We start from the raw sequence: 144179 nt of genomic DNA on the forward strand, positions 1-144179 counted from the left end.
CCACTTTCATCAGAATATATCCTCATATAGTATCATTGTTGAAGTGTATAATGATCTCCTAGTTCTGCTCGTTTCACTCAGCATCAGTTGATGTAAGTCTCTCCAAGCTTCTCTGTATTCCTCCTGTTGGTCATTTCTTACAGAATAATATTCCATAACCTTCATATACCATAATTTACCCAACCATTCTCCAATTGATGGACATTCATTCATTTTCCAGTTTCTAGCCACTACAAAAAGGGCTGCCACAAACATTCTGGCACATACAGGTCCCTTTCCCTTCTTTAGTATTTCTTTGGGATATAAGCCCAGTAGTAGCACTGCTGGGTCAAAGGGTATGCACATTTTGATAACTTTTTGGGCATAATTCCAGATTGCTCTCCAGAATGGTTGGATTCTTTCACAACTTCACCAATAATGCATCAGTGTCCTAGTTTTCCCACAGCCCCTTCAACATTCATCATTATTTGTTCCTGTCATCTTAGCCAATCTGACAGGAATGTAGTGGTATCTCAGAGTTGTCTTAATTTGCATTTCTCTGATCAATAGTGATTTGGAACACTCTTTCATATGAGTGGAAATAGTTTTAATTTCATCATTTGAAAATTGTCTGTTCATATTCTTTGACCATTTTACAATTGGAGAATGGCTTGATTTCTTATAAATTAAAGTCAATTCTCTGTATATTTTGGAGATGAGACCTTTATCAGAACCTTTAACTGTAAAAATGTTTTCCCAATTTGTTACTTCCCTTCTAATCTTGTTTGCATTAGTTTTGTTTGTGCAAAACATGTTAGATTTTTAAAGGGCAAGTGCAGAAAATGGAATCAAGGGCAGATAACAGAGACTGACCAAAAATAGTATAGTCAAATTAGGTAAGAATAATGGAAGTGGGGCAACTAGGTTACATATTTGATAGAGTCAGGAAGACCCGAGTTCAATTTGGCTTCAGACATTTAACATTAGCTCTATGATCTTGGGCAATTGTCTTTTCTCCCCCCTTCTCTCCCCACCCCCAACTCACATACACACACACAAAGGAAAAAAAGAAAAGAATAATAATGCAAACACCACATAATCTCAGAATGAAATAATGTTTACTAGGAATTCAGACAACAAAAACATATTTTGTAAACTATATTGTGGAAAAGAAGGCATTTTGGAAGAATAGATCTACTATTCAGGGTGGGTAAGAGAAATGATAAACAATGACAGAAAAAGCAAGATTACTCAAAATTTTATTTTTCTTCTTTTTCCTAAGTAGAGAAAAATGATCTTTGAACTAGGAAGGACAAAAGAAAAATGACAAATAGGGAGTTGGAACACAAGATAACTATGGATATAATGAGAGAAATAGATGCCTTATATAAGTGACTAGGCTCAGATAAACTGTTGCCCATGGCATTGATAATCATGTGATTGCTGAACTATTATTGATGGTCTAAGAAAGATATGAAGAGTAGAAGAACCTTATGAATACAAGAGCTTGAGAGCTCCTACTCCCTCCATTAGAGACAGCTGCACTATAGGAAGTGACTTTGTACAGCTACTATAGTGCTTCTTAGGGAAGTAGGTGAACTCTGAGCTTACCAGAAGACATGGACTTTAAGAACATTATTTGGACCATGCAAAAGTAGAGATGAAAGTAAAATGTTTACCCAGCAGTTGCACTAAATGCTACATGTTTTAATGTTTAATGCACTTGTGAGTCTTTTATATTTTAAGCAATGTGTATGTGTGAAAATACATTTCATTTGCTTGATCTACACTGTACTTAATACTTTTTTACCCTGCTTTTTGCATTACAGAAACAAGCCAAAAATAAACTTTAAAGAATTCTTTTCAGGGTCCCAAAGAATTTGAGAAAAAAAGATCAACATTTCAGCTTAGAAGCCAGACTCAGTCAAGTCTAGAGGTAGAGACCCTATTAAAAATAAGGGTCCCACTCCTCTGGACCTAGCAGTAGTCCTTGACTGTTTCATAGGCATGATCTGTACCCATAAAGGGTGCATATTTGATGAATATGTGAGCATAGAAAAGGCAGATGTTCACAAATGATTTTCCACATGACTCCATAGCTTCAAAGTCACTCAATTTATTAAAGGTGCAAAAAAATATAAGGTCCCACTATATTTATTTTTTGTTGATTAAAAAAAAGCATTTGACTTAGGAGAGCAAAATACAATATTAGAAGTTTTTGTTCAAGAAAGTATCTCCAATATGTACTTAAAACTCATATCATATTATGGAAGTATGTATAGAAGAGCTACACATAATCCGATGATTACTTGCCATCTGAGGGAGGAGGTGGGGGGAAGGGAGGGAAAAATTTTGGAATGCAAGGTTTTGCAAGGGTGAATGTTAAAAATTTTCTATGCATATGTTTTGAAAATAAAAGTTTTAATAATAAAAAAGAAAAAACACTTATAATACAGAGTTGTAACTATTAAAAAAATGTTCAGTGATAGACTATTATTATCAGTAACAAGAAGACATGTACCAAAGGTGTTCACCATTGTCATGGAAAGATGTCCTGTGCCAAGTTCTAACAAAAGACTCACATTAGGCTTAAATACAGTAGAATATGTTAGCACTGATGATTTGTGACATATATATATATATATATGTCACAAATCATCAGTGCTAACATATATATATATATATATATATATATATAATTGGAAAAGGTGAACCAATGAAGAATGAGAGAGAACAGTTAATTTGACTTCTTCATTTATATTCATAGCATATGTTTTACTTTTCATTTTTTATAATTTATTTTTATAATGAATTTAACAAACTCTAAACAAAATAGACATTTTAAAAGACTTGGTAGAAAAAGATATTCTATCTGAAACTGCAGATTTATATTAGGTCCAGCTTTATTGTCTTAAATATGACATAACAATGTTGGCTACACTGTAGGAAGTATTGAAATATAAAGAAATGTATGTTCTAGTATATCACATAGACATGTATCAACAGATAGGCATATATAATAGTAACAGAGTATCTTCAATAGGGACAACAATGTCACTACAAAGGCAGTCAAACTAGGGTAAAAGGATCATAAAATAAGTTGTTTTTATCAAATTATATTCAGCTTCTGAATATAGATCGCAATTCTAAAATGCTATTCTATATATGTATATGTATGTAAACACATACAAATGATTTGTTTTAAAATAACAGATTATAAGCCATATCTCAATTTTCTTTTTTTAAAATAATAGCATTTTATTTTCAAAATACATGCAAAGATAGTTTTCAACATTCATCCTTGCAAAATCTTGAGTTCCTAATTTTACATCCTTACCCTCCTCCCCTAGACAGCAAGTAATCCAATATGTTAGACATGTGCAATTCTTCTACACATATTTTCCACATTTATCATGCTGCACAAGAAAAATCAGATCAAAGAGGGGGAAAAAATGAGAAAAAAAAAGCAAACAAACAACAAAAAAGGTGAAAATACTAAGTTGTGATCTACATTCATTCCCCATAGTCCTCTTTCTTGATGCAGGTGGCTCTCTCCCTCACAAGTCTATTGGAATTAGCCTGAAGATCCAAGTCCATCACAGTTGATCATCACATAACCTCCTGTGTACAATGTTCTGTTGGGTCTACTAACTTCACTCAGTATCAATTCATGTAAATCAATCCAGGACTTTCTGAAATCATCTTGCTGATTGTTTTTTTTATAGAATAATAATATCCCATAATGTAATGCTGGAGAAACTGAGCAAGACAGAGATTAGAAAGTATTCAATACAGAATTTATTAAATGGAGAGATTTACTGGGACCAGTGGATCCATGGTTAGTCCCAGGGCTGAACAAGACTATTGTCTCAAAGAATCCAGCACTGAAATCTATTACAGGATTTTTTTATAGAGTAACAAAAACAATGACATAATGGGGGAGGTTCCTGGATGGGGAAGACCTAATGCAGGGAGGAACCTAGGATGAGGATGACATAATGGAGGGAGGTACTGGAGAAACTCCTGATATTCTAATGATGTTTAAAATTAATAAAGACTTTTATCCCATCAAACATTGAGAGGGAATAAGTATAGCCTAAGGTCTAAGATATAAGACTTTTATTCTAACATTAAAAGGGAATGATTATAACCTGATGCAGAGTAACTGAATAGGACAATTAGGGAAACTAGGTCAGGACATTAAAAGAGAACTGTGGCACAATAATAATATACATATGCCATAATTTATTCAGCAATTCCCTGATAGGCATCCACTCAGTTTCCAGTTCCTTGCCATTACCAAAAGGTTATTACAGACATTTTTGCACATGTAGTTTCTTTTTCTATTTTTTATGATCTCCTTGGGATAGAGACTTAGTAGAGACAATGCTGGATCAAAGGGTATATGCACAGTTTTGATAGTCCTTTGTGAATGAGATGAAGTGAGACAGTTGTGAAAATCGAGTAAGGCTTCATCTACTTCAGAGTTTGAGTAGGCCTGAAGGACTTTGAGCATTGATTCAAGGGGATAATTGAGTCCCCTTCCTGCTATCCTCCCATAACACAATTTCTTCCCTATTTCAGTCAAACATGGGCAACTATGTACTTATTGGTCAAGTTCAATTTCGTGGGTAGATCTCCTGTTTAGAATGTAAAACTCTCAGCCAATGAGGATGAGGGTCAGTGGTGGAAGGGGGTGTTTGCCTTAGGGATTAAAGGTGCTCATCCTGCTCACAGGAGGTGCTGCCTCTCTTGGATTGTGTGCTGGAGGGGTGGGACGCCCTTCTCTTGAGAATGTACAATAAACTTTGCTTTATTCTAGAGATCTCTCCAGCTTTTTTTTAATTAAATGATGTTCCCTCACCATTTCCGTACCACACATTTGGATATAGTTTCAAATTGATCTCCAGAATGATTGGATGAGTTCATAATTCCACCAACAAATGTATTAGTGTCCCAGTTTTCCCACATCCCCTACATTTATCATTATCTTTTCCTGTCATCTTAGCCAATCTGAGAGCACAATTTTTCTATTTTCTTCAATTCAGAAAATTCTTCAATTTTCTAAAGGCAACCGATTTTGAGGGAAAGTTCAACCTATATTTTTTTTTTACCAATACAGTAATCCAAATATGTATATCTTTGATTTTACAAAATTATCTCAGAATTCCTTTTTTAAAATTATTATTACATTTAGATTATCACTCATTTAAAAAGTGCTTTGCATGTAACTTCTCAACAAATTATTTATGATCTATAGCAAGAAACAACTTGTATATGTGGAATTAGGTTTGTTGCATGCTAGTCAGCTGAAGCATAGTGGTTTTGCTGTCCTACAAGGAATTGCTCTCTATGTGAAATTGCCCATTAGGGGGGAAAAAAAAATCACATGGAGAAACTGTTGGTGGTTTGTCATGTGGATAGGATTAAAAGAAGGAAGTAGTTGTACAATCTTATAAATCACATGACCTGCAAATAATTAACTTTTTTAGTGGTTTATGGTAAAATTAATTTAGAAACCTATAGAACAACAGCTACAATGGTGTTACAATATTAGTGTTTCAGATACTTTGCAAATAAAAAAATCAAAATAATTCTCAAAACTGAATAAATGTGTAAGACTGGAGATTTTATAAAGGCGAATATTTACTTCACTAATACACATACCTCCTTCTCTCTCCCCAACTCGTAGTTTATATAATCCTCCTCCCCTTCCCTTCCCCCCTCCGTCTCTGAGTAGGGTAAGATTTATAGTTTAGATTGGTTCTTTTACGGCGAAATCTCAGGTCAGATTCCAAATTCTTTCCTTGGGCTCTAGACTTAGGTACTGACGTCTCAGGGCTTCCCCCTGCTGGAGAGGTGGGGTCTGGTTGTATCATCCTGCCTGGAATCTTGGCTCTAAAGTTGTCATGGCTTGAAGTTTGGGTCCTAATGGGAACACTTCTAGCACGTGAAACTGGAGAGAAACCACTCGGTTTCCTGGGGAAGGGAAGCGAAGGCAAATAAACGAGAAAGACAAGAGAGACAGAGACAGACACAGATACAGTGAGACAGGGAGAGACAAAGACGATAGAGGGACAGAGACAGAGATAGACACAGAGACAGAAACAAAGATAGAGACACAGAGACAGATGGAGAGAGATAGACAGATAGAGACACAGACAGAGCTCCGGGTTAAGGCACAGCTAATCAGAGGAGGCTGTCCAACTCATGTGGTTGGACAAGAATGTTCTTGCCCACAAGGAGCTTATAATCTAATGGGAAAGAGAACATTCAAACAAATATATACAAAGCAAACTGTATATAGGATAAATAGGAAATAATTAAAAGGAGGAAAGCACTGGAATAAAGATGGATTATGGAAATCTACTTGTAGAACTTGAAATTTTAGTTATCACTTAAAGACAAAGAAATCAGTCAGAGCAGAGGAGGAAGAGCATTCCAATTTTAAAAAGGGAAAGCACAGGAATTAAGGGGGGGTAGGGAAGGGTTTCTGCAGAAGATGGGATTTTAATTGGGACCCAAAGAAAGCCAAAGGAGGTCAATAGTCAGAATAAAGGAGGAGGAGCTTTGTATGAAGCTCAACTTTTATTAAGCGCCTACTGTGTGCCTGGCACTATGTTAAGCTAAGGGTGGAGAAAGGTACGTGGGCACTACTGCAAACGAAATCTGTGCCCCGGAAAGCAGTTAGTCATTGCTCCGTGTGGGTTACCGGTGGTTTCCTCTGTCCTCAGGGGGGCGGAAGGATGAGAGCCAGAGTAGTGAACACAAGGACTGCTCTATCACAAACCACATCCCCTTCCTCCTTCCTCCACTTTTAGACTCTCTGCTTTAACTCAGTCCCACGGTTGTCTTGGTAACCCTAAGGGTGGAGGAAATTGAGAGGGGAGAGTCACCTGACCTGGATGTCGGAGAGTGGTCTGCGCAGGCGGGGGGCGGGGCTTAGTGTGGGTGACGTAACTCTACCGCTGACTGATTGCTTCGTTCCCGGACTTCTCTCTTCCCTGAGGATCGGAAAACCGTTGTTGGGGAAAGCCGTCAGGGATAGTTGGAGGAGACTACGGACCAGACTCAGGTGAGCGGCAACTTTTAGTGGGGGAGGATAGTAGGACGTCCCTCAAACGCGGGCTCGATGGATTTAGTAAAGGACGCGTTCCTTTGGGGCTCAGTCGGTGAACCCCCGGGGTGGGGGCAGGGGCTTCTTCCCGAGGGGAAGATCCGGATCGGTCCGGGCTCGTGAGGCCCTGGAGGGGAGAGAAAGGGAGGGAGGAGGAAGGAGAAAGTGGCGGGATTTGGGGAGAGCTGGGTGGTGCGGGGAGCCCGGCGACCCCAGCCGGACCAAGGACGAGAGGGGAAGGGCGTGGGTTGCGCCCGTGACAGTAAGGCTGGACCGGCCGCGCTCCTTGAGCAGGGAGGAGCGCCTTCTCCCAAATCCCAGTTATCTGTCGGAGAGTCTAGGGAAAATCCACAAACTAGGAGAAAAAAACATTCCAAAGGAAAAGGTTTGTTTCCATTTTGCCCCTCCTGCTCTTTGGGCGTCTCGGGTCTGGAGGGGGCGGGGTGTTTGTTTAATGGGCGAAGCTCGAACCTCCCTCCCCAGACTTTCCGATTCCACCAACATTCCTTCTCTGCAAAAACCTTAATTTCTGGAAAAGGTGGATCTGAGGGGAAGAACTGCTGGGTGTGGGTGCACCCAGAATCCCCGGAGAGCTGGTGACTCAGAGCTTGAGGCGCTAATAATAAGTGAAAGTGACCACATTTTACTTAGATAAATAAAAATTATTTACACTGTTTAGTGGGTAGTACTGCGCCAGGCCCATAGTAGGCGCTTAATACATGCTTACTGAAATGTTTATTGAATTGAATTATTATATAAGGGACTCATAACTTGGACTTTTCATTTAAACTTAAATGGCAAAAGTTTTAACAGGAATTTCTAAGGTTATTTCAAAGGTTTATGTTTCCGAACATATTTTGTGCCAAATTCAAATGCGTATTAATTTCTACTGCTAGCATATACTTGAAGGAAAAGAATACTAGTGACTTAGAAAAAATTCAATGACTCCCACGACAATTATTAGTATGGTTTCTGGCCCATAGTAGGCACTTGATACAATGTTTCTTGATTTGACTTTGTTTTTATAAGTTTCGATTCTACTTCAAGTCTGTTTTATAAAGATTATGTTGCAATAGCTGCCAATGAGCCTTACTCATTAGTTTGAGGGTTTCCTTTTGCAGTGTGTTCAGCAGATGTAAAGATCTTAGTTTTGAGTAGTCATTTCATTTTTTTTTCTCGTTCTAGTTTGGAATATAAATGTACAAATGTAAAAATTGTTGCTTCATAGTCCATTGGTTATCAGTGTTAGAGCTTGGTAGTTCTGCAAGACATTTGAGTTGAATATTACAGAGAAAGCAGTGCAAAAAAGAAGAAAATTTATCAGACTTTTCAAAAACTTATTCGGTAGCCATAAATTTTTAATATAAACTAAAATAAATGTTGACAAGGTTAATATCTGGTATTTCATTGGATTTTGCTAGGAAGGGTAGGATACAGTACTTCTGACCAAAATGGGAAGAATCTAATAATAGTAGACAGTTATTTCTACTGTGGTTAATAAACTTATCTCTTAAGAATTGACTTATCCATTAGATTGTTGGCAAAAGAAGTAAGTGAAATCTATTTTCTGATCTTTTTTTGGCATAGAAAATCACTTAAGTTCTCTAGGCCTCAGTTTTTTTATCTGTATTAACTGCCATTTCTCTTGTACTCTAAGGCTTGCAAAGCTCTTTATGTTCTCATTTGAGTTTTACAATAATCATTTGAGGTAGATACAAGTATTGGCATGTTACGAATGAACAAGCTCCCTCTCCAGATGTGCTGAGTGTTTTGCCCATGTTAAATGTTAAAATACCAATATTGTGTGGTAGTTTGAAACAAAAGAAATATTAAAAGGGAAACTGGTAGAGATCTAAAGGTGTGAATTTACTACCTCTAGAAACAAGAGTCTTAAATGAGTAGGATCAGAAATATTGAACTTGAATTTTAGAGATCATCCTATTACAAGCTCTTCATTTTACAGAGGAGACAAATACAGACAGATTAAGTCTCTTCAGTTAGCCAAGATCACTAGGGAATTAGAAGGGAATACAGATGAGGAAATGGAGGCTCCAAAAGATGATCACACAGCTAGCTACCAAGTGCTAGAGATGAGATTTGAGCCTACTAAGTCTTCCTAACTTAAGTCTAGCATTGGTTTTATTATACAGTGCTGTCTTTCTATAGGTTAGTGATACATGGAACATGAAACTTGTGATTTTTAAGGAAAATTACATTGTGGACCGTTATATTCAATTATATATGTATATGTGCAGTTTTCTATTGTCTATATTGTCAGACTATATTTTTCAAATGATGAACTAGATGAATAGGAAAACATTTTGGGGGTATGGTAGGAGACCCTGGCTTTGGGTTCTTGTCTCCAGTTACTTCTTAATTTTAATACCATTTGACTATTTTCTTCTTATGTAAAAGGAAAGGATTGAATTAGATGATTTCTAGTAGTATGATCCTATTTTTTTGTCACTTGTTCCAAGAAGGAAGGTGATTATTCCCTCTCATCCTCCCCATTAGTATCTTCCTTTAGTATTTTTTTTTTTTTTATTCCAAGCTCATGCAAAGTTACCTTAATGATGTTTTTTTATGTGAACATGCGATAACATTTAAGATTTAATGATTAGGGGCAGTTAGATGGCACAGTAGATAGAGCACCAGCCCTGAATTCAGGAGGACCCAAGTTCAAATGTGGGCTCAGACACTTAACACTTCCTGGGCAAGTCACTTAACCCCCAGCCTGGGGGGGGGGGGAAGATTTAATGATTATTTCTGGAAATAGTTTTTATGATGGTCACCTTTAGTTAAATGGACCATTTGCTAGTTGTCAGAAGTAAACCAGTTTAATTCTAGGTAAGTCTAGAAGACCTCAGGAAAGCAGTGGGTCCCCTCTACTATGCTTTGAACTTTTGGAAAGATAAAACCTGGCTTATGTAAACGTCAAAGGAATCAAAACCTGGAAAGTAAATACTAAAAATAGCAATAGATCAGATAAATGCTAAAATGTTATAAAAGGGAAACTATCTGAGGAAGGTCCCTGGAATTGGTAGGAAGGTTCACTTAATTACTTTTAAAATATTTTGATTTTTAGAAATTTTTTTTTTTTGGCCAATTTTACTATAGCTGCTCCTCATAAATCCCTCCTTATATCTCCTTTCCTGATCATAACAAAAAAACAACCAAGTAAACAAACCTATGTACTAATACTCATCATAGTCTACTACTTCTTTACCAGAATGAGAGTATACTTCATCATCAGATTTTTGGAATTAAATTTGGACATTGTTTTTTGTTTTTTTTTTTTTTCATATCTCAGCATTTATTAAGTGCCTAGTATATGAAAGACATCCTCAGGTGATTATAATAAACAAGTAAACATGAGAAAAATCCTTCATAATATAATTGCTGGATAGGAAAGAGAAAAGGACACATAAAAAGACATACAAGGAAGAAAACGCGGAGGACAAATTCAAGCAAAGAACAATAAAAAATTTATATAAGTAGGGAGAATGGGGAAGAGGGGTGGGCATCAGAGAGGTCTTTATAGAGAAGACATTATTTAGTTGGACTTTGAAGGAAGGAGAACTTTAATAGACAAATGAAGGGGAGAGTTAAAAATCTGAAGGAGTATCATAATCAAAAACAAATAAAGATAGAGGATGTAGCGTTGTACTTTTTGCAGAACCACTCAGAACAAGACCAGACTTGAAACATGAAGTTAGGCTGGAAAGGCCTTGGAACAAGAATAATTTGGAGGGCTTTGAATGCCAAAATCAATAGTTGGTACTTTTATAATCAATAGGGAGCCATTGAAGAATTTATTTAGTATAGGAGTCATGTGATCAGAGTTGTGCTTAGGGAAGATTACTTTGACAGTGTGAAGGAAGAAATGTAAAGAAACTAGAATGGAAACAGGAATACAGCTTAACAATGATGCAGGCCTGAACGAAGGTCATTGTAGTGATATTGGAAAGAGGGCCTATGTGAATTATTGTATAGGTAAATATATAAGAATTGTTGAAAAGTGGAATTTCAGTGAAAGCAGAAGGGAAAGATTAGGAAATTCATATGGAAATAAATAACAGAAGGGGGAACACAGTTTGTTTACCAGCTTTGATTTTTGTTGATGATGTGATCTTTCTAGCTCCAGGAACAATGATCGGAAACTCAAAATAAGACTAGGGAAGTGCCCAGCGTCATAGAGAGAAAAAAAGTCAGCTAGAGTTTCCCATTATAATTTTTAGTCAGAAAGAAGCAAGAGTCTCAGCCAGATCAGAAATTTTCTTGTTATAATTGCATATAATAATTTTTATTTGTATCATGATTGTTTGGGCTACCTGTTTTACTCTTAAAGGAAGGTTCAATTCAATAAACATTTAAGTGCCTATTGTGTGCCAGGATTGTATAGGGTGTTCAGGGAGAACTAGCACCTCTGGTGTGAGGACTTTTCAGGGCTGCTCCATCTATCTTTGATGTTTCCCTTCACCCAGCTCTTACCTATGGTTCCAAAAAGCTGTCAGGTGTGTGTGCATTGGCTACATTCTGGTAAAAGGATCTCAGTAGACTGATAGGCCGCAGACTTAGGTTCAGGGAGTTATGTATAAACCTATCCCAAGCAGTGAAGACTTCTCCTGTGGAATGGCCTGATGAGAACAGTTAGTTCCAGGGCCATGAAGGCAGCTGAGACAGGTGAAATGGAGCCCTTAGACATTGGTCACACATTGAAAATACCAAAGTCATCCATTGTATCTCTGACTATTGCCAATTGTCCTGAATTTTATCCTGTTACTGGTGCTCAATGACTGGAACAAATGGTGAGCAAGGTGACTTGCAACCTTATATCACTTAAATCCAATTCATGGGCAAGTCTAGATACCACCCCAGGATGTCATTAGCCCCTTTGAAGAATGAACAACAAGAACCCCAGAAACTTCTTGCCAGGCACTATGTTAAGCCTTGGAGATACAGATAAGAAAAAGACAGTGTCTCCTCTCAAGGAATTTAAAATTTTAACAACCTAACAGAGGAAAGACTAAAGGAAGCTGAAAAAGGAGGGAGGAAATCCCTGAGTGGGGGCTTGTTCTATTCAGTCAAATTGCAGATCCATTGATGGAAAATGGAGAGTTACCTGGAAAGTTCAGAGATTGAGTTGTATCTTATTTTTAAATTTTCATCTGCCGTGCTTATTTTAAACCTTACTCAGAGTTGCTTAAATGACTGTACCCATAGGCAGCTTTCTAAGATTAGTTGAAGTCCTGGTGCTCATCTCCATTGGTAGTGGAAGAGTCTCATCGAGGCCCTTTTTATCAATGAAAATAAAGACTTGGACAAAAAAAATCCTACATAGTAAATATGTAATAATTGTTATTTGGTTGAACGAGTGAGCAAATGGAAGGATTAGAGATAACAGACAACCATAAGTTACAATACAACTTTTCATTTATCATGTACTTGATGGTTTACAAATGCTTTCCTTGCTAGAGCCAAGTAGGTAGTGTAAGGTGTGGTTAATTTGGAATTAGCACTCCTTTGAATTAGTTTGCATGCTGTTTCTCATCTGAGTTTCTTTATAAACCAATTAGTCATTAAACATTAAGAGCCTACTGTATGCCAGGCATTGTGCTAAATTCTGGAATACAGAGACAAAGAGCAATCCTTGTTCTCAAGAAGTTCACAGTTTAATAGGGGAAAGACAAATAAACTATATACAAGGAAAAACAAAAAATAATAAGAAAAGGAAGGCATTAGAATTGAAGAAGGGTTGGAAAAGACATTCCTGTAGGGATTTTAATTGGGGCTTAAAGAATACCAAGAAGCCAGTGGGTGGAGTTAAGGAGGGAAAGCTTTTTTGGCTTGAGAGACTGCCAGAGAAAATGCCCAGAGCTAAGAGTTTTAGTGCTTTGTTCTTAGAACTGCCAACAGTACCATGTTACTAGATTAGAGTATGTGTTCAGGAGTAAGTTATAAGAAGGTTAGGAAGGTTAAAAGGCTATGTGATGAAGGGCTTTGAAAACTGAACAGAATTTTGTATTTAATCCTAAGAAACCAAAGGGAACCACTGGAATTCCTTCTTCCTTCTTCTTCCTTCCTTCTTCCTTCCTTCCTTCCTTCTTCTTTCTTCTTTCTTTTTCTTCTTCTGCAATTGGGGTTAAGTGACTTGCCCAGGATCACACAGCTAGGAAGTATTAAGTGTCTGAGGTCCTCCTGACTTCATGGCTGGTGTTCTATCTGCTGCCCTATCACTGGAATTTATTAAGGAGGGGGATGACTTGGTCAGACTTGTGATTTAGGCAGTTCACTTTAGTGGCTGGATGGAGAGTGAATTAGAGTGGGGAGAAATTTTGAGGACTCACTAGTTGGCTATTGCAATAGTTTAGGCATGAGATGATGAGGGCATGCACCAAAGAAAGAGCAGTGTCTATATGGCAGAGATGTTGTGAAGGTAAAGTATAAAGGCCAGTGGTCCTCAAACTTTTTAAATAGGGGGCCAAGTTCACTGTCCCTCAGACTGTTGGAGGGCCGGACTATAGTAAAAACAAAAACTCACACTCTTGTCTCTGTCCCTCAGCCCATTTGCCATAACCCAGCAGGCTTCATAAACGTTCTCAGTGGGCTGCATCTGGCCCGTGGGCTGCAGTTTGAGAACCCCTGGTAAAGGCCTCGGCAATAGTTTGACTAGAAGGGAGAGAAAAAAAGAGGAGAGGGAGAAGGAAAGAGAGAGGAAAAGAGGAGAGAGAGAGAGGAGAGGAGGAGAAAAAGGGAGAGAGAGAAAAAATCCAGGATGACTCCTAGGTTGTGAGCTTGAGGGATAGAAAGATGTCGTGTTTTTCCTTTATAGTAATTTTTGTTGTTCAATCATGTTCAACTTTTTGACCATCCCTATTTGGGGTTTTCTTGGCAGAGATACTGGAGTGTTTGTTATTTCCTTTTCCAGCTCATTTTACAGGAAACACAGAGCAAAAGGGTTTAAGTGATTTGCCTAGAGTTACACAGTTAGTATGTGTCTGAGCCTGTATTTGAATTCAGACATGACTTCCAGACAGCAAACCTGGCTGTATGCCATAGGGAAGTTAGTAGGGAAGATTTGGTGGGAAAGATAATGAGTTTTATTTTGAACATGTTCAGTTTAAGCTTTTTTACTGGACATACAGAGATGTTTGAAAGGCATTTGGAGATGTGAGATTGGAAAACAGCAGAGATATTGATTGAGACAGGATATTTAGACTTGACAGCTAAATAGTTCAGTAGGCAGAGTATTTATTGGGCCCTGGAATCAGGAGGACCTGGAGTTCTCCCTCAGAACTCAGATACTTATACAAAATAAATACAATGTAGTTAAGGGACAGGGCACTATGAGTTGGGAAGCAAGAAAGGTTTCTTGTGGAAGATGGTGTTTAAGCAGATAAATATTGGTAAAATATTGTCTTTGGTTTATCTGCTTGTAGACACTGTTTTTTTTTTTTTTTATAAGTTTTCATCAAAATTTTCATCTTGGAGTATTTTTCTAATATTCCCTGTCATTCAATACTTTACCACCTTACCTTTACCACCCACTGCTGCCCAGATGGTGGTCCAGGACAAACTGTTGGGTGGCTTTTGTCCCCTGGTGTTGGGGAATATGACATGGCTAGCTGGGGTTTAGATCTCTGCCCTGAGTACCCTATTTTAGAACTACACTAGTCTGGGTTTCCCCTCCCTTTGCCTTTGTCTTAATGTTTTATTCTACTCTTGTCCCTGCCTTCTTCACCTGTGAGCAATGGGTGGAGCATACCTTCCATCTTTCACTCCTTTCCTTTTTCCTTGAAGGAAACAATGCTTATTGCTTCTTGCTCTTTTGGAGTGAGTAGTAGGATAGGGTGTTAAGAGCTTTCCCAGAAATACAGCCAAATAAAACCTCGAATTAATATATAAAGTTATTACCATGTGTAGTGGTGGTAGTGTTAAATAAGCATGGGGATATTTCTTTTTGTGGATTCAGAGTTTTAGAATATAAATTTATCTTCTAATCTATCTTCTAATAAATCTATCTTATTTTATGTATCAGTATGCCCAGATTATTATGGTTAATGGTAATGCTTCCATTCCAACACATTTTATATGTTGCATTCTCAATGGTATTTTGAGACCTATTTTTGTGTTATGGAAATATACTAAAAGTCTCTATGTTATGTCTTGCTAAGTCCTATGAAAGATAGTGATCGGTTATTTTTTGTCCTTCTTTATATAGTCTGCGATGATCAGTAAATTGAGGGACCTTAGAATAATTTATAATTTGTGGTGATGATGACTTGATCCTGGATTGCTATCATAAATTCTTCTCTGTCCATAAATAAATCAGCATGGTTATACTTGGTTCTCTACTTCCTTTGTTGACATGCTTTTTAAAAAAATTCATATGGATATTGCCCATAGAGGCCATTTTGATTCTTTTCTTCTATCTTATTCACTCTAGGCTCTTTCTAGAGCAGGGGCTCTTTGCCTGAAGTTCATGGCTTTAACAACAATATTTCAATATAAATTGGTTTCTTTTCTAATTCAATATATTTTATGCATTTTAATACATCCTAAGGAAAGGTCCATAGGTTTTCCCAGATTGAAAAAGGATTCATAGTGGAATATCATTAAGAATATTTTACCTAATGATAAACCATTTTTGGATCACGTTCAGCAAATCCATTTGGCTTAGCATATTGTCATATAATAACACTACTATTGTTATTGTTGTTAGTCATCTTTTTTATGGAGTTCAAATAAGAAACGGCCTTGGGAAAAGATGCTATTCTGGTCTACATAGAATCGGATAAGTTGGCAAAATAACTTTTCAGTTAAGTAGAAGTATTTGGATATGACTTAATTTTCTTATTTTCCCATTTCATGCTGCATAACCTCCATTTATCAGAGTTTTATATTTTTTGAGATGCAGGTTAACAGCTCCAATGCAGTTTATAGTATTAGAGAATTCTGTAGGAGCATTAAGAAACTAAGTTACTCTTCCAGAATCGTATAGCCAGCATGGGCTAGAAGTGATATTTCAACTCATGTCTTTCGATGTCAATGCTATCTACTTATTACACTACATTGCCTCTCACATATAAATAGGAGGCTTAAAATAATATTACAGTATTCAGATATTTTATGTATTTAGTTTTATGTAGCGACAGCTTGGGTTGTGAATTGTATTATTCTTCCATCATTTATGATAATTTTATGAACATGTGGTTTTGTTGTATCTTTTTGTAAAATAGGACTTTAAAATAACCACAATTATATTGTTTTTAAAGGCTTTTTACAAGTTACTTAGAGGATTTAACATTTTTTTTTCTTCTCTTTTTAGTAAAACTCTGCAAAAATGTCTTTATATCCATCACTTGAAGACCTGAAAGTAGATAAAGTAATTCAGGTATGTTTAAGTATATTTTTCTTTTGCTTTCTTTCTTCTTTTGAAGTATAGGAAGTGGAGGAGGGAGGAGGTTACTATAAATACTCTTGATATAAAATGAAGAATTAAGAGTGAATGTTAGAAGAAAAACACTAAAAGTGTATTTTTATCTCCTTTTACCTAACCTTACTGTGGAAAGTTTCTGTGAACTGATTCTTCTCACAAAGCTTTTGAAAGTTTGATACCTTTATTTATAACATTAACTATGGTATTACCTGCATGTATTTGTTCTCTTTTATATTTATATATTTACTCTAGTGCAATGCAGCTGTTTTCTACTTTACTCTGGGTAAGTAAGCTGAGGTACCTCAGTGGTCATCTGGTGCAACTTTTTCATCACAAAATAATTTTTCAGGATAACACATCTAACACATGATAGTGATCTAGCTAGTCTTTGCTTGTAAATTCACATTGAGATCACACTTTTCACTTTGGAATAGTTCTAGTTAGGAAGTTTTTCATGATATTAAGTTCACTTTTTTTTTTTTTTTTTAATTTAATAGTTTTTATTTATTTATTTGTGCATGGGTAATTTTACAACATTGACAATTGTCAAACCTTTTGTTCTAATTTTCCCCCTCCTTCCCCTCTCCCCCAGATGGTAGGTTGACCAATACATGTTCAATATGTTAAAGTATAAATTAAATACAATATATGTATACATGTCCAAACAGTTGTTTTGCTGTACAAAAAGAATCAGACTTTGAAATAGTGTACAATTAGCCTATGAAGGAAATCCAAAATGCAGGCAGACAAAAATAGAGGGATTGGGAATTCTATGTAGTGGTTCATAGTCATTTCCCAGAGTTCTTTTGCTGGGTGTAGCTGGTTCACTTCATTACTACTCCATTGGAACTGATTTGGTTCATCTCATTGTTGAAAATGGCCACATCCATTAGAATTGATCATCATACAGTATTGTTGTTGAAGTATACAACGATCTCCTGGTCCTCCTCATTTGACTCAGCATCAGTTCATGTAAGTCTCTCCAGGCCTTTCTGAAATCATCCTGTTGGTCATTTCTTAACAGAACAATAATATTCCATAATATTCATATGCCATAATTTATTTAGCCAATCTCCAATTGATGGGCATCCACGTAGTTTCCAGTTTCTGGCCACTACAAAGAGGGCTGCCACAAACATTCTTGCACATACAGGTCCCTTTCCCTTCTTTAAGATCTCTTTGGGATATAAGCCCAATAGTAACACTGCTGGGTCAAAGGGTATGCGCAGTTTGATAACTTTTTGAGCATAGTTCCAAATTGCTCTTCAGAATGGCTGGATGTATTCACAATTCCACCAACAATGTATCAGTGTCCCTGTTTTCCCACATCCCCTCCAACATTCTGCATTACCTTTCCCTGTTATTCTAGCCAATCTGACAGGTGTGTAGTGGTATCTCAGAGTTGTCTTAAATTGCATTTCTCTGATTAATAATGACTTGGAGCATCTTTTCATATGACTAGAAATAGTTTCAATTTCTTCATCTGAGAATTGTCTGTTCATTCTTTGATCATTTATCAATTGGAGATCTGCTTGATTTCTTATGAATTAGAGTTAATTCTCTATATATTTTGGGAATGAGGCCTTTATAAGAACCTTTAACTGTAAAAATGTTTTCCCAGTTTATTGTTTCCCTTCTAATCTTATCTGCATTAAGTTTTGTTTGTACAAAAACTTTTCGATTTGATATAATCAGTTTTCTACTTTATGATCAATAATGATCTCTAATTCTATTAAGTTCACTTTTGATGGCTTTATATGAATGGAATAATGACCATCTGATAAGCTATTAAAAGAGTCCAAATATGAAGTTTTCAGAGCTTGTAAGGAAGGGAGCATTTGTTAGGATTGTGATGAAGTAAAATCATCAGGCCTTGGTGACAAATTGAATATAGGAGCTGAGAGAGAGGTTAAGGATGCCACTAATCTAGATTGGAAGCCTGGAGAACTGGATGGATGTGCTACCTGACATGGAAATATGGAAGTTAGGAAGAGGGGAGAGTTTTGTGGGAAAATAATATCAGCTTAGACATATTGGTTTAAAGAGACATTGAGTTATGAAATAGGTCAGTGGACAGAGTTCTAGCTCTAGTGTCAGGAAGAGCTCAATTCAAATATGGCCTCAGTAGCAATGTGACCTTAAGCAAGTCACTTAACCTCTGTTTGTTTTAATGTACTAGGGAAGGAAATAGCAGACTCTGGTATCTTTGCCAGGAACACCCTTTGGATAACACTGGCATGCTATCGTCCATGGGGCCATGAGGAGTTAAGATATTCTTGAACAGCGAGATATTACAAAGTCAGCAGAGGGGTGTTCTTAATAGCTGATGAGATCTCATCACCAAGTGAATACTAGAGAGAGAGAAGAGAATAAGACTCAGGACACAGAGCCCCATGGGACACTTATACCATTAGTAAGGATGAGCTGGATGAAGATTCAGCACAGGAAATTGAGAAGAGAGATCAGATAGATATTCATTTAGCTTGTACAAAGTACTGACCATGAACTCTTGTTCACCTCAATCTGGAAATTTTCTGACATGCTCTACCATCTTCCCAGAATCCTGCCCTCTCTTATTTTTTGCAAAGCTAAAGGCACTTTGTTGTAAAATGAGGTTTAGGTCTCAATAAGTGATTTAGGAGGCACAGATACCTTAATATAACTTTGACAAAAATCTTATCATTTTGCTAATCTGCCCCTGTATTGTTTCTTTCTTTTAGTAATATCAGTGAGGAGAATAAGAGTGCTGACTCTTCCTTATCAGTTGTAGGAAAGGAGTACCATATCTCGGTGCACATACAGAAGGAGGGATAAATTTTTTTGTTGTTGTTGGACATAGGCTCACTAATAAGTAGTCACAAAATCTCAGGCCTGATGCGGTCTCTGGAATCTGATTTCTGATTGTGTACTCAATTTTTTATATATATATTTATATTTTAATCTTTTGTTTAGGATGCCAGAATTTGTTTTACTTTCATTAAAAGTTAATAATGAAATTGTAAGTTAAGTGTATTTACTGTTTTCATCTACTTAGGCTGAAGATTCTTTGAAAGATATGATATTATTTGTTCGGGGGCCAAAATTGTAAAGTCCGGACTAGCTCCCTGAAGGGCTCAGAATCAGCCACAGTCAGGATAAGCAAAAGTCCTTGCCCCACATTGGGTGCCAAAATATAATGTTCTGTTGTCTTTAAAATTGTAATTGTTCTCTTGGGGGCAGGTTTTCTTGGGGAGCTTCTGGAGAGGCAGCCTTCCTTTCAGTTCAGTTCAATAATCCCAAAATGCAGCTAGGAGTTAAAATCTAGATCCTATATTGTGTCCTTTAAAGTCTTGAATCTTCCTGTCAGAATGTCTCCAGCCACCTTCAGGCTCTAGCTCTCTCTGAATCCAAAGCCTCCCGCCAGCACAAAGGTAGATGTGGGAATGAATCAGACTCTGCCTCCTGGAAGTAAATCCTAGATGTGAATATCCCGGAAGTCCATGAGCAGGCTTTTCCTTTAGACTTGTGAATCTGCTCTTGTCCAAGTGTCCCCAGCCAGCACCACAGTAGAATCTTGAATGACCCCTCCTTCCAGAATCCTGGCTCCTTATATCCTCCCAGAGAATGGGCTTGTGGGAACTCCTTACACAACCATTGAGCAAACTCCTTTAACTGTGGAAACTCCTTTAAAGGTTTGAACCAAGAAGATTACCTTTGTCTCACGTTCTAACCCATAACATTTTAAAAAATGTCTATTTCTGCTTTTCATTTAGGCTCAGACAGCCTTTTCTTCAAACCCTGCCAGTACAGCAATTTTGTCAGATGCCTCTGCCCCCATTTCTCAAGATGGAAGTAAGTAGCTATAGTTTTAAATTTTTCTAGAAGATATGGTAGATTAAAAATTTAAGTTGGAATCTGAAAATTTGGGTTCAAGTTTCTGTTAAGATTTACTAGCTTTGTGACCATAAGTTTGTGACCATGTTTCCTCATCTTTAAAAGGGTGATTTTATTTGAACTTTCTATTTTTCAGTGATTCTGTGTGTGAATGCTTTGCTTATGTTAGTTTACAGAACTATTGAAATTTAAAAATCTGATTTTCATGTTTCTATTTTTTTAAGTTTCAGAAAGTTTATTGGACACAATGTCAGCCCATGAAGTATTGGTGATATTAACAAGAAATATTGAAATTTCAAATGATACTTTTTGCTGAGTCATGAATATGAATTATGACTAACAATAATAATAATAACCTTATCATCTTGGTGGCATCCAAGCTCCTGAAAGCAAGAATCACCAGTATGCCATTTCTGATAAAAAATGGTCTCAAAACTCGTCACCATTCTGATTGCAGGTCTCTGGATACTCTCCATTAGTTTCCTTTTTTAAAACGTAGTGCCTATAACTGAACATGTACTGCATTTCTGATCTGATCGTGGCAGAGTCATATAGTGGGACAAACATCTTGGATCACATTGACTTTTTTTTTCCCTGCTCGATATACAGCTGATTCATTGAACTTAAGTTCATTAAAATCCCCCAAAATCTTTTTCATACTGGTGCCTAATCATGCCTTCTCCATCCTGTTCTTGTGATATTGATTTTTTTTAAAACCCATGCATTCCTTTTAAATATCATCTTAATTAGATTTAGGCCACTATTCTGACCTGATCCCTTGTTATACCGTGCTAGTTGTCCCTTCTAGCTTTGTGTCATCTGCAAATTTGATGAGAATTCTCTAAGCTTTTATTTAAGCCCTTAGTAAAATTGTGAAATAACATATGACCAAAGCTTAAAGTTTTTTGGAGTACACAACCAGAAACTTCCTGCAAAATTGACATCAAATTATTGCTAATTTTAAAGTTCAGCCATTTAACGAATTCTGAATACATGTGAGTGTGTAGCTTATTATGACCTCTAGTTCAGAGGGGTATCAAACTCACATCTACAGATTTCCCAGGTACCTCCAGAACCAGATTAAAATGTTATCAGGAAATGTTTAACAAAAGTAAAAATACAGCACAACCTGGATAATGTTAATTTGGGGTTTTCTAAGTCAGTATGTAACCTAAAGGGGGATGTTTCTATTTGAGTTTGATACTACTCAAATCTAGCCCAACCCTTTTCCCCTTTTATATATATATATATGTATATATATATATATATATATATATATATATATATATATATATATATATATATATATATATATATATATATATATATATATATTCTCCCTCTTCCCCCCCCCCCAGGCAATTGGGGTTAAGTGACTTGCTCAGGGTCACACAGCTCAGAGTATCTGAGGTCAAATTTGAACTCTGGTCCTCCTGACTTCAGGGCTAGAGCTCTATTCACTGGTCCATCTAGCTGCCCTTCTATCTATCTATCTATTTATCTATCTATATAGATATATATATATATAAAATTTTGTGCGAAGTTTCCCTCTCCCTCTTTCCCACCTCTCTCTCTCTCCCTCCTTGAAAAGGTATGCAGTGATACCTATTATACATGTGAAGTCTTGCAAAACATATTTCCATATTTGTGATGCTGCAAAATAAAACAAAGACAAAAAGTGTTTAAAAATTGAAAGAAAAAAATAAAAGGAAAAGTGGCTTATATACAAAAATAAGTTATCCAGCAAAACTGAATATAACTGTATAATAAATGTATTACATCCTCTTTTTTATTGTTTTCTCCTTCCCCTTTCCTGTTCCCCCCCAACTAGAAGTATTGAATATTCCTATTGAAATTTCACATCTAACACTCTATAGGTAGGAAGCTTAGAGAAGCTGCCTTAATTGTTTTATCTTGTTTAAACCTGAACATTATTCTTCTTGAAAGTTACTTAGTTTCCTTTTTTTTTTTTTTAAGGTCTGTATCCTAAACTGTATCCTGAACTCTCTCAGTATATGGGCCTGAGTTTAAATGAAGAAGAAATTCATACCAACATGGCCCTAGTACCTGGAGCAACATCTCAGGGAGTACGTAAAGTGCATTTATTCACAATCTAGCTGGTATACTAATATACATACTACATTCTAATTCTAATTTATTACAGTTTAGTATTTGCACATAATCAGTATTTAGTTAGTTGTTTCCAGTCATATCTGACTCTCAGTGACCTCTTTGGGGATTTTCTTGGCAAAGTACAGGAGTGGTTTGCCACTTCCTTCTTCAGTTATCTTATTTATTTAAATTGAAGCTTTTTATTTTCAAAATATATGCAAGGATAATTTTTCAACATTGACCCTTACAAACCTTTGTGTTTGATTTTTCCCCTCTTATCCCTCACCCTCTCCCCTAGATGGCAAGTAATCCAATAATATATGTTTAACCTGGTAAAAATATTTGGAGGAAAATCCATTTGAACTATCTCAGGAAATTAATTTTATTTCTATAAAATACTATATCTTAACTCATTTGTACTATTTCTTCATTTTGTATGTCTAGCTATATTTCCTCCTAACCCTTTATAGATAGAAATTTCAGTGTTTAGGATACGAATAACCATGTGATCTTGCTTAAGTTGAATTTATAATTCCCTCCTTTTTAGACAGATCACTACCAGAAAAGCCCTGCCTAGTCAAAATGTCAGTTAACATAGGTAATATTTAAATAGATTAGAATTATTCAATCATCTACTAAGAGGCTGGTGTTTCAAGATATTTGCTCTCTTAATATCCAATGCAGATTTCTAAAAGCTTAAAAAAAAAAAAAAAAAGCATGTTCCTTTGTGTAAGCAGGCAGCAAATTTGCCTTCATTTTACATCTTTATTCTAGATCTTGTCATCACTGACAAATATATCACCTCCCAGTTTAAGAATCTGAAATTCTCTTATTTGACCATGTTCTATTCTCCCCTTTTTCTCTCCAAATCAGACCCTACTCTTTATCCACACAATTTTCTCCAAGGCCAACTTAGTCTTCCAACATGAAACCTTCACTGCTTATTTGCTAATATGATCTGATCTTTCCTTCTTCTGACTTCATATAGTATTTTTAATCATCTCTATTTTGCATTTACTATATGTCTCCCCATAGAATGTTATTAATCAGAATGGAGATTATGTTTTGTTCAAATTTTGCATAATTCTTAATGTCTACCATGGTATCCTGCTCAGAGGTACTTAATCGTTTGTTGACTTGAAGAAAATGAGTAGCTGAGTTGAGCTTCTGCTTTCATTATAGAATGAATCATTTCTACAATCAGTTTTTTACACAGAGTGATTTTATTACACTTCTGTGACAAAAATAGCAAGGAGCATGGTGTGCTTTAGGTAGCTGGTTGTTATTGTGGAGTAGGCTGAGTCCACTTTCTTCTCTTTTATATATAATTATGAGCCAATAGAGTCTAATAAAAGATGGAAATATGCCCTAAGCCTTGTAATTTTTTTTAACCTGTGCATCTGGTTTGTATAATATATCAATTCTACTAAGAGATATTCAAGATAGTTTAGACACATTTATAAAATACAAAAAGTACAAAGAAAATAACTGAGAGATAAAGATATTAAAATGCTAGAGATGGAAACAATGTTATGGAAACAAGGTCCCACTTAAGAATAATATATTTAGTTTCATTAAGAAACACCATATTTCAGCAGAAAAACTTGTCTAAAATGCTTTCTTTTAAGACCATATGTAAATGTCTATAAAATATTTTAATATTAATTATATATATGAAAAGCTTTCCTAAATTTATTAACATTATCTATGTTTTTGACAGCAATTGGTGACCAGGCCTTCTGCTGTGAATTATATGGTAGCTCCTATAACTGGTAATGATGTTGGAATCCGAAGAGCAGAAATTAAACAAGGAATTCGAGAAGTCATTTTGTGTAAAGATCAACATGGAAAAATTGGCCTTCGACTTAAGTCAATAGACAATGTGAGTATTTAGTTTTGTTTTTGTTTTTTTTCTGTTTTAGAGTTATGTCACATTGTGACATGGAGATTACCATGCTTGTCTTGAAATTTGGGCCAGTAAATTTAGGCTCTGATTATAGTCCCACTGATACACTGTTTAATTTCTGGGGATTTGCCTAGGTAAGTATCAGACTGGTAATTAGGGGATGAAGTCTTTGGCTATAGTAACCTATCAACTCTAGTGGGTTGGCTGTGTTGTTTGAATGCCAAATGTATATTTTCCTAAAAGGCTATTTTATGGAGAACTCGCACAAGGCCAAACCCTCATACAGAGGTCAGAAAAAGTGATACAAGGAAATTTTCAAGGTCTTTCTGAAGAACTTTGAGATTGATTTTGTGGCAGTGTTTGTTATGTCTCAATCAATCATGAACTGCCTTTATCAAAGGAGGTTCATGAGCAAAGCAGAATTGCAGTAGCTGAAGAGAAATGTGAGACATCTCCATTCCAGATGTTCATATACACTATTTGTGTCTGACTTGTGGTAGAGTCTTTTGAGCCCATATTAGTTTGACCACAGTTGGACCCATTGTAACTTGACCCCAACATAATTGTTGTCAGTTCGGTCCTCTTTGAGATTGAAGGACAACCAACCAGGCTTTTGTTTATTTAGTTGTTTCCAGTCATATCTGACTCTCAGTGACCTCTTTGGGGGTTTTCTAGGCAAAGTACAGGAGTGGTTTGCCACTTCCTTCTTAAGTTTATTTTATCTTTATTTATTTAAATTGAAGCTTTTGATTTTCAAAATATATGCAAGGATAATTTTTCAACAGTGACCCTTGCAAACCCTTGTGTTTGAATTTTCCCCTCTTATCCCTCACCCTCTCCCCTAGATGGCAAGTAATCCAATAATATATGTTTAACATGGTAAAACTACGTAAATTGAATATAGACATACATATTCATATAATATCTTGTTGCACAAGAAAAATTTCAGCTCGTTTTATAGATGAGGAAACTGAGGCAAACAGAGTTAAGTGATTTGCCCAGAGTCATATAGTAATTAAGTGTCTAAGGTTAGATTTGACTCCAGGTCTTTCTGATTTCATACCTGCACTCTAACCATTGACCCCTCTAGCTGCCCAAGCATTTATTAAACACTTAACTATTTATTAGGCAGTGTGCTGGATGCTAGGAATACAAAGCCAGAAATGAAAAACTCTCAAAAATCCCAAAAGAAGAATTATATGTCAGAGTTAATTATGACTTTTCACAAGATAAGAAAGCCTGAAAAATTATGACTGTTTCCACAAGATAAGAAAGCAATGAACCCAACAAAATGATACCAAGGATGACACTCTGGTTGTAAACATGGGGAACTGGGAAGATTGTGGTCTCCTTACTTTAATAGTAAAATTTGGAATAGGGGAGGTTTTTGGGGAAAAATAATGAGTTCAGTTTTAAACATGTTGAATTTAAGATGTCTGATAAGCAATTGCACATACAAGAGAAGAGAATCAGCAGAGAGATATTAGGATTGGATAAGTAGATCTGAGAATCATTGGCATAGAAATAATTGAATATATGGGAACTGATGAGATATTTAAATGAAATTGTATATAGAGAATAAGGCCCAGGACAGAACCCTCTAGGGACACTCATGGTTAGGGGGGCATGACTTGGATGAAGATCTAACAAAAGATAATGAAGAAAAGTGGTCATATAAGTAAGAGGAGAAGAAGTGAGTGTTCTGAAAACCTAGAGAAGAGAGTATCAACAAGAAGGTGAAATTGACAGAGGCTGCAGAGATAACTTTAGAGAGATATCTTTTGATTAAATATTAAGGATAAAAGCCAGACTGAAGTTAAGAAGAATAAAAAAAAAAGGAAATGGATATACCTATTGTAGATGGCCTTCTTTAGCCAGAAAAGACTAGGAGGAATAGAAGATGATAGTTATCTGGGATGGATAGATCCAGTGAGAGGTTTTTGAGGCTGTAGCACACATGGATATTTTTATATTCAGAAAGAAAATAGACAATGAGAAATTGAAGATATGTAGGGATGATAAAGGAGTCAATCTATTGGAGAAAATGGGATGGAAAAGAACCACTTATACATGTAGAAGGGGTTGTCTTTGCAAGAAAAGGGGCTACCTTAGGTGAGACAGGTGAAGGAGATAGTGGCAGAAACATCTGGGTGCCATGAGATAAGGCAAAAGGGAGAAGAGGGATCTCTAGGCAAGTGGATTCAGTTTTCTATAAAATTTGAAATAAGATTTTTAACTGAGACGGTGATGGGAGGAGGAGCCATGGAAGGTTTTAGGAGGGATGAAAAGGTTTGAAGGAGTCATTGGTGAATGTGGTAGTTATTTTGGAAGGTGTAAAAGGATTGTCTAGCTAAAATGAGGGCCTTATATAGATCAGTAGAAGACCCCATCAAAATTGTTGCATAATTATCTCTCATCTTTGTTCAGTAGAAGAAACAGTGAATGCTGGTAAGTGATTCAAGACTGAGGCTTGTCAGGACATAATCAGTGATATAGAGAACAAGACGGTGTAGAGCTGAACTAGTTCAGCAGGGAATCCATTTGGGGAGAGGAGAATATACTTAGTTCAAGGAAAAGTGTTCAGAGATAATGAGGGATTGAGGGATTGGAAGTTGTCCTTGATAGACAGAATTTGCTATTAGAAGGCAGAGTGAGAGGTTCAATGCCAAAAGATTGTGATCACATGAGGCAATTTCAGAATTCGTGCACATGGAAGGGTGGTTGGTTTATGGGTGATGGTGTGTCCATATTTGTGGCTGTGTGAAATAGGCTATAGAAAATGAGTAAGTTAAGGAATTGGGAGATTAGAGTGAAGGTGCCCTTAGTTTGACAGCAGAAAGAAGAGAAAGATTGTGAGTACTATATTGAACTTGAAGAAAGAAGGGGAGTGTCCTGGAGGTCCATAGACAACTGCTACCTGAATTTTTATTGATTGATAGTTGTAGATTGAGTTAGTACTGTACCAATATTACTTGAATAGTGTAGATTTTAAAGGTCTACATAATAAATGTCAACTACTATTCAGTTTTGAGGATCTGGGATTTCATTGGTATTTGTTATTTCTTCACTATCAATCTACTTCTATACCTTTAGTAGGCTTTCTTGATTGAAAAAAAAAATGTCTTCACATGGGAACTCATTGCAGGTTCACTAAACTTGCTCCATAACTCCACTAATACTTGGAGAACTCACTTTGTCTCTTGTTCTTTCTCTCGTGCATTTTTATTGTTGCTATAATTAAGGCACTCATAATTATTTGATATTATTAAGAAAGAAATAAGTGCTTATTACACAATGTATTATATCCTTTACACACTGGGCAAGAAATGGGGATAGGACTTTAGTTCATTTTTGAATTCTTTATAACTTTAATCTTATTTGATTAGGTATATTTTTAGAGTTGAAAAGATGAATGAATGCATAGCTACATATCTCAAATTTAATACCAAGGATGATACTCTGGTTGTAAACATGGGGAACTGGGAAGATTGTGGTCTCCTTACTTTAATAGTAATATTTGGAATAGGGGGGGTTTTCGGGGGAAAATAATGAGTCTTAAATTACAGAGAAAATTGCCAAATTTGAGTTGAATTACCCTTTTTATCCTCTTATCATTAAAAAAAAAAATGAGCACAGACACAGAGTATTAAAACCTGTTTGGTCTATAAACAAAATATAACCTTTCAGCCTCATAAAACCTTGAATTTATATTACTTCTTTCTTCTTTCCCCAAGTATTGTTAGAATATATAGTTACTGATAAATAGCAATAGAAATTCAGAGCATGATCAAATCATGCTTTAAGGAAGAGTCTTATGATCCAGTTCTCAGAATTCTACTTTCTGGTTTTATATCCTTCAATTACTTGTAAGTTATTTTTTCACTTTAATGAGAATAATTTGCCATGTTGCTTGCTATTTGTTTATAAAATATTTCTAGCATTTCTATCTTTTTCATTATTTAGGGTGTATTTGTTCAGCTAGTCCAGGCCAATTCTCCAGCATCTTTGGTTGGTCTGAGATTTGGTGACCAAGTTCTTCAAATTAATGGTGAAAATTGTGCAGGGTGGAGCTCTGATAAAGCTCATAAAGTTCTCAAACAGGCTTTTGGAGAGAAGATTACAATGACTATTCGGGACAGGTAAGACATTAGAAATCAGTAAGTTAGAAATGCTTATTTAAAACACTAAATAGCATTCTTCCCCCAACTTCTCAAGGATTTTGTGAGTATAGTTTCTTTTCAACAATTCATGTCATTATTTGGTTTTAGATAGTTTTCCTACAAGTTTTCCATGTTGTTTTATTTTTTTCTTAATAATATTGTTCTACTAAATTTCTATTGCTACTAAATTTTAAAAATGCTAGCTAGAACAAAATCCATTTTGAGTTTGCAACGTAGAGCAATTTCTATAGTATGATAATGTGGGGAAGGAAGGGGAGAAATAAGAAATAAGCATTTAAGTTCCTTCTATGTTTTAGGGACTATGCTAGGTGCTATACACATGTCATATTTGGTTTTCACAACTATCTTGTGAGATAGGTGGTGCTGTTATTCTCATTTATCAGTTGAGAATACTAAAGCAGAAAGAATTGAATGATTTGCCCATGGTTACTCAGCTTTGAAATGTCTCAGGTACCATTTGAACGTGCACATTATGATTTTAGGCCTAGCACTATATCCAAGTACTGCTATATTTTGATCTAGATATAATTTTAAAATGTAACTATAATGATACAGATAATAGGAACTAGTTGGAAGTTATAGTCATTCTATTTTTTTTTTTTTTATTAAATCAAATTAAAGCATCAGGGGCAGCGAGGTGGTGCAGTGGATAGAGTATCAGTCCTGAAGTCAGAAGTCAAATCTGGTTTCAGACATTTCCTAACTGTTTCACCTTGGGCAAGTTACTTAACTCCAATTATCATAGCCAAAAAAAAAAAATTAAAAAAAAAATCAAAGCATTATTACTTTGAAATATACATGACTCACAATTGAGTTTTTGTTTACTTACAGGGGTCATTATGGGATCTATTTTCAGATCAGACAGTAAGCATTTATTAAACACTTACTATGTACCAGGTGCTGTGCTATGTTTAGGGATACAAAAAGGCAAAAGACAGCCCCAGCCTTCAAGGAACTTAACAGTCCAGTGCAAGAGAAAACAGGCAAGCAAATACATACAATAGGCGAGGTATAAAGAAGATAATTATAAAAAAGGGAAGGCACTGGAATTAGGAGGAACTTAGGAAGTCTTCATGTAGATAATGGGGGTTTAACTAGAAATTGAAGGGAACCAGGATATAAAAGTAGAGGAGGGAATGCATTCAAAGTCTAGGGGATAGCCAATGAAAATGAGGCTGAAAAATATGTGGACTTTGGGATGTGGAAAGAGAGTGTAAAGTATAAGAGAGTTGGAAAAAGTGAGTGTGGGAGGTGATGTTAGCTTGTGGAGGGCTTTGAATGCCAAAAGAGGGTTTTATATTTGATTCTTGATGTGATAGAGAGCCACTGGAAGTTTATTAAATTGGGAGTGGCAGAGGGGTGACAGTTGAAAAACCACTTTGATTGATGGCTTGGAAAATGGATTGCAGTGGAGAAAAGCTTATTGCAGATAAACCATCCAGCAGGATATTGTAATGAAGTGTAGAGGATGAGGGCTCATAATAGGGTAGTGGTAATATCAGAGAGAAGGGGGTTATTTGAGAGATAATACAAAGATAAAATCAACAGCCTTGAGATAGGGATTGAATCCTTGAGAACTAATGAGATCAATAGGACAAATAGTAAAGAAAAGAGAAGAGGGCACAGAATCCCAAGGAATGTGACTCTGAGAAAGCAAAATTTTGAAGAAGAAGAACCTGACAAAGGAGTTGGAAAGAACAGTCCGAATGAGAAGTCAAAGAGGGTGATGCTCCAAAAACCTAGAGAGGAGAGACTTTCAAGAAGGTGAAAGTGAGTAATAGAGTCATAGGTTTCAGTGAAGTCAAGAATGAAGACTGAGAAAAGGTCAATGAATTTGGCAGCTAAGAAATTAGTAATTTTGGAGTTTGGTGGACTGGTGAGGCAAGAAACTAGATCATAAGACAATAAGAAGAGAGTAAGAGGAGGCACCTCTCATAGATGACCTTTTTGAGGAGTTTAGCTTCATAGGACAGAAGAGAAGTAGGAAGATAGTTAACAGGAATGAAAGGATCAAATTTTTTTTTTTTTTTTAAGGATAGGAGAGACATGGACATGTTAGATGGTAGGAAATAAGATGAGACAGAGAGACAAAGAGAGATTGATTAAAAATAAGTAAAAGAGTGGACATGAGTCAGGGACAGTTTTTGGGAGGAATTGAAATAGAATGGAGTCTCTGGAACAAGGGATTAGCTTTGGTGAGAAGTAAGAGCATTTTTTCATGTGAAACAGGTGAAGGAAGTGAGAGTGGCAGAAGACAGCTGAGTGATGAGATAAGGAAGAGAGGGAATTCATGGTGAATGGCTTAATTTTTTCTGTAAGATATGAAGCAAGGAGGGAAGAGAAAACTATGGGAAGCTCAAGGAGGGACTAAAAGGTTTGAAAAAAGCCTCTATGGAGAGAGGGATAGTGAGTTAATAAGAAAGGTATAGTAGCATTGCTTAGAAGCAGTGAAAACCCAGTTGAGGTTGTGTAACATAGAGAGTCCAGTCAGAATGTGTGATTTTTCTCTACTTTGTTCAGCAGCACATGTATAGGAGTGAAGGTATTAGATGGTGGGAGTGATCCAAGTCTGAGCCCCCTGCCTGAATATATTCAGTAATATGTTAAGGAGGCAAGGGATTAGTACAGATGAGAACTAATGAGGGCCACATATAGTGGGACTGTGACTTCCCTATTCTTAGAAGCTATACCTCTTTTATAAATTTTAGTTGCCATGTCCCACTTAATTCTTACAGATCTTGTGATCTAATAAAGCCCCAAATCTTTTTTTCAGAACTACTTTTTAGCCACTGCTCCCCATTTTGTACTCTCTCTAAGATGTAATGTACCTTCATCATTCCTGTGTTACTTCTATGCTTCTGATTTGCTCTATGAAAAGGTTCACCTTTTATAATCACTCCCAGCATAAAATCCTGTTCTTTCCTAATCATTTACAGTGTGGGGCAGAAGAGAACTATGGGTTTGGAGTCACATGACTTTAATTTGACTAGTGGCTTTACAGTCTTAATCAGTAAATATTAATTAAGGATCTACTATATGTCAGCAGTTGTGCTACTGAGGAGTCTACCCTCTAACTTGAGAGACAGTGGTGACAAAATGAATATAAAAAGGATAAATACCAAATAGTTTGAGGAAGGCACTCACTAGTAGTTGAGATCATAAAGCCTTCTTGGAGAAGAAGCTTGAGTATCATCTTGAAGGATTATCTCAGTCAGAGGTGAGGAGGGAGTGTTTTCCATTCATCCAGTGCAAAAAGATCAGAGGTATATAAGAAACAGAGGCTAGTTTGACTGGATTGCAGCATGTAGGACAAGAAATAATGTATACTGAGGCTGCAAAGATAGGTTGAGGCAAGATAGTGAAGAGTTTTAAGCCAAAAAACAAAAGGTTATATTGTATTCTAAAGGCAATAGGAAGCCACTGGAGTTATTGAATAGGAGAGTGTTGTGATCAAATATACACTAAAGAAAAATTAGTGGCATCAAGTGTGTAGGATGGACTGCATTGTAGAAGGAATTTTGAGGCAAGGAGGTCAAGTGAAACACTGATGCAGTCTAGCTAATAGGTGTTAAAGGGCCTGAACAAAGATGGTGACTGTGTAATTAGAGGGAAGGGATAGATGACAGATTGTGAAGATTGAAATAGCAAGTTTAGGCAGTAATTGGAAATGTGGGAGTAAAGTATATTGCCAAGGTTTCAAACCTGGAATCTGGAAAAATGGTTGTGTCTTTGATGTATTGAAGTTTAGAAAGAGGGATGGATTCAGTTTGGGCTGTATTAAAGTTTGAGTATTTTAACCTTTCTGAACTTCCATTTCCTAGTGTGCAGAATGAAGAGATTTATCCACTTTTTCTACTGAAGCTCATTCCACCCTCAAATTCTACAGCCAGCATTTTGTTTTTATTTTAACTAAGTTGCATTTATGTTTTCCCAAATTTTAAATTAGTAATGTCTGAATTAATCTGATCTTACTGTCATAAACTTTCAGTCATTTAATTTTTTTTTAATAATCTATCCTATTTATATTTAACATTGCATGAGTTTTAGCTATTGTTGCATTTGTTTATTGTCTGAACATAAAGTTCATACTTGAGAAAGGATAAATATTATACTGTTATTTTGTTAATATATTTAAAAGTTTATTTTAAAATAATTGGAATATTAGGTGTGTAAATCTAAATAAATGACATAATAGTTTATAAAAGTCTGATGGAATTCTAGGGTATCATTTATGAAAACAAAATTTTTGGAATTAGGAGATTTGCTTTTATATATATATATTTTTTTTTTTTTAAGACTATTTTCTACCTTGGAAGAGTTCATGCTTCTAGTAGTAAGTTAGGTTACTAGATCCATTTGGTAAACACTTAACATTAGAATGCAGAACATCACAGCTGGCAAGGACCTTAGATATAATCTAGTTCAATCTCCTCATTTTATAGATGAAGACTGTGTCTTAGAGAAGTGTCAAAGAAGCATTAAATATTAGAGCCAGGGTTCAAGTCCAGGTCTTCTGGCATTGAGTATAGTGATCTTAAGAAGGCCTATGATACAGGCAACTGTAAAAGATGCTTTGGGAGCTGTCTCTTCTTAGAAAGTCACTTAGATCACCATTTTACACAACTATTGCCATATATCCCAAGATGTTTTTATCCTCTAGCTTTAATACATGGAAGCTGCAATCTTTCTAAGTAAGAAGCTTCAAACAGGTTTTTGCCTTATGGCCTTCATTACAAGTATATGCTCTCACTTTTAAAAGGCTGGTTTGCTCATGTTTTAAAGTGCTGAGTAATTTTGTTGCTACAAAAACTTTTCTGAGAAGGTTGGAAGAGAAAAAGGCTCTAGGACATTAAAGTAATATTACTTGAAAACACTTTTGAGGAATATTCTCATCCCTGTCTAATAATTGGTTAAAAAGAATAACATTAGTGACCTGGAGTCAGGAATACTTAAATTAAAATCCAGTCTTTGACAATCAGTGCCTATGATCCTGAACAAGTCATTTGACTGCTGTCTATCTGCCTTTCTTCAACTGTAAAATGGGAATAATTGTATTTGCCTCCCAGGGTGGTGGTGAGGAGCAAGTAAGATAATATTTGTAAAGTGTTTAGGACAATGCTTGATTGTAGACAATGTTTCCTCTTTTAAGTGTTGTTATCAGGTACTAGTTTTTTCAAGAACTACTAAATTTCTAAAAAAGGATCACTTTATTAAAAGTACAGTTCATAATTTTTGTTCAAAGCATAAACTTCATGGATTCTGAGGGAAAAAAGATTTGAGCAAATTACATGCTCCTCTTGAATTTTCCATATTTTTTTGTGTCTGTTAGAGCCAGCATTCTTAATGAAACAAAAAGTCAAAAGTAACAATTAAGTTGAATACATTTAAAAATTAAAAGTTGATGGTTCATTTTGGTATTGCAGTTTTAGATGAAATTTTTTAGGTAGTGCTATAGCCCAAAAATTTATCTCAAATTTGAATATATACTACTAAAGACTTTTTTCCTGAAAATGTTTTCACAGACCATTTGAACGAACTATTACTATGCATAAGGATAGTACAGGACATGTTGGATTCATTTTTAAAAATGGAAAGATAACTTCTATAGTGAAAGACAGTTCTGCAGCAAGAAATGGTCTTCTCACCGAGCATAACATTTGTGAAATCAATGGTCAGAATGTAATTGGTCTGAAGGTAATGTGATATGTTTTTTCTTTACTGTTTTTATTTTATATATTTCCAAAAGTTTTCATGTACTTCTTTCTGAATGAATTGTTTTTATTGGTTCTAGAGAACAGGCCAATGCTGGTAAAATTTTGTAATGTCTATATATGTATATATTGGAAGGGAACAGGCCAATGCTGGTAAAATTTTGTAATATACATATATATATATATATATATATATATATATATATATGAAGGGGGATGTCACACTACACACACAACTCACTTTAATTTGGTCAGAAGTCCTGTGTCAACCAATTGGTTTTACAATTTTTAATGTTCATGTTAGATAGCAAATTGATGTATGTAATAGTTGTTGAATGATTAACAGGTATAGTTAACTTTAAAAACCTAAGTTTGAATTTAGAAATTCTAAAGTTCCTTTGGTGTATGTTAAAATGGCTAATGTATCTAAATGTCTTAGAAGAAAGGCTTTGGTAATAATATCTTAAGTTTTGTCAAAGGAAAACAAATTGTGATCTTATTTTTTAAGAAATTATCTTATGTGGTTCTGTATAATTCAGAATCACATACAAAGGATCAAGTACTGTATTGTGAAGTTAATTCAGATTAACAAACATTATTAAGCACACACATGTAATCTTTTGCTAGATGCAAGTAGTAGTGATAAAAATTGACATTGGAATTTCAGATTTTAGAAGGACCTATCATTCCCATAAAGGGAAGGAAGAGAACTTTGTAGCCAACTGTGATTTCAATTCAGTTGAGCCTCAATCTGATTTATTTCCTTTTTTGTTGTTTTAATAGGACTCTCAAGTTGCAGATATACTTTCAACATCTGGCACTGTAGTTACCATTACAATTATGCCTGCTTTCATCTTTGAACACATAATCAAAAGGTAAATGGAACAATCTCCAAATGAAAATCTTTTTTATAGTTCATAAATTATTTCAAGCTATATATTACAATTTCATGTATTTTAAGGACAGAATTAATCCTAGCTTCAATAGCTGTTAATCAAACTTCCCATTGTTCTCTTAAAGAAATCAGTAAAGATTACTACTATATAAGAATTCTTTTTTTTGCTTTCTTATCCCTCTTAATTGATCCTTCTCTTTATCCCAATCCTCCCTCTCCCCATCATCACATAAATAGCCTATAGTGGTGTCATATATGCTGTTGAAGAGCTAAGCAATTTAAAAGCTAGTTTTGATTTGTGGTTTGGCTTGGAGGGAATGGAAATGCTGACCACATGGGAAAATAGCTGTCTTTTTGCACTTGCAGACAACCATGTAGAGAAAAAGGGGAACAAAGAAAGGGTGTTACAAAGGAAATTTTACTTATTTTTGTTACTCCTAGACACTATGAAATTTGCTTATGCATCCTTGACTTAGTTGTTGATAAGGACCACTGGCCCTGATGTAAGGCATAGTAGACGTTTAACTCCTTGTAACATTGAGGATAAATGAAATGCTAGAAAAGCTGCACTAACTCTCCTCTGAAAATTGTGTATAAGGCCTTGGGAAAAGGGGGATGGTCAGTAGTAGGGAGAAACAAAGAGGAGATTATGTGGGATCAGAGCCCATTCATTCAGCATCTCAAAGAATAGCTTCAAAGTATTGGTAGCTCTGTTTTGCCCCTGACAGTTATGTCTTTGTAATTTATAACTCTTAATTTTGAGATCACTTTTTATTCAAAACTGCTTTTGAAGATTAAGTGTTATTTTTTTAAAAGTACTTTAAAAAGTTTTACTAATTGCTGTACTGGCAGTAATTTCACTAACTGTTGGCTGTTAATGGCCAAGATTGGATCTATTTTTTCCTCCTTTTATGTCAGTTATGTTCAAAGAACTTGGGGGAAAAACTTATTGTTTTTAAGATTGTATAGAGTAGGGTTCCTTCTCTTTATTCTGTTTCTTAAAATTGCAAATAAAATTACTTAGTAGTAAACAAGACTGGTAATGAGTCATCCCAGGCAGCCAGATTATGGCTCAGTGGATAGAATGCTAGACCTGGAATTAGGAAAAGCTGGGTTCATATCAGGTCTCAGACATCTCCTCACTGGACAAATCATCTCCTCAGACATCACCTCTGGGCAAATCATGTAACACGGATTGCCTTAATCCATTGGAGAAGGAAATGGCAAACAGGATATTTGCCAAGTTATTGGTATGATGTGGTCCACAGGGCCAAGAAGACTTGAATGGGACTGAAGAGCAACAAAAGAGTAATTCAGGCAAACACTGAATCCTGTGTATGTGTCCAGTGTTATAGTTAAAAGAGACATAAGGAAGTTAAAAGTCCAAGACTTCAGTCATTAACTAGAAAATCCCAAGGCTATGAGACAAATACAGATTTTTTAGTTTTTGCTTTTGGTTTGCCAGTTCTTTTCTACCATGGGGAAGGTGGTACTCAGTAGAGCTTGTCTAACGCTTGAGATTTTAATTTCTTAGCTTCTATAGTAAAAAGTTAATCCCTACCTTGTGACTCAGTTAGGTGTTAGGAATAAAATTAGAAGTCTTTAACCGTTTTGAAATCTATGTATAATATATAAATGTCACTCTTACAGGATGGCGTCAAGTGTTATGAAAAATCTAATGGATCATGCTATCCCAGAAGTTTAAAATTCAAGCTGTTGTATCTTTCATATATTGGAAACTCTGCTGAACTTGAGCAATTTATTCAGCATCTTCTGTATTAGACACATAAACCTTACTGGGAGCCAAGAAGCACATGCTGCATGAGAGCCTTTGTATTGTATTATGGCTGGGAATATTACTGTTTGACACAGTTTTGTGTTCAAGCTGTAAATTGTATTTGTAGCCTTATATTGGTTTTATAGATGTGAACCTTTCAAGAGTTTTGACTTTCACAGCATCAGGTTTCCAGTAGTTAAACTACTCTTTCTGTAAGCCATTATGGTTAAGATAACTAATACAGATTTTTAAAAAATGTTATAATCAGGTACCTGTATTTTAGATATTCTAGAAAGTAATATTGCTCCTCTTACTTTTCTTCTAGTGTATTTTTAATGCTTTGCTATTGTACCTCTAGAAAAACTTTTCTGCTAGTTCCAATTTTGTTTACAAAAATGCAATTAAGCAACCTTGGTTTCATTCCATATGAGCATTACAAATAGCAAAATGTAGAATTGCACAAAATTGTGATGATTTTATCTTTAATAATGTATAACTAATGCTTCAATTGTCGCCTTAACCATGTTAAAGGAAAGTTCTGAAATAAAAATCAAATAAATTGATTAACTCTTAACATGTTCACTTACTGTTTTAAAATCCATTACACATTTATAGTAATACTTATATCATTTCAGTTTAATTGTGAAGCAGTACTTGGGAAAAAGGGGATAGTCTGTAGTGGGGAGAAACGAAGGGGAGATTATGCCCATTCAGCATCTTAAAAAAAAAATGAATTCCTCTCTTTTATATACTTTCGCATTTGATATGCCTAATTATTTAAACATATTATAATTGAGTTTATCCTGGGTGAACAATTTCAGCTAAATATAAGTTGCAAACATTTTCAAAATTAGTTTTTTTTAATTAAGAAGTGAATTGATTTTTATACATTCTGAAACAAGCATTTCCTTTGTAGCAATGTTATTAAAAATCCAAAGTATTAATTTTTAATAACTAGGCTTCTGGAAGCCATTTACTTTCACTTTAACCTTTAAGTAGTCAGTTCAGAATATTGGAAAGTAGGGAAAAGAAACATCTTGCTTCATTTATGCCTTCATATTATGTCCAACGAATTACACACTTCTGAAGCTAAAGCTTCCTGAAAATTAATTACCAAGGAAACTTTACTGGGTAAATTATGAGTTGTTGTCAGAACTCTTAATAAATGAATGCATTTCTGTGAATTAAAGGCAAGAATTTAGTTTCAAAGATAACTGAAAATATTCTTTTCTAGCATTTCCATGCTCCCCACATTAAAAAATATTCCTTCAAAATACATATATATATATATATATATATATATATATATATATATATATACATTCCTTCAATTTCTTTGTTCTCATTGCTAAAACTGGCATTTAGAATAGTGGTGATAATGGGCATGCTTGCTTCATGAACTCTGATCTTGAACTGGGAAATTCTTAGAGATAAAGTTGCTAGTCATTTTAGGGAATGCTTTCTTTATTCCTATGCTCTGTAGTTTTTAACAAGAAAATATATAGGTACTATATTTTCTCAAAAGCCTTTTCAACATCAATTGAGGTAATCATATATAATTTTTGTTGGTTTTCATATTGACATGGCAAATTATGTGGATGGTTTTACTAATATTGAACCCACTTTGCATTCTTGGCACACTTGATTATAGTGTATATAATCCTTGCAATATATTGCTGTAAATGCACTGTTAATATTTTGTTCAAAATTTTTGCAGCAATAGTCATTAGGGAAATTGGTCTATAATTTTCTTTGTTTTAGCTCTTCCTTGTTTAAGTATATGCATCATATTTGTGTCATAAAAAAGTTTCTAAATAATTTATGTAGTATTAGAATTAATTATTCTTTAAACATTTGGTAGAATTCACTTGTGAACCCATCTTGCCCTGAAGATTTTTTTCTAGGGAATTTGTTAATGCTTGTTCAATTTCTTTTTCTGAGATGGCTTTCTATTTCCTGATCTAAATAATTTATATTTTCATAAATTCACTGAATTCAGACTGTCAAATTTGTCGGCATATTATTGGGTAAATATTTCCTAATAATTGCTTTGATTTCTTTGGATGCTATACCACTTGGTCCATATGCTTAGTATTGATGATGTACTTTCCTTCCTTGTTTAATTAGGTCTATTTTTGTTTTTGCTTTGTCTGAAATCAGGATTACTGCTCCTAAATTTTTTTTTTTTTTTACTTCAGCTAAACCATGAACAGTTGTGCTGTGTGTTTCAAGTGTGTTTCTTATAAATGACATATTGTAGGATTCTGGTTTTTGATCCACTTTGCTATTTGCCTCCATTTTATGGGAGAGTTCATCCCATTCACATTAATGATTATGATTACTACTACCTGTATATTTCCTTCTATCCTGTTTTTCCCTGTTTGTCCTTTACCCTTTCACTCTTTCCTTTCTCACCAATGTTTTGCTTCTGTCCATTTCTCCTAATCTTCCCTCTTCTATCAGTCTACCACACTCTCTTTGAGCTAATATAGATGTGATTCAAGTGATACTCATCATCCATCCTCCAATCTTCCCTTCCAATGTAATAGATTTTTCACATCTCCAGGTGTAAAATAATTTACAACATTCTACTTCTTTCTGTACCCAGTATATCCTTCTTTCTCATCACTTAATTTTTGTCGTTCCTTCAAAATTATCCATACTAGTCTTTAATCTATGTGTATTCCTTCTGGTTGTATACATAGTGATACAATTATTAAACATTATAATATTTTCCCATGTAGGGATGCAAATACTTCAGCTCTTTTGAATTCTTTATATTTTCTTTACCTTTTTATCTGTTTATATTTCTTAGGTCAGATTTTTTATTTAGTTCCCATCTTATGAAAATAAACTTGGAAGTCCTATTTTATTGAATGACCATTTTTTTCCTTTAAGCATGCTTAATTTCATCAGGTAGATGACCTTTGGTTGTAGTCCTAGTTCCTTTATCTTCTGGAATGCCATGTTCCATGCCCTCTGGTCCTTTAGTGTTGTGGCTGTCAGATCCTGTGTAATCCTAATTGCAACTCCTCCCTATTGTGGCTCCTTGTTTCTCTCTATCCACTTATGGTATTTTTTTCTTTTAATTTGGTTTCCTGAAATTTGGCTATAATGTTCCTTGGAGTCTTTTTGCAATCTCTTGTCTGAGATGATTGGTAGATTTTTCAATGTCTGTTTTGTCTTCTGGTTCCAGGATATCAGAGAAATTTTTCTTGATAAATTTTCTTGGAAGACATTGTCCTGCTTCTCCTTTTGATATAATTAAGGCTTTTAAATAGTCCAATTATTCTGATATTGACTTTCCTGGATGTATTTTCCAGGTTGGTATTCCCATGATGTGTTTTATGTTTTTGTCCATCTTTCAATTTTTTGAATTTGACTAATTCTTGATGTCTCATAGAGTCACTATCTTCCACTTGCCCAATTCTTTTTATGGTGGTGTTCTGTCCAGATTAGCTGTCTGGAGGATCTCAGTACCAGCCTGAGTCCTTGGTCTTAAAAGAGGAGTGATGAGGTGGGACTCACATGGATGGTCAAACATGGAGTCTGTTTATTCCAAATTCTCTCACCTTTATATGCCCTAAGGCCTTATATAACCAAAACACACTGTACACATGGGGGGGCCATATAAACAATTTGCTATTGTATATAGATGACTCTTTGCCACTTGGTTATCACTTTTAATTACAACACAGGTTGTCACTGCCACCTGACTTCTCTGGAAGACCAAGAGCCTAAGATGGGGAGCTGAACCAGACATTGTCAGCAGGTTGCCTCTGACCTAACCTCACCCAGCGTTTCCCCCACTATCTGTGGCTCTCTAAAGTGTTTTCCTCAATTAGTTTTTATACTTTCTTTTCATTTGGCTAATTGTAATCTTTAAGTAATAATTTCCATAACAATTCTCTTCCATTATTCCAATTTCCAGTTTCCCAGTTTTGTTTTGTTTTTTTTTAAACTCTTTTGTGAGTTCTGGACTGGACCAGAAAATTATATACCTCTTGAAAAAATGCCTTATTACCACTGAGAATATTTTTAGTAGGCAGGAAGTAAGTATGGAACCCAAAGACATTTCCTAACCTATTTTATGTAGTGGTAGTGTTTGAGTAAAAATAAAGTCTTTTGTGTTTTACAAGTCAATCAAGCTTAATATAAAAATCTTTGCTTCGAGTTTAAATTCGTCTGCTAAATGATTGCAAATAGAAAGTTCTTTCTTTACAGAAAAATAACTTTAATGATATCATAGAAAAGATAAAGACAAGCATTTAAGTTGAGATATAACAGGCATGATGAAAATACAAACCATTCCTGTAAATAATAAACTTACTGTATTTTAATTAAGATTATCCAAGTTCTTAAGAGTCTGGGTATAGCAGATTACTTACAAGTAATAGCCACTCCTTTAAAACAAAAGTAGCAATGCTGGTAGGATAATGGGACTCCTGTAGTAGAGAAGAGAACACACCTTTCATAGAAAAACTAAAACCTTGTAATGTTTATTGGGCACAGTGCCCTAAACCACGTTGTCTCACAGCTACCATTCTTGCCAGCTTTAAAGGCTCACTGGACCTTCTGACCATCAAGAAGATTATTCTTCCCTATAAATAAAGATTGTAACTTTTTCTCCTAACAACACCATGTGTAAGTTAAACTGTGGCCTTTAGGCCATCTTAAAAGATGGTAATTAATAGCTTTTAATGAAGTCACCATGATTTAGAAAGTTATTTTAAAACTACATAAACTTTCTATTTGGTCAAACTTCCAACTGGTATAATTGCACATTCACCAATCCATTTAAAAAGTTTGTTTTAAAAATACATTAACTTTGAAGAGAGTTCAGTTTCAAATTCAAATGAGGAAAAGGCACTTTTAATATTGCAGCTTCCAAAACATGATTTGTCTGTCTTCCCCTCCTGTAATAATGCTGCTACACTGTTCATTCATCCATATGCTTGTTACAGCACCTGGGAGGAGAAAGAAAACATTTTCTTTGCATCATATGGATATAATAGTTAATTCCTAAAATACTAGGATAATTGTGATAAACTTAGGTAATAGTCCTTAACATTCATTTAATGTGGTTCACACTGGACCTCATCCAATTAAATTCTTCATAAGATTTTAAATTGAATATCTTTGATTCTAAAACAGCTGTTGATTTTTCAGTTGAAAGATACAGAAAATGAGAAATTTTCTTCCACCTCTTTTCCATAGTTTAAAAAAAGGGCAGCATTCTCCCTCTCTTTCCCTCCCTCTCCCACTCTCTCAGCAAGTCCCAGGAAACTAAAACTGAAGGTGTTGAAGTGGAAAGAGTTTCACTATCCCACAAGTCTACCCACTTTATCCCCAATCAGCCTAAATTCTGATTGAGTACCTATATCTTCTGAGGTAAACCTCAAAATTCTTTACAATGAATATTAAAGACATGCAGCTAGCAATTTAAGTGAACTGCCTAGGGTGACACTATTAGCAGTATCTGAAGTCAGGTCTTCCTGATTCCAGGCCCAACACTATCCAATTGTTTTAACAGCTCCACCTCACCTCCCCTAGAATATAAACACAAAGGATTTAATTTTATGTAAAAATAGTATCCCTTGATAAGATAATATTTTTCCCTAACAAGAATTAGAAGGAGTACAACATTTATTAGCTGGGCAACAAACTAGTTAGGACCCTAGGGGCTTTAAATAATTATCCTTTGGAGAGTTTCAAGAATCAAAAGATTGTAAGATTCATTCATTGTTCATTGGAAACACCAATAGGGGCTTGTGAGCTGTAATAAAAAAGAATGCATATCCACAGGATTAGCACTAGAGCCCAAGAATAACAGCTGTCCTCCAGAGAGGAAGCCCACTCAGATGGTCCAGTCAGATTTACCCACTTTCAAAATGGTAGTGAGAACATTTATACCATGAAATTACATATGATCATGAAAAACAAAATAGACTTTTCACTCCTGCCTCAAGAAAACATTCATATTTTTGAGTTAGAGTGAGATCTAAGTATCTCCTGAGGACAAATACATAGAAGACTACAGAGAGAATTTACCTGTGTGGCCCTGAATTCTTTCACTAATTCTTGCTTCAATAAGGTCCCAAACTAACAATTCGCCAGATTGACTTCCAGCTAAAACACAATTCCCATCCCAAAGAAAGCACCTGCAAAAGTAATTTGAAAAGTTTTTAGAAGTAAATAAAATGCAAAAATTATAAATTAAAAGTCTTCATAAAATATAAAATATATTTAATATATAAATTTAAATACATATAATATAAATATATAAGTAATATATAAATATAAAACATAAAAATATATAAAAATAAAGCATCACAAGCATCTCAAAGACACATACCTCTGTGGATACTCTGAAGTCATAGATGAGATGAGCATTCCTGTCTGTACATCAATTACCTTAAGACAACCATCTTCTCCAGTACTAAGAACATGGCGACTATCTAAAGTAACATTTTAAGGAGGCAACATTGTTAAAGGATGAGTAAAAAAAAAAAAAAATTCCATTTTAAATTATTCTGAAGAATTTCCTGCCAAATCCAACTGCTTTTTCTATCAACTTCTTAGATCTCTGTTACACTTGATAACATGAACTCATGTCTTTTTATCCCCTTTGAAATTTATTCTTCTCTTGGAGGATTTCTTTTCTTCTTCCTGAATTGTAATTATAGGCAGGAAAGCTTAGGCTTTTTTCTTCTGTTCTCAATCTACCTCAGAGAACTACTCTAATCTCATGGCTATAGGTACTTTTTATACATTAATGACTTAATTAATGACCATTAATAACTTCTGGTTTTGTCTTTTTGCTCTAGTTCATTTCATTACTCTAATTGCTTATAGCATTTCCCCTTTGAGGTAATAGTGAAATAATGTCTTTAAATCTGAACTCATCTCCCTGAAGCGGTTTTCTCTTTCTGATTTCTTAGTTTCTGTCAACAGTATCATCATTTGATTCCTTCCCATCCAGTCAAACACTTAAGTCCTTTGAGTTTATTAAAATGTTTCCTATGTCTGTTCTTTTTATGTTCCCATTACTAATCCCTTTCCATATATTAATCTATTATTTACCGCAGTAATTCTAGTTTCTGCAATAATCTAGTTTTCTCCATATTCCAATGCAGCCTGCAAAATGCTTTCAGATTACAATTTTAAAAACATATCACATTTGCTCTGCACAAAACCCTTCCATAATTTCCCTTTCCCACATAACATAAATCCTTTTGCTCAATTTTTGAAAGCTCGTCAAAACGTGGTCTTGTCCTATTCCTCCACTGTTTATCAATACTGCAATTTCTTCTTTTGTTCAAATGGATTCTTGGCTGACCTATAAACAGTGGCACATTGAAAACCTTCTCCTTGCCTGTTCATCAACCAACCAACCAAATTAATAAGCATTTGTTAAGTGCCTCGGATGGGTCAAGTGTAATCTTATATTCTGGGAATGGAAAGTCTAATATGATATAGTCCCTGATCTCATAGGTTATATATTCATTCTATTGGACAAAATGACACGTGAATATCTAAAGCATATACAAAATAAATACAAGCTAATTTCCTAAAGAAGCCGGGCAGGATTAGGGGAAGTGGTGGGTAAAAGTGTGTTTGTGTGGAAAATGCTGATAGTTGGAGGTGGGGAATTAGGAAAGGACCCATATAGGAGCTGGTGTTTGAGCTAAGCTCTGAAGAAACTAAGTATTCTAAGGGATACAGGTGAGAGAAAATACATTCTGGGTAAGGAATATAGCTTATGAAAAGGCAGGGATGTGGGAAATGAAATGTTTTAGGTGAGAAACATTTATCTAGGCTAAAGAATATGTGATGCAAAGTATCTAGTGAACCTGGAATATGACATTGTAGATAGAAGCTTGTTGGGAAGAGATTTAAATGCCAAGTAGAGAAGTTTGTATTTGATTCTTGAGGTAACAGGAACCTAATGAAGTTTAATGAGCAGGGGAATAATACAATCAGATTTATGGTTTAGGAATATCACTTTGGCAGCTACTTGGAAATGGCCTAGAGAAGAGAAATTTGAGGCAGGGAGTCTAACTGGGAGATATACATTAGTTGAAGAGACACAGTGAAGGAAAACCTGAACTATGGTAATGATCATGCAAGTGGATGGAAGGATAAAGATGTGAGAGATAATGTGGTATGGAATTAACAAGATGTGATAATGTGGGATAAATGAAAGTATAGAGCTGAGAATGACTTCTGGATTATAAAACTAGCTGACTAGAAAAAAAGGCTGTGCTCTTGGCAGAAGAAGAAAATCAGAAAGTGATTGGGTTTTGGATAAAAGATGAATTTTGACTTAGATATGGGACACATATAAGACTGAGTCTGAATATCTAATGGGCAATGAATGATGTGAATCTGGTGCTCTGAAAAAAGATTATGGCTGGCTAACTCAATTAGGGAATTATCTAAATAGAGATAATATTTGGACTTGAGGTCACTGAGACAGAGGGAAGCCCTGCATCTTTGGTGAGATGGATTATTTTTATCTCCAGGTATCCAGTTTCCTTCCCTGACCATTCATTTATATTCCTTCCTGTGCACTCTCATGACCTCTGTATGGCAGTATACATTAGAAGCTGTCTTATATTTACGAAGTATTAGTCCTCTTTTCCTAACCAGATTCAAAATTCCTCAGCAGTTAGGAATCCTGTTTCAGACACATGCTAGTTATGTGACTCTGGACAAGTCAGTTAACCTTTCTGAGTCTCACTTTTCTCAAGTGTAAAATGGGTCTATGAGAATATAGTCAAGGCTGTTGTGAGGATCAACTAAGATAATGTATTTAAGTACTTTGCAAGCTTTAAGTACTATAGAAATATCAGCTAGTATTATTAACTTTGTCTAAATTTGCCCTAGCACTTAGGATTCTGTTTAAACAATGTTTAATAAATATCTATTGGGAGAATTTTCTCCTAAACTTGATAAGAATAGGAATCTAAACACATACTTATGTCTTAAAGACCCAAAAAACTGTATTTACAAAGCTTCCTACTACTATTCTGTAAGGAAAGACCTTGGGAAGCCAGTGAAGAACTGCAAAAGGAAAAAATGCTGAGGTGACTATTGAGTATGGACTCATTCTTCAGAGTATTCTTCTGGCAGTGTGAAAAGGGAGGATAAAGTAGAAGCAACCAACATAGCCTCCCATATGGACTCAGGGATCAGTGGAATGAGAGACAGGGGAAATAGGGAATTCAATCTGTATGCTGGCATCTAAAGAAATTAGAAAAATACGTACCAGGACTAAAAGCAGCATTATATACAGTTCCTGAGTGACAGGATATTTGATGTAACATAGTGGCGGTAGTAAGGTCCCAAATATTAACAATGCCTTCTTTGGTACCTGACACCAGGAGTGTACTTGCAGAATTTAAACTGATTGTATCTACCTAGGAAAGGAAGTACACTGATGAGCATCCCAAATAGAAATAAATAGATATAACTACATGTCACTATGTAGTTTCAAAAATTTAGTTCTAATGCAATCACTCAACTTTGCTATACTGTCCACAAATTTTTTTCCTTTTGGTGTCATAGTACAGATGTTTCCTAAGACCAACTTCTCAGAGGAAATAATTATTCCTATTTCTTAAAAATTAGAAATTAAGTTCTTTGTATGCTGCCAAAGATGAAGTGTTGCTGGAATAAATATGCTATTTTTTCTTTCTTTTTTTTTTTTTTTTTAAAACAAACTTGAACTGATGTTATTCTCAGAAAAATAGATCAGGAGTAAGAAAAAAAAAAAACGATAGAAGTTGCCAAACTGTTTGAAATACAGCTAACTCCTGATAGAAATGGGTTTTGCTAAAGACCTCCCAAATGATAGAACAGGCAAATTGTCAAGAATCAGTTTATTACCTTTTAAAATTTTAACCAGTTAAAAGCTGTAGTATACATTTGTTGGAAAAAAACTACATAGATGTAAGTATATATATCAACATCATATTTTACACACACACACACACACACACACACACACCCTAGTAACATGTCAACAGATAAATAAAATTATAAGTCTCAGTTTCCTCAGAAGCAGCTAGATGGTTGAGTGGAATGGAGTCTGAAAGACCTGAGTTCAAATCCAGCCTCACTTTACTAGCTATGTAACTGGACAACTCATTTAACCTAGGCTTGCCTCATGTGTAAAATGAGTTGGTGAAGGAAATGAATGGCAAATCCCTGCAGTATCTTTATCAAGAAAACCTCAACTAGGGTCACAAAAAAGTCAGACACAACTGAAACAAATGAACAACAACTTGGGTTTCCTCATCTGTAAAATGAGAGAGGTAGATGAAACAATTCCTATACTTCTTAATATTCTATAGGCAACTATCAAAGACAGATATGCTTTTGGTGGTTCGTTAAAGTATTCTAAAGCTTTATTCTGATTCAAGAATCTTCATCTTAAATTTCTCCTTTATCCTTTGTTGGATAGATGACAGAAAGATGTGAAATATACAAGAACTATGCAAAGCAATAGAGAGAGACAAAAAAGTCATGGATCAGAAACATTTTTAAAAGGCAGATTAACTGTCACCTGAAATAGCACAAAACCAGAATTTTAAAAATGTGTGTATGTATATGTGTGTGTGTGTGTGTGTGTGTGTGTGTGTGTGTGTGTGTGTGTGTGTGTGAGAGAGAGAGAGAGACAGAGTGTGGGCATAAGGGAAAGAAAGAAATTACTGCCTATATTTCATTCTTGTCCATACTCACACTGACATCATGTTCCAACTCAGCCAGCAATTCAAAGTGATGTTTCTTGGTCCCTGTCATCTCCAAAGGAACACAGGACCACACCTGAGATGCAAGCATATTTTTAAGTATTCACTCCAGGCACAGTTATTGTTTATATTTCTAGTTGGACTAGATGATTTCTTTAGTCTTTCCAGCTCTAAAAGCATATGCATTGCACACCTTACGGCTGGTGCTAGTTATCTTAATTAAATATCATGATACTTTTCTATGGTTGAATACTATATAAGATCCAAGTAAGCAATACTGTTAGATGTCCTAAAATATCACTGAATTTTAAAAAAAGCTACCAGCAAGTAAACATTTAAGAAATATTAAGATAATAATCAGTAATATAATAGTTGCCGTTATTCATATTACTCCAAGAATTTTCACTTTCATGTATATTTACCAACCTTCACTGTAGAGTCCCAAGATGCAGAATAGAGTCTGTTGTTATGCCAAGAGATTTTACTAACAGCATCATCATGTCCCATTAGTGTGTCTTGCCGTCTTCCAAATGCTATGGAATAAAAATAGCTTAAGAGAAAAGATAATGAATGTTATTAAAATATCATTTAAGACTGATATTGTGGCTCTTTTAAATATATACTCAAGAAACAATAGATTGTTAAAATTTCAAATCTACTAAGTGATTTACACAGCTAATTCTAGTTGTAGATTGCTTACTTCAGATCTGATAGACCCTTCACCTTTAAAATGTGAATTAAAAACAAAGATTAGGTGGGGTTATTTTCATTTGGGTTTTGAATATGTCCTATTTGTACATTCTTTAAAAGGACACAAATGTTGTTTTTTCTAAAATGAGGTAGGAAAGAATCCCCTCAATTTCAATCTGCATCCTTCTAAGCCCCCATAATATTTTCAGTGCAGTTGATAATATCATATATTAAAGCAAACAATAATACTCACACATTATTATCCCATGAAGAACTTATGACAGTGTTATCTCCTGGTAAAACTAAACAAGATGATAAAGCCTGAAATTTTGTGTTAAAAAAAAGATTTAATTTTAGTGATTTACAGATTATACATAATTCTTTAAAACATGGAGGTAAAAATCTCATAATGAGGCTTTGTTTCTTTTTTTGGAAAAAAAATAGGCTATTCAAATTCTAAGTTCTACCTTATTTACAATAGTTACTTAAGTATTAATTATCCTCCAAATTACCTTATTATTACTTATTAAATTATTAACTAATCTCACTTCTCTTTATTGACTTTTTCTGCCCTCTCCCCCTTCTCACTAGGCTATGTAAGAAAATGTGAACATAATAGATAGCTAAGCATAATATCAACTTCTGAAGACATCAGCACATAAGAACCTATTTTACTTTAGTCTAAACATTTTAAGAAAGAGACATACAAATTAAGATCTAAAAAATTGTATTTACTAAGCTTCCTACTACTATACCATAAGGCAAGACTCTGGGAAGCCAATCAAGAATTGCAAAAGGGAAAAAATACTGAGGTGACCATTGAATATGGATTCACACTTAACTTCAGAATATTCTTCTGGCTGTGAAAAGGGAGGACAAAATAGAGGTGACATAGCCTCCTACATGGACTCAAAGTTCTAGTGGAGAAGCTATTTCAATAAGAACCAACATAACAGGAGTAGCTAAATGGCACAGTAAATAGAGCACTAGTCTGAGAGTCAAGAGGAACTAAGTTCAAATCTGGCCTCAAATGCTTAGTGCGTACCAGCAGTTAGACCCTGGAGAAGTCACAACCTCAATTGTCTTAACAAAATAAATAAATAAAGGGAGAATATATAATTTTTAAAAAGGGGAGGGGGCAGGATGGATAGAGCACCAGCCCTGAAATCAGGAGAACAGAAGTTCAAATACAGCCTTAGATACTTACTAAGTGGACAAGTCACTTAAACCTGATTTCCTCCCAACCAGAAAACAAAAGACAAAACAAAACAACAAACAAAAATAGGAAAGAACCAACTTAGTGCAGTTGGGCAGCTAGAAGAGCCACACAATTGAGGCTGTCCTGAACCTACCACTCTCTCTCAGAAACCTGACTGTTCAAAAATATGGATTATATGGGAATCAACTCCCCAGCCTTATTTGCACTGTCACTCCCTCCTAATATTCTTTTACTATCTGTCCTATCTTTATGTTCCACAATCCCTACCCTATGCATGTAATATATGCACCTTTGGATCTTCCCATTTACCCTGTGATGACTTTATTCTAAGTCTTGCTATCTGGTTTATAGATGAAATTGCTTGTGTTTTATTTCCCCCAATTAGGGTAGAATTTCCTTAAGAACATTCCTTAAGAACTTTCTAATCTTCTCAACTTAAACCTTCAAAATATAGATCATACCTAGAACAAAGTAAGTGCTTAACTGTTGCTTTTTCATTCATTCATTCACTAACTTCTAGGTCAAACACAATAGCATTAGAAAGAAAAACTGAAAGATTTCAAAAATGGATTAATTTAATAACCTAGAACAACACACAAAACATTTTCTATGGGGACAGATTAAAGAGAAATTCAATTAAGTATCAAATCACTACAATCAAATTACTAACTATAGTGATGTCCATCAAACCTCAATAAAAAAATAAGATTTAAAAGTAACTCACCATATTTGAAAATGATATACTTCTTTGGAGAGTTTTGGATTCTTTAGAAAACATCTTCAATGTAGAATCTAATGCGATTAATTATTAAGAAAAAATATGAGAAAGAACTTTTGAAAAATTAACAATTTTTAAAAATTACATGTAAATATAACTTTGATCTTTTACTTTTTAATTTCAAATTCTCTTCCTCTTTTTCCTCAATAAGCAAGCATGCAATTTGATAAATGTTATACATGTGCAGTCATACAAAACATTTCCATGTTAGTCACATTGTGAAAAAGAGATAAAAAACCTATGGAAAAAAAATGAAGAAGGGAAAAAAGTAAGCTAAAATTTGTACTCAGACACCATCAGTTAATAAAGAACTTTCTATTAATTAAAGCTATATAAAAATGGAACAGATTGCATCTTGAAGGAGTAGATCTGTCCACTGAAATGTTTGTTCAGAGACAGGGTGACTTTCCATCGCACATGCCATAGAGGAATTCTATAATAGTAAGGTAGGAGAGTGGTCCAAATGACAACTGAGATTCTCAACAACTCTTCAATTGCATGAAATATTCTCTGCCAAGGAAAGCATTTATAGAACCAAAATGAAATACTGTATTATTTTTCTCACATTTCAACATGATCAAATTTAAAATCTGAAAATATAATAATAGAATTGAGCTTATAGGCAGAAAGTAAAATTTTAAAATGGTTAACTTGTACTATTTAAATATTTCACCTAATATATATGCCTTGACAAATAGTTCAATAATATTTATGGGCCTTCCTTGCTTTGGTAATCATGGGAAAGGAACCCCCAATTAAAGCTATCATTAATTTCCTGAAGCAGAATATCTGAGCACATTATTCTCATTTGCTTAGTACAAACTTTTAAATGTTCCTAAAGTCAGTTAAAATCTTTTTTTTTTAAGACTATCACCTCACTTTTGGCACATCCAAGATTTGGCACTAACATATAAACTTACTTTAATGTCCAAACATGAGAGTTAATTTAAAAACTGTGAGAAAATAGTAGTCTTAACTTTTTATTTTGTATATTATACCTTAAATGGAACTATAAAGAAAATAACCATGCTGAAATTCCATGACAGTATTTACATATTTTGCATATGTTCTCTGATGGTAACTGAAGAAAACAAAACAAAACAAAAAGGCACTTGCAAACACAGGTGAATTCTTTCCATGAAGGTACTGATCACCCTTCTATTGAAGTCCTACCTTGGATGTCTACTAGCTCTGAGGGGACACTGGGTTCTCTGAAATTATTTCAATGAAATACAAGGATCTACCACACTTCAAATATGGGCCTGGCAGTGGACCACATAGCTACTCTCTACAGACAAGTGTAGTGACCTTCAGAGATGCTCAGTATCAATACTGAAAATAGGCTGAAAATTTTTTCATTCCCGGGAACTTTCAAAGGTTGTATACAAAGTTTAAAAGCAATTACAAACTGTATTGCTGGAATGAGTATCCATCCATATCAATGAAATTATAAAGCATAAAGATACTGAAGAAAACAGAAATCTAGAAGCAAAAGGGATCTCAGAGGCTGTCTGCCCAACCCCCTCATTTTACAGTGAAGGATACTAAGGCACAGAGAAAAATGACTTGCTTTACAATCACTTTGGGGCGGTTGAAAGTTAGGGAAATTGGACTGTAAATCCTCCACTACCAGGTATAGATCCTATCTGAGAGGCACTTGTATCAAGCTTTTAATATGATTAGCTTTTAGAATTCAAACTTTTCCATATTGTGTTATATTCCTTAATTAATGAAATATAATAAAATGAACAGAGAGAGTAGGTGAATGAAACGACATTTTTCTTTCTATAATTATTTAGAAGACTTTTTTTTTTCCCCTGAGGCTGGGGTTTAAGTGACTTGCCCAGGGTCACACAGCTAGGAAGTGTTAAGTGTCTGAGACCACATTTGAACTCAGGTCCTCCTGAATTCAAGGCTGGTGCTCTATCCACTGCGCCACCTAGCTGCTCCCTAGAAGACATTTTCTTAAGATCAAAATTTTCTACTATGTAATAGAGCTCTCTGATAATGCTAAAGATGAATATAAGAGCAAGTTAATATGTAATTTTTCATGGGCTTTCTCCTGTGGCAAGAAGATTATCTATCAGGGCTCCCCACAAGTTGGGTCTGGACAACTTTTCTTCAAATCCTATTCCACACAGGCTAAATTAGTTTTAAGGACACTGAAAATGTCCCTGAGTCTTGTTCTCCCCTAAGGCAAAATTCCAGCAATATGCCAACACTAGTACAGGATGGCTATGTCCTCAATAAATATCCTGTCCCTGTCATGACTAAATAATCTTTTTCTCATTGTTGGATGGACAAGTATTACATATTTGTTTCAATCTTGAAACTGAGCTATTAGATAAGCACACCTTGATTACTACCTCTCCATACTTAAAACACATTCAACAATGAAAATAATAATAGAATATGCAGGAAATGTGCATATCAGTAACAGATTCTTTAAAAAAAATTAAGATGAGCAAATAGTAAAAATTAAAGTTTTTAAATTTTTGTATATCTTACTGACAAATCAAAAATAACAGTTAAACTTTAATATTCAAGAGCTTGGAGAAAGGAATGTCAAGATTTACAAGATCATACAATGATTAAAGAAGGACTTTAAACCAACTGTGTCAGAAAAGCCCAGCTAAGAATACAAAGCCCTATTTAACAGTATAAAGACTGGGGATATAGCAAAACACAAATGAATGAACATCCTGGCAAAAGATCATTGCTTCCTTCTTTCATAAGAACAGCCTTTGTATAACTTGGGAGACTAAAGGAGCCTAGTGAAGAATCAGAATATTAACTTCCTTTGACTGGCTTTATAATCACATCTGTCCTCTGTGGGAATTTGCTTTTGAATATCTACTGAAGTAGATATTTGTGCATGTAAAAGGGATGAAAAATCACAAATGATAAAATATTGTGCTAAACAAGGATCAAATAGCACACTTGGGCTTATTTGATAGTGTTTGATAGAAAAGTATAAGCTTCTGGATTAATACAACAGAAATAAAGCTTAATAGGATAGAGAGCAAAAGAATAGATTGCTTAGTTAAAAGTATCCTCCTTAAAATTAACTTTTCAAAATCTAAAAAGGAAACAGATAAAAATGTTAAAAATCAAGATACCAGGGAAAGCAGACATATTCATAGTTATATATTTTCTTGTTTCAGTCCACTTCAGAGATGTTGTATTAATATAATCTTTTAAAAAAAATACTTATTAACTAAAAACTTCAGATTATTTTAGCAAACTTGTTAAGGTATAACATAAATGATAATAATGATAGAAGAACAGCAATCTCTTTTAAACAAATTCTTTTTGTCAGGCTTGTTTCTTTGTATCTTTATAATTTCATCCCGGATAGTCTTTCATTCCTTATAGGTTGATTCAGATTTCTGTAGAGAGGGAATTCTCTGGAAGATACCCCAATGAATTAAGTGGGATTGATGAAAAGGAATTAGTTTTGGGGTTGGTTGGAGAATCTGGATTCAGACTTCATCCTGTTTATTCCGTGGATGATCCTGGGCAAGTCATTTTTCTCTGTGCCTCAGTATCCTTCATCGTAAAATGAGGGGGTTGGACCTGATGGGAGTTGAGGTCCCTTTAAGATTCCTTTCTGATTTCCCAACCCCCATGGCTGATCTTGATTCACAAATCCTGGTCAAAAAGCACCCTTTTGAATATCCGAACCCAGCCCCCACTATCTGCTCAGCTTCCCCCAGCCCCCACTGGATCTGAGCTGGCTTGGGTTTTTTCAGCCCCCCACAAACCATTTCTTCCTTATCTGAAAAGCCCGCCAAGAACTTGGAACTGCCCACAATCTCCTTCTAGGTATAAAAGAGCCAAGCCTGAGCTCTCTCTTTGCAGGAGCCCCCCCTCCAACACATGGTATCCTTCTGGCCATGTGAGGGTTCCTGCTCGCCCAGCAGCCACCTTAGGCCCTGTAGTCTTTCTAACTGAATTTTACTTCCAAATTTCTATAATAAACCTTTTATTTATCAAACTAGGTTTTCGGGCCTGCAAATTCATTTACAGGGGACACTGCGCATCATGGGATCTTTGCACTGACAAACGGGGTTCCCCCTTTACTTTCTCTCATCAGACAGACAGCCTCTGAGATCCCTTTTGCTTCTAGACCCACGAGCCTATAACTAAATTTCAAGCTAACTCCTTCTACGTTGTAAAATGCCCAAAGAAATTTAATTAAAACAAACCAAAAAGGAGGCATACAGAATAGAACTCTTGTGATTTAAGTTCTCTGTTACTTGGTTTCTTCCTTATATAAAGGAGTCTGAATTGGAAAGTATCAGATTTAGTCATGCTGCTGAGATTCACTTCTCAATTTTTATAACATCAGACGAACCTTGAGATGTTGTGAAGACTGAAGACCCATTATAAGAGACTGCTATTCCAGTAATTGTCCTGTTTAAAAACAATTTTATAGATCAGTTATTATCCATATTTGTAGGGGATTTACTCTATCCTTCAATTCCCACTACCCTATATTCTTTTGTCTTCCTACCTTTTCCCTCCTTTCTAGATCCCCAAGTCTTCTGTCCTATGCAAATTTACTAAATTGTTACTCAATTATCTCATGTCCACTCATATCCTTTTGCTCTACAGGTATTCTAAGGCAAGGGTAGGCTAAGATAGGCTAGGCAACTTCTCTTCCAACTCACCAAGCCAATTCTACTTTCTCCACAATATCTTTCTTAAATGGGAAGTGGTAGATTTCTTCTACCCCCCTGAGCTGAAATGAATAAGCACATGAATTTGCCAGTAGACTTGTTCCCCCATAGAATAACATTCTAAGTGTCTGAACAGGTTGCCTATATTTCTCCACATTCTTAGAAGGGTTTGATTACATTTGCATTGCCATCAGTTTGAAACTCCAGAAAAGCAAAAGGTCAGTTTGGAATAAAATAATAACACAGAGTTGCAGTTTTAAGATGACACTGTTTAATTGTGGCTATCAGACCTCCTCCTCTGAACCATTTCTCTAGTAATGGTAATGTTCATAGTCTATGAGGATGAGACATCTAGCCCATGCATGCCTACATCTCCAGCCTTAGTAAAAAATCATTGGCTACAAGTATATCCTATAAAAGAGTTCTGATAAAACATATCCAGCAGCCTATAAGTTCTCATTCCATAAAATGCCTCCCCCACTGATCACACCAACTTAAAGCACAATAAAGGCTCAAGAGTATAAAATCTGACATCCACAACCACTATTCAGCAAATGTCATCATTGAACTTCCTTCTATGAATCATAATTTCAAAATCTGTCCAAAGGGCCTGAGGTTTCTGAAAATTTTAAAATATGGAGAGAAGAAACTGCCAGTAAAAGTACATATGGAAGAAGCATAGAGAAGTGGAAAAGGATTTTAATCCAGATCTTCTGGATTAAAATCCTACACATGCCATTTACTGTAACCTATATGTATGACCTTGGGAAAGTCATTGAACTGGATTTCAGTTTCCTCATCTGTAAATTACTTTTAAGGTTCTTTCCCACTCTAGATCAACAGTCCTAGCTAGTAATAATAGATAACTACTATATAAGGGTCAAAAGTGGAAGCCCTAACATCTAGGAATGGGGCTTTACACACAATACCATATGTGAATTCTCTTTTCCATATTTCCTCTTACTGAGAACAGGAAAGTCCGTTAAAGCTTAAAGAATCCTGAAAGATAATCTAGTTTAAGCCCTTAGAAAGGGAAGTAAACTGAGGTCATGGGGTTTCAGTGACCTGCCCAGAATGATACAATGAAGAAGTAACAAATGGAAAGCCCAGTCTCCTGGGAGTTTAATACCTTTCCTCTTAAGAATCCTAGGTTCTAATACTTAGCTTTCACTTATTTACCTGAGCATGTCATAACCTCTCTGGGTCTCAGTTTTTTCAACTGTAAAATGAGAAGGTAAACAAAATTCTAACATCTTGTCATCATTCAGCAAAATGATCCAAAAAAAGGACTCAGGGCCACATTTCAAAGACTTTTATCCAAGGTCACCACACATACCTTTGGAGTTGGAATAATAGCTTTTCTTAATTCAGATGAACACATGAATACAGTTTTAAAATCTTAATTTTTGTAAAGTTTGCCAGCTTGCTAATATTCAAGTTAAGACTCTTACTCTTTGTGGATTTTATAGCTCTCATGTAATTTCAGTTTGGTGATATTATTCCAGGCAAGTGTTCTGCTTTCTTCAGTCAGGTCTTCAAATGATTCTTCACCTGGAGAGACTAAGTCATTGCCAAATTAGTTATAACTAAAAAAACCCCAACTCTACAGTTATATCTTATACTACTTTACTGTTGCAATACACAAGGAAAAATATTAGCAATAATGTGACTAGGTTCTGAATTTCAGAATCACATTCTGTGAAGATTAAAATTTTTCAATCTTTATCAGTGGATTTGGAATGTTGTCCCTTACACACCCCCTAATCTTCAAATTCATTCACTCTCTTTAACCTGTCTGGAACATTTGATACTGCTGGCCATCTCACTCCTATTCCTTTAAGTTTTGTTTCTTCCCTTTTAACTTCTGCTTGTTTTTCTTCTAACCTTTTAAGTCGGTGTTCATTAAGTTTTTATCTTCAGCCACCTTCTATCTCTCTCTTGACAATCTCATTTATTTTTAAAGATAGATTCAACTATCACTTTTATATGAGTGATTTAAAAGTCTTCATCTGCAGTGATGTCTCTAACAAATTTGTATTTGAAGCTACTCAATAGGATATCTCTGAGGTAACAATATGACTCCTGAAAACTCAACATGTACTAAAACAAGTTATTGTATTTTCTCTAAAACTTATCCTTATTTTTCTGACTTAATCGATCTCTATTTAAGATGCTGGCTTCTTATATTAGAAAAATGGATGTTATCTTTGACTCTTCCCTTTCCTCACACATCCAGTTAGTTATAAACTCTTTTCAATTATATACTCACAGTACCTCTTACAACCACCTCTTTCCTTCTGTTCCAACAATTACCATCCTAGGATAAAACCTCATCATCATGCCCCCAGACTACTGCCTCCAAAAAGACCTATACTAGTTCCTTTCATACTCTTCCTCTTCCAATCCATCCTGTGTTCAGAGAAGACTAACACCCCTAGTGTGAGAGTGGCCAGGAAGAATACAAAGGTGCCTCAAACGCTGCAGTGAGCCAGGGGAGTCCACCCCAAGCAAGTACAGACTTCCCCCCTTGTGGAACAGGAGAATGAACCAATGGCCATCCAGGCAGGGGAAGCAGGTGTAGAGGAGCACTCGGAGCTTGGTTAGATATTGAAGACACCAAGGTCCTCCCCTGCACCTTCAGTCATTGCCAGTTGTTTTGACTCTGTGCTGAAGCGGGAAAGTGATGACTGAAAGAGAGTAAGGCTGATAACTGTGTGCAATTCTGCCTTTCTTAAATCCAATTTACATACGAATCAAAAGATGTGACCATGCCATTTTACCATTTCTACCTATCTCAAAGCCCTGAAGCACTGGGCAAGTGACTAAGCAGCAGGTATAGATGCACTAGGAGCTGTAAGTCACAACCCTGCACATAGGTGGCTCAGGGTTATCTCCTCACTGGAAGCAGCTGTGGGATCCGGCAGCCTTCTAGGTATCTCAGCAGCCTTTTAAAGATCACATTGCTCACCAGGTGTGAGAAAAGGTGTTCTAAAAATTGTCTGCTTACCTAACCCCTCTTCTGATTACTGCAGCAAATGAAGCTCTCACCCTGTGGTCAAAACATTAAAAAAATGTGCAAAGACTTCTGAAAAGTTGAAAGTGATTGTATGACATAGGAGACACTGGCACAGGATTGCCCAGAATGGCATGCCTTCATTAGAGAACAAATGAACAAAGCAGAATTGAATCAGCTCAGAAGAAATAAGAGATGTGCAGTTAGCTCACCAGGACTAACAGTGTCTAACCTGTGGCCGAGCCTTTCGAGCTCATACTGATCTGATCAGCCAAAGTCAGGATCATGGTAACTTGACTACAACATAGTGATGTCATTTTGGTTCTCTTTGTGAACTTAGGATAACCACCACACACTGCCAGACCAATCAACTTTATTTATTTATTTAGTCATGATTTACTCAAAGCCCTTCAGTGGTTTCTGATTGCATACTTAGTAAAGTTTTACTTCTTTATCTTGGTAGTCAAAGCTAACTACAATCTAACCACCTTATCTCATGCAACTTTCCTGTAGTCTAGCAAAACTTGATTAGTCATCATTCCATAAGTCTCCTGTTCCCTGTAAAAAAAGCCACCTTTGCCCTTTAAAATCTTACCCAGTGTCTGAAGTATAACTCATTTGTCACCTCTTCTTTGAAAGTTTTTCAGATCCTTCCATTTTATAATGACCTTCCCTACTCAGAATTTACATAGCACTTTTCACAGCCTTCTACTACACTAACACATATAATTATAATACAAAAAAATAATCTGTCATGTCCCTCCACTAAACTTAAGTTTCATGAGGATAGGGACTGTTATCTTTAAATGTTGTATCTTCTCCAATACTTATTATAAAGCAGGAACATAGCAAAAATCATTGATTTGAATTGAAATGAAAAATATAAGGAAAATTTCTCAAGAATCCATTTCCTAGCCAACAGGAATTCCTTGCACACAGTCCATGCCCATTGAAATTTAAGGCATCATGTTTTATAGCATGTTCTGCATTTGAAGTCAGGGAGATCTGGATTCCAGTTTTTTCATCATCCATATGTAAAGAAGTTGGATTCAATGACTTTAGTCCCTTTCAACTCTAATTTGATAATCTTATGAATTACTAAAAGAATAAATTTTTTGATTACTAGATGCCTTTGTTTATGCACTTCTCTTTGAGATTCTGTTATTGTTGACATTCCCTTTATTTCTGCTTTCCTGATGGATTGGAGGCATTCACCTTTTAAAAATAATTAATATTTTTAGACAACATAGTCATATGACTGTAGTTACTGAAAATATGACTAAACATCAATATATAAATATGACCATGAAATAATCTTATGTATAGCTAGGTAACGACATTTTTTAAAGCCTTTTAGCCTGATGAAGAACAATAAAATTCACTAGATATTGCTGAAAAAATATAAGAAAAGTCTGTGAAAGAGTACAGTGTGATATTTGCAATCTACCTACCTTGAACATGCTTGAAAAATATTCTAAATGGAAATGTGATAAGAAGATTATAAAAAACCTACCACAGTTCTGGACACACTTAATTATTTGCTGAGTGAATGATTTTGTCTTGTGGCCCACAAGAAGGAATGGGATATTAGTTGTTCCTGATTTCCTTTCTGGTTAGGAGTCTTAAGGCTGCATGAGGAAAATTCTACCAGCAAAAAAAATGTCATAGCCAGGGGCTATAAATATAGGGAAATGAAGAACCAAGACTCAAAACTAGATTTATTGGACAAAGGAATCAAGGAAAAGGAGAAGGAAGAAACAACATTCATGATGTCCTAACCAGTCCAAATCTAAGCTAAAAGAATAATGCTCAAAATAAAAGTAATTGGATTTCTCTATGGTCACTGACTTAAACCAACAACTGTTCATAATTTATAAGAGCATGAAGTTGGTAGACATATTTACCTGGAGAATCTGCTAAGGAAGCACTCTGACTGGAGGGCTGTGACAAGCTTTTGATCTTTGGGGTGATTCTTCGAGGATGAGGTATTAAAAATAGCTGTTTTGGTGTCTGCCCGAATTCCAAGATTTGGGTCAGCATAGCTACTTTCTCATCAGGATCCTCTATACTTTTAGGTAAAACACAATTTTCAGAGCAATTATGTTACAAGTTTCTTAAAAAACATCCAACTCAGATAATACACAGTGATAGCAAGACAAATATACAATTATCTCCTATTAGCTAATGATTTCTTTGCCATCTGACATCACAGCACATTGTATTTATTATTTATATTCTATACTTCTTTCTGTCTTATCACTCTTTTTATACACTGAACTCTGAGTACACTAAAGGCAAAGACCCACCATAATTATTATGGATTTGCTGCAGTATCTAGTATAACATACTGCACCTAAGAGGTACATCATATACAATAAATCATCAAATATGACTCATGTTAAATGTGCTTTAACTTTACTGAGGAGTACATTTAAAAAATTAACCTGTAAGAGCATTGTATTTCTTATGCCAATGAAGAAACATTTAAAAATAGTCATTTCAATACCTGTTCAAGTCGACACCTCCTTCATAGGTGAGGGGATGAAATACTAAAAAAAAAAATAAATAAAAAATATAATGTTTAACTGAAATTATGTAAATTCCCATGACATATAATACCTACTACATGTTCAAAAGGTTACGAGATTAAAGATTTAAAAACCTAATTATCAGAGAATCTAGATTTCTGATTTTTGGTATCTATACTCATACAAGATACCAATAAAGAGCAAAATCCCTTAAGACAAGAATTAAATTGTCAGCCTGGATGACAACTTAAATTTAAGTGCTATTTTTTCAGTCATCAAGAATGTATTATTTTCTCATTAAGGGACTTGACTCATTAGTTTGAATTATACCCTGAATGGTAATGGTATTGCAATATACAGCCATGTCTACAATCTAGATTGAATTTCTTTTATCTTTCCCACTCACCTCCGCTTTTTCTCTCCCTTCATCCCCTCCCCTCAGAAGTTGTGCAGAGAAAAAGTAAAATGAAAGATAACACAAATGGTCACTTTCACTTCAATTAAAAGCAGATGTTAATAGGTATCTAGAGGAATCTGAGTTCTTTGCCACCATATTTAATTGGGTTATAATTAGAGTTGTTGGACAGCTGGAGAGAAGAGAATACAAACAAGATAAAAGAGTATTAAAAATCATATGAAACCTTTTAGGGTTACAAAGTGAAGTTCTCTAGTTATATTCTAATTTTATTTATAGAACTCTGATTATTTCCAATCCACATTTTTAGTCCCTTTTCCTAAAAACGTCAGTGATTCCCAATTGTTTCTAAGATAAAACATAAACTTCGCAGTTTGATCTTTAGAGGCCTTCAACAATTTGGCCCCAATTACTTTTCCATTCATGTCACACAATTTTCCTTCATGCACTTTACATTCCAGCCAAACTGGATTACTTGCTATTCCATGAACTTGTCACTCATTCTCCATCCCTATACACTTACACAAATTATCTTCCATGTTTGAAATGTGCTCATTCCTCACCTCTGCCTCTCATAATCCTATTCTTCCTTTGCGTACTTCCCTAACCTATCCCTCACTACATCTTTTCCCCTTTTTAACTTTCTGTATATTCACTTGTTTGTATTCATTTTGTATCCCTAAGGAAGAACATAAGTTCCTGAATAGCAGACTATTTGGTTTTGGCTTTTGTGTCCTTAGCACAAAGCCCTAGGTTCTGCAAAAAAGAAGTGTTTAATCAATATTGGACTGTTATCACCAAATGATATAAAAGAATTTCAATGGATTTGTTACACACTATTATGGGCTCCAATGGCTTCATTTCCTTTTTGCTTGTAGCCAAATATTAGATCAATCCATTCATGAAGATGCTCCGAGACATAATTGCTTTCTAATGCTTCTTTACTTTTCTGAAGAAAGTCTTTAGGACCTATTAGAACAAAATAAATAGGACAACTGATCTTGGGGTCTCCACTCTTCTTTTCTCCCACTTCATTTCCTTCTAATCCAAACAGATCTATCCTGTTTTATGTATAGACAGCAAAAACAAACCCCTAACAAGATTATATTTTCATTCATTTTCATTTATTTATTAAAACCACATAAAGGGTAGGTAATAATTATTTTCATAAAATTCAACCTTCTCAAATATAAAACCCTCTTTATTCATTTTACAAAGATGAAAGACTTTAGATCCTAAATAGGATACCCTTCTTCAATGTCCCCCTTAAAGACTGTTTTATTTTCATTCAAGAATACTCTAAATAACAAAAAGATATTTATGGAAACATTTGCTATTATCCTGGACAACAAAGTTTATTAGGATTCTGCTGATCCTGTTTACCTGATGCCCATGGTGGAAGTTGTACATCATCAACCATTTTGCCTCCTTGCCTCTTCCCCAAATCTAACTTCAGACTATTGACTAAGAAGCTGAAATCATCACCATAGAATTCTGGAATCAGCTGAAAGTTTTATGGGAGGAAAAAACAAATAAACATCAAAAACTATTAAGGGTCATTAATCATGCACTAATGACTAATGTACATAAAAACTATTTACATGGTGTATCATCAGCTTTCTTACTTACTGACCTCTTTAAAATCAGTTGCACCATCCAAGCAGTTTTTCCAAGTTTCTGCAACACTAAATATAATAAAACCATATAATTTAGACTCACCAAGAAAGATTCAGAATTTTGGTCTCTTAAATTTCACATATACAATTCTGAAAAACAGAGTCTGTTTTAAATGCTACACTTCAAAAACATATAAGGGAGATAACAAACCTATTGAACATTCTATCTGCATGATCAAATCTTCCATTCTGAAGACAAAGCATATGCTCTGGAGCTGGAAAAGAAGTCAAAGAACCAAGTTTGATCATTCAGTCATTTGGCATCCAAGTGGATCAAAACTTAATAGGAGGCCATAAAAGTGAATCTTACCTATCCTAACAAGATAAAAGAGCACATAGCCTGGGGAAGAATAATGACTTCCATACATAAATTTTGGCTCTGGCATTTCCTGGTAACGTATCTATAGCATGTGAAAGAAAACACTGTTCTTAGCAATGAAAAAAAAAATAGCCACTCCTATGTACACAAAGAAAATGAAATTACAGAAAAATGTGCCTAAAAGACATTTGATATACTAGAAGAGGCTGAGGATATAGTGGAAATATAAGGCAGGAAGGAAAACAGATTTTTCTTATTTCTCAAAAGATGAGAGGAGGGAAGGGAATATTTAAGGGCAAATATGCAAATACTACTAACTGGCTTCCAGCAGTTAAGCCAATTTTGTGTGTTCTTATCTATAAAGACATGTAGTTACTATATATAGAATGCAACTTCTGCAGCAAGAAAGATTTGTGGTTATTAAGATCTGTTTTAATTAAGAATTAAGAGGAATACCACACTGAAGGAAACAGACAGGTGCCTGGAGCTGGCTATGACTTAGCCCTCCAGGAGCTCTTCATGATTTATCAGACAGAATGAAAAAATGGGCTAGTCACATGGCAAGTAAAGGATGACAGGTAGTTATCAAAAGTGCTCTCTACTGGTATTCTTGCAAAGTTGGGAGAGCTCTAAGAAGGCCTCCAGAATGCTGGGTGAACCCTCTGTGATGAACTTTCAGGAACAGATGTATGAAATTTATACAAGGAGCTGCAATTTGCATCTCTTGTGAAGTCTCCAAATCAGATGATAACAATACAGATCCATTTAAGTATCTGAATAAGATTAATTTTCTGTTAGACTGGCCTGGGTAGTGAGTTGGCAGAGTAGATGGAGTATAGGGCCTGAGCCAGGAAGACTCCTTTTCAAATCTGGCTTCAGATTCTTAACTGGCTGTGTGACAATAGGCAAGCCACTTAAACTTGTTTGCCTCAGTTTCCTCATCTATAAAACAAGCTAAAGAACGAAAAAGCAAACTACTCCAATATATCTGCCACGAAAAGCTCAAATGGGGTCACAGAGTCAAAGAGGTCTAAAAACAATGACTCAACAAGAAGATTGGACTGCTGACAGTCTTGGCATCCATATGGTGGCAGAATAGGTAGAAAGATTGGAGTAAGTAAGATTATGGAGGAGTATGGGAAACTGAGGAACTTCCTCTCCCTACTATTTATCCTATTTTTTGCTTGTTGTTTGAGAAGTAAATATGCCTTGGTCATTAAGATGATGCAATGGAAATGGCTCAAGGAATCTCTGACAGAAAAAAAGACATCATGGTTTAACTTACCAATAATCTTTCTAGCCTTTCCTTATTCAGTGCACCTATTGGTTTACTAAGATCCCGGAAGGTTTCAGGATTTGACAGATCTAAAAAACATAAAACACAAATTCTGTTGCTATTTGTGTAGTGCATCTGTTAAAAAAACCAAATCAAATTCTTCCACTCCCTCTCCCAACTTTCCTAGGTTCTAAAGAAAAAGGTAATATCCTAATTTTGAGTCAACATAATGTTAAACATATGTTGAATTGACATGAAAATATTTTCAATCATCGAGAAGGCAAAGAGCAAAGAAAAAAAGCAATCATAATCTCTAATACAGTAAGTTATTAACATTAATTGAAGTGTGGGACCTCTTAAATATTAAGGACATTCTGGAGACTGATAAAAATCACTCAGTGAGGAAAAAGGTGATGATCTAACTGAAACAAAAAATGCTTTCTAATTGAAACAATAGAATGGATTTCCTAACCACAACTTGCTTTGCCTTGTTTCAAAACTTAAGTATAAATTATGAGAAGTATGGAGACATGACTTTATCATTGACAAATAAGCTCTCATACACTTTTAGAATGTTGACATTAACTGTGCCTCTCAAAATAAATAATTGAATGGAATAGGTTAGCTATTCATGGCATAACAATCAATGATTATAGTAATCTAGTATTTGATAAACCCTAAAACTCCAGCTTCTGAGATAAGAATTCAGTTTCACAAAAATTACTGGGAAAACTGGAAAATGATGTCAGAAACTCAGCACAGACCTACCTCTCCCACCCCATACCCAAATAAGGACAAAATGAGTATATGATTTGGGTGTAAAGGGTGATACCATAAGTAAATTAAAAGAGCAAGGGATAGTTTACCTATCAAATCTTTGGAGAAGGAATTTATGACCAAAGAACTAGAGAACACTATGAAATGCAAAATGGACAACTTTGATTTCATTAAATTAAAAAGTTTTTGCACAAATAAAACCAACACAAACAAGATTAAAAGGGAAGCACAAAGCTCGGAAAAAAAATTTACAACCAGTGTTTTTGATAAAAGCCTCATTTCTAAAACATATAAAGAACTGTATCAAATTTACAAGAAAACAAGCCATTCCTCAATTGATAAATGAGCAAAGGAGATGAACAATTTTCTGATGAAGCTATAATAATAATATGAAAAAATGCTCTAAATCACTATTGATTAGAGAACTACAAATTAAAACAACTCTAAGATACCATTTCACACCTCTCAGCTTGGCCAAGATGACAGGAAAAGATAATGATAAATGTTGGAGGGGATGAGGAAAAATTGTGACACAAATGCTTTGTTGGTAAAGCTGTGAAATGATAACCATTCTGGAAAACAATTTGGAACTATACCAAAGGGCTACAAAATTATGCATAACCTTTAATGCAGTAGTGCCATTACTGGGTCTGCACCCAAGGAAATCATAAAGGAGGGAAAAGGACCCACAGGTGCAAAAATATTTGTAGCAGCTTGTTTTGTGGTGACAAAGAATTGGAAAATAAGTATATGCCCAACAATAAATTATAGTATATGAAAATGATGGAATATCACTGTTCTATAAAAAATGATGAATAGGCTGATTTTAGAAAGGCCTGGAAAGATTTACACAAACTGATGCCAAGTGAAACAATCTGAATCATGAATACATTGTACATAGTAAGATTATGCGATGATCAACTATGAAAGACTTGGTTTTTCTCAGTGATTCAGTGATCCAAAGCAATCCCAATAGACTTTGGATGGAAAATGTCATCTTCATCCAGAAAGGGAACTAAACTATGGAGACTGAATGTAAATCAACACATACTATGTTCACTTTTTTTTCTTTTGTTTTCTTCTCCTCTTGCAGTTTTACCCTTTTGTTGTTGTTTTCTCTCCCAACATGATTCATAAGGAAATACATTTTTAAAAAATGAATATACATGTGTAACCAGAAAAAAAAACAATAAAAAAGAACAATTGAAGTGATGATTCAACATTCAGCACTTCTAAGTAGAGTATGACTGCCACGTATCATTTGTATGTATATGTTTTGAAGAATTTGCATGAGAATGATTTTAATTTATTTCAAAAGAAAAAAAAGAACATTTATTCAATAGGGGCAGTCATTCCAATGGCATGGGCTGCAGCTTTTCCACACCTTAGTAAATAGTTTTCAAGAGTTGTAGTGATATAAATTTTATCAACTCTATCCAAAAAAGAACCTCTCTAAATCTAACTAGGTCATTACTACAATAGACAAGTTCAGTGATAGGGTATCTTTGAAGTCTTTCCAGCTTTGCAGGACCTGACAGTTTGTTTTTAGGTCCTCAAGGTGACTTCTATGCCATGATGAGACATGAAAGTGGTGCTTCAGTAATGTGTTTTAGTTAAAACATATAGATATTAAAATTTTGTTTCTCAATAATTAACATATATTGAATTATGAACTTAGAGTTGGCATGGACCTTAGATGTTATTTAGCCTTCTCATTTTACAGATAAAGAAAATGAGGTCCAAAGGGATTAAGTGTCTTCCTAAGTGGCAAAGACAGGATTAGAATACAGATCCTATAACTAGAAATCCTATTCACTTTCTTCCATGTCACAGTGCAAAGAAATCTATTATATTGTCAGTATAGAGATGCTGAAAAGAATATCTAACCAATCCACCTCCATAGTTGGATAAATGAAGGAATGATGCATTTATTAAGTGATTAGTATGTGCAAAGCACTGTGCTAAGTGCTGGGGACACAAACAAAAATTTCATACAGGGGAGGTTTCAACTCTGAATCAGATGGAAAGACCATATGCTTTTTAAGGTATAGTGGCAACCAAGATAGAGAAGCCTCTTTTTAAATGTTATTTCTACAGAAAAAAATTCTATAATTTTCTCATATTAGACATTTAGAAGCAAAGCTATATTCAAAGCTATAGAATTCAAGGTCCTGGGCTGTCTCCAACAGTGTCTGAGGCAGTAAAAATCATGACGGTGACGGTGACAGTTGTTTGACTTGCCTGGCACAAGGTGATCCCTATCTTTGCCTTAGTTGCCCTCCTGCTCACCTAGGCTGGCCATGTCAGGGGCGAACTGTTTGGCAGCTGGCTTCCCAAAAGACAGCCTTGAAGGCTAGACAGAACCAATATTAAAATTCAGCACTTCACTAAAAAATTTAGCTGAGTGCTTAGCGTACTAAAAGTGATTAATAAATGTCCACTGACTAATTAAAATACATCTCTAAAGTAATGGAAGGAACCACAAAGTCCCCGTCAACTCTTAATCTAGGATCCCTAAGTATGACCAGTGAGTGTTCATTTCTTAAGATAGTAAAAATAAAGGCAACTTCCTTATTAACGTTAATCTGTTAAGAACCTGGCAAATCCTCCATTGCTTTTCTATCAGGGGAGGGAGGCCTTTAAGACATGTGATTTCATCTATACAGGAGACTCCTAATGTTGAAATTATTCTGAGGGATATTATGCTAAGGGGTAATTTATCTATAACTGTGTGCCTCTGGCACTTCCAGGTCCTCCTGATCCTAAGGAGGACCAGTAAGCTATGCAGCACATCACCCCATCTCTTTTGCAAACTTTTGAGTGTTATCCCAGTGTCAGTTAATATTATCTTAATATAGGTATGCTATTTACCTAATTCCGCACTGAAATAGTCATTTATTATCCATGGAAACACAGGATACTGGGAGAGGTCATTACAACTTCGATCAGCTAGGTTGTTGAGGTGCAGAAGATACTGATAATTAGAGATATGCCCTCGTTGCCACTGCAACATGTAACTTTCCGCAGTATGCTCTGTAATGTGATTTTCTGAAGAGGAAAAAAAAAACATTGGGAGGCAAAGCATTTATTTCCAAGTAACTGATCAATTAGTACACTTCATATAGGAATTTTAAAGTAGGCTAATTCATTAATTTTTACCATTTTTGTTTTCTGCTTAGATTACAAATTGCTCTAAGATTGTCTCTCTTAAACGTTGGGTGAAATTCTTATAACATGTAAAATATTTCATGGCTCCTACTCTAAAAGAGCTCCATTCACATTGTTTAAAAAAATTAAGTCAACATATAGCTGGCAAAGCTAACCAACTAATCACTGGGGAAGTGTCATATTATTTCTGGAATTTGATAACAAGATTCTTTTAATACAACAATATTGGGGGGAGGGAGAAAAGCTTTGTTTTCTTTCAAACTTGGAAGAAGGAAAAATTATTTGCCAATGACTACATCTCACTTGTAAGTGGCAGTAGGAAAAAAAAAAAAAGGCTGTTCATTTGAGAAAATATGCTAGAAAGTTAAAAATGATTTTTCATCAAATAGCAATGGTTTTCATAATAGACCATAAAGACGATGGAAAACTAATATAAAACACATACACACAAACCCCCCCCCCCCCACTGATATCAAATATCAGTCAAACCCTAAATTTGGGATAAATTCATTGGATTTTCCATCCTCTTTAGCAAACTTACTTTTTTTCATTATTTTATTTATTTACTGGAGGGAATCAGTTCTCATCGCCAAATTATGGGCCTGGCACTCCTGCTGATTGGGACAAAGCTTTTGACCTGCTATGTTTGAAAGCCCATTAGATTTGTAAGAAGGCAACGATCTGGGAACTCATTATTTTGGTATCTAATTTAGTGAAGGCATTCAATTAGCTTTAGCTTACTCAGGACTCAACTTCAAGCTGTCCATTAGCCTAAGTCTTCTCAGTAGCAGAAACTACAGGCCTACCATCACATCTTTACTGTGAACAGTATCCCAGACTCTGCTTACTTTGATTCATTTGTTGAGATATTTTATTTCTAATCTATGTGGCATAGATTCAAAATTTATTCTCTAATTTTCTCAAATAGCTAGCCACTAGAAAAGATCTCTTAAACCAAAACACTTTAATTACCTTCAACCCAGAAAAGATGGGTTACCTGAACAATAAGCTTTTTTTTTTTTAAAAAGGGGAGTTGTTTCTATATTTTGGGGATTAGGGGTAAGTCCTAGTTTGGTGATTTAAAAAACTAGGACTTATTATGACAGTTCTAGGATTTTTTTGGTAACATTTTGATTGTGTTAAGAAAAAATAAAAGAAGTATGACTGAATAAAATTAGAAAGCAGGTGGTATAAGTAAGTTCATGCCACTAGTTAATTTAATGCATTCAGAATTAGCCTGAAGAGTTTACATAAGAAAAAAAAAAAAAAAAAAAAAAGCTGGCTTGAATTTTTAGAAATAAATTGCCTGAGGGAAATGTTTACTCTCTAAAGACAGCATACACTTAATTCTACCTTATAAAATAGCCCACTACATACAAAGATAGATTAAACTCAATTAGAACCACATCAATAAAAAGTCCTCTTCTGTTATTTTATAAAAAGTATAATTTGACCAAGGCAGGGGATTCATTATTCACACTCATTGGGACTTAGTTAATACTTATCATCCTCTGCTAATTCTATTACATAAAAATAATTTACCAAAGTAAAAAAAATAGTAATATGGATTCTTGCTCTGCATTTCATAAAGAAGGAATTGAAGTGAGGAAGTCCAAATTTCAATGAGTGCCTTCTTATTTGGGAGGGGAAGGGTGAGAAGTAATTAATCTAAAAAAATATGAACTGCAGAGCAGGGGAAACTGAATGGTGTGATAAAGAATGCTGGGCCTAGAGACAGCAAACCTAATGTCAAATTCTACCTCTGACACTTACTAGCTATGTGACTGTGGTGAGTCACTTGATCTCTGTCTGCCTCCGTTTCCTCATCTGCAAAATGGAGATAATAACAGTACCTAATTCTCAGGTTTGTTGTAAAGATCAAATATTTTAAAGGCATTTTGTAAACCTTAAACCTTTATAACTGTAAAGTGGTATATACAATAGCACTATTATTTAGAAAGTACATTTTATCAGAACCAATTAGTCTTAAGTTTCTTTTCAGTTATGTATAATCAATAATAAAATGATTTATTAACATACTTTAGTAATATCATGAAGCAAAATCTGAGTTAATATATTCAAAATGGAAATTTTCTTTGATGTTGCCTTGTAATAACCTACTTCAAAAATGAAAAACGACTTATCAAGAATTATAAAAATACTCTCTCCTATAGAAGTGCAGCACATGAGTTGTGAAGGAAAAAAAATCAATACATTTTGTTATTCTAGATAAGATATAAATCAACTATAGCTGTTATTCAGAACAGGAATTTTTAACCTTTTTTGTTGGACTCTTTTGGCAGACTATAGACTTCTCAAAATAATGGGAATTTTTAAAAGTGAATCAAACAAAATACACAGAATTGTAAAGGAAATTAATTATACTGAAATAGTTATCAACATATATATATATATGTATATATATATGTATATATGTATATATATATGTATATATGTATATATATACATATATATATATAAAGTTTATGAACTTAAGGTTAAAAACTCTTGAGAAATAACTGAAATCACACAGATATAATTTTAGAATTTTTAAAAAAATTCCTCTTACTCACTGACCCAGCTACTGAAGCAGAAAGACTAATGTAACAATAAGAAGTTAACATCAAACCTAAATATGTTGCAATATAGAAATAGAGTTCATCTCTATCTTGAGAGTCATAAAACTTTAAGTAGATATCAGAACACAAGTCATCTTCTGTGCAAAATACTTCCAGACCCTATAAAGTCAGAAAAAAAAATTAAAACCAGTGACATTATATACATTTAATAATCAAATTCAAAACATTACAAAAAATTTCAGTTTTTTAATTAAGATTTTACATTTTTTTATATCTACAAACCTGGGGGTATTTTAGAGATAACTCTAAGAGTGATTTTAAGGACCACTAAACTAAGTGTTACATATGTGTACCAAATTAGGTCTTAATATTTATTTTTAAATTTAAATAATATAAAATTATACATCTACTTTTTTTTTTTTGTTAAGCACTATAGTATTTTATACCATATTTTACTATTTTATATCACATATCCTATAAGCTACCTGGCAATTTAATATAGTACCAACAAAATTATTTTAAATTACTATGTAAATAATCACAATTACATTTCAATTATATTAAAGTAGATTATCTGCTGCCTCATTTCCCCTACTGCTAGCTGTCTCTGTCTTTAGCTGGGATAAGATAGGAAAGTTTGAGATTCTGGAACAGAAAAGGGAAATATATACAAATTGCATCTTAGTAGTGTGACTTGCTGTTGTTAGGTTTACTGTACTAATTCTATTATAAAATAGTATCAATGCATGTACAAGTAAAAAGCAATAACTCACCATTATCTCCCTATTTTTACTTTCATACCTAGCTATATAATAAAAGAAAATGATTGATGGAATCCCACAAATTATTGAGTAAAAAGCTAGGGATTTGATTTCATTACATTCCACTTAAGGTCACAGATTGATGCAAGTGTCCTATGTATGTGCCTAGAGCTATGAGATATAACTCCATCTTGCTCACTACTTGGGAGTAGTCTTTTTAAAAGGAAAGAATCAGGAAATTTCTGGCTAAAATAGGTGCTTCAACTCACTGACCCAGCCCCCACAAAATAACAAAATACCTAAAAATTGCACTAGACTAATTCACTTGTAGCAATTCCAATAGACTTTTGATGGAAAGTACCATTCACAACCAGAGAGAGAGAGAACTATGGAGACTGAATGTAGATCAAAACACAGTATTTTCAACTTTTAAAAAATTGTTATCAATTGTTTTCTTATGTTTTTTTTTCTTTCTTGTTTTTCCCTTTTGCTCTTTTTCTTTTTTCTTTTCTTTTTTTTTTGTTTTTAAATATTCCTAACATGATGAATATGGAAATATGTTTAGAAGAATTAAGACATGTTTACCCTATATCAAATTACTTACTGTCTTGGAGAGGGGAAAAGGGAAGGAAAGGAAGAAAAATTTGGAACACAAGTTTCTGCACAAAGTGAATGCTGAAAACTATCTTTGTATGTATTTAGAAAAATAAAATACTATGAAAATGTTTTTAAAACAGATTCATTTGTAGGGAAACGATAGCAAGTGATTTCATCAATGACAGAATTACATAAAAATTCAGCCAGTTCCAGGGTAGCTGGTAATCCATAGTAATGGCACTACTGGAAAGAGTAGCAAAAGGACACCCAGGCCCACGGGTTCTGAGGCACTCTCTCCTGAGACACATCAAAAATCCTAAAGATTAAGTAATCTGAGTATACTGGTTATATATACGGATTCTGTTAGCCTAGACAGAATTGAAGAGGAGGAGATAATCTCAGGAACCCAGGTCAAATATCCCACCCAAGAGTATAGCTAAGAATAATCTGGCCCCAGTACAAAGTTCCAATTCAGGAACTAAGTCAAAAGACATGAGTAAACAAAAGAAGATACAGATCACCATAAGAAATTACTGTAGATATTTGACAATTATTATTAGAAAAATCTTAAAGGGAAAAAAAGGATAAATACTTAGAAGAAACAAAGCAAGATTTTTAAAAATGAAATTAAAAACTCTGGAAGAATTAGAAATAAATAGTTTAGAACAGAAAGTAGTAATGGGACTCTCTAAAAATCAAACTATTCCAAACAGAAATTAATAGTTCTATATATGAGACAATATTCTTATAAAGGGAAAAGATACAAGTATGCCTTTGAAACATTAACAAATTCAAAAAAATTGAAGAAATGAAATAAAATAAATATAATAAGACAAAGTTAAGATCTTGGGCACAAATTGGTTCTGATTAGATGGTTTAAAGAGAGTAAAAAAGAGATAAAAAGAAATTCAAGAAAGTAGAAAAGAAAAATGTGGTGGAATTTAATACTGAGTTGAATGAAAAGAATATTCAAATATGAAAAAATGAATGGAAAAAGCAAGTTTCATGAACCTTATCTTTACTTGAATCAAAGGAGGTTGAAACACACACACACTTTTGTGTAGAAATATAAAAAGATTCATAGGAACTCAGGGCAAGAATGGGGATTAGAGGAAGATTAAGAAGGAAGATAATACAAAGGGAATATTGACGAGGGGAAAAAAATTTAAACATCAAAGAATGAATTCTGAAGTGGATTAAAAGGGGGAGAGGGGGAAGCAAAGGGGATGCTTATCAAATGGCAAATGATTGAATAAATTTTGGTATAAAAACATAATAAAATATTATTGAACTGAAAGAAATTATAAAAGAGATTCAGAAAATCTTGGGAAGACTTGTATGAATTGGTGTAGAACAAAGTAAAAATAAATAAAACAATTTCTATAATAACAACAAAATTGTAAAGTAAAATAACTTTAAAAAGCTTAGGGCCAACCATGAATTCAGAGGATTTATAATAAAGCATGTTATTTATTCATCCTCTGACATAATGATGATGGACTCTAGATGAAGACAAAGATAATCCTTTTCAGACATGACCTCATACTTTGCTTAACCATGCTATGTTACTGTGTGGCTTTAAAGTGGGGAGGGGGAGGCAGAAGGGAAGGATAGAGATTAGTGGTGGTGATAGAAAAATATTTTTTTAAAGAGACAATGGTGTGTGTGTGTGAATAATCAAAAAAAAGAGAAGTAATTCAGAAGAAAACAAAGAAGGCAGCTTGGAAAATTGCATGCTGAATTTATAATATACATTTAAAAATAAGTAATATGGTTTAAAAAGTCAAAGTTTTATATGTAATCCTCCTTTTATGTTTGTCTTTGTAGATGGAATTATTCATTTTGGTATTTGTTAAAGTTCAGAGAAAAATAATTTTTAAAAGGAAGTGGCTTTACCCTAGTATATTAATTAATACACTTCATCTAAAAGGAATAGACACTATGATTCCATCTATTATTTGCCAAATAAGAACATGCTCACGTTTTTTCAAAAACACTCATTAAGTATGCAGACTAGTATTCTTTATAAGCTCAAGGCCTATGATTTAATTCTGTCACTGACCTATGATTTAATTTTATAACTGAGAGAACTACCACTATTGATACAATTTGCAATCCATAAGCTAGTCAGAGGTAGGTTTTGAACTCAAATCTTAATTATAAATCTATCACTCTATTCTCTCTTTCATTAGTTCAAGAAATGAAAACTATTAATCCAGAAGAATCACTGATGTGTTTTACTTACCAGAGGCATGAGGCCATGTCTCCTTTTGTAAATCCGGCGCACATCCTGAAGTGTTATTTGGACTACAGGTTTCTTTAAGAGAAAGAACCCCAAATATCACAATGCTGGCATATTTCTTTAAGACAATAATCTGATAATTTTAAAAAAATAATATGTTGAGCTCTATCTTCTAATAAATAAAATTTTACTTCAGCAATGAGGAAGAAAGAAAGAACTTCTCAAAGTTCCTTTTACCTTTCTGGAGGTTTCCCCCTCCCTCCTCTTATAACCTTATTACTTATAGCAATGATCAAATTAAACTTAAAACACACACACAAAACATTTAATAAGGAGGAGATACTTTTTGTTTTCTTGAAGTCTTGAATCACCTGGGAGGTGAGGGGACACAGAGAAGGAGCTATAGTAGAGATGATCATGGCAAAGCAGACAGCAATAGAAAAGTTCTCTAAGATGTAGGAAAGGACATTGTTGTGCTTGTTTCCCAATGGACCATAGGACTTAAGAGATGGAAAGAGTCTTAAAAGTTATTTAGGCCAACTCCTTCATTATAGTTAATGAAACTAAGGCCCAGAGAAAGCAGTTAACTAATTTTAGATAAGTAGTAATGAATAGAACCAGGTTTTAAACCTAGGTCTTTTGACTCCAGACTATACTACCCTAGTTCTTTATCAAACCACAGAAAGAAGATATAGGAGAGAATGGGTTCAGGGTAGCAACAAAACACTGAGATCTAGTAGACAAAACTTAGTATTTACTAGTAAATAGGAATAATTGAGATGAAAGTTTACACATTGAATTTTAGAAGAAGTTAATACTTTCCTATTTAAGGCAATATAAATGAGCTTTTCAAAAGTTTCTGGCCCAGCTATCATAATTACTTCATGGAAAGATTCTGCCTTAATACTTTGAGCTGTAATTGCTAAAAGATAGGGTTTTTTTGAACATTAAAAGAAAGCTAAGCTCAGCTAAAAGTCTTGGCTAGCTTGTCCTACCACCTAGTGGACATAATTTTAAAAGCAATACCTTCCAGTTGGAAAACCTAAGTGGTTCAGTAAAATTTGGAGACTAGAAAATTTCCAATTTTCTAAGACTGAGGGTACTATTAATTCCTCTAACTTCCTTTCCCAGGCCAACCTAAATGTATTATCAGAACATTTTAGGAATCTTGTTCTTAATTGTACTTTAAAAGGACCAGATCTTGATATACTAAATACCTTAACAAGTTTCAATTTAGAAATCTGAATTTCTCTACCCACTTTATTTCTGGCATAGCAAGAACTGGAACTGGTGGCCAAACACTATTAGTAAATCTAAGAAGGAAGAAATTGGTTTTGCTCTGTAACAGCAACTCCACCTGGTAGCCTCGAGAATCTAATTTTCCATGGTCTACAGACAGAAAGTGGGTAAACTTTCAATGAGTGCTTGTTGTCGGCTTGTCTTAAGCAATTAAAAGTTAAATTCTTCAAAATGACTGCATAGTAAAGAATTAAAGCTATACTATTTAAGGAATACTAATAAGGTCAAAATGTGATAACTCATTTTTTACTTACAGGATACCCATTAAGAGGCTGGAAATACAGGTTTGTGTCAGTTATACACACATGTCCAGGATTAGTCACTAGCGGCGTCACCATTTCTGCTTTACATTCCATCTTGAGTATTTCAGAAAGGCTTTGGAATCTAAGAAAAATTTTTTGAAGGCAATAAGTTCTTTCTTTTAAAATAACAAATGAAATAACATCTTGAGACAGATACAATTTCCAAATTTAGATTAATCTAGACTGAAATCTAGATTTAAATGTTTTCATTTTCTACATCCAAGAGAACAAGAAAACTGTTAACTTAGATAAACCTTATATTCTTTTGAATGGCATGACCTTTCAAATAAAAGATAAAATGCCACCTTAAATAAAGGATGATTTATAAGTCTTCCTTTTGGAGAGAATAATACCAGAGTGACTCTGTGTTATTAAAAATGTGACATGCATATTATATTCTGCTCTATAAGTCCTGGAATATTTTCATTAGTTTCTCTGGGATATTTCTTTAAGACAATCATCTGATAACTTTAAAAAATAATATGTAGAGCTCTATCTTCTGATAAATTAAATTTTACTTCAGCCATGAGGAAGAAAGAAAGAACTCATTACTTACTATTCATCTGATTTCTTTAAAATTTACATTGTTGTGATTATGTATATATCTAAAATTCTTTGGATTCTGCTTGTTTCCATTTATAGAGATCTTTTTATTGTTTTCTAAATATCTCATTTATAGTTTCTTATGGTATAGTAATATTCTATACACACACACACACACACACACACACACACACACACACACACACACACACACACACACACACACACTCTCTCTCTCTCTCTCTGTAGTAGGTTATTATTTCCTGCTAGACATATGTGCCCATGTGTATACACGCACATAGACACACACAAGGATTTCAGACTTTTAAAACTATTATGAAAAGCTTCTTTTATTCTTTTTTATGTTTTTTAATGTAAAACGAATTGTATTTTATCAAAAACTTTCTCTGTAGATAGGTATAATTGTGTATTCTTTATTTTTTTCTTGCTGATATTAGATTGTTTTCCTGATATTAAAACAGTACTGAATTCTATTTATATATAATACTTGATTGTGATGAATTTTTTTATGTATTACTCAATTCTGTTTAAAAGTATTTTCCCAACAATAATACTTAATGATATTGTTCTATAATATTCATCAATTTTGTTTTTCTTTTGGTTTACCGAATAACATTGTATTTGCCTCACAGAATGAGTTAAGTTAATCTACTGTACTTATATGTGTCTTGTTCCTTAAAGTTTGGTAGAATTTATTTGTCAATAATATCTCTGGACTCTTTATTGAGACTCAGACCAGAAATTTATGCTATTAGAGTTGCAACCATACCAAAATCACAACAGGTTGAGGTGATTTGAAAATTAAAATGGAAAAGCAAACACCTCTAGCCATTAATCAATTTTTCACCTAGGTATTTAATTTACTTTTTAAAAATTTTGGAGTTTGCCATTTGTCCTCAGAAATATTCATAGAGCTAGCATATAATTTGTGTTCCCTAATACAAAAAAACAGATTATCAACTATTTCATGACTTTTCATCTCCATATTTTTCTATTTCTTCAAAAATGAGGTACCTTTAGATGTTCATGACTGATTTGTATCATAAGTTAATGTTAATTAATATTAATAAACACTGTCCCCCATTATTGTTTTCAACTTTTCTGATATTTTTCAAATAACTATTGTAACTGCCTATTATCTAAAACTTTTTAAGAAAAACACAAACGGAATGTAGAAAGGAAATGTGGGCCACATTTGTGGAACATCTTGCTGGAATTTACTTGTGCTCTTGATTCTATCCTCTACTCTCTTTTCTAGAAGCTGATATCAGAAATCATTTTTTTCTACCTTGATCATCTTTTGTCTATTGGCCCTTCTTTGCCAATTTACATTAGTGGAGGGAATTTCCTCACCCTATACCAATGAAACCACAGGTTTTGGGAATTAAATGTGGAGGTGACAATATTAGCTATTCTATAGTAATTGGCTTTATACAAATTATCAGCTACATTTAGTCACTGCTTTGTTCATGCAATGCAAAAGGGCATCCAGGGGAATTAAAAATGAAGCAAGCTTTCTGGAAACAACAGTATAAAAATAGTTCTGTGTAGATTAAATCAGTAAGAACATATATACATAAAGGAGGCAGTGAGGACAATTTTTTTTTTTTTTTTAATGAATCAATCCCATATGTTCTCTTGTTCCAATTTTTTCTTTTCGCAAGTAAATATTAAAATGTAGTGGGTATAATACATCATAAATTTCCATTTGCTTAGCATTTAAGAAACGATGGAAAAATCAAGCTATAAGTAAATTATACTATTTTATCTTCCCTCCTCCAAACTCCAAAGCTTTTGACATCTTTCTCTTTTGTTCTGTTTCAGAGAATGAAATGGAACATCTTGCTGGAATTTACTTGTGCTCTTGATTCTATCCTCTACTCTCTTTTCTAGAAGCTGATATCAGAAATCATTTTTTTCTACCTTGATCATCTTTTGTCTATTGGCCCTTCTTTGCCAATTTACATTAGTGGAGGGAATTTCCTCACCCTATACCAATGAAACCACAGGTTTTGGGAATTATATCCAAAACATGAATGTCCATAGCCTTTGATTCAGAGATTTCATTCCTAGGCAATGTGCCTCAAGGAGGTCAAAGAGAGAGCAAGAAAAAAAGATTCCAAATATACCAAAATATTCAAACAGCACTGCTTGGAGTAGTAAAGAATTACAAATAAAGTAGAACCTAACCAAGCTGTGGTATAGAAATATAAATGCAATATTGCTGTGCTATGAAATATGATGTGAACTTTAAAAATTCAGAAGCATGATAAGAAAGTAAGCAGAATCTGGAAAACATCACAATGACAAAAGCAATATAAATGGAGACAGCAAAAACCCCAAATCTGAACACTATATAATCTTAATGATGAAATGTGGCCTCAGAGAAGAGTTGAGAAAATGTAACTCCCTTCTAGCTTGACAAAAGCAAGAGACTATAGATACGGAAAATTGTATGAAATGATTGATTGATGTGTCGTTTGGTTTTGCTGAACTGCTTTATATTCTCTCCTTTTATTATTTTCCTTTTGGGGATGGCTTATCAGATGGGAAAAAGAGAAAAACATTTAGAAATGAAGATAATATAAGAGCAAAAAATATCAATGAAAATTAGATAATCTACAATAATATCAATAAAAATAAAATGTATCCTCTAAATTTAAATGTAGGGTTTTTTTTTTTCCTTTCAGAAACCTACCAATGTGCATTTTACCCTATATACATTTTCCAAGAAATTTATCAGCATAGCATTTTGGTGGTTAGATGTGCTAAGACTTTTATAATTAGACTTTAAAATTAGTGTCATATTTAAAATTCAAGTCTAAATCACTGTGCACAAAAAGAATGCATTCTAAGTGGATCAAAAGACACTAATCCTTCTTAAATCATTTCTTTTCCCTTCTAAAATGTAATTCTTTTGAAAGTAGTGTGCTTACCCAAATATACTTTGAATATTGGTGAGAAATTACAAAATATTCAATGGCCATATAAAATGGACATATGAAAATTATCGGTTCATTAAATAAAAACTAGCAAAATTTTAAGGAAAAAAACCTACCTGTTTTTGTCAAATGATGTTCTAGCCAAACGTGATTGCAAAATAGCTGTTATCTGTTAAGAATATAAAACTATTTAAAATAAAAATTTGAAAATTAAAAAGACATAGGTACATTCAAGTACCAAAATAATAACTGTAATTAGAATTAAAATCTTAGGAAAATCTTACCATGGCAGTTTGATCTCCCAGTTTATCAAGGCAAGATGCTCTGTGAAGCTAAAATATCATAGAATAAGGACTTGGCTTTATAAATATATTTTTTATTTTCCTTAGAAGAAAACTTAGATGTTTCTTTAAAAGCTTACCTGAAGGAGTGTTTCTACAACATCTTCTACTTTTCCTGCTATATCCAACTCAAAGACATACTGCATTTTGCCCTAACAAAAACGGAAATTTTAAAACAAGGACCAGAAGGAGAAAAAGTGCAAGAATTTATTACTTACTAGGTTAACAATGAACATAGTGGATACTTAATAATAAATTCACCAATTAAAGGAAATTACAATGTAAAGAAAAACGATGAAAGATAATGGCATCTAAATGACTTCCGTCACAGAGGACACCTATGAATCTAGCAAATTCTAAGTGCTACTTCAAGTTGAAATAATTTTGATTTATAGTAAAAACTATATCAAGTTCTTATATATCATTTTATATATATATATATATCAAGTTCTTATTAGGCTCATGCCAGCTAAGTTTTATTTTCTCTGTAGTCCAGCTCTATGATTGATGCCATTTTTAGACTCTGAAAATCTGTAATAAATGAAATTGTTATGATTACAAGGTGAGAACTCAGGTTGTCTAAACAATTCTCTAGTTCAGAATTCACACCTTTGGTTCGGGCCTTTGAAGGGAGTTTACATCTTTGATCTTTTGAGGTAGACTTTACATGTTTAAAAGAAGTTTGCACCTTTAAGAAGCCTGAGTTAAAGAAGCCTTTAAGCCCCTGAGTTCTCACATGCCCCTTTAAAAGGAGCAAGTTCATTGGTTGAAGTATATTCTCACAAGCCCCGTTGAGTTCTCACTACAATCTCTGCGAGGATAAAAGAAGACAACATTGGGACTGGAGGGGGAATCTACTCTAGGTCAGAGTTGGGACGGCTCTCTGGAGGAAGAAGAGTCTAGTCAGGGTTTGAGTTGAGACAGCAGATCTCCTCCCAGAGAGGGATCAGCAGTTTCTGGAAACAACAGCACATTACATATTGGCGCCCAACATGGGGCAAGGACTTTCGCTTATCCTGACAAGGACTTATTCTGAGCCCTTCAGAGGAGCTAGCTGGGACCTTCACATGAAATGTCCTATCTCTGTTCAAATTATCTCCTCTTCATTCCAGCTTCTTTCTCTCCTAATTTTATAATGACCTTCTTTACTTACATATTTATTGCTTTTCAATAGTACTTATACAGTGCTTCACTGTAAGATGAAAATTGTGAACTGAGTATAAATTGGTTCTTGGGATACAAGATAAGAAGAATGAAGGAAAGGTTACCTGAGGCAACATGAATTGACTAGGTTTATGGAATTTCTGACTAAATAAATAAGTAATGTATTACTCTAATATGATGGAAAGTAAGGCTTTTGTTGCATATGCTGCCCTCAGAAACCTTTACTTTCTGACATGTATTCTCTTTTTTTAATTTTGCCAAGCTAAAGCAGAGAGCTGAGTGAAGCATAGACCAGGTGATGCCTTGTTATAAACAGTCCATTATTGTTATAAACAGACCATTATAAAGGGATGCAAATAAGTTTACTTACCCTTTCAATTTTATATGGTGCTACGATATTATCTTCTTTAATGAAATACACCTAAGGGGGACAAATGAGTAATTGGAAAATGTCTTACCCCAACTTTTCCAATGTAAGAAACTGCTACACTTAGAAGGTCAATAACTAGATTATAAAATCTCTTTTGACATATAACTAGGTCCCAATTAGTGTGATTAATGAATCCCCTGAAGTGGTTGCATTCTTCAAATGTGTACTGCCTTATTTCTATTGGGTTGGAAACAAGTACCATATTTTTATATCATAGCTCTGAAGAGGATGAATATGAACCTATGCAACCACTTTAGGAACTTCTTTATTATACTAACAGAATCTGGTTGTAACTATCATTTCTAAAATAAGCATTATACATGAATATTAGAATACATTTAAAATATGCTATTTGTTAAGACAATACTATTTTTCAAAAACAATTTCCTACAAAACAATATAGGTAACTAAACAAACTTCAGATTACAAAAACATTCAGATACTTTGATTCCATGTAATCACATACAAAAGTAATCAAGAAATTCTTGGTAATATAAGAGACCTGAAAAGGATCTTAGAAATCATATAATCTAGCCTTCTAGTTAGTTGGCAAAGTGCCAAAGTCAGAAAGACATTGGTTCAAAGACCACCTCTAACACTTACTACTGTAGTAATAGTAACTAGCTGTTACTAGCTGGACAAATCATTCAATTTCTTTATGTCTCAGTTTCTTTATTTGTAAAAGGAGAGAGCTAAACTGAATATACCCTTAAATCTATGAGCCTCTGAAACTAACCCCAAAGAGATGAAGCTATTTCCTCTTTCTGTAAGTACAAAAAAATGGACTAACCTACGTTTCAGTTCCTTTCAAAGCAGAAGGAAGTCAAAACAAATGAAATAGAAACACAAATCATAATAACCACTCAGGTTTATACAGTAATTCATAGTTTACCTTTAAAAAGGTAAACTTCCTTTAAAAAGAAAATTCTATTACAGGCAAGAATGAAAACAGTATTATACTGTTTTTTTTCAATTGTAAAGTGATTTTTGCTTTATTCTGTGTGTGTGTGTGTGTGTGTGTGTGTGTGTGTGTGTGTGTGTGTGTGTGTGTTTGCTGAGGCAGTTGGGTTTAAGTGACTTCCCTAGGATCACACAGCTAGGAAGTATTAAGTGTCTGAGGCCAGATTTGAACTCAGGTCCTCCTTACTTCAGGGCTGGTACTCTATTCACTGCCCCAAATCTAAGTTTCTATGATTGATTGTTATTTCTCATAACTGATTCTATATCCTTTTCAAATGTAAATTGCAAAGATATTTTGCATAACAATAAAAATTGCCTTTTATGTAGGACTTCCTAAAGAATATATTAATGACATTTGGGCCTCGTAGGGATATTTGTTATTATCCTTCATTTTACAGATGAGGAAATCGAGTTAATGGGTAACTAAAGTGGGATTGAAATCTATGTTTTCCTGATTCCAACTTCAGAACTCTAACCATTAAGCAAGTATATCTATTACAACAGTATTACCAACAGCTTTTATATTAAGGATTTAAAAAAAATATATATTTAAAATACACTTCTTACTTGGCTGAAAACAAGAGAAATTCTTCCATTTCGAGTCCTAAAATGCAGATAAGAGACACTCAATACATTCAATAATTTTATTAAAGAATGTTGAATCAAATATCTAGTGATCCAACAGTAACATACTTTGCAAAGAGGGTGTTTGCTCCATTGTCTCCTTGCTTTTCTATTTTTATACAATCTCTCAAAGGAATCTATAGAGAATAAGAAAAATGTTATAAGAAATATAGAAAAATTATTAATAAAGAAGAAATTTAGTGCAGCAATTGTAAAGTTTTTAAGTGTTTTTTACCTTAATGATGGGTTGACATATCTCATCTGGTTCAAAAATTACTGACTTTGAACAGATTTTTAATGATCCCCGGATTTTCCTAGAGATCAAAACAGAAGAACTGAACATTACTTGTTACGGAAATATAATATATTTTACTGCATTTAAAAGCTTGACTAGAATTTTGTTGTTCCTTCATTTTTCAATGTCTAACTGTTCATGAATTCATGTAAGGGTTTTTTTTGACAAAGATATTAGAGAGGTTTGCCATTTTCTTCTTCAGTCATTTTATAGATGAAAAAACCAAAGCAAAGAAGGTTAAGTGACTTGCTCAGGTTTGAACTCGGGAAGAAGAATCTTGCTGACTTCTGGTCCGGTACTCTATCATTGAGCCACCTAGATGCCTCACGATTAGAATATCTTTAGTGTATTATTAATGAAAAGAATTGCATATAAAGTTTCAAGTATGAGATTTTAAAATTAATTTTTCTTAATTGTTTTTAGGATTTTCTCTTTTATAATATCATTATCTTCACTAAATTCATCTGGCTTTTCATTTTTTCATATTTGAAATATTCAAACTGATTAAATAGCTCTCAATTCTTCATTTCTAATATATATGCTAGGTATATATTTTATAAAATAGCCTATATAATATATTAAATTAAATGGGAAAGCAGGTGGTGAGCCAACTGTTTCAAATTAGGATATATAAAAAACTTACTTCTGTGTAAATGTGCTATTTTGGTGTGAAAGGATCCAAGGGACTTAAATTTTGAGATGTTATTATTAAAAAGGCACTCAAGAAGATTATGGTTGCTATTTTTGTATATAATTTCAAGTACCTTCTAAGTGATGATAAATGGTTACAAATCTTGGAATCCCATAGAGGGGAGCATAGTAGATACAAATAAATTACCACACATTTTTAAAAAACGCCTGAAAAATGTATGGTAGGAAAAGGAAAGTGAAAGATGATAAACAGATTTGTCAGAGTACTGTTCAAATACCTATAAGTTAGAAAAATTAGTTCTAGGTCATTATCCTAGATGAGTTTCTAAAGAAGGCTGAAGGAATGTGATTCTCTGCGGAATCTTAATAGCATTTAAGAGAACATGTAAAAGAAAAGCAAAGATGGGAAAGTCTGGAAGGGTGCATATTTGTCCTAACGGAAGGTATAACTACATCACTAAGACTATAGATCTTATCACACCAAGATTACAGATGACATATATTCGGTTACTTAGATATAATTATTATAAGAAGTAAGGACAAGGAATCTAGCTACTGTTATCCACAGATTCACTGATTTTAGGAAATCACTTTCAAATTCTCCTGAACTGGTTTCACCCTATAGCTACTCAAAATTTTATACTTGATCCTTGATGAAAAAACTAAAGAAATTTGGTCTGAACTCTGATAGCAATATGAATTTATAGCAGCCCTCTCACTCCTGGAATTAAATAATGTTCCAGTTCAGGGTTGCTGAATTCCATCTTTCATTTCTTGGCAGCGTTACCTCATCACTAGATAGTTTTTACAAATATCTTAACAGAGAAGAATAAAAGGACATGCAAATTAAAATAGAATTTCACTATACGGTAATGTGCTTTAAGATATGGTCTCCATGAATATATTAAATCAAAAAATGGGGCCAATCTATGCTTTTTTTTTTATTAAAAATATTCTGAAAATTCCCTTTAGAGTTTGAAACATGGGATTTGGGGTTTAATCTTCATAGTTGAAGAGCCTAAATTTTCTATTAATGTGATTAATTTTGCTATAGAGGTAAACTCCTTTGCAATGGAAACATACAAAAAGGATCTAAATAGGCTACAAGATATTAACAATAATGGCATACAAATGAACTGTGGCATAGAATATATTTCTGAAGATATAAAAAAAGAGATAAAATAAGTCAGTACTGAGAATCACAATATAGTCAGCCCAAGTGTAACACTAATTCACCCATAAAATATTAAAAGAACCAAAAGTAGGAAAGTCTGTACTTGGGAAATGGATAGAGGAAAAAAAAGGCACATAGAAATATTACAGACTATTACTGGGTAGTAAGAAATGATGAATACGAAGAATTCTAGGAAAAATGAAAAAATTTGTATGGGATGCCTCTAGCATACTGATATCTTCTTTGGTGCAGTTTTAATTATTTTTCTAGTAATAATTTCTAATGAGTGTTGTTTCTTTTAAATGAGATGCTATGACACCTATTAAGGTATAAGAAGAAAACATCAAAGTCAAAACCACTCACTTAGGTCATCAATAAACTGTCAAATCTCCCAGGGTTTGCAAAAATTTTTCATTTCCCATATTTACTACCCATGCTGTTTTTAGTTGCACTGCTTTGTTCTGGTTTAAGTATAATGTTAAGACTAGAGGATCATATACTCAATGCACTATTTTCTACTTTGTTGATATTTTAATAATAAGCATATCTTGTTATTTTTTTTAAAAGTACATGAAAAGGAAAGGTTAGTCAAAATTTTTAAATTGCAGGACTGAGTTCCGAGAAAAGTAGAAAAGATGACTAGCGAAAACTGTCCCACAAAAATGAAAAAAAAAAAATTACACAGAAAACATAAAAATTTTTAAAAATCATATTGGGAGAACTTTTATTTAAAAAAAAAAAAAAAAAGGGAAAATCAATGTGTGTGTGAACACACACATACACACATATACAGTCAAGAAATACTTAAGTCTCTTCATGTGGGCCCATTCATTATGTAAGTGAATGATTTGGCATGTATTCCTCCCATAGTCTAGGCTGGTCTGAACCTAGGTAAGGCTAGAAACCCACCACTGTCAGAAGGTAGTCTCACATCATGGAATCTAAATACTCAGGGGTATCTCTAAAGGTTCAATTTGACCTAATCAGATACTGCAAATTGACAAACAACTAGATCATTGGTACTTTAGTACTTAATGAAACAAACAAACAAAAAAAACCAAACACTGCTCCCCCCCCTTTTTAATAGCTGTTGGGGCTATGAAATAAAAAAACTCATGAAAATGACTATTTCATTATATCCAAGTTATCATCCATGTCCAAGTTAATATTTTGTTTTATTTCATCACATTCTTAAAAAGCTATGATAAAGAGAATATATCAAGAGAAGTAATACTGTCTTTCTATAGCAATTTGGGGAAAACTTAAGCAGGATAAAAACACAGAGAAATGAAATGATTTCTCATTCAGATGGCAACACACCCATCTTGAAAGTGTCCTATTGTAGCTGCTTCTACTCTTTTAGAGAATAATTATAAACTGCTATTTTAAATAGCACTGTTGTCCAAATCAGTGAGAAAAAAGTAAACTCAACTGACACTCAGAGGAGAACATGAAAGATGCATATCTAATCAAACTCCATACCTATTACATGGCAAAAATACTTAGGGCTGAATAGTATTTAAAATACAGTAAATATTCTTGAGCCTCTAACAATGATGTTTCCTCATTTTTTTTTTTCCTAAATAAGAGGAAGGAAAGAAACCTCCAAGGCACAACTTTGAACTGTGCTAAGGACAAATTTTATTTTCACTAAATCTTATATCAAGTTGGAAATATCTGTTAAGCACATTTTCATTTTAAACTATTCTCCTACCTTTCATTTTGACGCCCTTCGCAGAGAATATGATTAGCTGTGTGCTGTTCAAAGTAATACTCCTCCAAGTTAAGCAGCAACAAGGAAAACCTAAATTTTAAGAAGAAATAAAATAAAATGATAGATAAAGCTTGAGGTTTTAAAGAGTAGAGAAAAATTGGGACCCAATTAGAATAATGAATACAATGAAGTACTTGCATCCTTCAAATCTGCACTGCATTATTTCCTTTTTTAATTTTTTTCTGAGACTGGGGTTAAGTGACTTGTAAGGAGCCTTTAAATGGGCTGCACCACAGCACATCATTGAGGCCTGGAAGTAATTTCTATGGATATTAGGACTGCCTTGTAGGTGGGATCCTGGCCATATTGAGATAGCTTCGTAATGGGTGACTCTCGCTGATTGGCTGTGGGTGTGACCTCACAGGCCCTATGTAAGCCCACTGCAGGCAGCAGGCGGTCTCTTTAACCTGACGTTCTTCACCCTGGCTTCCTAGCCTGGGTGGCCAAGCCAAGATGGGTAGCCAAAAGAGGTAAGGGTTTTGGTAGTGAACACGTGGGTCTTCTGACCAGGTGTTCACTCGGGAACCAATAAGTCAGGGCATCAGTTAGGGCATTATGTGAGTAGGTATAATAAAGGCTTTTAAGATTACACGTGGCTGTTCTTGAGTGCGCTACCGATTATTAAGCTATAAATTCAAGAGATTGTGACCAGAGACCTTTGAAGGCCTCAGAGGAGGCGAGCCAGGTAGAGTTCACACTGCAGAGGACAGTGGTCAAAGGTACTCTGGTGGGTCTAGGACAGACTAGTAATTGTAACTGCCAGGAGAGCACGTTATAGTGACTTACCCAGGGTCACACAGCTATGAAGTGTTAAGTGTCTGAGACCAGATTTGAACTTGGGTCCTCCTGAATTCAAGGCTGGTGCTCTATCCACTGCGCCATCTAGCTGCCCCCACTGCATTATTTCCAATGGGCTGGAAATAATTGTCATATTTTACATTGTAACTGAATAGTGTAAATATGAAGAATATATGCAATTACTTTAGGAGCTTAATTATTTGCATCCATTGGGATGTGGCTGTAGCTAAAAGTAATTTCTAAATATAATTTGCATTAATATTAAGATAAGTTTAAAGTATGCTACTTGTTAAGACAAAAATTTTTTTAAAAGTTTCCTACATAATAATAAACTCCAGATTATTAAAATATTTAGAGAAAAATGTTACATAATACATTTGATCTTTAAATTTTGCCCTCTCAAAGATACAAAAAGGCTGAGGACAAAACTTATGACTCTTCCTCAAAAAGCCCAAGTTTTTTTTTTGACTTTTTTTCTTTTAGTATAACACGCTTTATAATCTACTCCATTGAAACTGGTAGTTTCATTGGTCCCTTCCTGATCCCTGGAAACACATTCTGTGCCCTTTCATGTCTTTGTACATGCTGCACTTAGGTTAAAAAATCAAGTACAGCATTTCAGGCTTGAGGGGAAAGTTTACAATAGGGAAAAGGAATACAGTACATGAACAATCAAATAATTATTTATCACCAACTCTGTTCAGAGAACTTGAATAGTTTCTAAGGGGCTTAGATATACAAGAAATGCTCAGGTCTTTCTCATGTGAATGTATGGAATCACATTTAAATCAACTTGACAATATTTCAAGGGTTATCTCCTAGACTTCTTTTCTTTTCATAAAGACATAACAAGAAGGTTATTTTTCCCAACTAGTGGGGCCCCAATAAAACTTATTTACACTCAACTGGAACAGTCACTTCCACTGTTCCCCCAATTCCTTCTCTTGTCCCAACCCAACCAGCAACAATATATTGATTTCAAACTTTCAAGAGTGGCCACAGCACATGCAAAAACTTGCTGCAATTTTTTAATCCTAAAATTGCTTTTTCTAACATGTAATCTGTGTACATGGATACACACTTACAATTTTTATATGGTATAATACGTAATCATTAACATACAGAATATCTTAATTCTGTTGTGTCAGAATTTGGATACTGCTAAAAATGGATAATCCATTAGCTGGGATTGGAAAATCTTTTGTTATAAAGAGATTTTCCTTATATTCATCATAAGCATGTAATTTGTTTCAAAATCAAAATTTTAAAAAAAAGACCTAGGTTACTCATTGTTTTGTATTTTTTATTAAAAGTTGACTTTAAGAAATATATTTAGAACTGTACATGTTTAACCTACATTGCTATCTAGGGGAAGTTGAGAGAGAAGAGGGGGAATAAAAATCTGGGACACAAGGTTTCACAAAGGTCAATGTTGAAAACTATCTTTGCCAGTATTTGGAAAAATAAAAAGCTATTATATTAAAAAAAAAGTCAATTTTAATGAGTTAAAATGTAAGTAGCAGGATATTATAAATACAGTGAAAGATTTGGAATCAGGAAGACCTACTACTATCATAGTGATTGCTGAAAATTAATAGCTGTGTAAACACAAGCATGTCTTACAAGCTTCAGTTCCCCATCTGTAAAAGGGATAGATAATAATACCTATAAAATAGTCTTTAAAAGGAAGCTATGAAGCTTGAATTAGATTTTACATATACATATTACTTTAAATTCTTTAAAACAGAATATAAATGTCAGGCATAATTATTAAAATTAATACCTGTGTATAATTTCTGAAGTTAGGGAAAGGGAATAGACCTGTGTGATATTGATGAGGTCCTGAATGGTGGCTGTGGTGGTTAGAGAAAAACTGAAGAATTGATAAAAATTATTCCCTGGAGTAGACAGGAAGGCGGCTCTGATAATTTTAGTCTCCAGGTCTCACCCACTGGAGGTAATCCAGTCAGAAATCCAAGTTATGTCAAGTCTTAGAGGCTAAATTCTCCCTGTAAGACAACTTATAGCCCATGTCATAATGACTATTTTCCTTTGGGTCAGTCTACCACAGCACTCTGCCTTATGGCATCTTTCCCCTTCCTCTTCCCTCATGCCTCCACTATGTTTCCCAACCCGACTTGTCTTCCTTACAGCTAACTCTTTTAGGTTTTAAGTTTCCTCCAGGTTTAACTTGCCAGCCAAGTGCATGCCCCAACATCATGCCCCTTTCTCCATTGAGGAAATTGCCTTTCATATGCTCTCCCACTCTTTCATGTTTACCATCCCTAATATCTGTTGTATCCCTTCATTTTGTCTTTAACCTATTCCCCCAAATAAATCTTTTTTTTTGACTTTTCACCAGTTCTAGCTTTTATTTTTTTTTAATGAATTTTATAATTAGAACTTTTTTTTTTGATAGTACATATGCATGGGTAATTTTTTACAACACTATTGCATGCACTCACTTCTGTTCCGAATTTTCCCCTCCTTCCCTCCACCCCCTCCCCTAGATGGTAGGCAGACCCATATATATGTTAAATGTGTTATAGTATATCCTAGAAACAATATATGTGTGCAGAACCAAATTTCTTGTTGCACAGGAAGAACTGGATTCAGAAGGTAAAAAGGGAAGAAAAACAAAAATGCAAACAGTTTACACTCATTTCCCAGTGTTCCTTCTCTGGGTATAGCTGATTCTGTACATCACTGATGAATTGAAACTGAATTAGATCTTCTCTTTGTTTAAGATATCCACTTCCATCAGTATACATCCTCATACAGTATTGTCGTTGAAGTGTATAATGATCTCCTGATTCTGCTCATTTCACTCAGCATCAGTTCATTTAAGTCTCTCCAAGCCTCTTTGTATTCATCCTGCTGGTCATTTCTTACAGAATAGTAATATTCCATAACAATCATATACCATAATTTACCCAACCATTCTCCAATTGATGGGCATCCATTCAATTTCCAGTTTCTAGCCACTACAAAAAGGGCTGCCACAAACATATAAATCTATCTTTTGCCAAAGAAAATTCTTCACATGATGGAACCCCAACTTTTGGGGCCTGCCATCACCTGGTGCCAAACCCCACATCATAGATTACATCAATGTCACTGATGAAGAAAACTCGGGGTAAGGAACTTCTACCAATGCAGCTCCCCTCATAATATCTTTCTTACTTTGCAATGCCCAAATCTGCAAATCCTCTTCTTAACACACCTTACCTTCTTTGTGAGGGCCTTGCCTGTTATTTACTGAGAAAATTGAGGCTCCTTGGCATGATCTCATTCTTCTTTTATTCTATTTATCTTCTTTAAACTGATTTCATCCTAATCACTACCTCTACCCCCAGCCTTCTACCTCTACCTATCAAGTGGTTCCTTCTTACTTCCTTCAAAAATATACATGAGTCCCCACCCTAACCATTCTCTTAAGCTATTTATTGAAAAATAGAAAGGAAAACATTTAAGCTGGTCCCATTTTCTTCCAAGAGCTTCACATTTCTACCTTCTTACCATGTACTTTTACAACAACCGCAAATATATTCCAGACAACTCCTTACTTCCCAATTAAAACCTGCTTCTCATCCTGACTTAACCAGTTTCTGAAACTATCTTTCTACTTAAATTATTATATATCTCTTACTAACTTATCACATAATTCCTTGCACTATAATTTATATATATATATATATATATATATATATATATATATATATATATACATATATATATATATATATATATATATATACATATATATATATATATATATATATATGTATGTATATACATACATATATATATATATATATATATATATATATATACACACACACACACACACACACATATATTTCTATGCCTCATACTCAGCTATCTTCGAATAGGAGACATGTTTTATTTTAGTTTCTTTCAGTATCTAACATAATATCTTATACAAAGTCGGTGTCTAAGAAATATTTCTTACATAAGTTAATGAATACTAAATGTAGAGATTAAAAGTTAAATCAAGATGTAGATGACAAAAATTTCCAAAGGAATACAATTGAGGGTATATTACACAAATTCATGTTTTGAACAAAGTATTTATAAAGACTGAAAAATACTTATAAAACAAATGATTCACCACATAAAATGCTCTAATATGTAGGTGCCTCATATAAAATTTACAATCACTGATGTTTTAGCTTGGAATATGACAGCATTAAGTTCAAAGCAACAACCAATAATTAAACATATGAGGTAAAAAGATAGTAGCTTATATTTGCATAGCATTTTGTTTCCATAGCATTTTACATATATGCTCTCATTTGATTCTTACCAGTACCTTTAAAATAGGTAGTACAGTATTATGACCATTTTATAGATGAGGATACTGAGGCTCAGAGTGGTTAAGAAAGTTAATGTCACACAACTATCAAATGGCAAAACTGGAACAAATCTGAATCTTCTAAGTCCAATGGTCTTTTGCATAGGTAGGTCAAATAGCAGATGTATACTTTTTAAAAAAGTAAATAGCGTTTGATTTTTTTGCATTTTCATTTAAAGATAGTTTTTAACATTCATGTTTTATAAGATTTTGAGTTCCAAAACACACTCTTCCCTCTCCTCCCCCAAGATGGTGAGCAAGCAATTTGATATAAGTTATACATCGAACACTTTTACTGTAGTGTCATATTTCAATTTTTAAAACCTTTATAAAACTTTACAATTTTTCCAAGATGAAAAGAGCTGGAAATTAGTCAAGGTCCCTAATTAGCATCTCTATTTTAGTATTTTTTATTCTCTAGAAATAGTTCTAAATTCTTCATCACACTTTGCTTTCAAGATTGTCTTGTCTGTGCTTCCTTCTGCCCATGTTTAAAAAACAAGTTCATCTCTGTGCATTAAAACAATTTTCAATGGCCCTCTCTTTTAGGCAATCACTACTACCATAATCCTTTTCTCCTTTCAAGTTCTTACATAATTAAACCCCAAAAGAGGAAAAAAAACGCATTTAAAACAAATATACTCTAGAAAAAACAAATCCACACAATACCCACTAATCAATCAACAAATTATTATTGTCAAATATGTGCCAGGCACTGTGCTACATAGTTTGGACACAAATACAAAGAATGAAACAATCTCTAGTTGTAAGAAGCTTCTATTATAATAAGATAAAGATATAATAAAAATAAAGATAAGATAAAGGGGAGCATGTAAAAACACATACAATTTAAATTAAATACAAGATAATTTGGGTGGCAGGTGATTAGCAATCTGAGGAAAAGAAACAAGAAAAACTTCACATTGAAAAAGATACCGGAACTTCATACAGGAAGAAAAAAGGAGTCTATGAGACAATAGGTAAAAGTAGGAGCATATTCTAGACAGAAGTGTATTCTAGATATATACATCAATGCAATGGTAAAGAGATGGAAGATGGAACATCCAGTATGAGGAACAAAAAGAAGCTTGTCTGAAATTTAAAAAGCTAAGTTTATATCTTATCCTAGGATCCATGTCTAAAAACGTCTCACCTTGTGTTCATCTCCTTTGTCCATAAGATCGGTAACATGATTCATCATATATTTTTTTGAAGATTAGTTGTCCTTCAAAGTTTTTTGTTGTTGGTGGTGATGGTGGTAGTTTTTTATTCTGTTATCCTTGTATAAATTGTTTTCAGGTTTGTGCTTACTTCCCTTTTCACTATGTAAATTCATACTACACAGGACTCTCTGAAATCATCTGTAATTTTTTTACATCCGTCATATTCCCTTACATTGACATGCCACAATTTGATCTGTTATTTTCTGAATTCTGCTCAACTCATTATATTCTAGTTCTTTACTTTTTTTTTCTAGTTTTTTACTTAGTTCCTTTAGAACAGTGCACATCTAAATTCTCACATCTAAATTGGTGATGGATCTAAAGAAAGCAAACTTTACTGGCCATTGAGGATTCAATTCAATAAACGTATAGTCACTATTAGGGACTAGGCATTGTGCTAAGTGTGAGGGAATAAAAACAAAAACACAATCCCTGCCTTCAAGAAGCTCAATTCCTACTGAGAAATATGTACATAGGTAAGTAGATACTTACTACATACTAAGCAAATATAAAATAATTGGAGGGGGGAGAGATATCTAAATGCAGAAAGCAAATATAACATGGGAGACTGTCTATGTAACAGCATGAAAATGGGAGATAAAAAGAATATATAGGAAGCAGTAAGTTGGCCCTTTGAATGGAATGGAATGTGCATAAGGGGGAGTAATGTTTAATTCTGGAAAGAGACTAGAGCCAGATAGCCAAAGGTTTTAAATGCCAAAGAGTTTCTATTTTTCTGATAGCAAGAGGGGGCCAAAGAAGCTTTCTTGGCAGGTGAGTTCCATATGCTTTAGAATGAATATTGATTTGGCAGCCTTGTGGATGATGGATTGTTACAGGAAAAGATCATGGGAAGATCAATTAGGATGTTAGTGAAATAGTCCAGATAAGATGTGAAAGGGAGTCAAACTTGGGTTAATGACCAAAGAGTACATACAAGTATAAAAGATGTGACTATGAAGATAACTTCGTTCAGTGATCCATGTGAAGAAGGAAAGTATGAGAGGGGGACAAACATTCTCCTATAAAGTATTTATCAGCATCACAGAAGATAAAATGAAGATATAGTAAAGCTCTTCTCACATTTGAAAATGACCCTCAATTACAATACGCTCCGGACATTACATAATCTCCATAGAAGCACTACAAATATTAGGTGAAGTGTCCCTAAAGAGAAAGAAAAAAAAAAAAAAAGTAGAATTTAAGAAAAATCATATATTCACTGGATTACAACATGCCATTGGATAGGTGGTTGGTTAGTAGAGTTACTACATCAATAAGTATTTCTCAAATGGAAAGGAAAATGAACAAATTAAGTTGGTCCAGAATCGAGTAATCAGGTTAGAATGCATCCAGGAAACCACAGACTATGGGCAGATACTTCAAAGTGCTTATTGCCATAAAAGCCCATGTAACACCCATCTTCTCCTGTTTATGACTGATAATCATAGCATGCAGGATCTTCAGACAACCAACACTATATGTGACCCAAAGAACAAAAAGACAGACAGACACATGAAGAACCTAAGTAGAATTTTACCAAAAATTATCTCATATTTAAATAAGAGTATATGAAAACTTTTAAGTGGTAGTAAAATCTGGTATTACAGATATACATAACTAGAAAATGAGTAATATCATCTACAGAGCAAGCATGAAATACTAGGGCAACCCTAGCTCCGACACTATGACTCTAAGTTCAGTCTCTTCACTGTAGAGTAGAATTCTTTTTTTTTGTACTATGCTCAGATGGTTATTGTGAAGAAAGTACTTTCAAGTGTTAAAATATGTGGGCATTTTATTATTTCTATTGTGACAACAATGGAAGGAACACTATGCATATCAAAAAAGTTTTATAAGTTATGAAGTGCCACATAAAGGTGTTATTGTTATGTTCAAAGTAGTAAGAGAACTACCAAAATACCAAGATCATTAAAAATTATAATAAATTACTTTAAAATAATACAGAGCAAGTTTTAATATTTACTTATTTACCACTGATTATCAGCTAGTGCACAATGAATATGTGACTTCTAAGCAAGTCCTTTCTTAATAGGAAGTAATCAAATTCCAAGTGAAATCAGGAAACTTCCCCAGCAGAAAGAGAACTTATGATCTAATTTTTTCTTCTTCTTCCCCTACATCTGGAGACAACAGTATATTTAAAGACTATACCTTTTTAGAAATTAATAACCTAAATTTAAAAGAAAAAAAGTCACTTTGATACATTAAAAAAAACCCTATTTTTATTTGACCTTTTAAAATTTTTAAATTAAATTTTAATTTTAGTGTCACTATATTAAGATGCTATTTTATTTGTACATTTCATCACAGAGAGGGGAAAGTCCTTACAACTGGGAGGTGAAATTCTAGAACTTAATCTCCTGAATCCTAAGATACTTAACAGTGAGAGAAAAAAAGGGAAAGGGAAAGGGAAAAGCCTTAAGAATTCTACGTGGAGCAGATTCCACACTGTATTCTGAAAACTTTTACAATTATTCTTTTCTTTCATATATATAATGCAGCTTTGTTGGCTTCTCTTGATCAGAGAAAGGCATGTGATCAGCCAGCAGCAGCCAAGAGACTAATGTGTTACTCACAAGAAGAGCATCATCTTGTAAAATGATCTCTCTCATGTTTTGTTACCTTCCCAAGTTTAATGACACTGATCCCTAAAAATGAATAAGCAAAACCTGCATAGATTTCTCTCACCACAAACACACATACACACTCCAGAAATACTCCTACTTTGACAAGTTTTTTTTAACAGAAAGACAGTCAAAATGAGTAACACAGAAAGAATTAAAAACAACAATAACAACAGAATTTTTTTTTTAATTGAGAACTCAATGACTCGGTAGATGAAACATAACAGGTTAGGGTCTCTGTTCCCACATGGCTCTGAGTTAGGCAGGAAATTTGAAGCTCTCCTTACATACTGCAGTATCCTTTATGAGCACTACAGTGAGAAAAACGAAACTGACACCTGACCAAGATGTTAGTTGTCAGTGGTAATTAATGGCTGCATGGTTGCATCACACTTGTAATGTATCAAATGCTCCAAGAAAACAATAATGGCAGGTAAGAGATGGACTTGGAATCAGACACTGAGTACTAACCAGCTACTTGACCACGGGCAAATAATTTCCTGCCTCTGAGCCTGTTTCCTCATCTATATCATAGAGATAACATAACTACATGCCAGGAGTAAAACTTTACATACAATGACCTCATTTGATAAGAATGTCAGTTATTATTACTATTAGGTTCAAAAAGAGAACTCACAGATTTCAGAGAAAGGACAGGAAGCCATGAACTAGAATTCTCCAAGTAAGCCAGCAGAAAAGGGCTCCAAAGTGAAAATTTGAAGACATAAGGAGTGTAGAACAAACAATTTCAGGCAAGGATTATTTACTCTTCCTTTGGATTCTCAGCACTTGCCACACTGACTCACATCAATGTTTTGTTTGCTACGTTGTTCACTTTAATTTTGGCCTGAGCTGATACTACTGAAGAAAGGGATTAACATATTTGGGATCCCAAGGTCCTATGAAATATTTGAGGTAGGGTATCCATAATCTATTATTCTACTCTATAGAAGAGAACTTTCTGCCTTCCTCCAAATCACAAACACAGAAAGAAAAGAGATCTTTAAACTTGCATTTTAACTTAGAAGAATAAGAAAGGTAAAACAATGAATCAAAAACTAGGGTAAAGAATAGTAAATAGAAAGTAATGTTATTTAACCTCACCTGGGTGGGTGGGGGTCTCACTAATGCTCAGTAATTTTTTTACTCATCTTTCATCAACTCCTAATAAGATTTCTTATAGTTGTTCTTTTAAATCTTTTCCTCTCCTCCCCAAAATATCCAAATACCAACTCACTCTCAGTTGATATGACCACTTCTTTTTTACTGTGGTGATTTGGCAGAAGGTCCCTCAACTCCTTTCCTCCATTCCTCAAAAGTTCTCCATATTATTGCTAATTCTTACTCTTATTCTTAAAGGGATTTAAAATATATAAAGTGCTTTTTTCCAATAACCCTGTGACTGGAGTACTATTATACTCATTCTACACATGAAGGAAAGCCCTGGCCCGTTAGTGATTCAAACCCAGGTCAGTATCCTTTCTACACTTCACTACTGATCACCTTCCCTCCTGCCTTTAAGTTAACATGCTTCTTCCTTTCTGGGGCCAACTTCTCCTCTGGATCCCTTTACTGAGCTTTCTTCTCTAACTTTCTTCCCTCTTTGGCGTCTTTACCTCTATTTCCAGGGATTCTTAACCTGGAGCACAAGAACTCTTTTTAACATTTTGGTAATTATACTTTAATACATTTGACTTCCTTGTATTTTCTTTTATTATACATTTACAAATACCTGAGCAGGGCTTTACCAGCCTACCTAAGGGTCCATCACATACACACACACACACACACACACACACACACAGTGATAAAACCCAAATCTACTGGTTCTATCCTTGGGTCTCTGCAAAATTAGGATTGAGGAAAGGGAACCTGACCTTGATATTGATGCTTCATTTGTCTATCAAGATATTATATACTTCTGGTTATTTTCCCACTTCTTTGGTAGCTGTTTTTTTTTTTTTTTCTTTAGATCCTCTTCCTGACCCCTTAATGTAGGGTTGTTCCACTAGGCTCCACAAAGTCTCTGTCTTTAACCCTTTTTCTCTTCTGAAATGCAATAAAGTATTAAAGAACAATGCAAACTTTGAAACTGTATAAATGTCAGTTATTATTCTTTATTCTTATACTGTCTTCCTTACAGCTTCAACTATGTTCCATGCAGATGCTGTCCAGGTTCAGACCTTCAATCCTAGCTACCTTCCTGGCCTCCAAACTGCCTTTCTAGCTGCCTATACCTACTGACATCATTATCTGAAACCCCAAATATGTCCCACTTCACAATTTCCCTCCATTTCTGAAAAAGTCATCAGGGAAAAATTCCATTCATCCTTGATCCCTTTTTCTCCTTTAATCTTCAGTCTTTCCAAAGTCTTTTCAACTCTACTTTTAGGAAATCTCTTCCCTGCTTCCAGCCCTCATCTCTTTTCCCAGACTACTGTAATAACTTCCTTTCAGATCTTCCTGCCTGGTTTCTCATTCCTCCAGTATGCGTTTCTTGATGTGCCCATAGTTCTGATCACATCACAAGGCAGTATTCTCAAAGCTCTTCAAGGACTCCCCACTACCAACCAAAGATGTTCCAAACCCTAGTGTCAATCTGAGCAAACCACTCACCTCAGTTTCTTCATCACTGGGATTACATGACTTCTCTGCTTCTTTTCAACTGTCCCGGGCACTAAAAACTAACCCAATAGCTGAACCTTGTTAGATGGTTGTTACCCACTTAGGTGAAGTCCTGGAGAAAGAGACTGTCTTGCTTTTCTGTTTGTATTTCTCACACATGGTAAGTGCTTAATTGGCTCTTCTTCATTTGTTAAATCTAGGAGCTTCTGACATTCATCTTGGTATCCAGAGCTTTCCACACCTGCCTGTGTCACAGTTCTCCTTTTCCAAGCCTCTCCAATTGGGCTGAAGTCCACTACATACCCTGAATGCATTCTGACTTTCTCACTTCTTTGCTCTCAACATATCCTAAAAACTCTTATCTTTTCCTCAAAATACTAACTAAATTTTAAGTCTAATTTAAAGGACTACCTCTGGGATATCCTCCCAAATACTAAGCTCACCCTCACTACCATCTCTCTCCTTTCTCACAGCAGGGCAGGCAGGGAGCATGGCAGCATGGAATGGTTCTTCTTCCTCATCTTCTTGGCCTCTCTAATAATGCTGATCACCCTGTTCTCTCCAGATTTTGGGGCCACTGCTCTCTACTAGTTCTCCTACCACCTATCCTTCATCCAGATCACATTCACTACTTCCCCCAGATTCTGTCTGGACCCCTTCTCGTTTCCCTTCATGGATTCAAATACTATCTCTATGCTGATCATCCTCAGATTTATCCAAACCTTTCTCCTGACCTTTCAAATCTGTCTTCTTTCTTCTTTATAAGTGCCCATTGTCCCTCTTAGACTCACCCTTCCCAAACTTCTGATCTCATTTTCTCCTCATACCCTTCCATCTTCCTAACTTCCCCATTAGAATTGAGGATATCATCACCCGACTCTACCCCAGACACCATCATCTCCCACCCCACCCCTGCCCCATATCCCAGAAATCACAACATTTCTCACACAAGCCCTGCTCTCTATCTCACATTGCTGACACCCCAGTGCAGCTCCTAATGACCGACCTCATGCTAGAAGCCCTGCAATAGCCTGGTTACTCTCACCCTGCAAAATCCAATCAACTTCAATGGTTCCCTTATTTTATCCGGTTTGGCTTTTGAAGCCCTTCCTCATTTGGGCCCAGGGGGTCTACCGCAGAGGACGTTTATGCGGCCCGCCACGGGCTGAGGGGCGGAGACAGAGGTTTTGTTTTTACTGTAGTCGGCCCTCCCACAGTCTGAGGGACTGAGAACCGGCCCCTATTTAAAAAGTTTGAGGACCTCTGGTTGAACCCTTTCCATCCCTTAATTCCTCCGATGTATCCTTCATCCCGTAACAACCATCTCCTTACTGTTTCTTGGACCCTGAACATCCTCCAGGCTGTGTCCCAAAGCCTGGAACTTTCTCCCAGTAATTCCACTTTCTTCCTTATTACTAGTTTCTTCGAGGCTCACTAAAGGCCCCCTTCTGCAGGAAGCCCGCCTCAGTCCTTCCTTGATTTAGGCGGCCTAACCTCTAAAAGTGTCTCCGGTTACATGGGCTCAGTCTTACTTGTGCCCAGCGGTTCCCGTGTATCTCCCTGCGGGCGTGGGAATTGGGCGCACCTTCTTTTTTGTGCTTTTCACGTTGTCCCAGCACAACGCCTGGCACGGGACTCGGCCTGCGGGAGGGCTACGTTTGGAGTCAGGTTTGGGGTTCCGACTCCATTCACTGCTGTTTCTGGGGCAGTCACAGCTCTCTGGGAACCGTTCTAAAATGCGGGAATCGCTGACAAAACTTCTCAAGTCTCTCCCGGCTCTAGGTCTGGGATCCTGCGGTCACCTCCGCAGGCCAAGGGGTAGAAGCTTGGTGTCGGGGGAGGGCTCTCCGAGCGGTGTCTGGCCGCCAGCCGAGGCCCTTTATCCCCTGCTGCGCACACACTTACAGCCCCCGAGCAGAAGGCAGCTTAGGGCAGGTTGTATCTCCGGATTTTAGAATCCGCCTCTAAACTTTGATCTGCTCGCAGGCAGACACTTTCCATCCCGGTGGGTACCGGACCATTCATTCCAGGGAGGGGGGAGGAGGAAGGCCAGAGAGGCACCTGGGGCCGGGGCCATCACCAGGAGAGAGGGGACGGAAGGGGGGCGGCAGCGGCTCCACTCCCGGATTTTGGGAGGAAGGCTCGCGTGCCTGCTCCCTCCCCCTCAGGCTAGGCCTGCCGGATTGGGGGCGGGGGGAAGGAGGGCGATTCTCCAAGAGGGGGCGGCCACAGAGCGAGTCCTCCCCACCCCCAGCCTCTCTTCCGGGTTCCGGGGCCGCGTGCCGGCAGCCGGGAAGACTGGTCACGCCGGGCCCTCCTTCGGCCCCCAGCCCCGGTTTCTGGCCCAATGTCCCTCCCCCCGCTGCCGGCCCCTTGCACTCGGCCCAGAAGGTCACTCACCGTTCTTTGGAGTAGAGCTGCAGCTGCTGTTCTCGCTGCTGCTTGCGGATGAAAGCCATCGTTCTCTGGGCTTGGGGCTCCTGGGAAGAGCCCGGGAGCCTCAGGAGCCCAGCAGAGCAAGATGCCGCAAGCCGGCCTCCCGCGGCGGGCGTGCGGACCCGGGGAGGGAGAAGAAGGAGGTGCTTGTAACTCCCTCCTCCTTCTTCCTCCCTCCTCCTCCCTCCTCCCTCCTCTCTCCTCCCTCCCCGGACGCCTTTGGTCGCGCTCCGCCCTCGCCGCCCGCCAATGCGCACGCGCCGAAACTCCAGCCCCCTCTCTGCTCGGCTCCGTCCAGCCTGGGGGGGGAGGGGGGGAGAAGGGGTAGTCGGCGCGAGACTACTCCGGGCGCGTGTGAGGCCACGAGGGCGCGAGGCTGCCCCCGCTTATCTCTGAGTGTGAGGAGGATGAGGGACGGGGCGTCACCGCAAAGCCGCGCTCTCGGGAGCGGAGGCTAGGCCCCGCTGGGAAGGGCCCCTGGCTTCCAGGTGGCCTCCGTCTCCATCCCCTTCCTGCCTCCTAGCTTTAACCGATCACAACTACTGCATTGCTGCGTCTTTATTAATATTTTATCATAATGTCCCTCTCCCTTGACTTATTTTTAACGTCTGGGATCCCTCTGGCATTTTAGAGACGCCTAGGGAGCGCTTCTCAGAATAGGTTCAAATGCATAAAATAACGCCATATGATTACAAAGGAAATGCCTTCTATTGAATAGTTTCCCCCAAAAAAATTTTAAGTTAATGGGACCCCAGGTTGGGGAGCCTGTCATGGAGACGCTTTTGAAGCCACTTTTGAAGTCAAAATGGTTGTAAACATAGAAACTGGTCACAAACAAGCGGGATGGGGAGACAAAGGGGAAGGAGGGAGGGAAATGTAGAATCATAACGCGTAGTTTGATGGACAGCCTATAGAATTTGTCCATAAGTACCATATCTGGAGCAGCTAGCGCAAATGGACAGTAAGCTGGGTTCAGAGTTAAACAGGAAAGCAGACTGAGTGATACCTTCTGGAAACTGCAGCGCTCCCGCAATTTTCCCCTAAAAACATTTTATTAGTGTTTTTAATGCCACCTCTTTTTTTCTATCATAGTTTCCCCAGCAGAGAGCCATGTGCCAAATAGAATTTTTTCAAAGAGGAAAAAATCTGGAAATGTGTTTAATGGTACCATTTATGTACCTCTCATTGCAAAAAAGGTGAAGTGTGACTCTCTTCTTCTATCTTCTTTTGAGCCCGTTTGTCTTTATAATTTTAGTGTTCTTCCATTTACACTTTTGTTTGTTACTTCCTTAGCTCTCCTTCCTTTGTTCTGTTCAAGTATTTCTTTTCAGTTTCTTAGCATTTTATTGCAATATTTCATTATGTATATATACTATAATTTGTTTAAACCCTCAAATTATTGAGTATTTGCCCCCCCCCATTTCTTTGCTATCATAAAATGCTTCTACAAATATCTTGATACAAAGGTGGGCTTTCTTATCAATGGCCTTCGGAATGGTGTTTAAGCACTGTGGCAAATCTTGCTTAAAGGGTTTGCACATTTTAGTCACTTTGCATAATTCTAAATTCCTTTCCAAAACACTTGTTTGCTTTACAGCTGTACCATCAAAGCACTAGTACACCATTTCCCCCCACAACCTCCCCATAGTGACTATTTTATGTTTGTCTCCTTTGTCAATTTGCAGGGTTTTAAGGTACAACTTCAGAATTGTTTTGAATTGCATTTCTCTTCCTATTCGTGATGTGAAGTATTCTTTCATGAAGTTGTTCATAGTTTGTAATCCTTTTGAGAACTACCGGTTCATCTCCTTTGACCACTTCTCTGCACACTATATGTAGGATAGTAAATTAATAAGGGAAATGTAGCATTGTCTAGCTGCAGTGAGGGCCCACTTGAAGTTGTGTAACATAAATTTGTAATAGACCCATTCAGCATGATTGGTCTATTACAAATTTATGTTACACAACTTCAAGTGAATCCTCACTGCAGCACGATTGTGGTTTTTTCCCTCCACATTCATTTTGGCAGCAGGGGTATAGGAGCAAAGGTAGCAGAAGGTGACTGATCAAAAGTTGAGGTTTGGGAAGGCACAATCAATCAAATAAGGAGATTTCAGAATTCACAAATACATGGGTATTATATAGTTAAGCATATGGAAGACTTGGTGTATGGCTGAACTGGAGTAGAAAAGTAGGTCATAGATTGTAAATTAAAGGAAGTAATTGGTTATGATCCTCTGAGAGAGAGAGAGAGAGAGAGAGAGAGAGAGAGAGAGAGAGAGAGAGAGAGAGAGAGAGAGAGTCTTTATGGGAAGCATGTCAACTTGAGTTGAAGATCTTGCAGGATATAGGAAGAAATAAACTATAAGTTTTTAGGCAGTCAAAATCAAGATTTTGATTTGGGAGGAAGATGCAGACAGTATCATATGTATACATGTATGGACCTCAAAAGAGGAGTGGTTCCTAAATGATGGAGATTGGGAGGGAAAATTGAAAATAGCAGAGGAAAGCAAGAAACATTCCAACTGTTTTTCTTGACATGTAAACTAAGGAAAATATGCAGCCAGTATTTCAAAGAGTGGAGAAGGATCTTGTATATTAAGAGCTGAGCTGAGTTTCAGTAATAGCTAGATAATGGAAAGAGTGGGAGAAAAAAAGCTTTAGGATAAAAAAAAATTGTTTTCTGTGGAACAGATATTCAAGAGGCCTTATGGAAGGAATGGGTATTGTTCAACTGAAAATTTGAGATGGGAGGACTCAAAGATGGAGAGAAGGAATTGGAAGATTGGAGGATTGAGAGGGGATGGGTGAAGGATGACTTTGGGGATACAAAAACAGAGTTATGTAGAGTATGACAAGATGTAAATATGTTAATTTTTAATTGGAAGACTACAATTCTCTCCCCCAGAAGAAGCTAAAAATACACAAAGTATGAAGTCAGATGGGAAATCCCAATTTATTTTTTCCCCTCCCTCCAAAGACTGAAGATCAAGCAAGAGACTGAAGCAGAAAATGTAAACCAAATTTTCAAAGTATAATATGGAAAGGTAGAGGTTGGAGGGAAAGTCATCCTGATCGCAGGAAGTGGGAGAATAGATTGGAAGGAACAACAGGAATTACGGTTTCTTTCCTTGGAGTGTTAACATGTATTCTGTAATAACTGTAATAATCTGTCAGAGTTACACAACAACTAGCGGATCAGAAAAACTTCTAAAACCCCAAACTTCTTGACATACCAGTGAGCATTTGTAAGTGACCTCTAGTTAAATTTGGAGATGTTAGTAACCGCCAGAAACCACAAAATCATTCTTGACCAATAAAGGGCAGCTACAGACTCAGGACCCTGCTTGGGACTCTCAAAATATTCTTCTCCTTGGTTTATTGAATCTGCATTTGTCATCTCCTTTTAACCTCTGATCCTTGCTCAAGAGTTTCTAAAAACTCTATCTCCCCTTTTATCTACTCTATGTTGAAAAGCTGTGAAGTCTCTCCATCTCTTAATTTAAACAAAGGTAGAAGACATTTTTTTCTTCATATTTCCCTAGCATTTTGAAATGTCAGACACAATCATTAAGTTATAGACTTAAAAGCTATTTATTTTTATTTATTTAAAATATAATTAAATTAATAAATTATAAATTATAAAAATAAAAAATAAATATGTATTTATTTTATTTAATAAAGATAATTTCTCTCAACAACCCTGTGAAGCAGGCAGAACAATAATATTACCTCTATTTTCAAGCCAAAGTTTTCATTTCATTCAAATGTATTGTCTACTATGTATAAGGCAGTGAAGGGGTTGGAGACTAAAATCTCTGTCCTCATGAGAGTATAAAAGCAGGTAATTGGGGCCAAATATTTAGTTTGAAATAAACAGTCTTTTTAATTTGACCATTGGAGATTAAATTCATTATATTAATTTATTAAATTCAAAATAAACTCTCTTAGCTTCTTAAGGCTTCCATTTTCTTCTGAATGAAATGCCATCTTTTTAGAGGAGCTATTCTGAATTGATTACTAATAATAATAACTAACAATAGCTAAAGCAACATTAGAAGGTTTGTGTTATCATCTCCTTAAGGTGAGGGTACTATTGTAGAGAGAAATTAAATGACTTGCCTGAAATCACAATTAGTAAGTAGTTGAGGGCAAATTTGAACTTTGTTTCAAAAACTATGCATAAGGCTATCTAGTGGCCCATGTATTACTATTTATAATACCTGCCTTCTTGCCATCTAAGAAAGACAAATCATGGCTTGTGAAAATTAGAGTAATTATTTAGTAATTATATGTATAAAGCTGACTTCTCCATGAGTTGAATTCTTATATATTGATCATAATTAGGTCATTATTAATTTTTAATAATAGCTTTTTATTTTCAAAATTTATGCAAAGGTAGTTTTCAACATTCACTCTTGCAAAATGTTGTGTTCCAATTTTTTCTCCCTCCTTTCCCCCAACCCTTTCCCTAGAGATGAAATCCAATGTGTGTTAAACATGTACAATTTTTCTATTTCTACATTTTATCATACTGCACAAGAAAAATAAGATCAAAAAGAAAAAAAAAGAGAGAAAGGAAAAAGCAAGCAAATAACAAAAAAGGTGAAAATACCATGTTGTGATCTACATTCAGTCCTCACAGTCCTCTTTCTGGATGTAGATGGCTCTCCATCACAAAACTACTGGAATTTACCTGAATCACCTAGCTGTTGAAAAGAGCCACATCCCTCATCATTGATAATCACATAATCTTGTTGCCGTCTACAGTGATCTCCTTGCCCTGCTCATTTCACTTAGCATCAGTTCATGTAAGTCTCCCCAGGCCTTTCTGAAATCATCCTGCTGATCTTTTCTTATAGAACAATAATATTCCATAACATTCATATACCATAAGTTATTCAGCCATTCTCCAATTGATGGGCATTCAGTCAGTTTCCATTTTCTTTCCACTACAAAAAGGGCTGCCACAAAACATTTTTGCATATGTGGGTCCTTCTCCCTTTTTTTATGCTCTCTTTGGGATACAGACTCAGTAACACTGCTGGATCAAAAGGTATGCATAGTTTGATAGCCCTTTGGGCATAGTTCCAAATTGCTCTCCAGAATGGATGAATCAGTTCACAATTCCACCCACAATGTATTTGTGTCCCAGTTTTCCCACATCCCCTACCAATGTTTATCATTATTTTTTTCCTTAGAGTTGTCTTAATTTGTTTTTCATTTCATTTTGCATTTCATAATGTTCTGTAATTCTTCTTTGGCTATACATTCCTTCCTTTTCCACAGATCTGAGAGATAGACTATCCCTTGTTCTTCTAATTTGCTTATATTATTACCCTTTATGTCTAAATCATGAACCCATTTCAGTCTTATCTTGATATAGAGTTTTAGGTATTGGTCAATGCCTATTTTTTGCCATACTATTTTCCAATTTTCCCAGAATTTTTGTCAAATTTTTGTTCTTATCCCAAAACCTGGAGTCTTTGAATTTATCAAGCACTAGATTACTATATCATTGACTATTATGTCTTGTCAGCCTTAGCTATTACACTAATCAACTACTCTCTTTCTTAGCCAGTTGCAAATGGTTTTGATGACTGCTGTTTTATAATATAGTTTTAAGTCTGAAACAGCTAGACTACCTTCACTGGCATTTTTTTTTCATTAATTCCCTTGAAATTCATGACTTTTGTTCTTTCAGATGAATTTTGTTATTTTTTTTCTAGCTATATAAAGTAATTTCTTGGCAGTCTGATTGTTATGGTATTGAATAAGTAGATTATTTCACATAGAATTGCCATTTTTGTTATATTAACTCAGTTTACCCATGAGCACTTGATATTCTTCCAATTATTTACATCTAACTTTATTTGTATGAAAAGTGTTTTGTAATTGTGTTCATATAATTCCTGACTTTGTCTTGGCAGATAGACTCCCAAGTATTTTATTTTATCTAAAAGAGTTATTTTAAACGAGATTTCTCTATCTCTTGCTGCTGGACTTTGTTGGTAATGCTGATGATTTGGGAAGATTTATTTTGTATCTTGAAACTTTGCTAAAGTTGTTCACTGTTTCTACTAGTTTTTAGTTGATTCTCTAGGATTTTCTAAGTAAACTATCATATCATCTGCAAAGGGTGATTTGCTTCCTCATTACCTACTCTAATTCCTTTAATTTCTTTTTCTTCTCTTATTGCTAAAGCTAACATTTCTAATACATTAGATAATAATGGTAATAGTGGGCAACCTTATTTCATTCCTGATCTTATTGGAAATGCTTGTAGTTTAGCTTCATTACGTATGATGCTTGTGTGCTGATGGTTTTAGATTACTACTGATTATTTTAAGGAAAACATTTATTCCTATGTTCTCTAATGTTAATAGAAATGGATATTGGATTTTGTCAAATGCTTATTGTCATCTATTAAGATAATCATATAATTTCTGTTAGTTTGGTTATTGTTATAGCCAGTTATGCTAATAGTTTTCCTAATATTGAAATAGTCCTGCATTCCTGGTATAAATTCTACTTGGTCACAGTGTTTTCCCCAGGTGATAACTTCCCTTTGCTAATATTTTATTTAAGTTTTTGCATAAATATTCATTAATAAAATTGGTCTATAATTTTCTTTCTCTGTTTTGACCCTATCCAGTTTAGGTATCAGCACCATGTCAGTGTCATAAAATGAATTTGGTAGGGCTCCTGCTTTCCCTGTTTTTCCAAATAGTTTGCATAGTATTGGAATTGTTTTTTAAATGTTTAGTAGAATTCACTTGTAAATTCATCTGTTCCTAGAGATTTTTTCTTAGGGAATTCATTAATAACTTGTTCAGTTTCTTTTTCTAAAATGGAGCTATTTAAATAATTTATTTTCTCCTCTTAATCTGGGAAATCTATATTTTTGTCAGTATTCATCCATTTCACTTAGATCATCAGATATATTGGCCTGCATTTGGGTAAAATAGCTCTTTTAATTATTGTTTTAATTTCCTTTTCAGAGGTGCTAAGTTCATCCATTTTTTTTGATGCTGACAATTTGATTTTCTTCTTTCCTTTTTATTATCAAATTAACTAAAGATTTATCGATTTTGTTGGTTTTTTTCATAAAACCAACTCTTAGTTTTGTATATTAGTTCAGTAGTTTTCTTACTTTCAATTTTATAAATCTCCCCTTTTATTTTCAGAATTTCAAATTTGGTATTTAATTGGGTGTTTTTAGTTTGTTCTTTTTCCAGCTTTTTTAGTTGCAAGGTCATTAGTAATTGAAAACAACTTTCCATTGCTAATGGGAATATTTTGGGAGGCTGGTCTTGGTAGAACATCAGGAATTCATAGATCACCCAGTATCTGTCTAGTGACATTTGGGGGTGAAACAGGGATTCCATATATGCTAAATTAAGAAGTTTTGCTCTAGATTTATAATTCTGTGAGTGATCAAATAAGAAATCAATAGATATGAGCATTTGGCAAGTTGTAACTTTTATTAAATATAATAGATTGAACACCATTTAGAATCACCTCAACATCTGTGCAAATGCATTTTCACTCAAACTGCCTTTTTTCTTTTTTTTGGAAGAAAAAAGCTTGCTAGATGATTAATCCTTCTTCATGGCAATCCTGAAAGTGGTGATAATTCTGCCATAGTCTTCATCTTCATCATTTTATCCAGGAGCTAAGCCTCTATAATGAATTCTCTTACTCTGATGTCTTCAGCTTGAAAATTTCCAAATATATAAGCAAGGAATTTTTTTAAAATTTTATTTTATTTTAGTTCATTATAGCTTTTTATTTGCCAGATATATGCATGGGTTATTTTGCAGCATTGACAATTGCCAAACCCTTTATTCCAATTTTTCCCCTCCTTCCTCCCACCTTCTTCTCTTAATGGTACATTAACTAATACATGTTAAATATGTTAAAATATATATTAAATACAATATATGTATACATGTCCAAACAGTTATTTTGCTGTACAAAAAGAGTTGAACTTTGAAATAGTGTACAATTAGCCTGTGAAGGAAATAAAAAATGCAGGCGGACAAAAATAGAGGGATTGGGAATTCTATGTAGTGGGTTCATAGTCATCTCCCAGAGTTCTTTAAGCAGGGCATTTCTTAACTGAGAAGCCAGGTATAATTCTTATGGCCTTCTTTTTCTCCTCAGACAAGCTGTAGAAATTGCATTTCTCTGACAATTTATATCCTACATAAAGGGAAAGATATCAGTCCAAAAGAAAGAATTTCAATATCCTTAATGAGAGGAAACCTTACTTGAATCCTATAGTGTTCATTCCCTGGAAAACTAGAAAATTTAGTATTTTCAGAGGAAGAATTTTCAATAAATAACTATACTATAGTTAGGAAAATAAAAAGCAAATTAAGTAAAGTTCTTTTTTTTTCAGACATTTCCTCTTTGTCTAATAGGTTACTATAGCTATTTTAAGAGTAGCCATTTATAATATAAGAAAGCTTTCAGAGTAGAGGTAAATATAGTATTTTAATCTTTGTGGTTTTAAGTAAGGCAAAATAGCCAAATAACATGTGAATTCTTTCTCTTTGCAGTAAACACAAAGATAACTTCAGTTATAAGAACAACTATTCACAGATAAATGATGTTATAGGCAAGAGTTACTTCCTGGGTTTGGAATGCCCAGAGTTCTCTCATCATGTGGGCAGAGAATTAAAAGTTGCCTTCCCATTACTAAGTTTTCATCAAACTAAACACTTGATTAATTAGGGGAGTAGTATAATTAAAATGTTCACTTTTTTTGGTGTCTTAATATCTAAAAATAAATTGGATCAGCAAAGAATTCCCAAATTCTGTCACCCTATCAGTTCACATAGAAAAGAAAACAAAGATTGTAAGAAAATTGCATCTTCAAGTGTCTATTGACTGGAACAATACATTCTTAAGGTGAAGATGAGTGTTCCCAAACACAAATCTTTCTAAGGGATCTCTTCATTTCTTAGGGCTATCAGGGTCTGAATATTAAACATATTATCTCTTCCCACCATGCCCAAAATACACAGGTAGCAGCCCTCAAAGGAAAGGAATCATGCACCTCAATTTTCTGGATTTTGATTTGATTTGGATTTGATAGATATGAAAGGAATCTCATAGAAGTCATTTAATATAATATATCTTTCATCTGCCAGGCCAAGTACTCTGCTTAGATGTCCTAATGCCCCCAACTAATGCTAAATCAAGCTGATCTGTGTGATTCTACAAGCCTGCTCTCTTACCTGTAAACAAGACTTCACCTCAGTGAAGCTATATGATTGTCCCAATAGAGACAATCAGTGGATCTCATGGATATTGTTTCTCCCTTCACTTGTTTTTCACCCCCCCCCCCAACACTACCCTGGGTCAGCTTCTTTCTTCAATCTTTTGGCATATATCAGCCATATGAGACTATCTATACTAGGAGTAATTTCCAAGTTAAAGACACAACATCATTAGAACTTTGGAGACATTGAAGATTCTAATGGGTAGGTTATTTTCCTCCTAGGGCTCTTGTGAGGAAAGCCCAAAGTTCTTGCCCAAGGGGCTGACACTTACTTAGAAAGACTTTTAAAAACTCCAGGACATTAAGATAAAAATCATCCAAATTCAGTATGAAAGTTTCCAAATTTGGCCAAACCACACTCCTATAGGAAAAAAATTAATATTGTACAGGCTGTGCCTCTCATTGTACTAAATGACTTAATTCCTCTACCTCTATTGAGAAAACACACAGGCTCATTTTCCCCCAATCCCCAAACTAAGTTTTGTAATAATCTACTATCTAGAAAGAAACATACCTTTCCAATGTTTCTTCCATATCCTAGAAAGAAAAAAAAATAGCAGAACAGTCCATTAGGTTTCTCCTAAAATATTTCTATGATAACAACTTCTAAAAAATCCCATAGTCTTTTTCTCTTATTTTCTTGATTTCACTAAATCTCAGCTTGGAAAAGCTAGATTCTGGATACAAACTTTCTCCCCATGTTCCTGGAATGCCCTACCTACCACAGGTTGGACACAAATAGTTCATATGAAGATTTGGAGTAGCTTCTCTAATTTTGGACATCTCAAATTTTTTTGGGCTAATTCAATTCTACTTTGCTCATAGAGCACAGCATCTTTTCCGATGAGAGCGTGCCATGCTAGGCTGTCTTGTGTTAGTGTCTTCTATGTCAATTGATTCTAAAGTTCTTAAAAGATACCTTGAGAGTATACTTATATCAATTTTTTTTACTCTCCATGAGAGCTCCAAGTTAGAGGAACAGGATTCCTAGGCTTTCTATCCTAGGATCATTTGGCCCTCACACCAGTACCTCAAGTCCTCCAGGCTGCCCTCAAGCCAAGCTGTCTGTAGTCAGACAACCTAATTTCTCAGGAGTGATCCCTTCTCCTCCTCCGCATCACCAGATATCCACTTCCATCAGAATATATCCTCATACAGTATTGTTGTTGAAGTGTATGTGATCCCCTAGTTCTACTCGTTTCACTCAGCATCAGTTGATGTAAGTCTCTCCAAGACTCTCTGTATTCCTCTTGTTGGTCATTTCTTACAGAACAATAATATTCCATAAACATAAGGTATATATAGCAGGAGAAAAGAACAGATGTTAAAATAAATCTTTTGGGATCTTGGAAGAGCAATGAAAGAAGTTGTCTAACAACTCTGAGATATCATTACACATCTGTCAGATTGGCTAAGATGACAGGAACAAATAACGATGAATGTTGGAGGGGCTGTGGGAAAACTGGGACACTGATGCATTGTTGGCGGAGTTGTAAAATAATCCAACCACTCTGGAGAGCAATCTGGAATTATGCCCAAAAAGTTATCAAAATGTGCATACCCTTTGATCCAGCCGTACTACTACTGGGCTTATATCCCAAGGAAACACTAAAGAAGGGAAAGGGACCTGTATGTGCCAAAATGTTTGTGGCAGCCCTTTTCATAGTGGCTAGAAACTGGAAAATGAATGGATGTCCATCAATTAGAGAATGGTTGGGTAAATTATGGTATATGAATGTTATGGAATATTATTGTTCTGTGAGAAATGACCAACGGGAGGAATACAGAGAGGCTTGGAGAGACATCAACTGATACTGAGTGAAACGAGCAGAACTAGGAGATCATTATATACTTCAACAATGATATTATATGAGGATGTATTCTGATGGAAGTGGATATCTTCAATGTAGAGAAGAGCTAATCCAATTCCAATTGATCAATGATGGACAGAATCAGCTACACCCAGAAAAGGAACACTGGGAAATGAGTGTAAACTGTGAACATTTTTTTGTTTGTTTTGTTTGTTTTTCTTCCCAGGTTATTTTTACCTTCCGAATACAATTCTTCCTTTGTAACAACAACAACAAAATTCGGTTCTGCACATATATATTGTACCAAATATATACTATAAGATATTTAATATGTATGGGAATGCCTGCCATCTAGGGGAGGGGAAGGAGGGGAAAAATTCGGAACAGAAGGGAGTACAAGGGATAATGTTGTAAAAAAAATTACCTATGCATATGTACTGTCAAAAAAAAGGTTATAATTATAAAATTAATTTTAAAAAATAATTAAATTAATGAATCAAACCAGGCACTACAATTCTGTTCTTGCCATGCTAATTCTGGTTCTTAATTTGGAGACCATTCCCACAGAATCCAGGAAATGCCAGCATTGTCCACAAATGAACTTGTGATGGGAACTCCTATTCAAGACCCAAGAATGATTGTGTTGTGGTCCAACCAACTTGTGGTTTTTTATATATTTATATAAGCCCTCCCTTTGCCCCATCATATTAAGCCTTCCTTTTCAAAGCAAAGGGAGGGGGGTTTGCTTCTGCTTGCAAGTATTTTCTTCACTATGAAATTAATTAAACTTATGTTTGAACTCTGAAAAAAATTAATATTCTTTCATTTATGATTTGATGTTTAAAAATAATTGTATTAGTATACTTTGATCAAACTTGCTACCCTTCCCAGCCAAGTTGTGATGATCATTTAAATTATTCAATTATATCTTTTGAAGAACTTTTTCTCTTTCACTGGGACAGCTAAGTGCTGAAGTGGATATGAAGTCAGTAAGACCTGAGTTCAAATTTGACCTCAGACACTTAACAGTTCCTAGCTGTGTGACTTGGGCAAGTCACTTAATCCCAATCGCCCCAGCAAAAAATAAAAAATAAAAAATAAAAAATTCACTTTCTCCTTTAAATTTTATTGTCCTTTTTCTCTTTCACATCTCAGTTTGCAAAGCTCATCCTTTCTACATCAGTTCTCTCAGATAAACAACCCAACACTACAAAAACAACAGTTCTCCAAAACAAAGAACATATCCACTATATCTGCCACTGTTTATTATTCATACCTGTAATACTCTACACATCTGAAAAGGTATGAAAGAGGTAATTTTTCTTAATTTTAATTGGACCAAGACAACTATCTAAATGCCATATTGTCTTATCTTTTTTTTCAAGTTAATGAATGTATTCCTTATGTATACAAGTTTTCCTAATGCTATTAAATTCACTCAAATTCAGAATAATTTTTCCAATGTATTCACTTACCATAAGAGATTACCCAGTCACGAAATTATAGTACCAAGGGTCTTTCTAATTCTTTACTACTAGGAAAAAACACTTCTTGATCTATGTTTATGGATTCTGGATACTTTAGATCCATTTGGGGGCATAATTACAAATATCTACTTGGATAGCCTAACTCACAGTTCTACCAGTAGTATCTTAGTTCATCCATCTTCTCCCAATCCTGTCTGCATTGTCTATTTTTTTCCCTCTTTCTTATTACCTTTGCCAATTGATTGGATGTGAGATTCCACCTTTGAGTTCATTTGATTATTAATGGCTTGGAGAATACTTTCATTAAAGAGTTGGTATCTCTAGGTGTAGTCGCAAAATTGATAATTCAGATAACTAGGTAGACAAGGGAAGATATTAATCCTTCTAGACTCCTACAGTTCCTTTTGTCTCAGCAAACTGAGTAACTCCACTTGATTTGACATTTTATTTCCTAACTCATGAACATGAAATATGACTCTTTTCCCTTTGCTGGTTTCAAAAGACTCATTCCCAAAGTTTTATATTTCATCATATTGATATATAGCTTTCAACCTCAATACATGCTGTATCATAAGGCCCAATTCTTACATTCCTGACCCAGAAATGAAATTTTTCATGAGGAAATTTATCTTCCTTTTTTCCTTCTGGAATCTTTCCTTGAGATTTCCTACTCCACCTTTGACTTGCTTCTAGCAGAAGGAAACTCTGATTCTGTCACCTCTTAGGCCTTTCATATATTCCTAAGCACACTGAAGCCCCTCCTTCCTTCAAGGTGTGAATTCTCCTGGCCTTCCCTTAATCCTGAGACTTGTTCACACTTCGGGATTACTCAAAGGTAGTCACTTTGACCAAGAAGGAAGATTTCACAAAGCTTATTTGGCCATTTTCCTTTACTTAAAATCACAAAGATTTGTCTCTGGAAAATTTTCTTAGCCCATAAGTAGATGCTCTCCAAATAGAATTAGGGACAATAACTAAAACAATCAAATGGACTAAGACGAAGAAGATGGGGAATGTGTGGGACTACAAAGAGTACGTTTTTCTTTGAGTCTCCCTTTCAAACATTTTCTATTCTTTTATTTTTTTATTTTAATAATTTTTTTACAAGATATATGCATGGGTAAATTTTACAACATTGACAATTGCCAAACTTTTTGTTCTAATTTTTCCCCTCCTTCCCCCCCCCCCCGCCCCACCTCAATGGCAGGTTGACCAATACATATTAAATATGATAGAGTATAAATTAAATACAATATATGTATACATGACCAAACAGTTGTTTTGCTGTACAAAAAGAATCTGACTTTGAAATAGTATACAATTAACCTGTGAAGGAAATCCAAAATGCAGACGGACAAAATTAGAGGGATTGGAAATTCTATGTAGTGGTTCATAATCATCTCCTAGAGTTCTTTTGCTGGGTGTAGATGGTTCAGTTCATTACTGCTCTATTGGAAGTGATTTGGTTCATCTCATTGTTGAAAATGGCCACATACATCAGAATTGGTCATCATATAGTATTGTTGTTGAAGTATACAACGATTTCCTGGTCCTGCTCATTTCACTCAGCATCAGTTCATGTAAGTTTCTCCAGGCCTTTCTATAATCATTCTGTTGGTCATTTCTTACAGAACAATAATATTACCAGGATTTTTTTTAAAGAATCACACTTATTGCTAGCCTTCATTTTTTCATTTTCTTCAACTCTTAAATATATTCCATATTTTCCTTTATTCAATAAGCCATTTTGATCAGAAAAAAAAGAGGAAAAAAGTAATTTTACAAAATTAGTTAACATATATACCAAATACATTCAGTATTTCATGCCACTCATCTAATTCCTCTCCAAAGAATGAAGGGAAGAATCATTTTTCTCTTGGCCTCTTCTTTAGGGCTAAGTTATTCATTCTAGTTATACTTAATTAATAAAATATTTTCCCTTCCTTTCTAGGACATCAAATTGATCTCAGTCATGCTTCATATTCCACATTGGCCATCTTCTCCTCATGCATCGTACTTGATACTATATGGTTGGGAACCTTAGGTCTTTTCCTCTGTAGTAACACTAGCAACCCCAAAAGACTTCATCAAATGGTAAAATAATTTGTGCATTGGGGAAGTGGAGGGTAATTCTGAGAATATGTGGTGAGGAAAACAGAAGCAGCATCTTTCAACAAACTGTCTAAAAACTTTTGGAGAAATATGAGATGAAGTCTTTTATGGATAAATTGAGTAAGGTTTTGTAGAAAGTATGAGAAGACTTCATAGTACTGGTTGAACCTACCCTATGTGCTCTTGAAAACATATCTGTGGCTTAGAAAACAATTTTACTTAATGTTTAAATCATAAGCTAGATTGCCCTGTCCAGAACCAGTCAAGTGTGAAAACTGCTGCAAAAATGTTAGGAGTTTTCCCTGGTTATACATTTCAAGCACTCCATGTGTATTATATGAAAATGCCTATCAACTGGTCAATCAGCTTCTGTTTCTTTTTTTTCTTTGTTTCAATCCTGCATTATGTGTAATTCACAGAAAATAATTGGCAATGGACCACCGACTTTTTAACTCTCCCTCTCTGCTAGATGACTTAATAAACTTCTTTCCAAATTATTTTAGATCTGGATTTTGTTCTCAGTCAATAGAGGTAGGAGAAGAAAAGATAGATTTGGAATTACTACCTCATGAGTGATAGAAAATTGAGGGAATGGCAGAAGGATTACTATCCTCAGCTGAGGACAGAGTTGAAATTAAATAACACCAATCAGTAATGGATTCCTTCACCATATTCTCCTAACTTAAATTCTTTTGATTCCTTCTAAAAGAATGTAATGGGTGAACTGTGAAATAACTAAGGAATAAAGGTTACAGTTTCTGAGAGTATAGATTTAATATGTAATACATGCCAATTGCACAGCAAATCAGTACCAGGCCTTCTCAGCTTGGCACTTGATCCCATTACAGGGGAGACACTATTTTCTGATTTAAAAGAAAACAATTATTATGTTATAAACCAGGATATCAGTGGAGGATCTCCCACATTGGGATGGGGAGAGGGAAAAGGAACAATTCCTTGATTTGGTAGAAGTGGTCCAACTTCCCAACTACAGGGGACTTGGTAAACAATACAATGAAGTTATCTCACAATTCCCAAAATTGAACAAAGTGTTATGAGAAGACAGAAATTAGATTAATTAAATAGAACTCTAATTAAATAGAAAAAAGAACTGAGCTACAATATAAAGTCATTGTGGCTTATTCAATTCCAATAACTCTTTCAAAAAGTGAAGAAAAGTTAAGACCGACTATGAGAACACACTGATTGCCATAGAGGTAATTCCCAGCTACGTGTAGTTTGGACTAATTGATATCTACAAGAAGGAGCTCCCAACTCTGCCATTCTGTGTGTATAATATGCTGAAAAGTTCAAAGCCAAGAACAAATTTAGTGTAGCTGCCACTTTCCCAGAGGTGTGAACTCCGTGGTACTCACTGCTAATGCAATCACAAGAGTGTGAATTTCAGGAAGCATCAGAACAAAGCTTATGGCAAAGAGGTAGTACTGGGGAATCTAATAAGGAATTGAATTAGCATCTTATACTGGACCAAGTGAATTTTTACCTTGTGTTGGGAGGTGGTGAAATTCAGAAGAAGTATCCTATGCTAGTGAATACTTAACAAAAAAAAAAAAAAAGGTTTCTCCTTTAGGAGGAGTATTTCCTTTTCTGAATGGCGTTGGTGCCATTTGCGAGAAATCAAAGGGGGAAATGTTTCAGTTAATATGAAATACTACAGCATGATTTAATCCAACAGTAATGAGAAACTACATAGGACACTAGCCCCCTTTGGTTTCCTATTTGGGGGCTGTGATAATTGACTAAGTTGGCTAAGAAGATGTCCTAACTTTAGTCTTAAGAATCTTTAGCTATTATTTAGATATTCTAGGAATTTCATATCCACTCAGAATGTGATCTGCTAACTTTGCACACTACTATTTTTAAATTTTATTTATTTCATTCTGAATGAAAGGGAGGACTTCCATAACAATACAATAGAACAAAAGATAACTTTGTTAAAATGCAAATTTATTATATATAACTTTCTATTCCTTTTAAATGTATAATAAAGTTATCTTGTAATTTTCTTTTTTTTTTCCTTTTTATTTCTCCCCTTTTCCATCCTAGAAATGGCTACTATTAGGCACAAATATATGTGTGTATGTTTGTATGTATACACATATGTGTATACACACACTATGCTTATAATTCTGTTTATCAGTTCTTTATAATATAGAATTATCAACTACTCCTATTGCAAGATGAAATTCAGAGGAGAAGGAGCTTTAGAGAAGGAAAACACTTTGAATCCTGTCTATGGGCATTCAGGGAAAAATTCTCTTTTTAGAAAATTTTTCCATTAAATCTTGAAGGTAGGCTTGGGAATCAATCCAGGAGCAGTAATCTTATATTTGTCCCTCCAGTGTATTTGATGAAGTCAGGGTAGCAATTCCTGATTTGAAATAAATATGTGACAAATTCACAATGGCCATTCTCTCTGCCCAAAGTTAGGCTTATTTAGGAGAAGAGGTTATAGAAAAAAATAAGAGGTAAAATAGGCACCAGGTGTGGCAAATGTATATCCCAACTGAGAGGTGATGATCTACTTCCCTCCTAATTTTTTTTCATAGTAAGACTAATAAAAGTCATATGTCATTTAGATTGTATTATGGAATACGGCATAAGATAATTAGTATAATCCTAATTTCTGCCAAATTTTTTTCAGTTTTCCCAATTTTTTTTTTTAAGGCAAAAAGGGTTAAGTGACTTGCCCAGGGTCACACAACTAATAAGTTAGTAGTGAAACTGGATTTGAACTCAGGTTCTTTTAAATCCAAACCCAGTGCTCTATCTACTTTGCAACACAGTTGTACCAATAGTTTTGAAGTTTTGAAGGCTGCTGTTTTACATTATTTCCCCCAGTAGTACTTTATTTTTTCTAATTACACATGTAGCTAGTTTTCAACATTTATTTTTGTAAGATTTTGAGTTCCAAAATTATTTTCCTTCCTCTTACCTCCCCCCTCCTTCAGACATCAAGCAATTTAATATAGGTTATATGTGTACATTAATTTTTAACATGTTTTCATGCAAGTTATGTTGGGAAAGAAAAATCAGAAAAGGAAAAACCATGAGAAAGAAAAAACAAAAAAAACAAAAAAGGTGAAAACAGTATGTTATGAACCACATTCACTACCCATAGTTCTCTTTAGAAGCAGATGGCATTTTCCACTCTTAGTTCACTGAAGGGCAGAGCCAAGATAGCAGAGCTTAGACAGGATATTGCCTGAGCTCTTCCTGGCTTCCCTCAGAATCAACACTAGATAAAGCTTCTGAACAGATTTTGGAGTGATGTAAGCCACAAATATTTAAAGTGTAACAAATTTCCAGCAGAAGATATCTTGGAAGGACTTCAGGAAAGGATTGTCTCAACTGAGTGTGTGTGTGTGTGGGGGGAATGTGGCCCAGCTCAGGAATTTAATGAGAAGCTTATAGCCAAAATACAGCAGCACTGGGTACTCTGTCCTGGTTCACAAAACCAGTGGATTATCAGACTAGCTGTAAGACTTCCAATGCAGCTTCCAAAGGCAATTATAATGTGAGCTCCTGAACCCCAGCATAACAGGTGGGACTTGGCCAGACACACACAGTCCAGGGGGAAGCCCACAGTACCACTAGCCCCAGAGCAATGAGGAACCCCTATCACCATATAGAGGAAATTCAGAACAATCTCCCCTGTGCCCTAGGAGCAGAGCTCAACTGTTAAAAATGAGTAAAAAAAAAAAAGCAAAAAGAGCTCTGATCATAGATAACTATTATGGAGACAGAGAAGAACAGAACCCAAATCCTGAGGACATCGAAGGCAAAAAAGCCTCCAGATGAAGCCTGCAAGGGGGTACAAACTGGTCTCAATTTCAAAATGCTCTCTTGGAAGAATTCAAAAAGTATCTTAAAAGAGAGAAGAAAAATGGGGAAAGGAAATTAGTTTTGCAGGAGAGCAGGAGAGTATTACAAAGGAAACACAGAAATTGAACAAAACAATACTTTAAGAATACATTTGGTGAAATGGGGAAAAATACTGAAAACAACTTCTTAAAAATATATTTAGCAAAACGGAAAAAGAACACAATTTGAAAAACAGAATTGGTGAAATAGAAAAAGAGAGTAACTTCTTAAAAAGTAGAATTGGTGAAACAGAAAAAAAAATCCAAAGAAAACAACTCCTTTGAAAGTACAATTGCCCAAATGCAAAGGTATAAAACCTAACTGAAGAAAATAATTCACTAAAAATTATAATTGGACAAATGGAAGTAAATGACTGAATGAGATATCAAGAATCAGTCAAACAAAACCAAAAAAATGAAAAGAAAATAGAAGAAAATGTAAAGTATCTCACTGGAAAATAGATTCAGAAGAGCCAATTTAAGAATTACTGGACTACACTCACATGAAAGAGTGTTCCAAATCACTACTGATCAGAGAAATGCAAATTAAGACCACTCTGAGATACCACTACACACCTGTCAGATTGGCTAAGATGACAGGAACAAATAATGATGAATGTTGGAGGGGATGTGGGGAAACTGGGACATTAATACATTGCTGGTGGAGTTGCGAAAGAATCCAGCCATTCTGGAGAGCAATCTGGAATTATGCCCAAAAAGTTATCAAACTGTGCATACCCTTTGACCCAGCAGCGCTACTACTGGGATTATATCCCAAAGAAATACTAAAGAGCGGAAAGAGTCATATATGTGCCAAAATGTTTGTGGCAGCTCTTTTTGTTGTAGCTAGAAACTGGAAGATGAATGGATGTCCATCAGTTGGAGAATGGTTGGGTAAATTGTGGTATATGAAGGTTATGGAATATTATTGCTCTGTAAGAAATGACCAGCAGGAGGAATACAGAGAGGCTTGGAGAGACTTAAATCAACTGATGCTGAGTGAAATGAGCAGAACCAGAAGATCACTGTACACTTCAACAACAATACTGTATGAGGATGTATTCTGATGGAAGTGGAAATCTTCAACATAAAGAAGATCCAACTCACTTCCAGTTGATCAATGATGGACAGAGGTAGCTACACCCAGAGAAGAAACACTGGGAAGTGAATGTAAATTGTTAGCACTAATATCTGTCTGCCCAGGTTGCATGTACCTTCGGATTCTAATGTTTATTGTGCAACAAGAAAATGATATTCACACACATGTATTGTACCTAGACTATATTGTAACACATGTAAAATGTACGGGATTGCCTGTCATCGGGGGGAGGGAATAGAGGGAGGGGGGGATAATTTGGAAAAATGAATACAAGGGATAATATTATAAAAATATATATATAATAAAAAATTAAAAAAAAAAAAAAGAATTACTGGACTACTTAAAAAACACTGAAAAACAGCTCTCAAGAGTTACATATAACTTCCCATGTAGGGATGAAAACATTTTAACTTTTAAAAAATAATTTTTTTTTCCTTTTTACCTTTTTATGCTTCTCTTGACTTCTGTATTTTAAGATCAAGTTTTCTGTTCAGCTCTGATCTTTTTGTTGGAATACACAGGAGCTACTTGACAGTGGCTGCTGGAGATCCAATCCAGAATGGATTTCTTCTTGTGAGAGAAGCATACAAGGAGGCTGAGGGCAATTGCTGTTCTCTGACTGAGAGGCTAATGCATCGTCTGACCTCTCTCCTCTTCCTTCTGCCTCCAATTTATTTCATTCCCAGTCTGAAACACCTATGTCAGCAAAGGCTGACCTGTAACTCCTTCAGATGTTATGATTCACAGCTGTAGAGGCTCTTAGAGAATTGACCTGCCCCTTAACATATTTTCATCAAAAATAATTGAAAATTCCCTATTTTATTGAATGTCCATCTTTTCACCTGAAAGATAATACTTAGTTTTGCAGAGTGGTTGATTCTTGGCTGTAGTCCAAACTCTTTTGACCTCTAGCTTATCATATTATAGGACTTTTTCTGGCTGCTTGTAAGATTTTCTCCATGAGCTGATAATTCTGGAATTTAGATACAATATTCCTTGGAGTTTTCATTTTGGGGACTTTTTCAGGGATGATCAGCAGATTCTTTCAATGGATATTTTTCATCATGGTTTTTAGATAATCCAATTATTCTTAGAGTGTGTCTCCTGGAACTATTTTTCAGATCAGTTGTTTTTCCAATGAGATATTTTACAATTTCTTCTATTTTGGGGGGTTTTGTTTGACTGTTTTTTTCATGTCTCATCAAGTCATTCACTTCCATTTGTCCAATTCTAATATTTAGCGAATTATTTTCTCTATCATTCTTATAAACTCGACTCAATTCACTATAATTTTAGAAACAAGGCCTTATCAGAAACATTGGCTGTATAAATTGTTTTCCTGCTTTCTGATTCCCTTCTAAATTTTGGCTGCATTGGTTTTGTATTCATGCAAAAACTTTAAAATTTAATGTAGTCAAAATTATCATTTTACATTTCATAATGTTCTCTAGTTCTTCTTAGGCCATAAATTCCTCTCTTATCCAAAGATCTGACATATAAGCTATACTTTGCTCTCCCAATTTGCTTATAGTACCACTCTATGTTTAGTACCGCTCTTCATGTTTAAATCATGAATCTATTTAGACTTTTAAATTTTATTTTTCAGTTCTGAATTTTATCCCTTTCCTCACTTCTACTCATGGAGAAGGCAAAAAAAAAATCACATATAAATATATATCTATTTTTGTAACACAATTTCCACATGAGTCCTATCCAAAAAGGAAGAGGAAAAAAAAGATAAGAAAATATATTTCATGTTGTATTCTGACTTTATGTGGTCTCTATCTGAATATGAATAGCATGTTTCAGCATGAGTCCTTTGGAACTATGGTTGATCATTATACTAATCAAAGTTACTAATCTTTTAAAGTTGATACTCTTTATAATACTGACTTTACGGTATATATTTCTCTGCTGTTTTACACTTCATTCTTCATCAGGTCATAAAAGTGTTCCAGGGTTTTTCTGAAACCACTCACTTTACCATTTCTTATATCTCTGTGGTATTCCATCATATTCATATTATACAACCTCTTCAGCCATTCCTCAGTTGATAGGCATCTCCTCAATTTCTAACTCTTTGTCTACAGAAATAACTTCCAGAGCTATTTCTGTACATGTAGGGCTTTTTACTCTTTTCTTGATCTCTTTGAAGTATAGACTTAAGGAGCAATATTGCTGGGTCAAAGACAATGTAATATTTAACAACTTTTTGAGCATAGCTTCAAATTGCTTTCCAGAATGGTTCAATGAATTCACTTCAACACATTATTTTACTTATTTTCCCTCAGCTCTCCTAGCAGTTCTCAAATTAATAGTGATATAGAACATTACTTTAAATATATTACAAATGTCCTGAGTGAGAGAGCTTCCTCTGAAAACTTTCTATTCAAATCATTCGATCTATTATCAATTGGGAATGAGTCTTATTCTTATAAATTTAATTCACTTCCTTAAATTTCTTAGAAATGATATCTTTACTAAAGAAACTTGCTACATAATTCTCTCCTACACTTCAGTTTTCCTGCTTCTCTTTTAATTTTATCTGCATTGGTTTTGTTTGTGCAAAACCTTTTTAATTTTATGTATTTAGAATTTTACCATTTCCTTTTGTGAAACTTTTCTGTCTTATCTTTGTTCATAAATCCTCTCTTATCCACAGATCCGATAGGTAATTTCTTCCATGCTCTGCTAATTGACTTATAATGTTGCCCTTTCTATTTAAATCATGTATAACTTTGGAATTTGTTTTGGAGTACAGTAAAAGATATTAGACTGCATCTAATTTTGGCCACAATGTTTTCCAGTTACCCCCTCCCAGTTTTTATCAATTAGTGAGTTCTTGCTCTAACTGATAGTATCCTTAGGTTTTTCAAATGGTAACTACCATGCTAATTTATTCCATTAATTAAAACTTCTTTGGCTTTTATTCAGACAAAATATTTTTTAAAAGATTAAAACTTTGTAGTATAGTTTGAAATCAGTAACTGCCAGGATTCTTTCCTCTCATTTTTCTTTTTTGATATTCTTCATTTCTACATATTTTTTCAGATACATTTTGTTATTTTTTCCTAGCTCTCTAAAGTAATCTTTTGGTAGTTTCATTGGTATGACACTGAATGATATTTTTTACTAGATAATTTTTGTTATTAAAAAATGGTCCCCCTATAAGAATTCACTATTCGACAAAAATTGTTGAAAAAATTGGAAAAAAATATGGCAGAAAAGTAGGCAATGACCAATACCTAACACCCTATACCAAGATATGGTTGAAATGGGTTCATGATTAGACATAAAGGGTTAAGCTGTAAACAAATTAGGACAACAAGGGATAGTCTACTCAGATCTGTAGAGAAGGAAGGAATTTATGGCCAAGGAAGAACAAGAGAATACTATGAAATACAAAAATGAATAATTTTGATTATATTAAATTAAAAATGTTTTATACAAACAAAACAAATGCAGTCAAGATTAGAAGGAAAGCAGAAAACTGGAGGAAAATTTTTATATCCAATGTTTCTGATAAAAGCCTATTTCTAAATTTCAAAATTTTAAAATAAAGAATTGACTCAAATTCATAAGAATACAAGCCATTCCCCAATTGATAATGATCAAAGGATATGAACAGACAATATGAACAGAACTAAAGCTATTTCTAGTCATATGAAAAAATGCTCTACAATACTATTGATTAGAGAAGTGCAAATTAAGACAACTCTGAGATACCACTATACACCTGTCAGATTGGCTAAGATGACAGGAAAAGATAATGATGAATGTTGGAGGGGATGTGGGAAAACTGGGACACTGATACATTGTTGGTAGAATTGTGAACTGATCCAACCATTCTGGAAAGCAATTTGGAACTATGCTCAAAAAGTTATCAAACTGTGCATATCCTTTGAGCTAGCAATGTTTCTACTGAGCTTAAAACCCAAAGAGATCTTAAAGGAGGGAAAGGGACCCACATGTGCAAAAATGTTTGTGGCAGCCCTTTTTGTAATGGCAAGGAACTGGATGCCCCTTAATTGTGGAATGGCTGAATAAGTTATGGTATATGAATAAAATGGAATATTATTGTTCTATAAGAAATGATGAACAAACTGATTTCAGAAAGGACTGGAAAGACTTGCATGAACTGATTCTGAGTGAAGTGAGCAGAACCAAGAGAACACTGTACCCAGCAGCAAGATTATGTGATGATCAATGGTGATGGACTTGGCCTTTTCAATGAGGTGATTCAAGGCAATTCCAATAGACTTGTGATGGAAAGAGTCAGAACAGGAATAAAAGATATCAGGATAAGAATAATAGAAAAAAAAAAGATAGATAGGTCTTATGACAATGGCAAGTGTTAAGTAAACTGTATCTTCCACTTGTACCCTAATCTGTAACATCAGAAAAAATTAACCCTTTAGAGCAAACTTTTGGGAAGACTTGAGCAAGAATCAGGTGTGATGGTCATGAATGAATAGATTGCAATCTGCAGCATTACAGGGATCAACCAAATTGATGAGACCACAGATACTTTTTAAGTAGCTTTAAAATTTTAGGAATATGGAATAATACCTCTAATGTTTGGTAATCCAGGTATAACAATGATTGATTTACTTTTTTCAAAGACTTCTAAATGAATGTGCTCCTGAATCCTGAGTTGGTTCAAAAGACCTAGAACAAAGGGTAGAGACCATATCTTCTACTATCTTGCACAGGATAGGCATTCAGTAGATATTTGAATATGGTGGAAGATCAAGAAGAGATATAATCCAAAGGTGTTTAGTGAGCAGCAGCATATATTAGAGTTTTATTTATTGTGAGTCTACTAGGTATAGGGGCAGGATTATGGAGTATATGAAAAATGGTGAAACAAGTTCATATGCAAAATCAATTTACTTATATTTTCATTATCTAATATTAAAGAAATATTATTTAGAATTAATCTTTAAAATGCTATCAAACTTTATTAACTGAATGCAAACAACAGACAATAAAGCAATAAAGACAATAAAGGAACAAACTACCAGATTTTCTAAGGCTTCCTAATAAATATGTCTTATACTGGCATTCAATAACAAGATTCCTTTTCTGCTGGGGATAGTGAAGATAGTCTCAGTTGCTACTCAAGGCCAGGCTAAACACTGGGCATTTCCTATGGATTTTTTTTAATAATTCTAGCTATGGGTGTTAGATCTGGTTATAACCAAATTCAGATTGACTTTATTCAGATTACATTTAGATGAACAGAAGCTATTAACCAAAGCTAACATCATCAGCAAGCATTTATCAATTGCTTACAAAATCAATAAAACACATGTTTATCAAGTCTGGGGAAGGCATATCATTCATTAGTAACTGCTTACCGAATCTGGGGAATACATGTCACTGCCAAGCTACAATGTTCAAGTCCTTATTACAGAAAAGCAACTTATATAACTTGTCATAAAATGGAAGCTTATAATTTGGAACTATGCTCAAAGAGTTAACAAAATGGGAGCAAGCAATACCAACAAAAGTTGTAGAATTTTTCATTACTTTTGAATGATACTTAGTTTTATAGCTCCAAACAGGTTGTTGTCAGACAAAAAATCCCAATATGTTTAATAGTGTTCTTAACAATATTATTTGTAATGGCAAAACGTTTGACACAAACATGGTCCTGGGGAATAAGTGAAAGAAATGCTTTTTAAGTAATAGAAATAATAAATTTAAAAAATTGAAATTCAAAGGCATATAGAAAATGTTGTGTAAAATAATGGAATAAAGAAAGCAATTCCAGAGAAACCATATACACATTAGCTACAACTATGTAAATAAAACATTAAACAGAAGCAAAACTAAATTAACAGAAGTATATAGTTATGGGAATTTTGTTATAATCACTTTTTTTGTTCTGTTTCACTTTAACTGTTCTAAGGAGTATATTTTAAGTTTTGCTCATTGATGTATGTCTGATTTCTCAAAACAGAATTTGTTAACAAAAAAATTATGCCTATCATGCTAACCCCAATTAAATGATGTTTAATAAGGGGGAAAAAAATGGGAGCAAGCACACAACCTTCTTTCACTACATTGGTGACTAGAAAAGCTCAAGATCATTGCCTATTGTCCAGAACTGGGGCAAGCAGGCTATCATGAAATCAATATTCTATACTGATGAACTTCTCTGAGCAACCAAATTTTGACATAATTTTCCATAAGCCCTCACGACTGACAGTATCAAAGGCCTTAGTCAGATCTACAGATGTTTTATGTAGACCTCTGTTCTTCTCCTGGCACTTCTTCTGAAGTTCTTGTGCAGCAAAGATCGTATCAACTGTTCCTTGGCCCCAGAAGCTCCAGTGGCTCTTAGATAGATGTGTAGGATCAGCTTGTTTAGGAGGACTCTGGCAAAAATCTTGCCAGCAATCTAGGCCCAATTCACCTTCCCACTGTTGTCTCCAACTATGTTCTTGCACAAACATTGAAGGTTTTTTTAATCAGAGTAGAAAGGAATAAATGAGACATATTGGAAAAAAAATCAGTTCCATGTTTGTCAGAATATTTCCATATATTTGTATCCACACTTACCTCTGAGCTGTAAATCCTCTTGCCTATCCAAATCTCATATATTTTTCTTCTTCTCTTTTTTTTTTTTTGTTTTGCTGGGAAGTTTTTGTGAGTTATATATATTTTCTTTCTCTCCTCCATTCATTTGGGAGTTGACTATGAACCACTACATAGAATTCCCAAGCCTTCTATTTTTGTCTTATTACATTTTTGATTTCCTTCACAGGCTGATGGTATACTGTTTCAAAGTCTGATTCTTTTTGTACAGCAAAATATCTGTTTGGACATGTATACATATATTGTATTTAACTTATACTTCAACATATTTAACATGTATTGCTCAACCTGCCATCTGGGGGAAGGGGTGGGGGAAAGGAGGGGAAAAGTTGGAACAAAAGGCTTTGCAATTGTCAATGTTGAAAAATTACCTATGCATAACATTTTTGTAAAAAATAATTAATTAATTAATTTTTAAAAATAAAAATAACATAAAATGGAAGCTTATGACAAAATGGAATCATTTTTATAGAGGCAGCAAATCTAGGCAAAAAGGACTGATGTAGATTAGTACATGATTGATTGCTAAATAAGAAACATAAATAATATATGCTTTGGCTTCAGGAGAATATTATAGCACCTGTTAAATAGTCTAAGAAGAGACGGAGAGACACAGTAACCTGTGAATCTTGAAAAATATATGAGAGGGCTCAGCTAGTTGGTGAAGTGGATAGAGAGTAGTACAGAAATCAGGAGGACCTGAGTTCAAATCCGGTCTCAGACATTTAACACTTCCTAAATGTGTGACTCTGGGCAAGTCACTTAACCCCAACTGTCTCAGCAAAAAAAAAATTCCCACACTTTGAGCTCATTCATCCATTATATTAAATGATAAGACTTTTGTACCTAAATCAGAGACATCCTGTGAATTAATTCTTTTTCATTTTTGGTAGTTATTTCACTATAATTCATTTCCTTCATAATGCTATGTATTTTATTTTATGCATTTAAAAAATACTATCCTGCTAAAAGGATTCACTGGCTTCACCAGGTAACAAAAGTATCTATGACAGCAAAAAGGTTCAGAATTCCTGACTTAGAGGGAAGCTTGAGGATTTTTAGCATCTTTTAAGAACAAGTATTACAAAACCAATGCATCCAAGATTAGAAGGAAACAGAAAAAATTTTTATATTCAGTATTTCAGATAAAGGTCTCATTTCTAAAATATATAGAAATTGACTCATATTTTTAAGAATACAAGTTATTCTCCAGCTAATAAATGGTCAAAAATATGAACAATTTTCAGATAAAGAAATTAAAGCCATTTCTAGCCATATAAAAATGCTCTAAATCATTATTGATTAGATAAATGCAAATTAAGACAACTCTGAGGTACCACTTCATATCTCTCAAGTTAGCTAAGATGATAGGAAAAGATAATGATAGATATTAGAGAGGATCTGGGAAAACTGGGACACTAATACATTGTTGGCGTAGTTGTGAACTTATCCAATCATCCTGTAGGTATACATGACTATGAAAAGAAACAGCATTAGGAACTCTTGTGGCTCCACTTATAATTCTAAGTTATATTTTTCTTTCTTTTTTTATTTCATAGTTTTTATTTACCAGATATATGCATGGGTAATTTTACAACATTGACAATTGCCAAACCTTTTGTTCTAATTTTTCCCCTCCTTCCCCACCCCCTGCCCAGATGGGAGGTTGACCAATACATGTTAAATATGATAGAGTATAAATTAAATACAATATATCCAAACCGTTGTTTTGCTGTACAAAAAGAATCAGACTTTGAAATAGTGTACAATTAACCTGGGAAGGAAATCCAGGCAGACAAAAATAGAGGGATTGGGAATTCTATGTAGTGGTTCATAGTCATCTTCCAGAGTTCTTTCACTGGGTGTAGCTGGTTCAGTTCATTACTGCTTTATTGAAACTGATTTGGTTCATCTCATTGTTGAAAATGGCCACATACATCAGGATTGATCACCATATAGTATTGTTGTTGAACTATACAATGATCTCCTGGTCCTACTCATTTCACTCAGCATCAGTTAACATAAGTCTCTCCAGGCCTTTCTGAAATCATCCTGTTAGTCATTTCTTACAGAACAATAATATTCCATAATATTCATATACCACAATTTATTCAGCCAATCTCCAATTAATGGGCATCCACGTAGTTTCCAGTTTCTGGCCATTACAAAGAGGGCTGCCACAAACATTCTTACACATATAGGTCCCTTTCTCTTCTTTAAGATCTCTTTGGGATATAAGCCCAGTAGTAACACTGCTGGGTCAAAGGGTACGCACAGTTTGGTACTAAGTTATAGTTTTCTAAAAAACAGAAATGAATGAAAACAATTTTTCCTTTTAGCATTTGTATTAATGCTTTTCAGCCCTTCTTTTACTTCTTTTCTACTTTTTTTAAAGCTGAGTGAATTATGGAATTTGTATGAACCAAATTGACTCCATTTTGAGACCTAAATCTCATTTTCTTGTAAATTACATCTATTTGTTAATCTTGGGAATTGAGTAGCATCTTAAAGAAGAAAATGACTTCTTGAAAACTAGATTTGTAAAAGAAAACTAATAATAAAACAAAATAGAAAAAAATGAAAAAAATAGAAAAGACTCTGAGATGTTTCATAAAAACCCCTCCAAAAGGTTTTGAGAACAAATCAAGAAGAGAAAACATAAGAATAACTGGATTACCTGAAAGCTATAACCAAAAGAATAATTTTGATATAATTCAAAATAATTAAAGAAAATTATCCTAAACTATTATTATAAAAGAGGACAGTAGAAATAGAAAAAAAGCTACCATACACTATCCAAAAGAGATCTCACAAGGAAATCCCCAGGAACATCATATTTAAATTCTGAAATCCCCAGGTCAATAAGAAAATATTATGAGCAACAAGGAAAAAACAATTCAAATACAACAGAACCACAATTAGAATCACACAACACCTAGAAGTTGTCACATTAAAAGACCATAGGTGTCTTGGAATACATATTTCAAAGAGCCATACGTACTCAGAAAAGTTAATCTTGAATGAGAAAAATGGACATTCAATGAATTGTCAGACTTTCAGATTTTTATTGCAAAATGACCTGAACTTAATAGGAAATTTAACATAAAGGATCTAAGAAAAATAACAAGTAAATGTCAAAAATTAATTTCAGGGGACTCAGTAAGGACAAATTTTATGCTTTCTACATATGATTGTCATTAGTAAGTGGGTAGTTAAAAAAAAAGATTGAGATAAAGCTGAATGATTCTAAAAATCAAAACGTATAGGAAAAGTTAAAAAAAGAGTAGTTGGATAATATGAATAAGTTAGAGGGAACACTACCTAAATGTATTTAAAGATATAAATTTTTTAAGAAATAAGAGAAAGGGACTAGGATAAAGGGAAGGCATAGAAGGGATTGTAGATTCATGGGATTAAGATAAAGAAGGAAGGAAAAAGTGAGAAGAAAGGGTGAGGGAGAGAATAAGGGAAGGATCCTTGGAATGAGGTATGTTAAGTAACAGCAAGAGTAAAATAGAGTAGGGATTGGAAATGGGATGCACTCAAATATAATAATCAAGAGTAGAATTTATTTTAAAAATAGTAGACATAGTAATTATTTATATCAGTCAAAGTTAAAGTTAAAAGAAATTCAATCAAAACAAAAAAAATAGGGAAAGTATACTACATGTCAGCCACATTAATTGATAATGTTTTAGACTATAAATTAATATTTCTTTACTCAAGAACTTCAGTATTGATCACAAAATAGAAGATTTTGATTAGACCAAATTAAAAAAGTTTTTGCACAAACAAAACTAATGCAAACAAGATTAGAATGGAAGCAAAAATTTTTACAGTTAAAGGTCCTGATAAAGGTCTTATTTCCAAAATATATAGCGAACTGACTCTAATTTATAAGAAATCAAACCATTCTCCAATTGATAAATAGTCAAAGGATATGAACAGACAATTTTCAGATGATGAAATTGAAACTATATCCACTCATATGAAAGAGTGTTCCAAATCACTACTGATCAGAGAAATGCAAATTAAGACAACTCTGAGATACCACTACAAACCTGTCAGATTGGCTAAAATGACAGGAAATAATAATGATGAATGCTGGAAGGGGAAAAATGGGACACTAATACACTGTTGGTGGAGTTGTGAAAGGATCCAGTCATTCTGGAGAGCAATTTGGAACTATGACCCAAAAGTTATCAAACTGTGCATACTCTTCGATCCAGCAGTGCTACTATTGGGCTTATACCCCAAAGAAATACTAAAGAAGGGAAAGGGACCTGTATGTGCCAAATGTTTGTGGCAGCTCTTTTTGTAGTGTCTAGAAATTGGAAAATGAATGGATGCCTATCAATTGGAGAATGGTTGGGGAATTATGGTATATGAATGTTATGGAATATTATTGCTCTGTAAGAAATGACCAGAAGGATGAATACAGAGAAGCTTGGAGAGACTTACATGAACTGATGCTAAGTGAAATGAGCAGAACCAGGAGATCACTATACACCTCAACAACGATATTGTATGAAGACATATTCTGATTGAAGTGGATACCTTCAACATAAAGAAGATCCAATTAAGTTACAATTGATCGATGATGGACAGAAACAGCTACACCCAGAGAAGGAACACTGGGAATTGAGTGTAAAATGTTCGCACTATTGTATTTCTACATAGGTTACTTATACCTTTGGAATCCAATTCTTACGGGGTAACAAGAAATTTGGTTTTACACACATATATCGTATTAAGGATATACTTTAACACATTTAATATGTATGGGATAGCCTGTCATCTAGGGGAGGGAGTACAGGGAGGGAGGGGAAAATTTGGAAAAGTGAATACAAGGGATAATCTTGTAAAAAAATTATCCATGCATATGTACTTTCAAAAAAATTATAATTATAAAATTAATTAAAAAAAAAGAATTTCAGTATTGTAAAAGATGGAAAAACCTGGCTCCCTAATATAAACTTTAATATATAAAAAAGTTTAGAAATGCCAAATAAGCATGCTAAACCAAAAGTTTTGCCTTGTGTACAGTAGCTAGTATTTGGAAAGTATGGGAAATTCTAAGTACTGGGCAGCAGTAAGTTGGCAGAACCATTATATAATAAATTGAAAGAAGAAACTGAATCAACAGACACCCCTCTATTTTCATATCACCAATTTAAGTCATATACTTCCTAGTTATATGACCCTGAGCAAATCATTTAACCACTTTATGCTTCAAGTTTCCTCAATAATGAATTGAGATCATTATAGCCCCTATTTCTTAAGTTTGTTGTGGGAATCAAAAGAGATGACATTTGTAAAAGTGCTTATCATATGATTTAGAGTACCATTTGCACTCAGAGAAAGGACTGTGGGGACTGAGTATGGATCACAACATAGCATTTTCATTTTTTTATTGTTATTTGCTTCCATTATGTTTTCTTTCTTGTTTTTTTTTCCTTTTTCCTTTAATTTTTCTTGTGCAGCATGATGATTGAGGAAATATGTGTAGAAGAATTATACATGTTTCACATATATTGGATTACTAAGGAGGAAGAGAAGGAAAAAATTGAAACACAAAGTTTTACAAGGATGAATGTTGAAAATTATCCATACATGTTTTGAAAATAAAAAGCTTTAATAAAAAAGTGCTTATAATAGTGCCTAACATGGAGCAGAGATTATATAAATGGTTATGCCCTCCTATATTTTCCAAGCAGAACACTGATTGTTTAGGACCTACTCTACGTTTATTTTAGAAAATAAACATGGTCTATAATGAATAAGATTTGGGACATAAGGGAAAGATTATACTGCTAAGCTAAATAAAGAAAAATCATTTCAAAGGAAGATAAGTGATGTGAAAATAGATGGGCATCTGTTAATTCAGTTACTACTTTTTCTGCTCATCTGTTGCTGCCAGTTCCAAATACTAACTATATGACTAAGTTTAACTTTTTCATATATTTAAGTTCACATCACATCAGGGAGTCAAGGTCTTCCACCTTTTTCTAATATTGAAATTTATGAGTAAAGAAATATTAATTTGGACATGTATTCTTTAGTTTTGGCCAAAACACAAAAATAGTAAAAAAAATGGGTAAACACTAAACATAGGCCTACAATACAAAAACACTATTTCATTATTTCCAAGGCAGACAATTGTTAGTGGAGCCTGACTCCCTGCTGTGAAATTCAATATGTGGGAAACATTATTTATTCCTAGGCACTAATGGTTTTAATTAAGAGGGACTATCCCAGGGAAAACAAATGATCAGTTTTGACAAAGGGAATTAGAAATAGGATTCTAATTAATACATATACTAATTGTTCATTCCTTTCCTGGCTCTGTTCCTCATTTCCCTGGACTTAAAATCACGTCTCTCCTCCTCAATCTGGAACATTTAGCCACCAAGAGTGTGCACCTTGGAATAGTCTTCAACAAGGTGCTCCTTCTGTCCGCTGATAAGCTTCTCCTGAAGCCACCATTCTGTGAAGGGGCCCAGACTGGACTATTTTTAGTCCCTCCTGACCTCATTTTTTTGACATTATCTGGACCACACAATGATACCAGCCTCCTCTACAGCTCCCCTTTTGTGTGTTTTTTTCTCCCAAGAATAAAAGCTTCTAGAGGGAAGGTACTGGACTTTGTTTTTGCTTCTATTTGTACCCTTCAGTGCTCAGCACTGGGTTAGGAACTTAGTAAATGCTAAGAAGTACTTAGTTCCTTTCTTCTTCCTTGCTTAAAGAAGGTCTCCAGCACATTAGATAGGCTTCTTGACCTTAGAAAAGGACATGGGCAAGAGCTGCATTTTTTTCATTTTTCTAACATGTAAAATGCCAGTTGGCCTGGGTTGCACTCTGTGGTCCCCTCCAGCTTAGAAAGTAGGTTGCCACAGTCAAAGACACCAAAGCAGAGGAGGCAATACCAAATCTAGCAAACAGCATGCAGGCCAGTCCAGCTAGAATACAGAGAGCATGAAGAGTAGTAATGTGAAATTCAGCCAGAACTATTGGTGGGGCCCAGATTGTGTGGGACTTGAAATGATGTCAAGCTGAGTCTTTCTATTATGCTAGAGGTAGCAGGGAACCACAAAAAAAAAAAAAATTGAGCACAGAAATGTAGTGGGCTTTAGGAATGCCAATTTGGTAGCCATATGAAGGAGAGATTTAAAGAAACCAAAAGGAAGGAGTCCAATTAAGTGATGATTAGGGTCCTTTTAATAGAGAGAAGGGTTGCATAATAGAGGCTGTGGAGATAATAGAGGCTGTGGAGATAGAATTGACAAGATTGGTAACTGATTGGATATGAAATGTAAAGAGGGATGAGTCAAAGATGACTCTCAAATTGCAATCCTGGGTCTAGAAAAATGATGTCTTCAATAGAAAAATTTAGAGGAAAACTAAGAGGAGAAACAAATTTCTATCTACAATTATATCTTTACATTCTTCCTAGTAGTCTAGTTGTGTATATCTAATCATTTAGGTCTGAATTAGTATTTACTTTACTTTTAGAGATAAATGTCTGTAAACTGAAAAAAAATGAAAGAAATCAAACACTAACACTATATATATATATATTTCATTAAATAGGATGTGAGATTTATGTAGCCAATTTGGTTACTCAGTCCTTGAGAAACATATGGTTTTGCAGTTATTTACAGATTTCCTTTTTTCCTTAGGAGAGACAGATTTTTGTATAAAGTTTCTCTGAAGCACCTCTTTAAGACATCAATTATAATGAATGGCCTTAAACTGGCAGAGTTTCTATTTATTCTTAATACTACAGAAGCTTTCTGAGAGGTTATTTCCCATAGAGTTCCTATTTACAGCTTGAAAGCAAATATTTTAACAAAGACATTTTTTATAGTAACACAAATTTATATAATCTAAACTTTTCTTTTTTATTTTTATTAAGAAGATGTTTGTTCAACATGACCCTCATCCAGGTGACTAGGGTCCATTCAGTTTCCAATGATTGTTAGGTTTATGCCACACTTTTGTTTATAGCATTCCTTAAAAAAAATGAACAAATCAGACCAAGAGAGGATCTTCCATTCACATGCAGGCTTGCCCGCTTACAGCTTTTATACTCCTTTATCATTTGTTGACTACTAAGACAGCCATGTTTTCACAAGACCTTTTGTTTACATTAATTGACAATGTGCCTAACAAAGAACCTGGTACAATTCCTTGGTTTCCCCTACTGCAAAATTGATAGGAAAGGGATAATTTCTTTTGCCAATTAACATTGTCCATTAACATTAGTGTAAAGGGTAGGGCAAGAGAAAATTTTCTCCATACATTTTATGCTGAATATTTGCCCAATCACTTGGGGATCAATATTGTTGTTAATGAGGCACCAGACTAACATTCAGGGTCCCATGTTTTCCACAAATAGCTCCCTATTAGCTATTGATGATCGGCTGTGTGGAATAATTCATATAAGTGCCTAATTACTACTTCCGAAAGGAGTAAACTCATCATATCACATTACATAGATTGATATATCCACTTTCTCTTGTTAATTGTAAATGTTCAAAGGAAGAATTTAATGGAATGATTATAAGAGACATATTTCTGCATTAGTGACAATGGGACAAATCAAAATAGAAATCTAATGTGGATTCTATCAAGTTAGTTGGGACTTCCACAGATTTGAAAATTAGTTGAAGTTTATGATACTTCACATCTTATGACTTTGATTTTTAAATATTAAACACTTAAATTAATGAGACCTAACCTGATTCCAGATATTGTTTTTGATGAAAATACTTCAAGGAAGTTCTCAATAATGCCACTTAATCTTTGAACATTAATAAAGAGCTGCTTCTGAACCTTTAAGAATTCTACTTAAGCATGGCAAAATTGAGATCATATATTTATAGGGGAAGGCACCTAAGACCAATAATATATTTTAACCTCTTCATGTTATTGTTATTCAGTTTAGTCCAATAATGTGTGACCCTATTTGGGGTTTTCTTGTCAAAGATACTAAAGTTAGTTTACCATTTCCTTCTCCAGCTCATTTTATAGATGAGAAAACTGACTTGCCTAGAGTCAAACAGCTAAAAAGTTTCTGAGGCCACCTTTGAACTCAGGAAGATATTTTTTCTTGACTTCAAACTCAACACTCTAGTCACTCCACTGCCTCACTGCTACCTAGAGATGAAGGTTACTTATTCAAAATTATACAGATTATAAATGGCAAAGCTATAATATGAAGCCCTGACTCCCAATCCTGCATATTTTCTACAGGATCAGGCTGCCTCAAAAATGTTCTCTGACTCTCAGGAAACTAGAAACTTTGCTAACTGGGATTTTCCCTTCTTCTTAAGATTAATCAAGAATACATTTAAACTTGAAATCATGAGAAAACATAAGATCCTGGCACAATTACTGGGGTATTGTGAACTTTACATAAGATTGAGTCCCTAGAAACTAACAACATGCTTCAAAGAGTTAGATCATAGAAAACAGAAACCAGGGTTGGTCACAGAACAATGCTTTTCATATAACATATGGTTTGAAGATATATAAGCAGCATGATTTCTCTTAACAAATGGATTTGCTGAATTATCAGCCCCCAAAAAATGTTCTCTGCAGGGCAGAGACAAAGTGGTGGACTAAGGGCAATAATTTGCCTAACCTCTCCCACAAACAGCTCCAAATTCTTTTAAATAATAACTCTAAACAAATTTTAGAGCACCAGGATACTCCAAAAGACAGAGTAGAACATATTCCAGCTAAAGGCAACTTAGAAGGTCAACAGAAAAGGTCTTTGATACCAAAAGGGAGTGCAGCCTACAGTCCCAGTGAAGCCCCAGTGCATTCCCCAGCCTGACCTCTGGATCAGTGGCATACTGGTGGCTTTCAGGCCCCTCAGACTAGAGACATCAAAGCATACTTCGAAGGTGGAAGATCGGCAGAAAAGGTCTGTGGAACTGAGGCGGGAGTGCAATCCCAGCACAGGCTGCACCAGAGCAGACCTGGATCCGGCTCCAGACCCAGCCCAGGCTGGACCCCAGTATCAGTGAGGTGGGATCGCTGAATCAGCAGCAGTGCTAGAGGTTTCTGGACTTCTTAGCCTGGAGATACCAGTGAGGGCTAGAAAAGTCAGTGGAGAGAGTTTGTGGCAACAGGGTACAAGTCTGGTGTGCAGTTCCAGTGAAGCCCTGGTCAGCACCCTGGCCAGCACACTAGATCCTACAGCTACTGTGGGGCAGAGACACACCTAACAGCTACAGGGCTGAAAAGAGTGCTTGGATTGGGATTCCTAGGATTCCTGAAAACAGCTGGACAAAGCTTAAGACATTAGGACATTACATCCTTAACTTTAAAAACTAAGCCCTACTTTAACAGAGTTAAAAGCCAAGCAAAACAAAAAAGTTTCCGACCATTGAAAATTATTATGATGACAAGGAAGATCAAAACACATTCCCAAAAGATAATAACAAAGTCAAAGCTCCTACATCCAAGAAAAATAAAAATTGGGCTCAGGCCATGGGAGAGCATAAAAGGGACTCTGAAAATGAAGTAAGAGGAATACAGGAAAAATTAGGGAAAGAACTGAGTGGAACAAAAGAATATAAAAAGCTAATGAAGAGAAGAATGCTTTAAAAAGCAAAATTGGCCAATTGGGAAAAGAGGTATAAAAGCTCACTGAGGAAAATAATTCCTTAAAAAACAGAATCAAGCAAATGGAAGATAATGCCATTATCAGAAATCAAGATATGATAAAGTAAAACCAAGAAACTGAAAAAATAGCAAAAAAAAAAAAAAATCTCTCATTGGAAAAGCAACTGACTTGGAAAATAGATGCAGGAGAGATCATTTTAAAATTATTGCCTATCTGAAAGTCATGATCAAAAAAAGAACTTTGGACATCATCTTTCAAGAAATTATCAAGGAAAAATGTCCTATTTTTCTAGAACCTGAGGGTAAAATAGAAATTAAAATAATTCACCAATCACCCCCTGAAAGAGATTCTAAAATGAAAACTCCCAGGAATATTATAGACAAATTTCAGAATTCTCAGATCTGGAAGAAAATATTGCAAGCATTCAGAAAGATACAATTCAAATGTAGTGGAGCCACAGTCACGATAATGCATGATTTAGTAGCTTTTACATTAAAGGCCTGGAGGGCTTGAAATATGATATTACAGAGAGCAATGGAGCTAGGAATATAACCAAGAATCACCTACTCAGCAAAACTAAGTATAATACATCAGAGGAGAAAAGTGATCATTCAATGAAATAGAGAATTTTCAAGCATTTGTAATGAAAAGACCCAATCTGAGTGGAAAATCTGATTTTCAAATACATAACTCTAGAGAAGCATAAGGAGCAATCAGGAAAGTGACATAATAAAGCAGCTTAATAAGGTTTATTTGTTTATATTCCTACATGGGAGGACGATACTTGTAACTCATTAGAACTTTTTCATTATTATGAAAGTTAGAAGGAGTACAAAAAAGACAGGGGGCATGGGTCTAAGTTTCATATGAAGAGATAATCTTTTTTTAAAATGATGAAATTATGGGGTGAGAGAGGAATATACTGGGAGAAAGGGAAAGGGATTAGTGTAAATTATTTGACATAAAAAAGGCAAGAAAAAGTTTTTATAGTAGAGGGGAAGAAGGGGAGGAGAAGGTGAATAAGGGAACCTTACTCACAACAGAATTGGCTCAAATAGGAAATAACATACATAATCAATAGGACATAAAAAAGCTATCTTACCTTGCAGGGAAACAGGAGAAGTAACAGGATAAGGAAAGAGGGGAGGATGATAAAACAGAGGGTATATTGGGGGAGGGAATGGTCAGTAGCAAAACATTTTTTCATAATTTTATGTAAAATTATATATCATTACATTATTTTTAATATTTTATTTATTTTTATATTATTTTTAAAAGTTTTTTTTTAATTTTCAAAACATGCATAATTTTCAACATTCACCCTTGCAAAACATTGTTCTCTCCCTCCCCTTTTCTCCCTCCTTTTCCCCCACCCCCTCCCCTAGACTGCAAGTAATCAAATATATATTAAACATGTGCAATTATTCTGTATATAGTTCCACAATTATCATGCTGCTCAAGGAAAATCACATCAAAAAGGAAAATGAAAAAGAAAACAAAATGCAAGCAAACAAAAAAAAAGTGAAAATACTATGCTGTGATTCACTCTCAGTTCCCATAGTCCTCTCTATGGGTGCAGATGGCTTTCTTCATCACAAAATCATTGAAACTGGCCTTAATCACCTTGCTGTTAAAAAGAGCCATATCTAAACTGCAACCATTCCCAGTAAGATGAGGGATAAAACAAGGCTTCCCACTATCACCATTACAATTCAATATCATATTAAAAATGCTAGTTTTGACAATAAAAGAAGAAAAAGAGATTAAAAGAATCAGTGTAGGTAATGAGGAAACCAAATTATCACTCTTTGCAGATGATATGATGGTATACTTAGAGAACCCCAGAGATTCTACTAAAAAGCTATTAGAAATAATTCACAACTTTAGCAAAGTTGCAGGATACAAAATAAATCCACATAAATCCTCAGCATTTTTATACACCATTAACAAAATCCAACAGCAAGACACACAAAGAAAAATTCCATTTAAAATAAATGTCAATAATTCAAAATATTAGGGAATCTATCTGCCAAGGGAAAGTCAGGAACTATATGAGCAAAACTACAAAACACTTTCCACACAAATAAAGTCAGATCTAAACAAATGGAAAAATATCAAGTGCTCTTGGATAAGTCAAGCAAATATAATAAAGATGACAATACTACCTAAATTAATCTATTTATTTAATGCTCTCTCAATCAAACTCCCAAGAAACTATTTTACTGACCTAGAAAAAATAACAACAAAATTCATCTGGAAGAACAAAAGGTCAAGAGTTTCAAGGGAATTAATGAGAAAAAAACAAAACAAAACAAAACAAAACAAAAAACAAATTAAAGTGTCTTAGCTAGACCAGATCTAAAATTATATTATAAAGTAGTGGTCATCAAAACCATTTGGTACTGGCTAAGAAATAGAATAGTCAATCAGTGGAATAGACTATGTTCATAGGACAAAATAGTCAATCACTATAGTAATTTAGTGTTTGACAAACCCAAAGACCCCAGCTTCTGGTATAAGAATTCACTATTTGACAAAAACTGCTGGGAAAATTGGAAACTAGTATGGCAGAAATTAGGCATTAACCCACACATAACACCATATACCAAAATAAGGTCAAAATGAAATCATGATCTAGGCTTAACGAATGAATTTATAAACAAATTAGAAGAACGTATAAAATAATTTACCTCTCAGATTTGTGGAGGAGGAAGGAATTTGTGACCCAAGAATAACTAGAGATCTTTACTGATCACAAACTAGATAATTTTGATATTAAGTTAGAAAGGTTTTGTACAAACAAAGCTAATGCAGACAAGATTAGAAGGGAAGCAATAAACTGGGAAAACATTTTTACATTCAAAGAGGTTCTGATAAAGGCCTCATTTCTAAAATATATAGAGAATTGACGCAAACTTAAAAGAATTCTAGCTATTCTCCAATTGATAAATGGTCAAAGGATATGAACAATTTTTAGATGAAGAAATTGAAACTATTTCTAGTCACATGAAAAGTTACTCCAAATCACATTGATCAGAGAAATGCAAATTAAGAACCACTATACTCCCGTTTGGCTAAGATGACAGGAGAAGATGATGATGAATGTTAGAGAGGATGTGGGAAAACTGGGACACTGATGTGTTGTTGGTGGAACTGTGAACGGATCCAACTTTTCTGGAGAGCAGTTTGGAACTATGCCCAAAGAGTTATCAAACTGTGCATACCCTTTGACCCAGCAGTGTTACTATTGAGTTTATATCCCAAAGAGATATTAAAGAAGAGAAAGGGACTCACGTGTGCAAAAATGTTTGTGGCAATCCTTTTTGTAATAACAAGAAACTGGAAACTGATGATGCCCATCAATTGGAGAATGGCTAAATAAGTTATGGTTTATGAATGTTATGGAGTATTATTGTTTTGTAGAAAACAACCAAGAGGATGATGTCAGAGAGGCCTGGAGAGATTTACATGAACTGATGCTGTGTGAAATGAGCAGAACCAGAAGATCATTATACACTTCAACAACAATACTACATGATGATCAATTCTGATGGATGTGGCTCTCTTCAACAATGAGATGATTCAAACCAGTGCCACTTGTCCAATGATGAAAAGAGCCATCTACACCCAGAGAGAGAACTGTGAGAACAAAGGTGGATTACAATATAGCATTTTCACTTTTGGTTGTTGTTTACTTGCATTTTGTTTTCTTTCTAAGGTTTTTTTTTTCCTTTCTTGATCTGATTTTTCTTGTACAGCAAGATAAATGTATAAATATGTATATATATATTGTATTTAATATATATTTTAATATATTTAACATGTATTGAACTACTTGCCATCTAGGGGAAGGGGTGGGAGGAAGAAGGGGAAAATTTGGAACAGAAGGTTTTACAAGGGTCAATGTTGAAAAATTATCATGCAAATGTTTTATAAATAAAAAGTCTTAATTTAAAAAAAATTGAAAAGAGCCATATCCAACAAAATTGATCATCATATACTCTTATCAAGAGGGATAGGGTGAAAAGGGGAGAGAAGAAATGGATAGAAATGCTATTACCAATAGTAAATGTAAAAAAAAAAAATTGAAACAAGTTTCTCTGATAAGACCTTATTTCTCTCTGTCTCTCTGTCTCTCTGTCTCTCTCTCTCTCTCTCTGTCTCTCTCTCTTTCTTTGCTTATTAAAGCTTTTTTATCTTCAAAACATATGCACAGATAATTTTTCAACATTGACACTTAGAAGATCTTGTGTTCCAAATTTTCTCCTCCTTTCTCTCATCCTATCCCCTAGTGGCAAGTAATCCAATATATGTTAAACATGTTAAAATATATATTAAATCCAATATATGTATACATACTTACACAATAATCTTGCTGCACAAGAAAAATCAGATCAAAAAGGGAAAATGAGAAAGAAAACAAAATGCAAGCAAACAACAACAAAAAGAGTGAAAATGCTGTTATAATCTGCCCTTAGTTCCCACAGTTGAGGTCCTATTTCTCAAACATAAAGGGAACTGAATCAAATTCCTAACAAATAAGAGCCAATTGATAAATTATAAAAAGATATAATCTGTGCTCCAAGGGCTATAACTTCATACATATTTGTATGAATACCACTTCTAGTCACGAATACCAAAAAAGATTCGGGAAAAAAAAAAAAAAAAGGAAAATGACCTGAATATACAAAAATTATTCATAGCAGCTCTCTTCTAAAGGAAAAAAAAATTGGAAACTGAGGAGATTTCCATCAATTAGGGAATGGCTCAATAAAGAATGCTATGTGTTTGTGAAGGAAAATCCTCCATGAATTTAAGCAAAGTGAAATGTACAGTATACAAAGTAATAGCAATGTTTTGGGAAAATTCTCAGTAGAATGATGATTCATGACTACTATAATGAAAATCCTATCAATACCCAGAGAAGGAACTAATTGTGTCTGAATACAGATTGAAGCATCCTCTCTTTTTTCTTTCTTTCTTTTTAACTTAATTTTTCTTGAGCGTTTTTATTTTCATTATGGTGGGATAGCCATGTTTCATAACTTGACTTTTATGGAAATATTTTGCATAACTTTACATATGTTTTCTTAATTGTGAGTGGGGATAAGGAAGAGAATCTAGAATTAAAAAATATTAAAAACAAATGTAAAAATTGTTTTGCATATAATTGGAGGAAAATACTAAATGAATGAATGACTATATAAATAAATGAAATGTTTCTCTCTCTCTCTCTCTCTCTTTCTCGAACAGATAAGATACTAAAAAAATCCCTGAGCTACTCAGGAAGTGGCATTAGAGGCCCCTCAGAATGGCATGGCCCAAGATGTTCATCTATTTTAGCATGACAAACTAAAAAGAGTAATGAGGGAATGTACTTAGAAGTGATCTATAATTTATAGGAACAACATTCTGTGATGATCATTTTACTTAGTTTTCACATGTTTTAAGGATAGGACTGATTTTGCAAGACTGTGATAGAACTGAACTTTCTTTTCCTCTTAGAGAAAAACAAACACTGAAAAAGATTGTGATTTATATTCAAATGATGAATAACTGGTTGAAATAAAGGGAAAAGCTGAACAGAGGAGAATTAGAATATCACAATGCATCAAATGTACAGTTTATTACAGTTTATCAAAAGATTTGGATCTATCCTGCATTAACAATTACATGATACTATTTAGTATTGAGACAGTTGCCATATTTTCTACAAGAAATGCATCTCAATGTTTGTGAAACTAAGATATTTATACATATTTTTAAAGTTTGATGTAACTTAATCAATGATTTCTTCAAGGAAGCCAAAACTCAGTAAACTGTAATCTTCTGAATCTATGATTCATTTTAAAATATTAACATTTAAGAGTATTTTAATAGATGAAAAGTCCCTAACTAAGATGTACCCTGTTTTGTTTGTTTGTTTGTTTGTTTTTTAATCACTAATTGTTATGGACATGAAAAGAAAAAAACCAATAAATTCGAGCTGAGGAAAATTTTTCTTATTGTCATGCTCACCATTCCCATTGAGAAAAACCTTATGGAAAAGAAAATTCTTTAATATCTCTTTAGATTCTTTCTTTCTTCCTTCCTCTCTCATTGACTTGTTTTATAGTCTGTCTTCATGCTTGTTTTATTTCAACAAAGACTTTATAGCAGAAAGGCCACA

The 144179-nt window shown here is 34.6% G+C and overlaps 2 protein-coding genes across 5 annotated transcripts; one reads left to right on the forward strand and one right to left on the reverse strand.

Annotated features, from left to right (window-relative positions):
• The first annotated feature begins 6900 nt into the window (after window positions 1-6900).
• SDCBP (syndecan binding protein) lies at window positions 6901-37564 on the forward strand. Of its 2 annotated transcripts, none has more exons than XM_074278737.1 (9): window positions 6901-7054; window positions 16425-16490; window positions 20288-20366; window positions 22386-22495; window positions 24241-24402; window positions 28390-28565; window positions 34130-34301; window positions 35102-35193; window positions 36864-37564. In XM_074278737.1, the coding sequence occupies exons 2-9, from the start codon at window positions 16440-16442 to the stop codon at window positions 36916-36918; spliced, it is 897 nt and encodes a 298-aa protein (XP_074134838.1). In that variant the 5' UTR covers window positions 6901-7054; window positions 16425-16439; the 3' UTR covers window positions 36919-37564. The 2 variants fall into 2 exon arrangements, 1 of the variants encoding a protein (XP_074134838.1); XR_012484321.1 differs by having other exon boundaries at window positions 6903-7054; window positions 34130-34391; window positions 35058-35193.
• A 3639-nt stretch (window positions 37565-41203) lies between these two features.
• On the reverse strand, window positions 41204-101223 carry NSMAF (neutral sphingomyelinase activation associated factor). Of its 3 annotated transcripts, XM_074278735.1 has the most exons (32): window positions 101054-101221; window positions 86925-87014; window positions 83326-83404; window positions 83160-83227; window positions 83034-83070; window positions 81447-81497; window positions 79993-80064; window positions 79856-79903; window positions 79688-79740; window positions 76018-76147; window positions 74468-74539; window positions 70915-71023; window positions 70059-70112; window positions 67989-68165; window positions 64350-64429; window positions 63056-63146; window positions 62897-62960; window positions 62703-62754; window positions 62453-62573; window positions 61907-62038; window positions 60633-60675; window positions 60031-60194; window positions 56565-56673; window positions 54789-54847; window positions 50378-50445; window positions 48688-48755; window positions 48171-48294; window positions 47737-47820; window positions 46262-46412; window positions 43346-43448; window positions 43042-43151; window positions 41204-41957 (listed from the first exon to the last, which is right to left on the reverse strand). In XM_074278735.1, the coding sequence occupies exons 1-32, from the start codon at window positions 101110-101112 to the stop codon at window positions 41863-41865; spliced, it is 2817 nt and encodes a 938-aa protein (XP_074134836.1). In that variant the 5' UTR covers window positions 101113-101221; the 3' UTR covers window positions 41204-41862. The 3 variants fall into 3 exon arrangements, 2 of the variants coding, with proteins under 2 accessions (XP_074134836.1, XP_074134837.1); XM_074278736.1 differs by lacking the exon at window positions 70059-70112; XR_012484320.1 differs by lacking the exons at window positions 41204-41957; window positions 46262-46412 and having other exon boundaries at window positions 101054-101223.
• Window positions 101224-144179: the final 42956 nt, after the last annotated feature.

Source organism: Sminthopsis crassicaudata, chromosome 1 (genome assembly GCF_048593235.1).
Source record: "Sminthopsis crassicaudata isolate SCR6 chromosome 1, ASM4859323v1, whole genome shotgun sequence".
Lineage (NCBI taxonomy): Eukaryota > Metazoa > Chordata > Mammalia > Dasyuromorphia > Dasyuridae > Sminthopsis > Sminthopsis crassicaudata.

Bases quoted from the DNA above. Each gene is read 5' to 3' on its own strand.
- NSMAF (XM_074278735.1), bottom strand. From the start codon at position 101,112: ATGGCTTTCATCCGCAAGCAGCAGCGAGAACAGCAGCTGCAGCTCTAC. The intron at 62,574-62,702 runs GTCAGTAAGTAA...TAAAACTTTCAG, and splicing joins GTGCAACTGATTTTAAAGAG to CTGATTCCAGAATTCTATGG. The intron at 46,413-47,736 runs GTGAGTATGGAC...TTCCTTTCCTAG, and splicing joins AGTTGGAACATGATGTCAGT to GTAGATACAATCAGTTTAAA.
- SDCBP (XM_074278737.1), top strand. From the start codon at position 16,440: ATGTCTTTATATCCATCACTTGAAGACCTGAAAGTAGATAAAGTAATT. The intron at 22,496-24,240 runs GTACGTAAAGTG...TGTTTTTGACAG, and splicing joins CTGGAGCAACATCTCAGGGA to CAATTGGTGACCAGGCCTTC. The intron at 28,566-34,129 runs GTAAGACATTAG...ATGTTTTCACAG, and splicing joins ACAATGACTATTCGGGACAG to ACCATTTGAACGAACTATTA.